This window comes from Cygnus olor, chromosome 1 (genome assembly GCF_009769625.2).
Source record: "Cygnus olor isolate bCygOlo1 chromosome 1, bCygOlo1.pri.v2, whole genome shotgun sequence".
NCBI classification, from domain to species: Eukaryota; Metazoa; Chordata; class Aves; order Anseriformes; family Anatidae; genus Cygnus; species Cygnus olor.
The window spans coordinates 118,546,347-118,690,525 of record NC_049169.1 but is presented as its reverse complement, the minus strand read 5'-3'; the positions used below and the strand labels follow the sequence as shown (position 1 = coordinate 118,690,525).

General features: G+C 38.6%; 1 protein-coding gene and 1 long non-coding RNA gene across 3 annotated transcripts; one reads left to right on the top strand and one right to left on the bottom strand.

Moving 5' to 3' along the window:
• Positions 1–36,179: 36,179 nt before the first annotated feature.
• On the bottom strand, positions 36,180–38,166 carry LOC121056948. The gene is made up of 2 exons (XR_005813566.1): positions 37,945–38,166; positions 36,180–37,576 (listed from the first exon to the last, which is right to left on the bottom strand). It is a non-coding gene; the product is annotated as an uncharacterized LOC121056948 (long non-coding RNA).
• A 45-nt stretch (positions 38,167–38,211) lies between these two features.
• On the top strand, positions 38,212–140,688 carry USP9X (ubiquitin specific peptidase 9 X-linked). Of its 2 annotated transcripts, none has more exons than XM_040530497.1 (45): positions 38,212–38,781; positions 64,422–64,675; positions 66,474–66,619; positions 66,925–67,004; positions 72,242–72,354; positions 73,123–73,341; positions 74,393–74,508; positions 74,760–75,011; positions 75,087–75,225; positions 76,827–76,979; positions 81,505–81,609; positions 83,035–83,241; positions 83,805–83,941; positions 88,828–88,961; positions 95,098–95,185; positions 96,454–96,796; positions 98,413–98,508; positions 100,373–100,584; positions 102,275–102,515; positions 102,713–102,862; positions 102,968–103,088; positions 103,526–103,656; positions 103,925–104,203; positions 104,905–105,030; positions 107,648–107,773; positions 111,068–111,234; positions 113,842–113,950; positions 114,518–114,664; positions 114,789–114,935; positions 115,676–115,883; positions 117,824–118,044; positions 118,448–118,638; positions 119,072–119,245; positions 121,569–121,710; positions 121,890–122,640; positions 123,160–123,283; positions 125,154–125,379; positions 126,477–126,606; positions 129,886–130,071; positions 131,756–131,976; positions 133,991–134,079; positions 136,318–136,474; positions 136,862–137,074; positions 137,576–137,671; positions 139,114–140,688. In XM_040530497.1, the coding sequence occupies exons 2-45, from the start codon at positions 64,580–64,582 to the stop codon at positions 139,246–139,248; spliced, it is 7,644 nt and encodes a 2,547-aa protein (XP_040386431.1). In that variant the 5' UTR covers positions 38,212–38,781; positions 64,422–64,579; the 3' UTR covers positions 139,249–140,688. The 2 variants fall into 2 exon arrangements, with proteins under 2 accessions (XP_040386431.1, XP_040386421.1); XM_040530487.1 differs by having other exon boundaries at positions 38,213–38,781; positions 115,676–115,898.
• The last annotated feature ends 3,491 nt before the right edge of the window (positions 140,689–144,179 follow it).

The following is a 144,179-nucleotide window of genomic DNA, read 5'->3' as shown; positions in this document are numbered from 1 at the left end:
GAAACCAAATGAGGTTTAATAAGAGCAAGTGTAGAGTCCTGCACCTGGGAAGGAACAACCGGACGTATCAGTACAGGCTGGGGGGCGACCTGCTGGAGAGGAGCTCTGAGGAGAAGGACCTGGGGGTTCCTGGTGGACGACAGGTTGACCATGAACCAGCAGTGTGCCCTGGTGGCCAAGAAGGCCAATGGGATCCTGGTGTGCATTAAAAGGAGCGTGGCCAGCAGGTCAAGGGAGGTGATCCTCCCCCTCTACTCTGCCCTGGTCAGGCCTCACCTGAAGTACTGTGTCCAGTTCTGGGCTCCCCGGTACAAAAAAGACAGGGATGTCCTGGAAAGAGTCCAGCGGAGGGCCACAATGATGGTACGGGGCCTGGAGCATCTTCCCTGTGAAGAAAGGCTGAGAGACCTGGGTCTGTTCAGCCTAGAGAAAAGACGACTGAGGAGGGATCTCATCAATGTGTATAAATACCTGAGGTGTCAGAGACAGAGGGATTTGGCCAACCTCTTTTCAGTGGTTTGTGGGGACAGGACAAGGGGTAATGGCCACAAGATGGAGCACAGGAAGTTCCGCACCAACATGCGAAAGAACTTCTTCACAGTGAGGGTGACGGAGCACTGGAACAGGCTGCCCAGGGAGGTTGTGGAGGCTCCTTCTCTGGAGATATTCAAGACCCGTCTGGACGCCTACCTGGGCAGCCTGCTCTAAGGAACCTGCTTTGGCAGGGGGCTTGGACGCGATGATCTTTCGAGGTCCCTTCCAACCCCTACAATTCTGTAATTCTGTGATTCTGTGATTCTAACTCAATGAGATATTTGTTATTGGATATGCAGTGGTTAATGACTGAAGAAACAATGTGATCATGAAGCAATTCATTTGTGTATTTTTGCATCTCCATTGGCTTTCAGCTGAGATGGTAGGTCTCCAACCCAAATCAGGCCAACAGCTGAGAAATGTTTTTTCAGCACAAGCATTTTCTGTTCCTTTTCCAAGTTGTTTGACCCCATTGAATAGCCTCCATAATCTATTTCACAGTTAAGAAGCAAGTATAAGCCACATACTGTGGATTATGTGCTCTGCTGTGGTTAAAGAGCAGCGGGTGGAAATTAAAGTTGGTTTAGCTACAAGTTAGGGGAAGGTGCTTGTTGTATAACAAACAGAGGCGACTAATGCAATGTCCCCTTCCTTCTCCAGTCACTAGATGAATCACCTCACTTTCAAACAGAGCACTCACTCCAAGGAAAGCTCCATTCAGTTTCTTAGTTCTTGGATGAGTTTTCAATTAAAAAATATTGCAGGATAAGGACATTACTTAGTGTGAAGAGTTGTACAAGCTGATACTGAGTTTTAGCATGCGGCTACAGTACAATTCTGTTAGAACCGTGTTTCAAATATGCTCAGTATGATAAATATACATCTTGACTCACTCTCGCTCACCACAGATTTTCCTCTTTTCCAGGCTCATGTGGTGCTCTCTCTTGCTCTGCCTTGTTACTTTTAGTTGTTTGCATAAGAAATGAAGAATGGTGAGATAGAGGAAATAACTTTTTTTTTTTTTCCTCGGGATTCAGACTCATTTTAAAAGGCCAAGGAATGTGAATTAATAAAATATTACTCTTCATGGTATCGGTTGTAAAGACATCCCAATTAGGCTTGGGAGAGCTTTTTTTTTTTTTTTCCTCCCCCCTAACATTTGGGCTATACTGACCTCTTCCTGTATCATTTAGAAGGGGAGAGTAAGTGCTGTTCTGGAAAATTTCAACTTGTCAGAAGTGATGCTGCATTGGTACAGGATGGGATTTTCATTGTATTGCCTGTCTTTTCCGTGACTCTCCTCCTGCTCCCAGCCCCATCTATTTCCATATTACAGTCTTGTTACCAGGGGCTGGAATACCACGGGAAGAAAATCATCCTAGTATGGATTTATTTCAAGGCACATTTCTTGCATGCTCATTTTGTCCTGATCTTCTGTTAACTATCATAAGATAAAATCTGGCAGTTTGACATTTTTATTGTGTTTTCCACGCAACAGGCTGGGTCAACCTGTGTAGGATTCCCATACGTAACTTACCCAGCTAATTCATGTGGAGAATACCAAATCCATTGTCCTCACTTGGATTGTAGTTTGAATTAGCTACCTCAGTGTAAGAGCAAACCTTGTTTCAAAATGAAGACATGCTTTTTCCTCATCTGCGGTAGTTTGTCTTCCTGCACAGATGTAATGTAAGGGAACATGTATATTTTTTCTGTTGTTTCATTTTCTTATTTCCAATTCCATACTTGAAAGGCAGGAGAATAGAAAAGAAATGTCCTGGAAAGTCTGATCACTGCTGATACAATACCTGCCACATGGATAAGGAAGAAAGCAGCAATCCTTTTAACATAAGGTGTTTAGTTCCTATTCAAAGGATCATGCTTGATATTTTAAAACAAAATCCACCTATTTTTGTCTGCATCATGCAAGACCGCACACATCCTGGAAAAATCAATTGAAGGGTTTCTGTGTTACAAAACATAGGCACTTTTAAATTATTGCTCTTAGCTTAAGGCTACACTTCTCTGTGACTAGTTAACCAAAATCTGTTAAAACTCGTTTACAGCTCAGAATTCAGCAGCATTAGCAGTTCTGATTGCACTAAATTGTTATTGGAAATGCTAGTGCTGAGTCCGACTTCAATATAACTAAAGCAACTAGCGTGTAGCTCTTACTAGTGGTTATTTAGCCTGAATACAAATTAATGAGGATGTAATGTTTCGTCTTTATTTAAAAAAAATATATATATATATCATTTGCTTATTTGGAGGGGCCAGAAAGTAACTCGTGGGGAATGAAGTATAAAAATCGCTTTTGCCATTGAACAAAACCATTCACAGTTTTACCAGAGGGGGTTTGAACAAGCCCATCAAAATGTCTGCACACAGAATGGCCCTGCAGCACAGGAGAAGCAGCATGCACTGCCACAAGGGAGATGTGTCGAGGTATTTATACCACGCTCATTGCTATGGTAACAGAAAGCCTTATGAAATGTAGACATTACATACAGAAGTGCTTGTGCTTTTCTGCCTCTCTCACACTCACTCTTTCCTTCCCCCCACCACCACTGGGGCTTTTATGGATGCTTTTACAGTGAGGAGGCCTGGGGTCAGAGCGTGACTTGCACTGATTCCCAAAACCTTGGGATTCCTGACCAGACCCTCTCTGGACCATGCCCTTCGGTGCTGCATCCTCTGGTCCCTCAGCCACCCACCACTGACCAGCTCTCCTCAGGCCACTTGAGTGCGGCTGGGGATTTTGTTGTACCTCAGCAATATCTGTAGGGCATAGACGTGGGGAAAGACCACCCAGACTTAACTGGTAGCAGGTCTTCTGCCTCCCCAGGGAAGAAGGACACAGCAGGCGTGGGGCGGGAAGCACCGACCTCAGGCTGCGGTGATAGAATGCCTGCCAGATGTATCGAGCGGCTACAGAGGCTTGAGTAAAAAGAGTCATGTCCTCACTCCTGTCCTCTGAGGAAACACTGCTATAGCACCATGCTGCTCTCTGTGCCTTAAGACAGCGTAGGGGGATGTGTGCACGTGTCCAGCCCGTGCAGCAGAGCATGGTATATGTGGACCATGGTGAATTTCTTGCTTCTTCATACAAAACATTTTCCTGTTAAGCAGATGCATCCCAGAATCATTCAAGATAGGAACTCTTCTGTCTTCATATCAGACACTGACTGTGTGAATTTAAAAAAGGTAATAATCATGCTTTTGGACCTCCAGACCTCACAGGCATGTCACGAGACTTTTTTCATTAATGTCACTGTAAAGTACCTGGGAGGTAATTGAATGAAGCCAATATCAATAAAAGTATCCTAATTCTCTTTGCAAGGAAATTAGTCTATTTCTGCTTCTGCCTACAAACAAGGCTCACCCTAAGAGCTGGGTAATTGTTAAGCTTTGGATCTCTTAACCCCTGTCTATACAATTTGCAAAGGTGGGTTTAAAGTGATGCTTCAAGTTAATATGCTGATACTAACTAATTTTCTAAAGAAAAAGGCTGACTGCAGGTCTACAGAAGGAAATATGTAGAAACGCTGTGCTTAGTTTTATGGCAGTCTGTTGCACTAGCCAAGAAAAATTCAGGACCAGCTTTCGGGCATTTTGGAGCACTTAGAGTCAGGAATGCTGTGGAAGCAAAGTGCATGTTACCTCTTGCTTCACAGGGACTTCTCCTCCATGATACAAAATAATTGCTGTGATAGATTTAAAAGAAATACGCCCCACTGTCCTTGACCTTGGAGAGTTTGTGAATGACAGGGAAATTAAGGCAGGAGATTCTGAAATGGAGGACTGAGATGACTAAAGCCAATGGAAAGGTGCTTTACGGTTACAGTATACTGTTGTTTTTATGAGTTTCTTAGTCTTTTAGTTTAAAAATGGTTGTATTGTTAATGTAGCACTTCTTTTGCCATAGCTACACACTTAAGTAGGCATAATGCAACACCAGAAATTGCTTCCCAGAGATCCAGTATTTTGTACACAGTATGATTTCTAATTGCTTGAATAATACTGCACTATGGAATAACTTCTTACTCAGTGAGAGTTGTTTCTCAGTGCCTCAGATATAATAACCTCTTGGGAAGTCATGGAGCTGCAAACTATAATGATCTATATAGAGCATTTTTGCTCAGTCTGTACTCTTAAAATGCTCAGCATTCAGAAAAAAAATGAATCAGGAGAAGCTGGTAAAGTAAGTCGCAGCAACTGAATGAGATGGCTCTTCAGAATTATATATAGAACCCTTTTTAGACGCCCACAGTCCCTATATTAACAACAGTGATTCAGAAAAACAGCCAGCAGATTCCTGAGCTGAACCGTTGTGCGTAATTTTTGCAGTCCACATTCGAAATGACAAATTGTTTACAAGAATGAAGTGAGCATTGCAAGACACTTTTTCAATAAAGCCCTTTTGCAGTGTAGTTTCTTTATGTGGATAAGAGCTCTCTTCATGTTGCTATTTTTAATATACCAGTTTGTTATATGCATACATGCATTTATAAAAACAATTTTTCTTCTCTGAAAAATATGAAATAATTCACCCATATATTTACACAGTAATATTCAAAACAAACAAAGTGAGCCTGAAAACAGGAGCAAAGCTTCTTACAAGAAGCTATTGTGCGTAAGCCTACCAGCAAGTCAAGTACTTGCCATCCAGACACAGAAATCACCTTTTATGTTTTGAAAGATGTGTCCCACGCTCACTGAGCAGGACTTCAGGGGCCGAGTGCAGCCCAAGCTCTGTTCATCACTCTTCCAACTCTCCTTACAGGTGAGGGGCCACTTGAAATGTTTTCGTTTGTCAGTCAAACCACAGTAGGCAAATGTTAGATGAACTCCCTAGAGGGACAAAGCCGGTTGCAGTTTTCACATCAGTTGAGTTGAAATAAAGAGGAGGTCTCTGTAAAGGGGAGGTCTCTCTCTGGTACCATCTACTCCCCAGGCATGGAGCTACCAGAGATGGGGAAATGCCTGACGACCTCCATGCCAAGGACCCAGCTGGCATCAGGACCTGGTATGGGGCAGAGGCAATGTTTAGGACACAATCCAAAACAGAAACTCTAGCATTATTTAGAAAGCTGCAATTTTTCTGTATGAAGACGTTCTTGCTTCTCACCAAGCAGTGAGACAGATCAGAGTCAGGAGTCTCCTGCTGTAATAGACAACAAACCCTAATGGACAGGAGCCCCATCGGGGCAAACCCACAGACGCAGTCTTTGGTGCCAGGAGTGAGACTACAACTGTTCTTTGCACAAGGAACTGAAGGGATTTTGTGTCCTTTCCGTTTCCTTCTTCCTCATTCATGGCAGCGTGAGAGGTTGCTGGTTCAGTACAAGCAACATGAGGGTGGCTGTGCACGTCACGTAGCCATGTCAGTGGGCTGGAAGCTAAGGCAGTCCCAAATGCAAGCAAATACATTTTAAATTGTGCCCTGAAATGGTGTTATTGTGCTGTATAGAGACGAAATGAGGACTATTTCTTGATAAAGCTCTCACTGCTATTGACCTACCTGTGCAGGAGGGTGACCGCAGACTGCAAAGATCCCAGAGGAGTGATTGCTCAATAACTGCTGCCGCCACCCCGCTGGCCCAGGCCATGAAGCTGTTGTGCAAGAGCAGCCGGCCCGAGCCCTAGCTGCCCAGTGTGGGGCGAAAATTCCCCAGAGGGCTGGCTCCTCGCTCAAACAGAGCTTGAAAGCCACGAAAGAGAGGAACTACCTAACACACAAAACCTCCTTCTCCACCAGAGAAAAGGTTCTGGCATGAGGGTAAGAAAGACAGTAACTTTCCAAAGGAGAATCTGCGTATTCACACAGCACGGCAGATGACCTTCTTGAACGCCCTTGTCCAGGTGAATATTTTGGTTTTGCTCTGAATTATATTCCAGACTCATGGAGCAACACCGAAGGTGGCTGTGCATATCGTATGAGCATGTAAACAGACTGCAAGTTGAGTAACAAAGAAAAAAAAAAAAGACACCCTAAGGACTCTTTTAGGCAATTGGGGCTACCTGGTAGGGCTGAAGAACTGTAGCTATTTATTCCTTTCCTGGCTCCTCTGCTCTAACAGCAGTGGAACAGTTTTCCAAAATACCAGTCAATGTTTCATCCACTGCTATCTTTCTCTGGTGTGGGCTTTTCTACATGGAAACTAGCAGTAACCCCAGTACTTCACAGCAACAATAAGCCTTTCTTTCTCTTCTAATGCCAGCAAGAGAGGTCTGTCATGGAGGATGAAAGTAACTAGTCAAGAATAAGGTACATATTCACCATCACTTTCTTTGCTGTTTCAGACCAGAAATCAGTGCTGTGCCATCTTGTGAGCTAATATGGAGATTTCATGGGCAATTTCTGAGTCTCCATAGAGGTTAAGGAAAGCCAGAATTTGTACAGAGGAAATTAGAGCATATTTTGAGCACAGCCCCTGGTTTATGATTTCTCCAGTGCTGTTCAAAAGGTACTGGCGCTCCCGGAAAGGGCCTGCAGCCCTCCATTCCCCTTCAGGGCCCTTTTGGCCCTGTGTTAGCAGCACAACGCTTCCTCCCTGGTCCCCTTCTGGCCTGTGCTGGGGCAAACCTGCCTGCAGGGCTGGTGTTAGACACAGGCAGCGCTTGGCCTCTCTGTAGGAATTGCCACCAGCTGGACAGCAGCAGGGACAGTTTGACCCGGTATGTGGAGGTGACTCAGCTGGGATCTGCAGGGTGGTTTTGGAAGACACTGGGATAAACCCCCCTGGTGATGAAGGCGGGAGTTGGCCAGTTTTATCCTATTGCTGTCACTTGGGGAACGAAGCATCAGCCTTCAGAACAAGCTGTGTTCAAAGAGAAAGTGATTTCCTTCATAAGTCTTTCACTTTTTCTCTGAGATTGTGTTGGCCTGCCACAAGTCAGCTTATGACAGAGGCTTCTACATGACTAGAAAATGCCTTTCTCTAAAACTCCATGTAACCCAGAACCAGGCAAATAAACAGCACTTCTACGCCAGGCAGGAGGTCCTAGTAAGCAAGGTTTTCCTCGTTCAGTGCGCATCAGAGGCATCCTGCATCTGTGTTGATTTGTGGGAAGGGCTGCCTTTAAAACGATGCTCCGACTGCAGCGGCTGACTAGTGTGGGGCATTGTGTGGGGTTGTGTAATCGCAATGAAAGGCCTTATTGTAATGTGCGCTGCTTATGGCATAGAAAATTGTTGTGAGATTTTCAGGCTAAAGTCTCCTGTTAGCACTATCCCGGCACTGTGCTAGTTGTGCATAGATTTTGCTCTGTGCCATTAAGGAGCTGTCGGAGGACAACCCAAATGAAAGATGAGTACTTTGGAGAGGAAAAATGAAAAGAAAAACAGTGTATGGATTGCAAAAGTGGAGGTATACAGGAGATCTCACCATGTTTTATCTAGCCTTTCCACAACACAGGGTTACATCTACTGAGCATAGCATTTTTATTTCTTTTACTATACGTTCTTACCCAGCATGTCTGTATTTAATGGCAAGTGCATGAAGAATACTAATGCATAAATAAATTAGGACAAAACCCCAAAGTTGATAAAGCCTGATGTAGACAGTCTGGAGCATTACAGAAGAAACCAGGGAAATAAACGTAAAAGATCAAGACCTGAGTTGGACTAAAAATGGTTTAAACCTATGTCTGGACTACCAAAATATCTGCAGTTACATTAGATCACATTTCAGATATTTGGAAGCAATACAAAGTTTCCTCTGTTAGCAAAGTACTCCCTTAACTGTCCACTACAGAGTTTCTTTCATTTCCCCTCTGAAACATCTGGTAGTAGATGCTGCAGAAACCCGCAGTCAGCAAGATATGCAAGCAGGGGCCTAACTTTAGTTCATGAGTCACTGCAGTGGCTCCAGTGGGACAGTTCAGGTGGTTAAAGTTAAGCATGCACTTAAGTACTTTGCTGAAATGGAGCCAGAGAGAGGTTACTGCCTAGGTGGAGAACTGGTCTGCTGCCTAACAGCGTGTCCTTAGCTGTTTATAAAAGGGATTCTTTCAAAACATCATTAGAGGATGCACCTCTGCCATGAGAGCAGTGATTTCTAAACACTTTCAGTAAGTGGACCACTGTCAGCCCTCACAGCTGCCCCGTTAGGATCACGCTGCTAACTGAAAACACTGTAATGGGGTTCGGTGGAGCAGGGAGCAATGGCTTACAAGGAGCTTGCTTGTTGGCTTTCCCTCCAGCTTTAGTGCTACAAACCCAGACACAGGTAACAGGTTTGCGGGTTACGTGGGCTTTGTGCTTTGCAGTAGGCATATCTGAGCAGAGCAGTGCTCACACAGAATACCAAACTTGTATTATTGTGCCTACACAGGAGCTGCATGATGCTTCCAAATAACACTTTCAATAAAATCAGGTAATTATTTGTAACTGAGTCATTTCAAAACTCGTTAAGAGTATCTGTGTCACCAGTAATCCCCTTTTTCTGAATTAAAAAAAAAAAAAATCAAACTTTTGCCAAATACAAAGCAATTTTCCTAATCCCTATTATCTATATAGTATTTCTCCTTCCACATTTTTCCCCAACCTGCCAAAATCATAAGACTGAAAGCTATAAGGCCAGCAGCAGCTTTGCTAGAAAATGTCAGGCAGCCAAACATTTTTCAGAAGAACAACGGAGTCTATTTTATCTTGGGCAGCATTGTTTAAAATTGAGTTTCTAAAGTCCCCAGGTTTTCATTCCCAAGCCAAGGCTAACGGAGAAATTTCACTTCCAAAGGTAAGATACAGAGCAACTGAAAACAGGGATTTAGGAAGGAACTGCCGTCTCAGCAATCATTTTGAACATTAGTATCTTTTGACGTTTTAATACTGGTGGCAGTGATTCACCTGGAAGAGAGACTTAACTGGGATTTGTTTATATGTCTTTCAAACACTGAGTGTCAATCACCACTCTTTCATGTTTCCGCTTTTCCTCCACAGGAAAAGCTCTCAGGGTTTCTGCCTTCCATTGAATCATCATGCGGCACAGGTTTTATTATTTACTCCCCATTCAGCATTAGGCAAGCTTTTCTCTCCTCCAGCAGCTTTATTCTGTGCCGACTGAGCAGTGCTTGAGCTGCAGGCGTGCTCCCAGGCTCTAGGTACTGAGTTTATGGTGAATGATGGGGCCTCCATTTCCACCTGCACTGCTCGGAGGCCAAGGTCATGCACACGACGGCAGAAGGTAGCACAACTGGTTGAGAAAATGTCTATGAGTATGAGGAAACGGCATTATTGGAGACTACAGAAGAAAGCTTTGGGTTGTTGTCTGTAAGAGAATTTAGCTCAAGGGACTTTTTTTCATGCAGCGTATGGAAATGTTGCTTTGGCCAGATCCTAGGGATGGATAAAGAAGGCATTGCCACACACCGATGCTCTCCTGCTGGTAAGCAAATATCACGGCCTTTATTTGAATACACAGGCATAATAAATCTTTGGCAGATGACTCACAAACACTACCAGGAGTTCCCTTGAAATTAGGAACATTCAAGTATTTCTCCACTTCAGGAGTTTTTCAGCGCAATGTCTGTTCTGGCCAAGGAGCCTTCTCCAGTCCAGCCACACCGTGAACTACCCACCTTCCTTTGAACCTGCTGCTTGCAAAACCTGGGTGGCAGCCTGTGCTCCCGGGCTGGGGAGGCGCCGGCTTCACTGCAAGGCTGGCAGGAAGAAGACAACGCACACCGTGGGAGAGGAGCAGCACTGAAATAACAAAATGGAAATGACCTACCGTGGCACAGAAGCAGAGCGGTGGAGTCAAGAAGCAAGGCCGTTCTCTCCGCTGGATCATCACCTGCACCATTTAAATACAGACAGACAGTCATGTAGTCCTTGCAGGCACGTTTCCTGTTTATTTCAGCTGGAGGAAGTTAGGTAGCAGAGAATACAAAAGGGTCAGGCTAAGGACCTGCCTCAAATGATGGCTTGTGCAGCTGTCCTCAGAGCAAGGCGAGGCTGCACAAAGAAGGCTGCAGAGGAGAGGGAGCTTAGGCCAGTAGAAATTCTTCTTCCTGCTCCGTTTCCCCTACTGTCTGTTTTCCCTCCACATATCTTTCCCCTGACTTTTGTGTCCTGCTTCCAATCCTGTGACTTCAAAAAAGTTTTTGTAGCTCTTTACCTACCTGGTCACTGTTTCCTGCACAACCGAGTAAAGAGCACAGCCTGAGCAGGAGCGCTGAGCATCTTGCTGCACAGCCGCAGGTTGTCTGGAATGAGCTTTTACAGCCCTGATTTCCCCTCTTCTCCCCACCCTGCCCCATCCACATGCTTCAGTTCAACACAGACCAAACTGTCCACAACGTGGTCCCACATGCTGCTGATGAGAGCTGTCAGTGAGCTTTTCTTCTAGTGGTTGTGTATCTCTGGTCCAACAGGCATATATACTTCATGAAACAACTTCTATAAAAGCACGTGCCTTTACAATATCCAAAGAACTTATTTAACAGTAGCCTAAATTTTCTCCCATGAAATGTATGCCCAAACTTAGGCATCGATCACATTTACCCAGACAGACTCATAGCAATCTGCTGAATTGCTGGTCTCTAGAGACACGGGTTATCACTCCAAACACTTGAAAATGCTTCTACAGGGCAAAGGCTTGTATCCAGACCAATTACTTATCTAATGCAAAATTTTCTGAGGATCACTTCTTCCATTTAGAGAAGAGTCAAAGAAAAAAAAAAAAGAAACCTCTCAAAAAAAATAATTTTCAATTGCTCTGTACTAAAGGAATGCAAGAGTACTTGTCGCAGTAGTCATATTAATGTGCTCTGTAATTCTGTCTGGAATGGGAAAGGAATATAAACAAATTATTTCGTACAGTGTAGTTCTGTCTCTGACAGAGAGGAAGTGAAACTGTTCAGTGACACTATTTAACCCTTGGAGGATCAAATATTAGCAGCCCAGCTTAAATGACAGCATTGTTTTGCATGTTTTCTCTTCCCAAGTAGAAGCAGAGGCAAGGGAATACACACTCTTTTCAAAGAGAAACAAGCTTTCAGAGTGTATGCCTGCTTCCTTTTTAAAATATTGCAGAATGAGTGCATGCCTTTTTCTGAAACTAGATAGGTATGATTTTGTGCCCCCTCATTTAAACTAAACCTCAGCTTAACCCCAAAGTTAAGGAGGACAGTTTAAGAATAAGACCTTATTCTTAAAGAATAATTCTAATTTGAATATATTGTATACTATTTTACAAAATAATATGAGGGAAATTTAGTAATCTGTGGTGAAATGTGACTCCTGACACAACTTTCTGAATGAGAGTGTTTATTGCCATCAATATGCTCAGTAGCCCATCACCAGCAGCCCCAGAACAAATGAATCAAAATCAGCAGTCAAAACCTGTGCTGGAAGAAATAAAATGTGCAGACATCAAGGCCAAGTACAATAGGTGCCACTTCTTGTACCAGCTGTACACGAGATGTCTAACCAATGCACTCTGTTGACAAAATATCCCTACCGTGGGTATGGCTACATTGATAGCTTTCTGTGTTTCTGCTGTAGCAGAACCACTACCCCTTTGAGGAAACAATTGCCGCCAATGGAAGTGCTGTATTGCCGGTGTCACTGTGTTTGCACAAGGGGTTTCTTCTGGCAGCAGTGAGTATTTTGCCTCGTTATGCCCCTGGGAGACGTAGGTGCATTGACAGTTTCCCATCGCTGGCAAAATGCTGTGACGGAGACCTGGGCATCCACACTTAATAACAATGATCCACACAGCTTTATTTCTGAACAATTATCACCTTGAGCATTTACACAGCCCTAAATGTAGATTACTGTTCAGAATGAAAATTGAGTAGCATCTACCTTTGGCATTTAAGTGAGCCAAATAACAGTTTTCTAAACAAACAACAACAGCAAAATAGATCTTAAGACTCTAATGTCAAAACAAACTGCATTACAGGTGTCAAGGCTAAGCTATAAAGAAGCAGCTGTGTGGTCAGCATCACACTGCATTCATCTGACAAAGATGAATTTATGGCAATTTTTCTTCTTCTTTCAAAAGCTTTTTGTTCTTTGTCCTTTGGAGAATGGAATGCAGTTCCTTCTTTCATCATTACCTTTCCCTCCAAGTCTGATGCAATTTTTAGTTACTGCTTTATGACAAGAATGTGTTTATGATTCTGCAAACATGCAGAAATATTTCCTCACGTTTCCTCATCCTTCAGGTCCCAGGAGAGAAATGATGGGATTCATCTGACCAAGTGTGTGCTCCCACAAGCCACAGAAGGCTCTCTGGAGTGTCAGCTGGAAAGAAACAGGCCCTTGTAGGGCACAATTCTCTCATTTAAAAAATAGCTGCCTTTGGAGAAGGCAGCCTTTTTAAAATCTCAGAGTATTTATCACCTTTACATGTGCGTATCTACATCAGGATGGGATGAATTGTGTCCTGAAAAGGCTTGCTTCCCTCCAGTTGACTCCAAAGGGAGCTTTGTCAGGTGTAGCTGTCTACACCATAGAGGTCTAAAGTTAGAAGAGACCAGCCTTGCCCCAGGATGTCCTCCTACCTCAGCCTCTTCTGTAACATGGCTGCACAGGCATGCACGTTTACCTTGTGCTATAGGTACATAATTCCAGTTGAGCATCCCTGGCTGCCTCTGCCAAGAACCCACCTGCAGGTTGGCCTACGCATCGAACTTCGAGCTCTTCAGGTCCACCTCTGCAGCTGGTGGGACTCGCCCCAAATGTGAGCGTTTCCTTTAGGGCTGCAGGTAATGCTAGCCTTGGACGAGAAAGCAATTGCATGAGCAGTATGACAACAAAACCTGAGCTGTGGCGGACGGCCCTGTTACCGCCCGCTAGATAACTGCTGGTAACCAATGCCCCCCACACACACGTAGCCAGACTCTGCGGTGGTGTGGTGCAACTCCAGGTGTGGTTTGACATGATGGCAGAGCCTGTCCAACAGCTCGCTGTGGCTGCAGAGGCAGCCCCACTCCCCCTCTGCACAGCCCTGGTCCCACCCCTCCGCCTCCTCCTCCCGGACACTGGGGCTCCTCCTTTCTACCAAAGTGGGTCATGGTTTTCTGAGTGCCCTAAATACCAGTTTTCTGTTAATCCCTCATTTTTCTCAAGTAACTGTTGCTTCATCACCACTTTTTCATTCTTAGCATTACAACAGGAGATGTGTTTGCTTACTTTGTGTAATTTGACATGGTTCTCCGTCTCTGGTCCCTTTTTCTGTCCTGTAATTTTGATATCTGGAACCAACGAGGGACTAGCAAAGCAGCTGGTGGGAAGATGACACAAAGCGACATGAACTTAGCTGAGTCAAGCCTGAGTCCCCTCCCTAGGACCTCAAATAAGGCTTCAACAAAAGGGCAGATATGGGACCAAAGCCCATGCTGAGTCAGAGAGGTTGCTGCTGCTGTCATGGTCATTTTCACGACCATCACGACTTCTCTGCCCGGGTCCAAAGAGCACTGACACAGAGCCAGGGACTTGGGTCTTTTTTGTGTTAAACGATTTGGATGGCTCGATTTATCTTGTATCTATGTGATGAAGCCATTCTGAAAGACTTCTAACCAAAGTTGCTGTGGAAGTCAATCGCCAACACTTGGTTCTCTGGCAGCCTTGAGGAAAAGAGCACATGGCCCCATGCTGCTTCCCGAGGGGCTGCTCTGTCTGTGCTCGGAGCAGATGGTGGTGGGGAGGCCTCGTAAGTCTCCTCTCCCTCTGGAAGGAGATGAGGTGAGGAAGGTCCTGCCCCTCACCGCGGAAGGTTCCCCTCAGGCCCCAGGTAGCAGCTTCTGATCAACTCCACCCTGCAGTAACATGTCCATGTCCTTCTCAGGAGCGGCCACTATCCCCAGATCCTCTAGGCTGCCCTGATTTTCCTATACCAGTTATTAATATTTATAATTAAGTGGATCTGCTGAGTTTTTAATGAAGGCACATTTTTAAACAATGTATTCAAAGAACTTTCAACTGGATTAAGACTTCAGTGTACTACTGGTCTCATTACAGGAACATGTAAGCACAAATAAGCTTCAGTTTTACTCCCACTTTCAGATAGGCCACAGAAATCTTTCTGCTCATTCAATATCACTGAACATTTGATCCTAACAGTGGGTTGAACTCCAGTGGCTAGGGCTCCAATGTTGCATCTCAGGCACTGTGAGTCAGCCCCAGACACACAGAGCTCCCAGGGTGAGATGCCACCAGATGCTCTCAGTCCTTGTGACAAATATCAGCAATTGTAAGGGAATCCTGAGGAGGAGGCATCACTTGAAATAAAAGGTTGAACTGAAGGGTGTACTGTTTGACAAAGCACAGACACTGAAGGAAGTTGTGCTGCTCTCCCCTTGCCCCCAACCATCCCACCCAGCCTTGCTGAGTCTGTCAGCACAGTTGGTTCTGGGTTCACATTGCAAGAGAGCATCAGGAGACTGACCAGGTTGAAAACAACCTTCTTTTCCCTTTCCCTTTCCCTTTCCCTTTCCCTTTCCCTTTCCCTTTCCCTTTCCCTTTCCCTTTCCCTTTCCCTTTCCCTTTCCCTTTCCCTTTCCCTTTCCCTTTCCCTTTCCCTTTCCCTTTCCCTTTCCCTTCCCTTTTCCCTTCCCCTTCCCCTTCCCCTTCCCCTTCCCCTTCCTTTTCCCTTTTTCCTTCTCCTTCCCCTTCCTCTTCCCATTTTCGTTTTTCTTTTTTCCCAGGGACAGGGAGAAGCTGCTGGAAATGAGCAGAACTGCTCATTGTGATAGCAGTAACTACCTGCTTAAACATCAAACAAGTTGCACGCTAAGGAGAAAGGTAAAAATGACTGTCAGCAAAAGTTTAGAGGTGGTTGTTAAGTGTGTGTGCTATCAAGACAAATTGTTCCTAGAATGTAGTAAATGTTAATTATTTCTGCATGGCAGCTCCAGAAAGGGCAATGTATTTAAGCAGCATTAGAAAATGTGGTCTATCTACCAACTTCAAACAGTCCCTGCTGGCAAGCCTCCTAATTTGGGGCAGGGTGAGATGTCATCCTGCAAAGGAGGTCTGAGCAATGAGCAAAACACATTGGGACCTTGGTTTCAGTTCTGCTTTGTGTTGCTTGCAGCCCAGTCATTTTCTAGTTACAGTCTTTGAACTTTTCACAAGCACACACAGTGCTCAATTTCAGGACTGGTTGGTAGGCAGGATGTGTTGCAACTGCCAGAAGAAATTAATTGAAAGAGAAGTGTAAATGAACACTAGTAGCTGCACACACACACACACACACACGCACATGCACACACACACTTATCAATTTAACTACTTCCATTTAGAAAAGATTGAAACAAATTTGTACAATCTTCTTTATGGACAACATTAGAATGCAGAATGCATTTTGTACCCTGTCAGGTACAAAACTAGAGTGTTTGAACTGCACCATCGCCGATAAAGGGAAGCTGTATCTGTGACTCCATACCAGTTACAATAAAATAGGTGTAAAAGTAGCTATGAGCTACCCATATTTTTGCAGAAATTACCTCCACATACATTGTACTGAATTTAGTTGGAGTTGGTGACATTTTTCCAGTAGCAAACTTATGATTTTGTTTTACTGTGGGGTTTTCATTAATCTGTCCGGGATGTATCTGCATGGATGTCCTAGCTCTAATGAAGCCACTAAAATTCTGTCAGTGATGTCAGGATAACTAGGAGTTCACATTAAATGATTTACCGCAATGCAAAAAGAATTTAATAAATGCATCTCTGTAGCCATTGAATTCTGACTATTATGTAATTCCTGAAACTTCATGGACATCCGTATTATGTATACTCAGCACACAGGTTAAAAGGTACATGCAGAAATGTATTACTGTTTCAAAGAGAACGAAACAGCAAATAGCCTTGAGCAAAATGAAGCACAGAATCATGGAACCATAGCATGGTTTATGTTGAAAGGGACCTTAAGGAACACCTGGTTCCAAGCCCCTGCTATGGGCAGGGACACCTCCCACCAGACCAGGTTGCCCAAAGCCCCATCCAGCCTGGCCTTGAGCACCTCCAGGGATGGGGCATCCACAGCTTCTCTGGGCAACCTGTGCCAGGGCCTCACCACTCTCTGAGTAAAGAATTTATTCCTTATATCTAATCGAAACTTACCCTTTTTTAGTTTAAAACCATTACTCCTTGTCCTATCACTACGCTCCCTGACAGAATCCCTCTCCTGCTTTCCTGCATGCCCCGTTTAGGTATTGGAAAGCCACTATAAGGTCTCCCCAGAGCCTTCTCTTCTCCAGGCTGAACAACCCCAACTCTCTGCCTATCTTCGTAGGAGCCCTCTGATCGTCCATGAACATACCTAAATAAAATTCATCTTGATTATAAAGACTGTATTGACTATAAAGACCGTATTGAAACAGGGGTTCTCCACTGATGAGCATATCAGAAATTATTCCAGCTCCATTTTCAGATATTAATAATTATAATTAATTATGAGTTGGAGCAAATGGAGTAAAAGACAAAGGGTTAGAGGCATCTGTCCAAACATAAATGGTACCATCCATGCCTGCTTCAGATACTTCAATACAGCTTTGGCTGTACTGAGGCAGTGCAGACACAGGTTTCGTGGGAGTGATTCCTCAGCCTACAGCAGACCAATATGAACTTACTTCTCCACATTTTACACTCCCAAATGTCCAAAAGGACACCTCCCGATATTTTATTTGCTTATTCAATTTGAATAGAGATCAGACATCGATCTTTCCACGAGGAGAGAAAAACGCGGTTTTGTCAAGTGTGACTGAAAATAGGAAATTACGATGGTAACAGCTGCTCAGTCTGACCTCTGATATAAATGTTGCCATGGGCGTTTGTGAACACATTTAGGAGAAAAGGGAAAAACGGCGCTTGTTAAATTGATTTATCTGTGTTAGCTATGCTGTATGAAAGTGCTGGCAGTCAGATTACCTCTCCTAATGCTGCAGTGAGAGGCCACATCCCCTGCAGTGTTGAACCCAAATCACCAGATTAATCTGGGAGTCCCTGAGGAAAAGTGGGGAAGTTCCAAAAACATCGACAGCTGGTGGAGGGGAAGTTTCAACAAACTCAGAGCTTCCCCAGCACTTAATCCTAGTGCTCAGGAAATGCTTGCAGACTAACATCGGAGCAGATTTTTTATGGGGTTAGTTTATGTCGCTTGTAGGATTCATGTGACTGTCACTGCTGGGTTTTGCTTTCATTTTCAGTATTACTGAATTTTATGGCCTAATCACACCAACCCTTTCATTTTTAATTCAGTTTCAAGTCTTGCAAGGGGATGGTTTCTATCACTATGCCTATAGCTAGTAAAAGGCAAGTTTACCCCTGAGCTGCATAACAAACTGGTATGACATCTAATACAACCTGTTTTCCATCTCACAACATTTAGTTCCTCAGACTATAAGCAAATACATCATTTGTCTAGAAAGGACTTTCATTTCCTTCTGATAGACATTACCTCAAGAATTATTAAACTCGGGGCTTATTTTGCGAAATGCAATTTCCGCTTCATCCAACAACTCCCAGTGGCTGCTGATGGGGCTGTGCACTGTAGCACCAGTGTCAGCAGAGCTGCTGGGCTGCAAGGATGCCCATGCACATCCTAAGGTGTGCAGGGAGAAATTTTCTCCTCCTTCACTGCTCAGAAGGACGTGTCAGGATGCAGGGGGCTTGGTGCTATCCTCTTTGGAGGAGAAAGCAGGACTTCAGCCGCTCCCAGCCATTTCTCTGGGAAGCGCGCAGTTCACAGTAGCTCTGAGCATCTCTATCCCTCTCCATAAATGTTGCCTAAAAATAGAGCTGAAATGTGACTGTTGTAGATATAGCCTTGTGGTAAACAAGGAAATTGAGCACATAGCCATGCAAAGCTTTGTTTATTTTTTCTGTCAGGGTATGTAAACTGCTAAAATGTATTGACTGTAGTTTATTATTTTGGAGCCAATTCCCAATAAGTTTAAGAAAACCTTCTGCTCTTAGGCTGCTCTGCCTTGCTGCAGATCTCATTGGCTGCTTGCATGTCTATGAGCTTTTCTGCAGTAGGCATTTTGATTCATTTAGCTTACAAGGTAAAAATGTCATAGACATATGCCAAGTAGTATAAACATTTATATTATGATTGCCTAAAATTGTCCATTATAACCTAATTTTCAATTGCCTGTGACTTAGGTAAACATTTTCCAGTTTTTATATCAGATTAAAAGTAGGAGTCCATTTTCAAGGCCAAAAAAACAACTCAAGCAGCTCAGCCATTAAAAAATATAGAAACACTGCCAGTCTAGCTAATGTTAACATATTCCTATTTAAATGTATATTGCTTAAGCATTTCTACAGATAATCAGGAATCAGCAATTTTATCTTTTGATTTCTATAAGAAAGCCCATTGATAGAGTTGACAGACTTGTAAGTCTTTCATAAGTCTTTTGCGTGTGCACGGTGGACATGCTCAGAGCCACAGGGAACATCACGTGCTGGACCTGCCACAAAGAGCTGAGTCTCTCAAGCAGGACATACACTGGGCCTCGCCTCCAGTACTGCACGCAATTTGGGGCACCACAATGCAAAAGAAGGACACAAAACTATTAGAGAGTGTCCAAAGGAGGGCTACAAAGATGGTGAAAGGTCTGGAGGACAAGCTGTATGAGGAGCGGCTGAGGTCCCTTGGTTTGTTCAGCCCAGAGCAGAGCAGGCTGAGGGGAGGCCTCATGGCGGCCTGCAGCTCCCTCACGAGGGGAGCGGAGGGGCAGGCGCTGAGCTCTGCTCTCTGGGGACAGCGACAGGACCCGAGGGAACAGCGTGGGGCTGGGACAGGGGAGGGTCAGGCTGGGTGCTAGGGAAAGGTTCTGCACTCAGAGGGTGGTCGGGCACTGGGACAGGCTCCCCAGGGCAGTGGTCATGGCACCGAGCCTGCCTCAGTTCAAGAAGCCTTTGAACTACGCTCTCAGACATAGGTTTTAATTTTAGGTAGTCCTGTGTGGAGACAGAAGTTGGACTCTATGACCCTTGTGGGCCCCTTCCAACTGGGGTTGTTCTGTGATTCTATGAAAACTGAGACTTTTCCAGGCTTGCATGGCCAAGGGCAACCATAATTCTGACATCTGCAAACCCTTGAGCATCTGAATTTGCAACTTGAATGATCCTGTAGCACAGTTTGCAGTGTAGGCATAATATGGTGTGCTTGCAGGCATGCCCACAGTTGTTTGCCATTTATACCTAAAGCTTTCCTATGACTGCTTGGAGAAAGACTGACCAGGAGTGTCTGGCAGGGCAGATTCTTGAAGGCCTGGCGATAAGGGATCTCAAAATCCTAATGATCAGTCTCCCTCCTTTCCCAGCTTCCTCTGGATGCTCACAGCTGTGTCCTTCTCAGCTGCTGCATGGGAGAGAGCAGCCGTGCCAGCAGGAGTGGGAGGAGGGGTGAGACAGAGATGTGCCAGACAGTTGACCCCAGCTATCAAAAAAAAAAAGCTGCTGCCCTCTCTTGTTTAGAGATGATCAGAGGCTGAACTGGCAAGCTTGCTTTAATGATGACTGCATATCCACTGTAACCTGCCTTCCCACTTGCCCATGACATATTGTGGAAGTAGCACGTTCCAAGTATGAAGGAAGACTCAAATGCAGCTGAACCTTATCTGGCGCAACTCTCCATGTCTCCTGCACGCTCCTCCTAAGCCTATAATTTCTGGGAACTGGGATACTTTGCCATATGTGATCTTTAACGCTGGTGGCTGTTGCTCTGTTCCCTATGGTTCACCTGTGCTCTGACAAGCTAAGGAAGTTCCCTGACATGTGGGTAGCTGGTAAGAAGAGCATGCAGAAAGTCTCAGGAATCTGTGGAAGAAAGATGCCAAGAACCTCATTTTTTTGCCAAACCACCACAGCTGTTCACTGCTATCATGCCATTTCTGGCACCCCTGGCTATTGATAGGACTAACTGTCAATGCTGAGAGTAGATCAAACATGCTGACCAGAAATACTTTAAGGTGGAAGCTGTTAACTGGGCTGCCTTCCTTCTCTAACACCAAAGCATCACAGACAACCCAGAAAAGATGTAAAGAGGACAAAAACAAGAGTATGGAAAGCCATGTCTATGTGGATTATAAAAGATCATGTGAACCTTTAGAAATAAGCAATGTCTCACCCACTCTTTTTTTTTTTTTTTAATAGATCCTGAATCCTGTGTCATGCTGCCCTGCCTCCTCTCAGCAAGCCTGATGTCCCTGGCATGTTTCCCACCTCATGTAGTACCTCTGGCTCCCTTACCATCACTTCCCTTATGGATATCTCCTGGTAGCCTTGACCCTTCCCTAATGCAGGGGTTCATTCCGTAAGCCCCTCCATCGTACTCTCGGCTTTGTCTCCTTTCTTCAGCATTCTTGCTCTTTCCCCTCCCAGCCTGGGAAGATGACGCACATGCATTTGTCATGCAGCAGGAATGTCAGTCAGTCTGTGAAGGTAGCCGAGAGGGCAAACTTGGCATTTTTTCCCCTGCAACCGACTGACCCTTCCCCTCACTGATTTGTCATGCTTTCTTCTGACTCTGAAAAATCCTGTTGGAGTATCAGAGTGACTCTATACACCAGTCTGAGATGCCTCTTCCTGTCCTTGCAGAATCTTCTCCGATTTTTGTCTTTATTGGCATGCCTGGGAAATGATCCAGTAACCTAAGCTTAAAATTAAAGCCTTGGTAGTTACCATCCAAACCCTATGATACGGGCAGCCAACTTTGCTGTACACTTTAAAAAAAAAATCATGGTACAGAGTGCAGTAATGTTTACAGATGTCTTTTTACTAAATTTACACCTACAGTTTTTGCGCAGCTGATCTCACAAACGACTAGCATAGGCATACTAAAAATAAGCTGGAAACTGCACAGAGGAACAAGGATGGAAAAGGTTTTGTTGTTGTTAAGGACTGCATGAAAGAGGGGAGGCGATGAATGCACTGTCTTTCATTGCCTCAGCAGGACAAGAGCTGTGAAGGGGCCTAAGCGTGCTTAGTGCAACAGAAGAGAAAGCGAGAGAGCTGCAGATGACATCCTCCCCAGTACGCAAAAGAGGAACAGAAACTATGAGAAGATGCAACAAAGCAGGGAAAAGGAAACATGGAGACAGTCGGAGAGTCCCTGGAGCAGGGGAGGAGTGGAAAGGAGCGAGGCTGGGAACTCAGTGAATCCTCTGTGCAGCCACACTGGTCACAGCTTTGCCTCTTGTCTCCCTAGGGTGGACAGCAGGAAGCTGGGTTATGCTCCCACAACTTCGAGCTGCAAATGCACATGCCTGGGGAGAGACTGCAGCTAGACCAGGCAGAGAACATATGGGACCATGCAGCATGGATAAATGGGAATTTTACCCAGTTCAAACTGTTAGGACAGAAGACAAGTTATGGGCATGCAGTGTGGTTAGATGTACTCCTGACTATATACCATATGTGTGTTTAAATGCCTTACTCCTAAGAATGTAGCATTCCTAAAGCATGCTATAATGCGGGAGTCAGAGCAGCTATTATCCCTCATCCTTTCAAACGGGCAGACCTTTTCAGCAAAGTCCCTCCCTCAGCGAGAGGGGCCAGGAGGACGTGAAAAACTAAAGGTCCGGGGCAGCTGGAGTGAAGAAAGGGAAACCAAAGAGAGAAAAGGGATCCCTCCAGTGAACCACATGTGGTGGAGGCAGAAGGGGGCAAGGGATGGGCAGCGGGGAGAAAGGGAGATAAAGTTATGATGAATGGCGTGGGAGATGCAATTGTGTTGTTGAAGTTTGGAAAATAAAAGGGCAAATGCAAAAAGAAGCCAGCAGAACTAGAGGAGGGAGAGAACGTGCGAGAAGAATTGGGTGATGGAAAACCTTGGAATGGAAACTGGTATTGGGGTTCGCAGCACTATCTGTAAGAAAGTTTGATCTCCAGCTCTATGGCTTGCACTTGCATCCAGTGGTTGAAACTTGCTTAGAAGTACAAATCTATGTCTCCCAAGTAGTGATCATTTCTTCTGGGCATTGAAGAAACTCAGAAGTTGTTAATGCTCATGCTGAGGAATTTGGCACTGGCAGTAATTGTTATCGGGTGCATTTACAAAGGTCCCCATCACCAACAATACCTGAGCACACAAGAAAGTTGACAGAGTCAGGGCAGCCAGGTACAAACCTCCCTGCAGCATGTCATGTTCATTGCTAACAATTTTGCATCTCATTTGAGACAGCCTCTGCCCATACTGCTGTACATTATAGATTGAAAAGAAAGCTTTCAACACATACATTTAATTTGTGTTCGTAACAGGAGATTATAATTTTAAAATATTTGTGAAGAATTACCTAGAGCTATGCCAGATTTTTATTTTATATATATATATTTTTTGTACATCAAAAACATTTATAAAGTGGGGGAGGCTGACAAAAAAAGCTGGTTTTTAGATTGCAAATACTGTGGTATCATGACAGCTTTTAACTGAGAGTTGTAGCCTGTGTGTTAGCACTTTTATTGCAAATCCTTGCTCAGCAGCCGAAGGAGCTAAACCAATTCTTAGGTTCTCTAAAAGATCTTTTTAATTCTCTGCTCTCCCTGTGGGAGACTGGAGGCCAGGTATTCTTTCCGCTTGAAGAGCAGGTGCCTAGAATTTTTGACAAGCAAAGTTCTTTGCAAGCAGACAAAAGTAGACTAAAATCAAATACACTTGTTAGGAGTTATTTCACTAAATACAGAAATTAAAAGTAGTTGCTTGTTATCCTATGTCACTCAATTTCTCACACATGTTAAAGACAGTTATTCTTGAAGAAAAGAGCTTTTTCATCAGAAAAAAAAATCTCATTTCCGTGCTCACAATGGAGAATGGAAAATATCACTGATAACATCACTGTAACAAAACCAAGTAACATGTTTAAGTGCACACCTACCAAAATTTAAAATATTCACTCAGTTTATGTATCAGTGGATGAAAAATAATTCTTCTAAAACTCAATCTAGAGCAATCTTTTCCTGTTTTTGTGCAGAGTGTTCTCAGCTGTGCTCTGGATTTGGATAGTAAATGCAACAGGCAGCATGATTCTAACTGAGAACGCAAACCTTCATCCACAAGATTTTAGCCAAAGAGAAGTCACACAATTGCAGGCAATGTCAGAGAAGAATTGGAAAGACCTCCTAAGAAGCCTGTAGCTGACCTCCTACGAAGCCTGTAGGTTACCTCAGTCAATGTTTCAGCGGTAAGATTCCTACAATGACTTCCAAAACATCCACCCTCCCTACAGAATTAAGAAAAAAAAAGCAGCAGAAAATAATCATTCTTAATCCTTAATATAAGCACTATTAAACATTTAAATTTCCCTTTTAAATATGCCTGTTTTTGTTTCTGTAGCCAGTGTGTGTTTCCTAATTTTATCTCAGGAGACGGTTGTCTAAATCAATATTTACTGCAATGATTCAGTATAACCACTAAATAAGACATATCTCTAGAATCATAGCATCTTAATATTTTATTTTAAAAGATGTCAATTCTAAGAATTGGGATACAAGAAATATAACCCTGAAATTGTCCACCCTCATTTACGTGCACTGGACAAAGTTCATTACCATAAATGAGCTTCTGTAAAGCAACACCATCACCTGATTTTTATCATTCCTTTTAATCACATTAGATTAACAACAGTGTAGAAACCATTCACCACTTGTCATCTAATAATAAGAAGAGGAAAAATACCACCAACAGTATCCACATGATGTATTCCTTATGCCACCAACTCTCCATTATCTAGGACAGCCTGGGCCTGAGATACACCATGGATGTGAAAACACAGTGGCAGTGCTGTTGCAGACCCAACAGTCACTCTGGCATCTCTGTACTGCATTCCAATTTCTGCAAGAGCTTGTTAGCCAAGCCAGCTCCTCACAGATAAGATACAGAAATAAGACCATACCACTGACACAGTCTGCTCATGGCCTGGATAATCTTCCCACAGGCTACAAAGCATGAATGATTTTAGCAGTGAGACTCTCAGAAACTTAAATCTGAAGTCTTAGTGATCTTGAGAAGGTATCCTCCTTTTTGACTTGTCTTTTCTCTTTTTCTTTCTTTCTTTCTTTCTTTTTCTTTCTTTTTCTTTCTTTCTTTTTCTTTCTTTCTTTCTTTCTCTTTTTTTTCTTTCTTTCTTTCTCTTTCTTTCTTTTTCTTTCTTTCTTTCTTTCTTTCTTTCTTTCTTTCTTTCCTTTCTTTCTTTCTCTTTCTTTTTCTTTCTTTTTCTTTTCTTTTTTCCTTTTTCTTTCTTTTGCTTTCTCTCTTTTCTTTCTTTTTCTTTCCTTCTTTCTGTCTTTCTCTCTATCTTTCTTTCTATCTTTCCATCTTTCTTTCTCTCCTTCTATTGTTAATTCCTTCCTTCCTTCCTTCCTTCCTTCCTTCCTTCCTTCCTTCCTTCCTTCCTTCCTTCCTTCCTTCCTTCCTTCCTTCCTTCCTTCCTTCCTTCCTTCCTTCCTTCCTTCCTTTCGTTAAGGCTGAGAAACGGCATCATCATACACACCGCAGCCATTCTAGAGGCAATGAATGAGTACAGGGTGTGATTTTCCTTATTTTAACTATTGCTTGATATTGATTTTCACAATCTGATCATTGTACGTTCATTCTTTGAGGACCATTTAAATTACTATTTAAGCTGGAAGGTATTCCTAACGTGGCATAAAACATTAAACATGTTTATATTTTCATTAGTACTATGAATGTTCTTTCTGAACCAGGCCCCATCGGGTAAGACAACTCCTTAGATCTTTCTAACGCACATCCAGTTCCCAGTCACAGTCATGAGAGATTGCTCGTCCTATCCCAGCACAGACAGGCAGTGAGCATTTGTCTCCATGCTTTAGTGTGCGACTTGTACCATAGTCAGGGGAACTAACGTGGTTTGATTTCCTGTGGGTTTGCCCCCTTCATCTTGAGCTCCTCGCTCTCACTCTCAGGTTATCTCATAACCTCGGCACGTAGCCCTCTAGGCTATAAGCCCCCTCCTACAGGCACCCCCCAGGGAGTGCCTGCTGGGCAGCAGGCCTGGTGGGGCCCTGTGCCACCTGCCTGCCCTCACGGAAGGCCCTCTGCAACGTGGCCACCTCCCTGCCACACGGCCATCAGCCCTCACCTCCTCCAGGTTCCCCCTCCTGTGTTCGGTTCAAAAAGCACAAAATAATAACAGAGTTGTCTTGAAAGCCCAGAGCAATGCTTTTGTAAAGCTACACCGCCAGCACATGCTGGGCGAGGCTGGCTTCGATGGAGCTGGAGGGTTACGTAGGGCTGTGGAGACACAGCTGTAATGACCTGCTCCTGTAATGACCTGCTCCTGAAACAAGCTACCACTGAGCCCCTGACATATTTTGTCTTGGAGGGAGCTCATTGGTTCACCCCCAAAAAAGAGCTTCAGAGAGGACTAATGTACTGAGCCACCACCAGCCATCACCCATGCCATGTGTGAGAACTTGATCCCCTCTCCCACCAGGACCCTGGGTTGTGTCCCTCTCTTCTACGCAGCCACCAACTATTCAGTGTACCTGCAGGAACAAGATAGCTTCATCACCTCTTTGGTCAAGAGTTTTTGGTGGGTTTCAAATATATCTTAGGGAGGCAGAGAATAACAGAGCAATTGCATGTATCTAATGTCCTAGACAAAACAAAACAAAAAAAAAAACAAAGAACAAACAAACAAACAGAAGACCCAACCATCTGGAAGTGCCCCATCTCACAAAATAAAACATCTTAGTGATAATAACTCAGGATTTTCTTTCTTTTAGCAGCTTTTCCTGTGTTAGTGAGAGTTGAGGAGATTTTAGAACAAATTGCTCCTTTTTTGTGCGTTTGTTTGTTGTTCAGTTCCTTCCTATTGCCCTACATTTTGAGACTTTACTTTCTAAAACCTCAGAATGTAGTTTTGCCATCTGTAAGTTCCTCACATTAGTGCTTCCATTAATAAAAAGGCAAAACCTGATGCGTTTCCTTTTATGTTTTGGAGTGAATCCTCCAGGACAGAACACCCTCTTGCTGGTTGCATTAGCAATATCTACCCTTTGCATTTGTCATTTGTTGTAACCTTTTCTCCTTCATTATCTCATTTCTTATTAGAAATGAACACTTTATAAATGTTAGATACTGCTTCTATCATTGTGTGTTACCACTGGCAAAAATACAGCAGGAGTGCAGCTGGTGGAATTCTGTTATCTTGGAGACACATTTAGAGTTTTTAAATCAAACCCTTAGTTTTTCTTTCATCCTTACGCAGAAATAGCTCCTTAATATAATAGGCATTATTTTGAAGAGACACTCAAGCACTATGTGAGGATTTCCCTTTTGTTATACACTCCTGACTGTCACATACCATTTTGCCTTGGAATGTAGGGGAAAAAAATTAAAAAAAAAATAATTAAGAACATGTGTCCTGTACAGGAGAAGATTTTACTCAGAAAGAAGTCTCCTCAGAGATGTCCATCCTAGTCTTCAAACCATTCTCCAGTCCCACCAAGCATGGGATCAGAATCAAGCTCTTCACAGCCCAAGGCATACCAATTAGATCTAGACTGCATCTAATCGGATAATGTAAAACTCAGCAACTCTTGTCCGTCACAACTGCAGAGGTAATATAATCCTCAGCAAAATCACTGGTGTCCCTGGATCCTGTCCCTTCATGTCCAGGAATGTAATATACTTCATACAGTGCATAACAGCAAGCAAAGAAAACAAAATAACTATTGGGTCTCAGAAATAATTCATACAAAATACCTACAGAGGGAGAAACACCTACATGCTGGTTGGTGAATGCTTCTCACAGAATAGTCCTTCCATCCTAATCCTTCCATCCTGTTCTTCGGGAGGAACCTCCTAAAGACGAGCCTGGGAACTATGGACTCACTTATAACTCTGCCCAATCCCAGAAACCAGAGACCTAACATGAAGATATTTCTAACATTTTATAATCTCTCTTCCCCACAGTTAACCTCTCCATTTTCTACAGGGAGTAAAAGAAGTCTCTCTTTTTCCCCCAGGAGGTAGCAAACCTGAAATTTCTCTGTCTCATGCATTTTCCTCTCTCCAGCATTATGCCCCATACTGCCCAGGTACCAGTCACCTTTATTTTTAAGCAATGATGTAATTGGTACATAATCAGCTAAACTCTGAGCAATCATTCCCAATTCATATTTATCTTTGACAGTATTTGCTTTTATTTCAGTTCTGAAGAATGGCTTTGTATATCAAAGTTTTTCTAAATTTCTTAGCTATGACAGTTGGCATTAAAAAAAAAATCCTCTTCCTACAAGCCTCATAGCTGCAGCAAAATAGTCTATTATTTTTATTTGATCTTTCTTAATCAATATATCAATGCATTGTTAAGGTGCTAGAAAAGACACACTACACTTTATAATTATTTTTATTTTATAATTAAGCATGCACAGTATGTAATCACTTAACAATGCACTACATACACATGTATGACAGGGAAGGACTTAGCCTGTGCATTATCCTTTCACATTTTCTCATGTGTGAGCAGCTCTGTAGTTGTAACCCTGCATGATGCAGCTGCAAATATTTATCTTTTAATACTCCTACTAAAATTGACACAACTCATATTTTGATTATGATAGATTTTTTAACTAAAATTTACCTATGTTAAACACATCATCCATTTTTACTGTACAAAATAACAGAATTAAGAGATTTGTCATCTTACAGTGCTGGTGATATCTATGAAGTCAAAGTTTTCTGTATACACAGAAGGAATAGTAAGTCAAAGCTAAAGAGAATATGGGAGAGAATTTTCTGACTGCAAGAAATGCTTTCTGACAATCTGCAAGGGCGATTATACACTTTCATTTTGTATTTGTTTTAAATAATATTTCCACATTTATATGCAGGAATTTCTTAAGTGAATGCATAGTGCTTACTTATGTAAAAATTATACCTTTTTTTTTCCTTTCTTAAAAAACAATTGGTTTTAAAATTTTGTGTTCACAGAAGCTGAATAACACACTGAATAGTTCCTATTTTTTTGCCCCTTAACCCAATAGTAGATTGCAGTTGGAGAAACTTCCTTATGTGATATACACCAAAAGAGACAAAAATGCGCTGCTGCACTTCAGCTCTGTGGGAAACAGTTAAATAGATAATTGTAATATTTACTAAGATTAAGCTTTTATAAAAGCTAAAACTTGTACCTTGTATTTTTCTTCAATAAGATAAAGAAATATGGGATTTAGAAACAATAACAGGGTTTTCTAGCATGTTCAAAATATAGCATGCTGTGCTCTGCCACATGAAATTGGAACGTGAGATGAGAGAATCCAAACAATATTCATTGGAAGTAGGCAACTTACTCTTCCTTTATATTTTTTTATCCAGTCAAAATGAGAGTGAATATCGCCAATCATAAATTTAGATGGTCTTTCATGAACTCTCAAAAGAAAGATGAGAAAAGCAACAACACATTTTCTGTTCTCTGCTGCTGATGTTTTCTCTGTATAATATGAAGACAGTATGCAGTCTCTACATGTGTTCCAAGCTAATGTCAAGTGTTACAACAGTAATCCTCAATTTCTGAGGTACCATTTTTGTCATTAACTGGGAGATTATAGGATTAGAAAACAATATTCTTTACAGAAAATTTAAAAATAGAGTTTAAGAGAAGTGTTTTGTTGTTGTTTGTTTGCTTGTTTGTTTTTCATTTTGCAATCATTTTGAAATAATTAGGTAGTTCTCCCAGATGTGCTAATGTAACTTAAAATACGTGATACTGAATTTTGCCATTGCGGACAAATGGCTTTCAAGGATGACCTTTGACAACTATTAAAAGTAAGTGAACAAAAAAGTGTCAGCCACACATGAAAAAAAAAAAGGTAAAATGTTGGTGATTTCTTCACATGTATGAGGCTGAGCTAGTGTGTCACATACTAATTCTTGTAAGCACCATTGACATCTAAATTTAGCACCCTTAAGACAACTACAAGATGCTACATCTGAAAAATATTTGCAATGTGATGAGCCCCATATTCCCTAAGTCCAGTTTACATTTTGTAAATTAATTTTAAAACAACTATTTAAAATATAGATATGTATATATGCAGTTTCTAAGAACAACTTGGACCCCAAACCTTCAAACTGCACATAAACAATGGTCATCTTGTAATTTCTACTGTCTGATACAATGAATTAAACCTTTGAAGCAGTAAAACGAGGAATAATGCTTGACTGAAGTCAAACAGTGAGTATCTTCATGTGCAGGACAGATACTCACTGAGAAGATCAGCCATTTCCTGAACAGCTGACCAAGATTCGAGTCATACAAATGTCCGTGAACGCTAAGTGAAGGGCATGTATTGAACAGCTGTTTGCTATTAGGATGAGTGTTCTCAAGTACTGTGTAGGTAATATTTGGACAGTGTGTCCCATTGTGTAGGGTAAGCTAGAGAAACTGTTCTCTGGAAATAATTCTTTCTGCTCAGACTCCCAGTATCACTTCTATTTTCTCACCCTATCTTTCTCCCCCATTAGCTGCAGTGGCACCTCGTCTGTGTCTGGTAGAACAGATAAGTGGTTGTCATCAACCCCACTACATGAATTACTCATTATATCTGCTCTCTGAATACTTCAGAAGCCCTGGACAGTACATTGCTCTTCCTCTGGACTGAGCTGTTTGTAATACGCTTGCTGTCCAATTGCTGACTAAGGGAAATGTGAATGCCAGGCTTCCTCCGGACCCGACCACAGGCACTTGCCTGCTGGCGCTCTCCTTGGTCAGCCTGCTTACAGCTGTAAAACTCAATTCTGTCCGGCATCCGACCTTCGGAGAACCCCAATTTCTTAGCTTACAGACTGAAAGCTACGCTTATTCTCTCCCTGCAGTCAGTGGAGGGCAATGGTGGAGTGGGGTGAGTGGTGCTGGGGGGATGTCCACCTTCCCCCATGGACTGCTATGGGATGCCATGTGGCGCCAGGGGACGGGGTGCCTGATTTGTACGTGGTTACAGCTCGGTGAGATGTACTCAGCTGAAACGACTATTGTTCGACATGTTGCGAGCCTAATTCTTCTTTGAAACATGAAGAGACTTATGATGGGTTTAGCCCACTATGTAGGGGTTAGATCTGTGCTAAACTGCAATCAGCTGCAGTCTTTCAGCCATATGTTTTTGATACTTCTAACATTCCTTGAAATAAGGTTCAAGGAAAACTTTGAAGTCTACTATTCCTCAGTGAAATAAATACTGCTAATGGCATTAACCCATGCACGTCAGTCAGACTCTCCACCTGAGAATGATAAGGAATTAGTCTGTCATAATGATGTATAGTCACAAATCAAAATCCCTAAGAACTGCTGGTACTTTATCATTTACCTACCACAAATCTTATTTAGAGGGAAAAAAAAAAAGAGCAACAACAACAACAACAACAACACAAAACATCTGTGATTTAAGACTTTTCTGTTATTTCAGAAAATAAAGAAGTAACTACTTTGTCTCCAGGAAGTTAAAAATACAGTCTCGGGGCTTGTTTTAATTTGGTTTTATTTTTTCTGTTAAAGATTTTTATGAAAACAAAACAAAGCAACCAACCAAACAAACAAAAAAACAGAAGTAGAGAAGTACCCCTAAAGGTGTATTACTACATGTGCATGTAAAAGTACAAACACATGAAAAGTCAAACAAATAAAGATTATGATCTGAAATCTGACTCTCATTTTAACATAGGAAATAACGAGCAGTGAGTTTAAAAGCAGGAGAAATGCAGAATTCCAGCAGTTAAGATTTCCAAAGGAAAATTAACTTGTTGGTATCAGATTTATCCATTTGGTCTCAATTTGTAATTGTGAGCAGTGCAAAACAGAGACGTAGTGACAAACCAATTGGAATTTTAAAGTGTGTCAAACTTAATATTCAAAAAGGCAATATGCAGAAATAAACTATTCTTTACAACATAAACTTTGGGTTTTCACTTGAGATTATTTCCATATATATAGATCCTGAATTATACATACCTTCCCAAAATAGAATGTTAAAAAAAAATAATGCAAAAGAATTAGTGCTCTGAGAAAAAACAGATTGCCTGTGGATGATAAAGGATCTACTTATGTTTTGTTTCAATAGGCCAGCTGATACATCTAGTAAAAACAGACAAGCTTTGATGCGTACAAGGCTGTTTTCAGATCTAATAAAAGATACTACCCCTTCTTACAAGTTTTGGCTTGCTTATAGCCTTATACCATTTTGGCTACAAGGACAGTGTTACTGCTCAAACAACACTATTGCTGCCACTAACCTCCCAGGTAAAACAACACTACAGAAGTCTTAGTAAGAGCCACTTCATATTTATCACACATTTTAAACGTATGCAATCTCTCAGAAATGCTATAGGGCTACATGAAATACAATATGGCATAAAGTTAATCTGCATTGTGTTCTGAAACGACCTGTCACAGTGAGATAATGGAATAGCACTACAGTTGCAGTCACCAAAACTCAGTCTTTACAAATCAGCAATGTAAACTGAAATTTCCTTACTATTATCGTTTCATGGAAAGACAAATAATGCTGTTTTAGAGAAGTTTTTGACAATGGGAATTATTTTTGTGGCTAACTGACAAAAAGATACAGATAGCTGAGAAAAAAACTTCTGACAAAGAAGAAAAGAGTGGAGGGACAAACACGTAACTAAAGGTTCCAAAATCCTATCACCCTGCACACTGAACTGTTAAATTCCTCTTTAGACTGAAACAACAACAACAACAACAAAAAAACTTTAATTCCAGGGAAGGAAAACTGATTTTACAAAATTACTAACTTCCTTAATGTACGTATTTTGCGATTTAAACTTTTCTGACAAACTATTTCATAAAGCTTGGATAAAACTGTTGATCGAAGATGTGAGACAATGGGGCCGTGCTTTGGTTTGAATAATGTTAGTGGGTTTGTTTCAAATTTTGTGGTTTACTCTTGAATAAGCTTTTTCTATTGTTTCTTTCTCGCTGATAAAGGTCACACCTCTGCCTTGTTTTTCCCTTCCAAAACTGCAGTAGCAAGCTTTGTCCTATCAGACTGGCCTGTTTTGAAACTTTTAATGGTTTCTTAATGACACTGGGTTCACATGATCCGGTTGTTTCTCTGTACCCCTGCCTATCAGTTCCCCTTGAGCCTTTCAGTCAGTCCCAATAAACTTTGAACGAGGGACAAAGGCTTTCAAAGAGAAGTTCATTCCTACAAATTTTACGAAGACGGTTAGCAAGGGGAGGGAGAAGCACAAAAGAAGCATGCACTGGTGGAAAGGCAAGTAGGATTTAGCTATTATACACCCTTCTTGCTGTGAGCCAATTAAGCTACCAACTAGTCCAGCATATTTAACATGAAGCAGACACTTTAGCATGGTAGGGATGTAATTCAAGGCTGGAAGGAGCTCAGGGCTGGAAGGGTGTAAGACGCTCTTGCAGAAGAACAATCTTCCTTAGTCCCGCTGCTCACATGGCAAGCCTTGTGTTTAGAAACCCTGTGTAAGTGAAAATGAGCGTGATGTGCAAGGGACGCCATTTTGTGGACAGCAGTCCCCCTCGAGTTCATGCTGGTGCAATGACAAACAGTGTGCAGAGACGCATTCAGAAAAAGTGAGGAAATTGCAGCAGTTCAGGAATCTACGAAATTCCTAGCATTTTGTTGACAGTGTTCTCGTCTAGCAAACTTAGGAATAACATTGACAAGCTTTAAGAACGATTCCTGTCTTCCCTCACTCTACTCATCAGGCTGGAAGGAAGTCAGACTTTCTTCAAGGTTCATGTGGATGAAGAGGACCATATGGTTGTCAAATCAATTTGCTGAACTCTGTCCAAATCCTATGAGACTGATACTTTTCACATGGACACCACATGGTTTATCCGAGGACAGTTCGGCTAGGAACCAGCTAGGCAGGAACAATCAAGTACACTGAATTGCTTCCTCTCCAAAAGACGGACAAGATGCAGTTTGGGGTCTGCAAATCAAAGTTTTCACAACCAGTCTCTGTGATATCTTCTCAGAGTCTCTGTTTATGCCATTCATTTAACCCTTATTTGAACAACTAAACAAATAACAGAAAAATATCATGACATATTTTTCTTATCATAAGAATGATTCATAATCAGGGACCATTCTTCCTTCAACTGAAGGGACCAAGGCTCTGTACGGAATCTTTTTCTTATCAAATTTCTACTATTTTTACCTAAATGTGCATTCTTTTCTAGTCGTAAGTATGGAGCAGAAGCTGTGTTTAACTGCTTCAACAGTGACATTATGGGCTCCCTGCAACATGACTGTTAACATCTCATGCAACCAGAGATCAAAAGCAGAAAGATGGAAAGTTATGAGTATGAAAAGAAGTCATATATTGATGCGGGGAACAGCAGTTACAGCAGCCATCTCAGTAGAAACTGAAAGGAAATGTCCATACTTGACCTTTATTCATAAAAGAAAAAGGATACAGCTTCACTCCAGAACAGTTTTTACAACTTCTTGATATATCACTCCTATAGGATTTTTTTTTTCTAATTTTGAGCGTTAATTAGTATGTGCACCGAGTACTGTCTGATACCCCAGGGTGACCCCCCAGACCATGAGTTTATTAAACACAAGGCAGTATGGAGGGCACAAATTCCAGAGGAGGTCTGGAATATATAAACAATAGCTAAATTTCTAAATTTACTGCTTTTCAAGTCCAGCTTTTTTCCATACTGAAAAGCCTAAAAATATAGTGTCTAGATACATTAATTATATGTTAAACACTTTAAACCCATCTTAAATTTTATTATTAGGGTAACTTCATTAGTTTTTGCTTGCCAACGTATTGGCTACAGAAGGCAAAGTTCTCACTGAGCCGCATGGCATTTTCCTGTCCAATACACCGATCGCCTCCTGCTGTTGGCTGGGAAATGCAAACGTGCCCAGGCCCTGAGGGCATCATGGGCCCCTTGGCAGCCCCACAGCCCTGCTTGCGACCCCATTTCATCCCAGCCTGGCCAAGCAGGCAGACACCTAGCACCTACAGCTGCCCCCCGGTGCCCTGTCAGTGGTGCACAACACCAAGCGACTAGAGCGTGGGTGTGAAAACATCAAACACCGCCTGCCCTTACTGTGCTGCACGCGGGCTTCGCTGTTTTACCCAAGCTGAAAATATCCCTTCATCGTCTACATAGTGTTCTGTTACCTCTGTGATATGATGTTTTTACATTGGAAATGGTGCTTGTGAAAAATAGAAGTTATTTTCTGAAAGGGGAGATAGCCTACAATTCTCCGTCGTACCAAATGATACACATCCACACGTCATTAGTGCCAAAATACTACACAAAATATATGCTGCATAAACCAAAGACTTGGGCAAGCGCGAGCTATTATTTTCCTTACTGGCACCTTCATGCAGGCTTAAATAAGTCAATGAAAAATTATGTAAACCAACAGCACGACTCATGTGCTTAAGTGATTTGTTGGATTGGGCCCAAAAATACCGAAAATGTTGCAAAGATTGATCCTTGATGCGATCCCTTAAAACAGATCTTAATGTCCAGGCAGTGACTTGTTTGGTTTTCAGGTGGCATTTTACTTCCTTGTCTGCTGCACTGCCTATTTTGTTTTCTGAACGTCAGTAGATATTACATAGTGCAGTGCCTAGGGGGCTGAACCAGAAGAAAAAAATGATCTTTTATTGGTCTGTGGTAAAAATCTGCTTTCTCTTGTAGGTTTTCATTATTTTATGCTCCTGGGTTGCAAAGCTCCGTAGCATTACTCTGGGTGAACAACTTTTTTCCATATATTTAGATCCTGAATTTTCTTTTTGGCTGTGGAGCAGCGCAGTGTTAACCAGAGTTTAAGAAATGGGGATAAATGCACCTATTAACAGAGACATTTTCTAAACTCTGACTCATTCCTTCTCTGTTTCCTTTTACATTTCTTTTGGTTTAGTCAATGATGAACACAATCAGCTTGCCTGTGACCAGTTTCACTTTTTATTTGATAAGGCTGACTGCAATGCCTGAGCTGGAAAGCCTGCAGGGAAATGCTTCAATTCCCCACATTCACCCACTGAACTAAAAATGTTGCAAAAGCATTTCTAACCATACCAAAGGTTGTGTATATAGGGAAAGTAACCAGAGCAACTACTGAGGGATGCATTTTTCTGGCATAGTTCTCTGCGTGGACACCTCTTTGAAAACAATCAGTGAGTTTTGCACGTGCCTACTGACTTCTGCCTTCATACCATGGATTCTCTAATCAGCAATTTCCTCTAACGCATATCTTTTTGTTTCCATAGCTGCTGCAGAGATAAAATTGTAACATGTATTTGCAGTTCCAGGAGGAAAAAAAAAAAAGAGAGAGAGAAAAAGTGAGAATTTTTTCCAGAGGCCAAACAGTGTCATACAAGCTGAGCCAAGGCTATCCTCTTGGAGAGCCCTGGGAGCCAGCACGAGGAGAGACAGGCACAAATTCTGGTTCAGGAGAACAGAGAGGATTCCCCAGCCAGAGGTCTGGTGCACGCTTTGCTTGTTTAGCAACCACAAAGTGCCATCGCCGTCCCAATATCTTCTTTTATTTGGTGCCATAAATAGCTGTCTACTTCAGCCTATCGTGACCTTTGATTAGCACGGCTACAAGCAACTGCTGCTCTGTCAAAGCACTTTAGAATGTACTTTTAAAACAGGAAGGAGGTCAAATATAAAAGTTAAAAGAATAAACATGGCATAATGCGTGTTTTATTTTTTTCCCCGCACACAAACGCAACATTTCTCTTATATCTCATTACAGGACAGTAATGCTGTTCTGCAAACTGTACATAAAGTAGAATCTAAAATAAGAAGAATACCACCAAAGGTCCCAAAAAGCTGAAAAGGAATCAATTCTTAAGTTTGTTCCAGACCTAAGGTTTCAATTAAATTAAACAAAGCTTCTACTCTCTCTTGGCTGAAAAAAAAAAAAAAAAAACTTCTTTACAAGAGGGAATACTTGCTACAAGTTGCACCAGTATTGTTTCTAGAAGTGTTGTTCATCTCCCTCTCCCTTTTTGTTGACTTTTATGTGAACCGACAGTCAATTTCTTGGTGGACAATTGCCCACATTATAAAACTCCACTGATGTGTCACTATTTGGCTCTGCCAAAAAAGCCATAATAGTGAGAAGGCACATAATATTTGGCATGCCATTAAAAAATGGGGTCTAACTAACAATAAAAAGAAAGGAACATCAATAAACACAGCGGTTTATTTTTTAAGGATCAAGAACCCTCAAACAATATACAACTAAAATTGTCTGAGGTGCACTCATGCACCTCAAGTCATCAGAAAGAGTCATCAGAAAAGAGTCATCAGAAAGAGTCAAGTGCTCCAGGGAGAGAATACTGAGACAGGCAAGAAAGTTATATGCATTATGGCCGCAGTAACTTTTAAACGTTTCCCAGGAGGATAAACTGGATAAATTGGAAATAGGAGGGAAAGCCCACAGTAACTGGTAAGGCACAAAAAAAAGGAGCAAGGAGGCCAGACTAATACGCTCATAGGCACGAAAATCGCTGAGATAAAAGGGCTGCTATTTCTATGATTAAACATATTTCTAAAATGAATAGGCTTACACAGATTTTCACCATAGTTATGGCTTGTTTTAGTGTTGGTGAGGAAAATGCACAAAAAAAAAGTTCTGGAAGAAAACTGTTGCATTTGTATAGTGATGAAGCAGCTGCACCCTTTGTTTTGTTTACCGAGTGGTTAATGCAAAGATGTACTTCAGGTTTCCTTCCCAAATAATCCCAGCGATTAGCAAAAAGCCTGCTAACTGTAACTTTGTTAGAATAGGGAATAACAGGAGGCATCACTGCCTGGTTTAGGTTATAGTTTTTTTAAATGAAAACAGAGAACGGCCATCCGCAGCTCCCGCAGCGGGCCACTGGCATTTCAGCCTTTGTCACGGCGAGGTGCAGCAGATGAAACATTTCGCGCAGGAGCTCGGGCAGCTCGCCCTGTGCCTCTCGAGCGGATTCCAACCCGGGCGACCTAAATTCCTCCTGCGTTTTCAGCGGGAGGCCGCGTCCTTCGCTTCCTGCCCTGAAACTCTTGGGCGACGGCGTTAGGGTGAGACTTTGACCTGGGAACCGAGGAAAAAAAAAAAAAAAAAAAGGAAAAAGAACGAAATAAGACGTTAAGCACCCTTTCAGATACGGTGAGACCGAGTGTACCCGTGGCCGGCTGCCCGCCCCCCGGGGCCGCCCGGCGGCCATTTCCTCACGCCCGTGAGCCCCCGGTGTCGGGGGGCGGGGCGGCGCCTCCCCTCCCGCCCGCCTCCCCCGGGGCCGTGGCGGAGCCCTGAGGAGGAGGAGGCGGAGGAGCGGCCGCGTGACGTCACTCTCCGGGCCCCGCGCGCGGCCCGCCCGGCGGGTCACAATGGAACCCGCGCGAGCCCAACCGGCGTGAAACGGCCGCGAGCGTGACACGCCCCCCCCGACACACACACACACTGCCGTTACACGCGTGTCTCGCCCTCGCGTGTGAGTGTGTGAGGGCTGCGAGCCGACCGCGCCGCCGCCGCCGCCGGGGCCCCTCAGCGCGGCGGGGTTCTCGCCGGCGCCGCCATCTTGTCCAGGGCCCCGCGAGACTGAGGAGCCGCCGCCGCCGCCGCGTCTCGCCTCCTCCCCCCCTCCCTCCCTCCCTCCCTCCCCGTCTCCCCTCCTCACCGCCGCCGCCTTCCCCCACGCACGGAGCCGTCAGCGCCCAGCGCTCCCCGCCGCCCGGGCCGGCCCCTCCGCCGCCTTCCTTCCTGCCCGCCCCCGCCCAGCCGAGCCCCGGGCCCCCGAGGCGAGCGGCGCGGGGTGCCGTGTGTGTTCGCGCACCCCCCCACCTCCTCCTCCTCCTCCTCCTTCCCCTCCAACCCCCCCCAGCCGCGGTGCCCGGACGGGGCGGAGCGGAGAGCGCAGGCCCCGGCCGAGCCCCGTCGGCAGCCGGAGCCCAGGGCCGCCGGGCAGGAGCTGGTGACGCAGGAAAAACGCCCCGGCCGAGCCGCCGGCAACGGGGTCGGAGCGGAGCGGGGCTGCGCCGGGATCCCCAGCGAGAGCGGCGGCGGCTTCGCCCTCCTTCCTCGCCCTCCTTCCTCGCTCTCCCTCCCTCCCGTCGGCCGCCCGGCGAAGCGGAGCCGCCCCCTCGTCGCCCAAGCCGGGAGCGCGGGGCCTGCCATGAGCCCCTGCCCCGCCGGCCGCCGGGGATGAGGCAGCCCCCGGCCGCGCTCCTTGGGCAGCACCCGGCAGGGCTCCGGGCCGTCGCAGCGGCAGCCGCGGGACAAGGGGACGCCGTGCGGGGGTGAGTGGCGGGGAGCCGGGGCCGGGCGGGGCCGGGAGGCGAAGCGAAGGAGCCGAGAGGCTGCGTGGAGGCGGCTCGGCGGTGCCGCAAGCCGGGGCCGAGGCGCTCCCCGGGGACGGGGCGCAGCGGGGAGGAAGAGGAGGAGGAGGAAGGGGGCAGCGAGCCGGGCCTTTGGGGAGGGGGGCGATAACGGGCGGCAGCCCCCGGCGTGCGGCCCCGCACCGCCGGTGTTTTGGAGGGCAAGGGAAAATGGCTGACGGCTCCTCAGCCTCGGCCCGGCGGGCGGCGGCGGCGCCCCCCGCCCCGCTTCCCCCCCCGGGAGGCTCGGCCGGCCGGGCCCCCACAGCCCCACCGCCGTCCCCTCGGCCGCTGGAGGGCCGGGGGCTGCCCGCAGCGCTGCGCCCCGCTTGGCAGCCCCCGGTTCTCGCCTCCCTCCGCACCGAACGCCATTACTGAGGTGGAGTGATTGGAGCCGCCTAGGCCCGGGCGACGCCTGGAAATCAGGCCCTGCCGAGGCGCTTTTGCTCCGGTCTCAATGAAAAGCACCACCACCACCAGCAGCAGCAGCTCATTCACGCCCGCTGTAAACATTATTAACACGTAGGCCACTCCTCTAGCCTCGGCTTCCAGCTAGCCTATTTTGATGCACGAAAAAGCCTTCGTGGCTTTTTTGCGTCGCCTCCCTCCAGTTCGCTCCGCTGCTTCTCCTCCGAGTTAGGGCTCGGCTGTCGCGATTTATGTTGGGGGGACGCCATCCTCTCCCCCGGCCGAGGTGTGAGGCAGGGGTGGCTGCGCGCAGGTTGGCCATGGCCAGTCGCTGTTATTGTCCTCGAGAAAACCGAGGATTTTGCCGGTAGGATGGGTTGCCGGTTTTTGTGTGTGTTGGTAATCGCCCCGTTAACGTGTGCCGACCCACTTCGTGCACCATTGTTTGGATACCAAGAGAAGAGTCTCGCAAAATTATTCGTTTCGGTCTCAAGTGATTTTGTTCGTAGAAGAGTTGAGGTGGACTTTAAGATGCCATATTTGATTTTCAGCTTGCGCCTTCAGAAGTTCAGTAGAGTGTTTTGAAGACGTACAATGATATGCAACGTGCACAACTGTGCAGGAAAAAAAATCTTTCAAAAAAGAATTTGTCTAATTAAATATTCAAGGGACTCCTAGGCTCAGCAGTCCCCGTGTTGTCTGTACAACCTGATTTACATTCACAGTTCTGCAGTTGTATTCGTATCGGACATTTGTATCAGCCCAAAGACCTCTCTGAAGTCACAGGATCAAAGCTAGCACAAGGTCCACTTTTGCTGACCTAGTTACAGAACTGGGGCCTGTTTTTTTTGAAAAGCTTTGAATTTAGATATTAAGATGGTTTCTTAAGTATGCAAGTGGCAATACTTGTTATGACAGCTGGCCCAGGTAATCTGCATTTTCCAGCAGGCTTCTCAAATGCTCAAAAAATGGATGTTGAAGTTGTTATGTTTAGGAAGGGCCTAGTGATGGGTTTTTTGGAGGCTTGACCTGTATCAATTATGGAATTCAAGTGACAGTAAGGAATATTAGGGGTGACTGAAATCTGCAGGCAGCTAACTTTGTTCTTGATCTTTTAAGGTTCTACTTTGAGAAATTGCCTGGACTCACCAACATAAATGTTCCTGTTCAAGTAACACACTTATTTCAGCAAAATCTAAGTCACGTATGAGTGGGGGTTTGTTTGTTTCATTTTTTTATTTTTTTTAAAGTAATGCCTTTTATTCTGAGTCGAAGTAACCTTTTTTTTTCTGGAACCAACAGAGTTCAATAGCTAATATCAAGAATTTGGAGAAGCACGTCGAGTACATGCATTGATTATTCTGTTACAATACCCTGGACCACAGTGATGCCTAATGAGAGATTTGAACAAAAACATAAACATAATCATAAAGCTGCAGTGGAAGAAACAGATCAGCATGATTGTTTTGGAGGGGGGAAATATAGCTAAAAATAAAGATGTAAGATTGTAGCATAGTACCTTTCCTTTCTTCAGTATCTTTAGTACTTTTCTTCTTGCCCTTTGTGTAGATTATCTTCATGGTATTTCTCTTGGGTAGTCTCTGTTTTAATCTTCCCAGGCTGCTGTTTCATGTCTTGCTGAATTTGCCCTTCTGGTGATACTTCTGCCCATTGAATTGACAGGAAGACTACATCTGGAGGTGGTAATCAATGAGGATAGCGGTACCAAAACTGTTTACTGTTTCTATATCTGTAGAACACCATCACCCTTATGTAAACATTTTCTTTCCCACATTGTGGTGCATTTGTATTCAGAAGTAGGCCAGTGCAACTTCTCTCTCTTCAAATGCACTTTTAGGTTTATCCGTTTTATTTAACGTGCTGGAATTCTCACGAGTGAGACTCAGGATAAATGAAAATACTGGATTGGTGCACAGACATTTAAGAAAGTAAAGGTACCTTTTTTCCAAGACCTCTTTAAAGACATCTTTCAATTTAAAATTGAAATTAGTTTAGGACTTTGCAGTGTGAATACAACTTTGAATAAAAATGAGTTCAGTCACTTGTTAGTTATAACAACTTATTTTTAAATGGCTATAAAGTTACATTTCTGTCAGGTATGTGTTGGTATTTTTATTTTTTAAGTTCCTTGGGAAATATTTCTGGTCTTCCCTCTCCAGTGTAGAAGTAAGTTTTGAACTTATTTCAGGTATTTGAATAGTGAGTGGTATTGTGTTTGGCAGTACTTTGTGGGTTTGGTTTTGTTTCAGAGATGCTCTTTTATATATCCTAATAGATCTAAAGACTGTGGATATATTTTTAAAACATCCTGAGCGGGTTAGCCCCATCTGTAAAGGAATTGAATCAAAGTCTTCCCTTACTGTTCTTCCCTTAAAGCATGGTTAAAACAGAACAGAAACCCAAACCCCCACCCCCCAGCACAAACAATTACATTTACCTTAATTCATTTCCTTGTCAGCACAAACATTGCTTAATCAAACCAGTAGTCTTGCTTACCCAGCACTTGCAGAGACCAGTGTTAGGTGGTCATCTGAAGATACAAGAAACTTCACTGGGATTCTGATCACTTGGGAAGTTGTACGTGTGAAGGCCTTTGTGTCCTTTAGAAAATTATTTCCTGGACGTTAGTGTTCGTATTAATTTGAACGTGCGGACGTAGTTTCTCTTGTTCAGGAATCCATGTTTTTCTTATGCCATGGATGCATCTCTGCTTGAAGCTCTGTGTAGGTGCGTCCAGTTCTATTATCCACATTATCCTCATTTAAAAATGGAGTTCAACATTTTATTCAAAACACTTGAGGGTACGTTATGGGAACTTAACTTGATAATGTCCCCTTTTTGCTGTAGTACCTTGCCTTTTGCAAAACGAGCAGTGCTGTGTGCATTGCTGTGGACTTCCCTTATTTCATACATAACATTTGTGGTGTATAAATACGCAACATCACCTTTTTTTTTTCTTTCTAACTAAACTTTGTTATGCATACTTTCACCCTGACACAAACTAATGAGAAAAGAGATAAAAATTAAGCTACAGTGTTGTACCTGCCCTGTCCCATCAGTGTGGAACATTGATCACAGTCTTTATTCTGCTCTGTTTTGAACACTTAAGAGGTGGTTTTTCTGCAATATCCAGTAGTGGCAAATGTCCATTGGTTAGCGGGCTGGTTGGGCAGTTAGTTATGTTTAGGAAGGGGAATTTGGTAAACCTTCGCATTGCAGAATGGTAGTTACAAGAAGTGATTTTTTTCATAGAGCAGCAAGGGATGGGAAGAAGGTCTTTTCCTAAGCGTATGCTTGCATGCAATGAGACTCAAATTTTTGTACAAATGACCTGGGAAGTTTGAGCTACTTTGAACTCACGAATTATAAAAACGCAGTAACATCTTTCATATATTGAATCTAGTTTTTGTTCTCTTATTCCTGGAGGGCCATCTTAAAGTTCTTATGCTGTTATAAGGAATTACAGTTTCATAATGAGTCGAGCTGTCATTTTAAAACTGCTCTTTTATATTGGCTGTCTCTTAAAGTTCTGCTATGTTCAAGGCTGTAGCTTGATTTGGGAATAGGATTAACAAAGATTCCCTCTGCACTTCCTGACAAGACTGTGTTTTGACTTAGGTCCTCTTGTTTAGAGTTGTGAAGAGATCGTGGCAGAAAGCCATTTCGTTGTGACTTTGCTCCCGCAAAGTGTCAATTGTTGCATATCCTAGACATTCCAGTGTCCCTTGGGCCCCACTCTGCGTGTTGAGCACTTTCTGTGCAATAGGTCTGGTTTGGTAAAAATTGTTAAAAACATAAGTATTGGTGAGGCTACAGGAGAGCTGTTAGTAACTTTCCCCACAATAGAAGAGGGGGGGAAGGTAAATAAGATCTTCAAGTAGGCAGTTGTGACTTAGTGTAGTGGGTTTTTGTTTGTTTGTTTTTTGAGAGAGAGCTTGACAGCACAGACAGTTCCTTTTGCATTTTCTGTTGTGAACTTTCTGGTATTTTCTCTTTATATGAGCCCATTAGTCTTGTTTTATTTGAGAGTTGAAGTCAGTCGGCTCGGTATCAAAGCTTTTTGGCTACTAGCTGTTGTCGATGTGTTTTCAAATAAAAATTGGAATGCTGGGAATTAAATATACGTGTGTGTGTGTGTGTATTGCTTGCTTTCTAAAGGAAACATCACTGCGCTGTGGTTTTCTTCAAGGATAAGTTATTATTAATTGTGAGACTGATTAATTGCTTTTGTTTTACTTCTTTGTTATTACACCTGTAAAAGAGATCCGTGAGATATCTTTTGTTTTAAAACCTAGTAATGTTTTCAATGCTAGTATTCTCAACTTTTTTTCATGAAGTTAAAATGTAAACTGCTTAACAGTAATGCATAGCTATCAGGAATGTTGCTGTGGAATACTTCTGTTTGTGGCATCCTTGGTCTGTTTACAAAACAGTATGTAAGCCTATTTTGTGATTTCATTTTCCTAACATGTGTAACTGCCAATAGAAAAATGTGGGTTTCTTGCATGTAAAAAAAAAAAAAGTTAAATTTAACCTTACTTGACATCTTAGCAAATAATATTGTCTGGTAGCTAGCATTTAGCCATGAATTTACTCATAGGAGGGGAATTCCACATTACATCATTTCTTAAAGTTGTACATCTATGAATGGAGAGCTCTCAACTCTTTTTCTAAAATCTTTTTAAGCTGATACTCGAGAATATGTTGAAGGCAAGACACAAACATATGACTCCTTAATATATGCTCATGTCTTCTCTTACTCGCTGTTATAACCTCTAAAATATTTCCTAGATACAAACTCTGCTATAAACTAGAGTTTTTGTTGTTTGTTTGTTTTGTTGTTTGTTTTTTTTAAAGGTGAACACTTCAAGATAATGAAAAGTTCATGGAGGGAATTTCACGGCCAACTTTTCATTAGGCTTTCATGTAAATATCCCAAACTTAAATAGTAGAAAATATTCCCTAGAAGAGGCTTTCTTTTACAGAAGTAACACTTTGTAACAGCTAAATGCCGAAGTGAAAAGGCATGGAAATGTGCATTGTAAATTCTGTAGGCCTCAATCCTTAAGACACTTAGATGCTGCTCAGCGTTTTTCCTAGCTTCAGTGGGACTAGACTGACATAAAGGTGTTATTTTGTGGTAGAGTGGTCTTAGCTCTAGCACTCTGAAATGACAAAGGAGTGTTAAGATGTGTTCCCTAAAGAGCAAAGTCGTGGTGTGTGCCAGCCAGGATCCCTCTGTTACCAGATGGGCCTTTTTGGTTAGAGGGGAGTGCCTTTGCCAGCACTGTGGTGTAGGACAGTGGTGACAGATTTGTATTGGCTGTGGGTGGAAGTTCGCTTTTTGTCCACTTTTGCTAGAAATGAACATTTACGGTGAAGGGGGGAAGTCCCTTATTTTTCTAACTCAATATGAGAGTGAACACTATTGTCAAAATATACTGGCATCTCAGTAGATGAGCCTTTTTGTCTGTTGGTGTTTAATTTTTCTGCTGTTGTAGCAATGAAATACTTCAATTTTTAATAAATTTCAGCAGAACAAGACCATAAATTTGAATCTTAAATAAGGAGCGTGGATCTGCTTGGCTTATTATTAGGTGAATAAGGGGATGAGAGACTGCAATTCCAATCAGCTAAAAAGGCTTAAACTACAGTTTTGTTTGCTAGAAGGCTTTGTATATTTCTAATTTAGAAATAGAATGTTAGTTGGTTGGTGATTGCTGACCTTTCTGTTTTGTGCGTGTTCCTGAATCCTTTAACTGTGACAATCTCCACAATATTTTTGTTTATTTATTTTACAAATTATGACACAAACTCTCTGGAGCTTGAAGGTGAAAACTCCGGTGATTTATTCTGTAGTTTCAGGCTCCACTTTTGCACAGTCTTCCATATGCCCAGACCCGTCTTCCAGACAGTGCTTTATTAATCACAGTGGGACCTTAAAATCCCAGGTGCTTTTCCTTGCTGCATGTAGTTGTTTATACAGACGTACACACGATATTTTTAAGGTGATGCACAGACTTCTTCCTCTAGGTAAGGTGGTAGTGTCAGATTTCTTCAGTGTTTTAGAGCTTTCTTGCTCTCTTTGAGTTTCTTCATGATAGTTCTGGTAATTAGAGAGGAAGATAACCTCCAGATTGTCTGAAAACTCTTTCTGTTTTTATTCCTACTGCAGTTTAGCCAGATTGCTGTGGTTGACAGTTTGTAACGTGTCTAGTGAAGATGTAACTTGAAACATGGATTCCCCTTATGGCATTTGAGAAGCTGTTAATTCCTTTACCTCTCCTTCCTTGTCTTAGGATTGGGAAAACACCTAGATTTCTTTTCATAAAATTAAAAGGTGAGAAGTAAAAATGAAAAGCTTTGTTTTCCTCAGTGGCAATGGATGCAGCAAGGCCAGCAAAGTGGGAAGGAAACCTTGCTGTGGTAAGGAAAATTATTATGACTCGTGTTTTCAGCCATGGGGAAAAAATGTGCGTGGTATCAGCCTCTGGTTAGCAGGTATGCCACTGAAGTTTTTCAGTTACCTGCCCATCCTGAGATTTTTGACTGGATGAAGTAGATTTTGGTAATGCACCCTGTCATGATTTTTCCTTTTTCATCATATTTTCCTGATAATGCAACAAGTATTTAGAGAACCAGTAACTACTTCTGGATACAGTGCCTGGAGGCAGCTGAGTAGCAATAGCGGATGACCAACCTGTTAGTTTTGTTTTGTTGTTGGCAAGCAGTAGCCAAAATCAGTTTGATTTGCAGATTTGTTTGTACTTCTGAAAGTTGTCTTTGAAACCGTGTTGCCGTAGAAAATTCAGTGTAAATAAAGCTGATGTCTTCAGGTTTCTGAAGACTTTTTACAGTAGTTGGGCACAAAGGAAGGAGATAGAAGATGAGGTAAAACATTTCTAAAATTGAAATTGTACTCAGTACCTGATGTGCTGTTTGCTTAAATGCTAGGTGTTTGCTTAGGTGCGTGTATCACCTGGGAAGACTGAGATGTTGTAGAAGTTGTATACATTATTGAGTCCAGCAGCAAGTAACTAACAGTTGGGAGCAGAGAAGCAAAGTCTCCACTGTGAGAGTTGCTTCAAGGTTGTGAGTATGTTCTTATACTCTCTTACACGTAAAACAATTCAAGGGTTTTAATGTTGATAAGCCTAGGTGGTTCCTCATGAGTCTGAAAATACAATACAGAGTAGTCGTTCACACTTACAATGAAAACTGTCTCTTTACTTCTATTTTCTGTTACTCTAAGTTCAAATTTTTGCTTTAAATATGACTATCGTATATTATTTAACTTCTAAATGACAGTTGTACACTAGGATTCTTTATTGTACCATATCTACTTAAGCTTCTCTAGTGTATTTGACACACGTAATTTCTCAGAACTTCTGCCCCTGAGGCAGGAAAAAAAGCCTTAACAACCATGTTAAACAGTTCAGTTGCAAGTTTTTCTATATATCTGTAGGAATTATGAAGAAATTATTTTGGGAGTATGTTTCTGTAGACTGGTACAGTAGATATAAAAAAGACTTCAGTGTTTCTTTCACCTCTGGGAATGTTTGTTTTCTATTAAGATATCTTAAACATCATGAAAAAGTGTTTTAATAAGAAATGAACTTTTTTTTTGTTTAAAGTTTTGGAGTTTGATCTTATTCGCCTGCATGGTCTAGCGTTATTTACCTGCTCCATGGTGAGATTTTATTCATCTCATAAAACTACTAGCTATGCCTTTTCCTTTTTTTCTTTTCCTTCCTGAATATCTTCTGTTTAGCCCATTCTATGTTCTCATGCCATTTTTTCCTTGGCAATGTTACTTGTGAATTTGGGGTGCCTGACTGTTTTAATGTCCATCTTCCTTCGGAGGTTTTTATCTTTCTCCCTGTCATATGTGCATACTGCTAGGTAGCTAATATTTTGTTTTCCCAAAATTGGTGGGGTTGGGTGCATACTTTGGACAGATTTCCTTGCTTGGATGTGAGTGTCTTATTTACAGACAACAACTTGTCACAGGTATATGTAGTTTGTGGCTGTTTTGTCATTGCTGAGCTTGTAAATGTGAGGTACAGTATTTTTGGTCTGATACTTGATAAATGCAAGTGAAAAGTTTAATTTCTCCCACTGCCTACTCCCAAGTTAAGACTTAAATGGAATTCAGATGGGAGAATTACTTTTTTTCCCCTGTCTGTTGTGTGTATTATTTCATCAGGGCTTGTGGTTTGTAATACTTCAGTAAAACCCAAAGCTTGATTTTTATAGTGCTTCCATCATGCATTTTTCAGTTGAGTTATCAGGTGGCTCAGGGAAGTCTCTTGAAAATTGTGTGCTATGTAAAGCAAATGAAGCAGAGAGCCTTGCAAAAGTGCAAAGGTCATGAATGATGTAAGCATTTTTTGATTTAAGGGTGAAATTTTCACTTAGCTACAGGTGAATTAAGAAGATTTCTCTAAGCGAAGATTGAAAATTCAGCAATCTGAGAATTACATTTGTCATTAACCGCTGTTTCCCCCAGTTCATTATGAACTCGTCTTCCCATTGAATCCCTGACTCCATCAGTTTGGAAGATTGATTGAATGGGATTGTCATTCAGTATTTTATCTTTTGACTTAATTCTGCAAATGCATGTCTTACATCGGTCTAACTCCCATACGGATTAGATTTATTAATCCATTAATAACCTTTATAGGAGCTTTTCACTCTCAACCTTTAAATTTCCCAAACATTACTGTATTACTTCTCACCTCACTCTGTAAATTAAAAGGCTTGTGTTGTCTTTTGTTTTATTGATGAGGAATTATGACACAGTGGCCATAAGCTTCAAAAAGTGCCTCCTATCGTAATGTTTCTACAGATTTTTGTTAGATGTTCTGTCATTACAGACACAGCTTATGTTGGCTTAAGTTGCTGTTCTGCTTCTTCGCTCTTCTTCAGTTTTGCCCGTGTAGCTCAATACCCAGAAAAATGGGAAGAAGATGAAGAGATTAATCTGAAAAAAATAGTTCCTCCAGCAACGTGTATGAACAAGGCACAGGCAGAATTCGGTTCTCAGGGGTTCTGTATTGCTGCCTTAAAACCTTGAGGCTTCCTTTTGACTCTGAAGTCCTGTTTCTTTTCTTGTGAAAACCATTTCTGCAACAAATAAGGTATGGGCAATTGTTCTTCCTTGTCCCTCAGTTGGTAACTGGCCACGCAGGGGACTTAGTTTGATGAAAGCAAACTTTATTTTGATGGAAATTAAATTACAGTGGAAACTAGTGCACTCTGAAAATCCCAAATTGTGCAGGAGGAAAATGGCACATTGAGCGTTTGTCCGTCTGTCTGTTTCTCACACACAGCGTTGTTATATGAAACTTCCTTTTGCTGAAAGGTAGTGAGACTTTGGCTGTCATGGTGGGTACAGCTGTTGTACTCAGTTGCTCACGCTCTCAACTCCAATTCCCGTTTTTTTAACCTGTGTCTGCAGACAACAATTGGATTATGCAGTCTTGTTTACAGGTTTATAGCTGGCCATTTTCTTTGTCAACAGAAGTAAAACTTTTGCCTGCTTCTGTGTGATACATCTTGTACCTTGCCTCCTGCTTTGTCACAGTTTTATGAGGTTGTGGTGAGGCTATTCAAAGTGTTGCTGCTAAATCAATTTTCCTGACTCGCTGGAGTCTGCGTGTCATTTTCTATTGTTCATTCCAGTGGTGTTACCATAATGTCCAGGGCAAAGAGGATTTTTTGCCTTTACCTTCATAATCTTCTCACCCTTTGCCCTATTTGCTCGGGCTAGTTAATGTGACTTTCATGACTGAACTTGTGCTATTTATGAATTGACATTCCTGGCATTTATTGTATACTAATCAGCTTTCTCTGTGCGCTTTTTCCTGTGTACTCATTATGCTTGAGAAGAGTATCAGTCTTCACGATGCTTCTGCATTGTCAAGACTCATCTCTTGCTCTGGTGTATGTGAGCCTTGGTTGCTATCGTCGCTAAATAATTACCCATGTAGTGTTGCCTTTCTTTTCCTCCTCTCTCAGATGTATTTCATGATGGATTTGCACCGATGCTAAAAGAGTCAGTTCTATCCGTGGAGAGATATATATTTATATATATATTCTGCCTGCTTCTTGTGCCATTGTTAGCGTTCGCATGGCGTGTGATCCAGACGAAAACTAAAATAATTTTCATTCCTTTCCCCCAGTTACCTTTCAGCCAGAATGGTTTCTTGATGTGGCTGACTATGCGATGATGCAAGGGCTAATACTAGCAGTGAGGTGGTGGTTGGGATGAAAGCAAACAACATCACTCTCCTCCTCTTCTCCTGACAGTTGAGACTTACCTGATTTCAAACAGACTGTGAAACCATACCTTCAGCTAAGGCTTGTCCACACGCAGAAATGCAGTGAAATTTCTGTTTGAAAATTTACCGGGGTGTAATACTATTACTGGGGAATAAGGTTGCCTTTTCTCACCGAGAGTCCAACAATACAAGCTGAGGAGTTTAATTTATGCACTGTAACGGTAAAGCTCTGTCACTGTCGCGTTGTGCTACTGTAGGCACTGTGTGTTAAACGAACAGTTGGACGCTCTTGTTCTCTCCTGGCCCGTTCATGGATTCAGCTGAAAACTGGTATCTTTATTAGTCTGTTTTGTGTACTGGAGGGAGGTGATGCTTGTTAGCCAGGGGGCTTATGTGATTTAGTGTTTAACCATTTTCTATGCAGGGAGAGGAGTAGTTGTATGGTTTTGGTTTGGTTTTGTGTGTTTGGGAGGGGGGTTGTTATGTGGTTTTTTGTTTGTTTGTTTGTTTTTAAATAGAATAAGTTTTGGGGTTTTAGTCACAACTGCAATGGAATTTTAAAAACCCCAGCTCAGTCCTTGGGATATAGTAGTAGTAGATGGTTATCTCCTGCATTTCCCAAAAAGAAAGGTTATGATATGCTTTCTGATAGGTTTTACAGCTACAGGAATATTAAGTTTCTGGAACAGAGGATCCTCTGGGCTGTGGGTATGAAAATAACTCTCCTGTTTTCAGCCCTGCTTGGCTCTTCATATGCTTTCGGGGGGCTTTCTTACTTGTTTGCATCCAACTGCCTCTGCTACTACCTTTTGGCATTTAAATCCAACAACCACCTTCGTTGTGCTGGCAGAAGGAGCAAGAAGACAAAACTGTTGCTCCTGCTGCCACTTCTTATTTCCCTTCAGAGAGGCCAGGATTTTTAAGGGGATTTGTTATACAAGTCCTCTGGAGCAGATAGATCATTTTCAGTGATTCTTGGAGCATTCAGCCTGTTTGGGCAGATGGCTTGTATGAGTTTAATTGGAATAGAGCATGTTTCAGGCAGACAGTCTTCAAAAAAATTCTCTCTGCAAAATCTCCAGGCTGAGATACACACTTGGTACACTGATAACTAGTTGGAAGTTTGGCTAAGCTTGTTAAGCAATTATGAAGAAGCAGCGTTTAACCAAAACATAAATTTAAATGCTGGTAACACTTTCATCTGTATTAGAGGTATTTTAATTTATTCTTGATGATGATAGTAATGTCTGAGTGCCTGTGCTTAGTCTGTGCTTTCTAATTCGATATTACATGAAAAGCAAAGTTAAAAAATTTAGTGAAATGAAGGCTGGTACAATACTGGGAACACTTAAAGTATTTGAATGTAGGGATTTTTAAATGTCTACAAATTTCATAAAGTTAACTTTGTCATGGTTCAAGAGTATAAAATGCTTCCAACTTAGTATCTGGCTTAGATGCTGTACCATGTTTTAACTCCTTGCATTAAACCAAGCAGTAGGTTTTCTGAATTCTGTTGTTTAAGGGAGAACTTGTAAAAGGTATTGATAATGTCACGGGATATTATAGGTATAGACTTTGAATAATTCTCTTAAATGTAATGTTTAAAGTAGTTTGGAGAAGCCCTTGAGTTCTGCATAGAACATGAAAACACGAAGGGAGTCAGAAGGGTCTAGTCTGATTTGGCAGGCTAACTTCAAACTTCACTTTTCTAACAGAATTCCTACAGTGTAATTTATACTGTTGAGTTGCTTGGAGTCTTAAGTGCCCTATACTATAAATACTTCCATGGTCTAAAGCCATAGTTGAAATGAACCTGAAAGATGCCATTAAGCTTCCCTTCCACTACTTGAGAAAGAATGAAGGTAGGAGAGGCCATGCACCATCTACCTGTAGCCTGGTAGAACACACAAACCACAGCAGAAATAACAGCAGCTATGATGTATTTATGTCTTTCTGGCAGAAACCAAGCACAGGGATGGTGCAGAGCATGAGGAATCGTAACGTGAACATTTGTACAGCTCTGCGTTGAGCAGGATCTCCCAAGGGTGGAATGGTGAAGTGCTACTACCTTTTTCATTCTATCCCCCAGCAAGAAGTTGTGAAATACATGAAACTGCTCTGGTGTAGCAGATCAAAGGGAGTACTTTCGATTTAAACTTTTTTTTTTCCATCAACTTTTCTTCTATTTTTGTCTGCAGTTGTAGATGTGTGAATTCTCTCTAACTCTTTTCTTAGAGGAGGAGCTGTATGCTTCTTGGTTTCAGCTTCATTCCCCTTGCTTACAAAAAGATGCTAAAAACCCCTGAGATTTCTTTGTGAGCCCTGCAGCAAAGGAAGAACACAGTTTTCAAGGAAGTTCTGAAGGTCACTAGAGCTGGAGGATAAAGGGCCTTAACAGTCATTAAGGGCTTGAGCCCAGTTCCATAATAATAATTTTATATTACTTTGTGGACACTTCTTGGAATTCACAAAACTCATGCTGTTCTCTGGTTAACAGTAAGACCTGATTTAGAAGGAAACTATAGAACTTAATGCAACCTGAAATAACAAGAAAAGCTGCCTACATAAGTTGCAGAACTAAAGTTATGGATAATGATATAACGTTCAAAGAAAACAAGATCAAATTGGGCTTAAGCTACTCAAGTTAGGCTTAAGCTACTGAAAAATGTAGTGATGACATTCATCTCTCAAAGGCAAAACAAAAGTGAGACTGGCAGTTCTTTTACAAACAGAATTTTTGGCTGCCTTTTTCTTGAGCACTTGCTTTAATGCTTTAAGAATGGAAATTCCTCAACACAGAAGAATGCAAAGGCAATAAACCATTTTCTTTTTAGTTGAGTTGCTTAGGAGGTTACATGTTAACAAAAGCAGTTTTTGTTTGTTTTAACATTACCTTGTAGTTTCTTGCTGAGTACTTGCTTAAAAAAAACAAAACACCACCACTCCCAATAAAACCAATCAACCACCTAGATTTTGGGGGTAAAAATTAAAAAAAATAAGTACTGCACCTTTTCTGGCATGATTTGACTCCTTTTAAGAGCTTTGTGATGAGGTGCTCTTTTGGTTTTGTTTTTCAACAATGAAGGCTTACCAGTATTCTTTCCTGTTTATAGCCGGTAGTAATTTTTTTTATACCCTGTTATTACTCATTTTGTTTCAAGCATATTAAGCCTGATTGACCCCCATTTAACTTTGTATTTTGTCTGTATTTGCTGGCTGCTAAAATTTCCGATGTAAAACCATGACAGTGTCAGAGTATTTAGTTCCTCCTGTGTCAGAAGATACAATTCCTAACCCCTTCCAGTGTGTTATCCCTGGGAGAATGGCACTGGATGGAAATGTTACCCAGTGTTCTGTGCAGGCATTCAGTATCCTCCTTTCTCACCTGGTATGAAGAGTAGTGTTACTGAATTTATTATTGTTCGTCATTTACAGTTTCAAAGTTATGTTTAAAGATGGTTTCTGTGTCTGGGTGTTAGTTCTTAATCGAAAATGCCTCTTGTAGTTGGGAGGGGTATCAGCTGGTCTCCTTAGCTTTGTGTACTTTTTCAAACATCCAAGAAATGTTTTTGTGCCTAACTAGCCAAACTTTTGCAAAACACACATTTCAGGTGTTGGTTGTGTTCTTGCAGTCTGCAGCTTAAAATCTCCTAGCATGAAATAATACCTTACTGTATTTATAACTTGGGTCTTCCACACTGTAAAGGACATATGTTGTGTGGAAAACTACGCCTCTCCTCAAAAGTTGTAGGGTGACAGCAGGTCCTCTCTGTTCTTCATGGCTTTGTTTACGTGCCTGATTGGCAACGATTTTTTCTTTGAAAAGAAAATGTCAGTTATAAATGCAGCTCATACAGTACTTGCCTGCTGAATTCTCAGTTCTTTTTCTCCTCTGATAGGTTCAAAAGTTGAGCGAGAGAGTAGAAATAACAGTCTGAAAAGGACATCTTTATTCCCTTACTGTAAGGGAGTGAGATAAACAGCAGTTCAAAACCCCAGAACAACTAGGCTGTCTCAGAAGGGGATGCTGTGTCCTGTGGCCAGTCTTGTAATCGCTTCAGATATTTAATTCAGCATGTAACACTCTCTTCTCACGGGGCAACTAATTCATGTGGAGGGTATCTTTGTTGCCACTTGTTGTTTTTTCTAGATGTAAAGGTTGTAATTCACAAGTTTCTTACCAGTTCTGCAACCAAAATGATACTCTTCTTTTAAAAAGATAACGATCCAGAGGTTTATACTTGCTAAAAACATGCAATTGTGGTGTTCACGTTTGGTTGCTTTTCTAGAATAAGTATTCTTCCAGTCATGTTTCCCAATATATACAAAAAATTTTTATACCTTTTTTTTTTTCTAGTCAAATGACCTGACACTTGGCTATGTTAGTGCACATTTTATTGTGCCAGGCTTATCAGATGATAATGAGAACTCATCACAGAGTAATCTGTGTTTATCGCCCCGTTAGTTTGTATGCCACGTGTAGAATTTCTGACAGATTTTATAGCTTTTTCTGAGTTATCAGTAATAATGAGTAATACGGGATTGAGAATTGATAACCTGTAGGGTTTGGCTAGGAGTGTTTGTCCCTGTTTGTTAAAACCCTGTTAGTAGCTTCAAATTTAATCACTGGATATATATTTTTCATTTTATTTGAGAAAACCTGTTTTGTTTACTGTAAACATAATCAAAAAAGCATGTAAAAATGCAGGTAACTGTTAACACCTTTCACGTTCTTGATAAAATATTAAACTAATCACACTTACTAGACTGTAGGAAGTTGCATTAGTGGCAACTAACAGGTTTATGTCCAGAGATGGTAATTTGATTTCCTCTCTCTATTCCCCCCACTTCTCCCCCTCTTCCGTTCTGTGCTATTTTGGACTATATCCTGTTTTCAAAGATCTAGTAGAAGTCACATCTATAGATTTCTTAGGGTTCTTGATTATCTCATACTAAATATTTTAGTATAAATACTAAATACTCTGATCAGCTTCACACAAGAGTTTTTGTAAGTTGTTTTAATGTATTACATGGAAAATATTGGAAACAGTTTTTTGTCTTGTTTTCAATATCATAACACAAAGTGCATCAGATTCAGAGCAGAAATATTACTTAATATGGCAGAAAAGGTTGAATTGTTTAATGATTTCTATAATGATTGCTAGGACATTTTAAATATATTTCTTAATTATGTATGATGATAATATGTCTGTGCTGGGAAATACGTAAGTGTAGATAAGGATTAAAAATTAAATTTGTGGACTGTACATTAAAATGAATTGGGGGGGGCGCACGTGATTTAGGAAAACCTCATTCTGTTTTGTTAGTGTTTTCTAATATGTTTACCTAAAAATTAATCTTATTTAGAAGTGCAGGAAAAATGAAGTGTTACTTACTACCTGCATTGGTATACAAAGTTTTGTATTCCACTGAAAGTTTTAAAGACTCAATGTGCCAAAAAATTACCTCTGTTATCATCGCTGTCCAGTTATTGTTTCCTGATCCACTGCTAGATGTTGTCACAATGAAGAACAAGAACAAAAGTTTCAATGCCATTACAGACTTACATAATTTGTGTCTGCTCTTAAAAAACACATTAATTGGCAAGAATTGGAGGCTGTGTTGTGCGCATCCTCATGCAGAGAAGACACGAAGATGAGTACTGCTGTGTAAACATAAGTGTCTGGTCTGCTGTCTCTTTCAGACTCTGTAATGCCTCCCATTCCCCAAACCTTTCATTCTCCTCTTGTAGTGTGCTTGGGCAACTCACAGGAGGTCACTGATATCTCAGTGTTAGGAATTTTTTTAATTTCCTTTGTTCCCTAGTGCATTGCCGTAGGAATTCATGCCTTGCTGAGAAAAAGCTTTCATTTTTAAGCGGAATTAAGTCTTTATTTTTTGCTGCCCATACTAATGAGAATGTATTGTGATTTTTCCCATTGACTTTTGAGCATCCAATAATAATGCTCTTTGCAGCAAAAAGGCAGAGCAGTCAAGTAGAATGCAAAGTAACATTAAAAGTTAATTATACCTTTTCAAAATCAAGCAAAATGAAATCTTTTCAAAAAGCCTAATAGCGTAACATCTTGTAATTATTAACATTTGGATTAATGTTTTAAGGAGCAAACAGGGTTCTTAAGGTATTACGGACTATAAACTTCACTACATAGCTTTGAGAGTTGTAACTACTACATCCATTTTAGAACTGGGTAAACAATGTGAAGTACTTAATATGGCCATGACTGAACAACAAATATAAGAAGGAACTGAAAGCATTTTATCTATCCTTGTTGCAAACATTAGACATATTCTTTACTTTCTTGCTCTAGCAATAAGTAGACATAATGTAATATCTCCATAGACGGTAGAGTATCAATTGCAAATGTGTATATTCCTTTTAATAAATCTAGAGCACTGTCTAAATATAAACATGAAACCAAGATTTGTCCTTGCTTATAGTGTTCCACTGCGGCCTGTAAAGGACTAAGATTGCAGTTGGACCCACGGTATCAACTCAATCGTAATTGGCTCTATTGCCAGGAATACATTTTTGGAATGCAGAAGGGCAGCTTCCTAAGTAAATAAACTGTAGCATAATTGGAAAAAAAGTATAGCAGTGTGTTGCTTAGCTGGGAAAGATTGAATCTGACTCTGAAGCAAATGTACGTAACAGAATTCTTAGAACTGGTTTTTAATTATTTTTTTAGTTTTGAGGTTGTTTCCTGTTGAAGCTTGTTCTTTTAATATAAGGTGGAAGGAAATCTTACCCACTTTTTTTGCATATTCATTGTGAATTTAAGGTCTGTATAGTAAATGGAAGTCGTAGCTCAAAACATTTAAACAGTTTTTAAAACGGATGTTAGCATTTTCCAGATAGAAGTGACTCTGAGTTACTAAGTGTGGTATTCTTAGGCTGTAGTGCATGCATTTACCAGTGTTTTGCTTTATTTATTTGACTTCTTGATGTGCTTGCAAAGTCTGGTTTGTTTTACTATTGTGACCAAAATCATCCTCTCCCAGCATAAAACACACGTCATCTCGCTACTTACCAGTGGCATGAATGTAGTTTGTTGATCACCTGGAAGTGTTTAAGTACTTAAGAAACAGAATTGCAGGGTCTGTAAATTTTACATCCCTCTTTCATCCGTCATTCAGCTGTATTAAGTGTCACTGAGGACACAGTTTGGTACCAGTTGAGTCAGGGGAGCTCGCATTGAGAGCTCCTGTGAACAAAGGAACAGTCGTGCTCAGTGAGAGGCCATCCCACTCCAGGCCCTGTCTAGGGCAGAGTCCTGAACGTGTGCGTGCAGAAGAGCATGGCAAGGCCATGGCTGAAGGGAGCCTGGTTAATTGTCATAATATTTGCTGGTTTTGTGTGTACGGCATTGACTGTGTTATTTCTTGGTGCTGTGTCTTTGGCATTCTACTTGATCTACGGTCACGCGAGCAAAACACTTTTTCTTCTTCAGAACAGGAACTAAAATTGACTTTTCTGTTTGGTAGCCAGAGGAATGATGTGTATGATCTGAACGCTTGACCTCTTGCTGATATGCCCTCTGGGGAAAAAGCATCCTGTACCTTAAGTACCCACTGGTATACTGGGACTGAACTTCATTGATTCTTGCCTTTAAGTAAGACAATCCTTATGTTCTAAAGGATATCCTTGTTTGTGTTGTTTTTGTGTTGTTGGTTTTTTTTTCCTCAAGTCCTTTGGGAAGTTATTCCATGTGGAAACAAGATGTCAGTTTTACTGTCCTGATGTGCAGGGCCAAACTGAGTTCTCAGCCTTAACTCGAATACAGTTAGCTTTTATTAAAATTTCTTGGACTTTAACCTTGGCATTTAGATGAGATCAAGATTCATGGGGCAACTTCAGCCATGGAAATGTGAGAAGAGGCTTTACTTCTGATCATCTGATGAGCCTGTCCATATGAACCACAAGCTTAGGCTTACTGTTACGCCTGGAAGAGTTAAATGTAGCCAGATTCTGCTCTTCATCAGTATGTCTCACGTCTGTTTACATGGGAAACCCGTCCCATTTGCTGTTCGGAAAACTTCTCAAAAGGTGAAATAATCCACGTTGTTTTTGCAGTAACAAAGCTATCAAAAAATTTTGCTCTTTACATCATCAATACTACTAGGCCTAGTTGTGTTTTTTAAGTGACTGAAAAAATGCTGATTTCTATATCCCCATTCTTGAATTACGCCACACATAATCATTATTATAATTCTTGTAACACATGAATTAGACACTTTAATTTCTCTCACATTATTGAACTTTGTTTTCCCCAGATCTTGATTCACATTAAGGCTTCAATCTTTGAATGTCCCTAGGACTTTAAATTTTCCACAAGACTTCTGCATAAAGTCCAGAGTTACTTAAAATACAGGTGGAGGACAGTAGGATCAGGCTGTCACATCTCTAAATGTGTAATGCAAATTGTATTTGTTGATCAAGCAGCATGACACATCATTGCTTAAAACTAGCATTTTCTGCAGCATTCCTGTGCAGTCTCTTCAGCATAGAATGCTGCATAGCTGGTACTGGACAATCTGAATGCATTTAGGCAACTCCTCCTTTGAGAATGCATTTAGGCAACTCCTTTTTTTTGAGACTAACGCAGTTGAGAGCTGCGGTCCCTTGGCTTTCCCCTTGACCTGGCAGTAAAAGGTGATGCTTTGTTCCAGTAGTTCATTCTCTGTGCTTTCACAGTTCGCTCAATTCATGTGAATGGTAGATGTAGGAGCTTCTGGCAAGCGAAGTTGCATACCAATAAGTAGATGTAGATTAGTCTTCACCTGTCTCAACATTATTTTGAAATTAAATGTATGTGTTTATTTATTCTGAAGAAACTGAAGTATGTTTGAGGATATCCCTCTTTATTTTCTCATGTGATGTTGAAGACAAATAGAAGTATATGCTTCCATAGATGTTCCCAACACTCCAGAAACCTGTGCTGCTGACTATCTTAATTTCAGACATGGCATGGAAAGATCAGTGAAAAAGGTTACTTGGCTAACCTGATTCTTAATGGCAGTAGTTTTAATTCCTGTTTGTTACAGTTGCTCAAAATCAGTCTGTGTCTTGAAAACTTGCATGATAAGGCATCAATTACTTAGGAATTTAATATTTTGACATAATGTATTGTTACCTGATGCAGTTGCCTAAGTTCCAAATGCACTTACTTCTTTACTGGGAGAATAAATTAATTGTCTTTGTAATATAAATTATTTAAAATAAATAAGTTTCTCCAATTGCTGCTGATGGGGTATATTTTAAACACCATTGTATGTTAGGCACCTCTTGCTCTTGAATAGTAGCTTACTGATGAGTTTGTATGAATCATGAATACGTTTCAATTTTAGTGCCTGTCAGTGTTAATGAGCAAGTTGCTGGGACCACCGGTTTTATTTTCTGATTACATAAATCACTTCCTCCTTCCTGAAAGATACAAGGCACAGAGAAGGAGGATAATGATAAATCTGTGGGGGTGTGTATAGAATGTAACTGCTGAATTAGGTCAGTGTTACACTTTTGGGAACGTGTTTCTAGATGAGAAGGTGTTCTGATTGAAATGAAGGAATAGGGCAGAAGGTCAGATTCCGAAGCCTAGAATTTTTAAACGAGAAGCATGTCACAACCCGTGTGATGAGTCAGTATTTATTAGGACTTGAAGAAGGCAGTTCCCAGAATCCTCTATGAAGCGAGGCTGTGATACCTTTCAATCTGAAATTTGTACTGCCTCAGTTTTTGAACTTATGATTCAAAAGCTCATCTTCTGTGAGATCCTGTTAAGATAGGAATGTATCTGCAAACACTGGAAAAAATTCATTGTATTCATTGTAAATTCTTAATACAGTTGTATGATTTTTAGAAAGCTGTGGTCTTACCTGTTGGGTAGGTTAGTATGCTGGGGTACATTGTTACCACACATCCAGTGGGTTTAGTACTGGGGCACATATTCTCGCTCATACAGCTAATCAGATCCATTTAAATAAAAGGTAGGGCTTTGGTAACGCACATGAATGATGAACTGTATTTTGAGGTCTGCTGCAGTCATCTGTCCGCACGTACTTGCTTTTTTCTGGGATTCAAGAGTACAGGCAGCTCACCTGGGAGGAGGGCTCTCTGTTTTGGGGCATTTCAGTGACGTTTGAGGGAGCAAGCAGCCACGGCGTAGGTGTGCCACCACACTGAGCTGCTTCTCACACCTCGGCACAGAGGCCCCAGTGCAGGCAGAGCAGTGCCTGCAGTGGCCACATGGGCAGCGTGTGGAGTCAAAGCTGCAGTGTGGAGTCAAAGCTGTGGTCGTCTTTTCCCAGTGTGACTAACGTGGCAGGGAGCCAGCAGAAGCAGAACTTCACCTGGAATGTTATGGCGGCTCAGCATGACGTAAAGAAACAGGAAGAAGCACGGCAAATCAGGATTTGCTTAGCTGGCAATCCAAACGGAATGTCAACGGGGTTTATTTGACTGAGTCTTCACAGCCTCACACATTGCTTAATTAACAATGCGCTAGTTAGTGTGGCAGTTAATAGGTGTCTGTCTCCATCCTGACACTGTATCAAGACATCCATTCTCAAAGCCTTTGGATGAGGATGGTAATTTTTTTAACCACTGCTTAGTATGTTGAATCCTAGATCAAATGTAGTAGAAATGAGAAAAAAACTAACACAAAGTCTCCACAGGATTCAGCTGAATACAGGCAGTTAGAATTGTTTCTGTTGGGCTACGTGTGTGCTCAAAATGGGATGCCACTGCATCAGTTTACATGTGAATATGGACAGGTTAATTATAACTAGGTGTAAAGGTTAATCTCGGGCTGAGCCAAACTATATGCCTTGGTGAGTTTTAACTCTTTAACATTTGAAATTGAATAATCTGAATTAAAGAAATGATTGGAATTCAGAATTTCACAGTTAATCGGTTCTACGGAATTGTAATTAATAAAACAATGCAGAGATTAAAGCAGTACTGTGTTCTGTGAGGGTGTGCAGTTCGATGCTTTCTCTACATCATAAATGGCTAAATTGGTGGCTAAAAACAGCCAGTGAATGACTCCCTTCTACTACTGTTTAAAATACCTAAATTGATAATGATTTGTGCTTACAAAAACATGTTTTCTTTTGTAATTAGAAGGAAAATACCTCAACAAGGATATCTTTGAAATTTAAAATGCACGGATACTGTAAGAAGCAATCAGACTGTTTATCGGAGGTGCAGGGGTTTAAGTTAGCTGCTGCAGAGCTTGAAGTTACTTTTGTATCTCTGAGTACATCTAGAAAATATTGGGGGGAAGAGGAGAGGGAAGTGGACAACCCTCACAGTTGTCCTTGTCTTAAGTATTCTGACATGGCCAAACCAGGTGAACTTCTCTGAGGATCCTGAAATACGCTTCTGTAAAGAATGGGAATATAATATCAGTAGTATGCATAAACTATCATGATTAGTGTCTGAAGTCACTAAATAGAAGGAAGAGGACACATCAGAAAGTCATTTTTGTAAATGTTCTGTATTTACTAGTGTCTACAGAATTCTGGGTATTTTTACTACACAGATCTTGTTTTAATCTGTGAATTTGCAAGACTGTTGGTCAATGTAGTACTCGTTTTCTTCTGTCTCCTGGTTAAATTACATCACGTGCCTTGGGCAGAAATGAATTTACAAGAATGCTTTGCCCAGACTTTTCAACAAAGCACAGAGGCAAAATCTGAGTGTAAATCCATGCTGGCTGTAAGGTCAGTGTAACGGGAGAGCTGCAGTTTTGTCCTGGCTTAGCACTAGGGTGAGTATTCTGTGGTTTTGCAGTGTGCCAGTTCAGGTAATTACAGAAACTGAAAAATAATCAGTGTTTGTTTCTTCTCGTACTCTGCAGTGGTTCCCTTGAGGATGAGTTGAGCAAAAGAATTAGAATCAGAAGGAGATGAGACAGAAGCAGCTCGCATGTCACGCAAGTTGTAGGGGAATCCCAGGTGTCAGAGGTCACTTCCCTCTGCAGTTTAGGGGCAGCCTAGACCAGGATTCCACCCTTTCCTCCCGGCCTCTTTGCTACCTCAGTGAGTGTGCCAGCACAAGTTTTGTGTGGCCAAATTGCAGACCAGACCTGTTGAGGAAGGAGAGAGGTGTTTATTGTGGTCATAGAGTTGGCTTAGGGCTGTTGAAAAATACAGTGTAAGTTGGCAGAAGTTTGATTTCATTGGTTTATGCAGACACTTGGAAGCCTCAGTCAGGTAATGCAGGGGAACTGAGTGCACTGAACTGTGGTACAACGTGTATTCACGTGGTTGGAAACTTGGTCATGCTGATATTTTCTACCTAGCAATCTTTCTAAACTTCATCGGAAGAAAAATACTCGGAGGAGGGCACTTAAAAAAAGAACACCAATTAAAGCAAGTTAGTTTTTAAAGTTGCATTTTAAAAGTCAGTTTCATCCTGAAGAAAACTTGAGTTGGTAATGCCTTTTGCTCTAGATTTTAGCAGGCTTAGTAAATTCTGTAAATGTAAGCCCTGAAGGGTGGGGATGGATTACAATTGACTGTATTCCAAGGACACAGTTTTGTTCAGATGCAAGCATTAGTTTAGTGGCAATACTAGAGTTTTCTAAATTTGTTGGTGATAATAAGATCGGGGGCTGGGTAGAGGAGGAGTATTATATATGATCCAAATTTGCACTGTATTTGTAACCGGCCTTGCAAATTGGCACAATTTAGGAAAGGATTTTAAAGTGTCTTAGAGAAAGACAGCAACAGCATTGAAAAAGAATTGGCATGAGATGCTGTAATGAAGCAATTATTAATATGCATAGTGTTACAGCAGAAACTTTAACTTGTTAACCTGAATAGAATAGAATAGTTCAGTTGGAAGAGACCTACCAAGATTTTCAAGTCCAACTGGCTGACCGCTTCAGGGCTGACCCAGAGTTAAAACTTACCGTCAAGGGCCTCATCCAAATGCCTCAAATGTGGACAGGCATGGGGCATCAACCACCTCACCAGGCAGCCTGTTGCAATGTTTGACCACCCTCACAGTAAAGAAATCTTTACTGATGTCCACTCTGAACGTCCCCTGGTGGAGCTTTGTGCCATTCCTCCACGTCCTCTTGTTGGTTACCGTGAGAAGAGACCGGTGCCTCTCTTCTGTTCACTTTCCCTCCTCAGGAGGTTGCAGAGAGCAATGAGGTCTCTTTTGGCCTCCTCTTCTCCAGACTGGACAACCCAAGTGTTCTCAGCCTCTCTTCGCAGGACATGCCTTCCAGCCTTTTAACAACTTTGCTGCTCTCCTTTGGATGCTGTCAAGGACCTTAACAGCCTTTTTATTATAGTGGAGCCCAGAACTGCACGTAATATTCGAAGTGAGGCCACACCAACACTAGAGATGGAGAATCTCTATTCCTGGCCTCTGTTGACCAGCTGCCTATGCTGTGTTTAGTGCACCCCAAAACTTGGTTTGCCCTCTTGACTTGCCAGGGCACACTGCTGGCTCATGTTGAAGCTCTTTTCTGAATATCTGCAACCAAGCTTCAATACCTGAAGGGAGGTTGCAAAGAGCCAGGCTCTTTTCAGTGGTGCCCAGTGCCAGGACAAGAAGCAGTGGGCACAAAGTGGAGCCCAGGAGGCTCCCTCTGAGCACCGGGCAGCCCTTCTGTGCTGTGCGGGTGAGGAGCCCTGGCGCAGGCTGCCCAGAGAGCTGCGGGGTCTCCTCCTTGGGGATCTCCAAAAGCCGCCTGGGCACGGCCCTGGGCAGCCTGCTCTGGGTGGCCCTGCTTGGGCAGGGCTTGGAGCAGGTGGCCTCCAGGGGTCCCTGCCAGCCTCACACATCCTGTGATGCTGTGAATCAGGAGCTTAGCAGCACCAAATCACTCTTACCAAAAACTTACAGAATTCTTTCTACCACCCTACCTTTTTTTTTTTTTTTTTTTTTTTTTTTTTTTTTAACTTCGAGTACTCTTGTTAGTTTCTGTAGCACTTGGAAGTCTGAGTTGGTCTGGAAGATAACATGGTTATATAGTGCCCTGTGATAGAGTGTGTAATTGTTTGTGTAACTTAGTACTTTTATTTTTGTTAAATTACTGTAGAGTAAAATAAATACTGAGTCTAAAATAAAATAATAGGTATAAAATAAAACTTTTTTACTCAAATGATAAACAATGAAGTTTAAATATGTAGCAATTATTGAATGTTGGTATATCATTATTACAACATCAGTAAGTAAATCTGATGTCCCCATTTTCATATAATCTCCTAAAATACTTGGTGGGGGTGAGATGAGCTTTGTAGTGGGCTTGAAAAGTCAACAGATCCAGGTTTCCATAGGCGAGTGCTGGAGCTGGAACAAGGGAATACAGGTTAAATGCCCAGAATGAATACTGGCGTGCTTACAGAAGTTTGGTTGCAGACTCTCTGTTAGTCTTAACTGAGGTAGAAACAATCTTCCCTAACTCCCCTCAGACATCTGCAGTTGGACACTGTCGGGAAGAGAATATCGGAAAAGATGACAAATGTGCTGGTTTATGCTCTTAATCAGGTCATGAGGTACACTTCTTTGTGGGCCTAGATCAGCACCTTGAATTCAAATTGAAAATCTACTGTAGCAGTTTAAGCACGATTGTGTCAGAGTAAACAGCTGCATGTGTTTGGATGTGTGTCAGTTTCTCAGTGGTGTAACAGTAATTATCAGTATAATTTTTGCTTAGAGTGTTAAAATCATGTTAAATATTTCAATTGTTACCTTTTGATGTCAGTTGTACTCAGTAAAAAGAAATACTAAGTCTAAAATAAAAGATCCTTTATAGCAGTATATTTCTTTCGTGCATGTAGCAATATAGCATATTGTCTTTCTTTTTTTTTCAGGTTATGCAATGGTCTCTGCAAGATGGCATGTTCTTGAGTTGGAGCTTTTTAAGGCAAGCATATGCTGGTACTTCAACTTTACTAAGTGGACTATAATTTCTTCTCTCACAACAACTACTTAAGCAGACAAAATTGCAAAGATCTGCCCTGTGTCGAGTATGACAGCCACGACTCGTGGCTCTCCGGTAGGAGGCAATGATAGCCAGGGCCAGGCTCCTGATGGACAGTCCCAGCCTCCCCTCCAGCAGAATCAGGTATGTTACTAACTATTAAGTTATCTAGCAATAAAGGAGTCGTTTCTTTACAAATGGCATTTATGACTTATTTGAACTGTGAGTTTGTATAGTCCTAGAGATGTCTAGTTAAATTAGCTATTCTTTTTTTCTTTATGGAAGTACAAAAGAAATTTCAGGGATGAAGGCAGTGCTATTGGCACATTAGGTACTGTTAGGGAGCATGCAAAAGTGCTCCCTTTTCAGGCAGTGGCATAGCTTTTTCAAGCGTATTTATTTTGAAAAATAAGTGTTCTTGGAATTATATTGGAAGATTGCTCAGAACCGCATTGTTGTTGTGTCTGCCACAGACTGGTAAAGCTACTCTGTGACTTCAGTTCTGCAAAAGCACTTTTTGGATAAAAGAGCTTATGGGCATAGGTATCTCTTTATTATCAGCATCATCTAAGTCTGTGTTCATTGTACTTAACTACCTGAACCACATAGTGTTGGAGTTTTTTTTGAACATGGTATCCTGCTTTCAAAAGAAAACTAAAAACTTTCAGGTAAGCTACATGATAATGTAATGATTCTTTTTTTTTTTTTTTGTCAGGGAAAAAAAAAAAGATGCATTTAAACATTGTGACCAAACCTGGTTAAAAGAAAAGCCACATCTTTTCATTTAATGCAGTATGAAGGTGACGTTTGTTTAATAGCAACCCAGTTGCTTGCTCTCTCCATCTAAGTGGAATGGGAGAGAGAATTGCAAGGGGAAAGTGAGAAAATTTGCAGGTTGTGATGAAGACAGTTTTAATAAGTGAAGGGGTGGAGGAGCAGGAAGTGATGCAAAAGCCGTCACACACCACCAGTCAACAGATGCCCTGCTAGTCCCCAGCCTGTTGCTCCCCTGGGGGGAAAACTGCCCTCGGTCTTATTGCCAAATGTGACGCTATATGGTATGGAATATCTCTTTGGTCACTTCGGGTCAGCTGTCCCAGCTGTGTCCCCTCCCAGCCTCTTGTTCACTCATAAGCTACCCACTGTGGGGACAGAGTGAAAATGGAGAAGGCCTTGACGCTATAAGCAGTGTTCAGCAGTATCTAAAACATAGATGTGTTATCAATACTGTTGTGGTCACACATCCAAAACCCAGCACCATATGGTCTGCTGTGAAGAAAATTAACTCCATGCCAGCCAAATCCAGTATAACATGTTTAAAAAAAAAAATCTTGAGGTTTTGGTCTTTTTGGTCCTCATTTGTCTTCTGATCTTGCTCTTCTGATCTGAACCTTTATTTTCAATTTATTGACAATCCATACCGTTTCTGTGCACAAATAAATGTGCATCTACAAAATACATTGTAGTTTGCACAGCCCATCAAAATGGGCTTAACTAATTGTGTGCTTGGAGGTTGGTTATTAGTCAGCTGCAGTAGTATTCATTTTAAACGTTTTCAGAAAATGTTTTCATGATCCTTCTGTGCTGTTGCTGAAGGTTTCCTACCTAAATTATTCATATTTTCTTCAGAAGATATGTAAAAACAGAGCATCCATGTAGTCTGTTCTCATCTTCTAGATAGGTGACTGAAAGTAAGTCTCAAAAAAAAATTCCTCTCAGGGAAAATACATAAATTCTTAAACTGTTAAGATAAAATAATAAACATGCTGTATGCTTTCTATTATTTTTTGTTAATAGAGCTAGAATCAAATTATTGTATTACGCTGCATGATAATAGGCATATAGTTCAAGTGATTCTTTGAAACATAACGTGAAGTAAAAAGGCAAAATAGGTGGCACAGAAGTACAGACAGTACTTAAGTGTTTTCTACATCAATTTTAGACATCTTCACCTGATTCTTCCAATGAGAACTCCCCAGCTACCCCGCCTGATGAGCAGGGACAAGGAGATGCTCCACCCCAGCTTGAAGATGAGGAGCCTGCATTTCCACACACAGACCTGGCAAAGTTGGATGACATGATCAACAGGTACTTTCATACTCCATGCTTTTTTTTTTTCCAGTGTGTGCAGATTTCTGCTGTCAAGATAGTTGCACAAGTAGTAGGATTTGTGCGTTTTTGTTTAACTGGATTTCTTGAATATCCTTATTGTATTGGATTAGAGCTGTAAAGAGAGGCTCAATATTTTTTTGAAAAGTGGAGTCTTCATCAGGGCTTTTAAAAATGCTTATTTTTGCCCTATATTACAAGCTTTACAAAGGATTGAGGATTCCTGATTTTTAAGACGAACAATTGAATTATGTGGGTTTGTTTTATTTTGCTTTTGAATATAGGCCTCGATGGGTTGTTCCTGTATTGCCGAAAGGGGAATTAGAAGTTCTTCTAGAAGCTGCTATTGACCTGAGTAAAAAAGGTAAGCTGAAAAAACAATGAATGATTATTGGACCACTCAAAATCTTTGCTTGTGAGAGTTCTTTTGAGCTCCTGGTGGAGGCTTAAAAGTTCTTAATTATTACCATTACAGCCCTGGTGTGAGTGGTATGCAGAACCCTCATAAATCAGAAACTTTAAAAAAAAAAAAAAAAGACATCAGTGTAGGTAGAAATTAGGTACTTCATGCAGTATGAGTAGTGAGGTTGAAGAAGCTCACAGCAATAAAAATCTTGTCATTCCTGTCCTACCTGTTTTCTGTATTCGGTTAGATATCAGACCTGCTGGGTTTGGTCTTCATAACAGATACTAAAACTCCAAAGATTTTTTTTTTGTTGTTTCCAAAACCAAGTTTCTTATCTAGCTTTCCAAACATCTTGCCATGCATTTTTGTTCAACTTTGACATATACATGCTTTTGAGAATATTAGAGGAAAAGTTAGAATATTAAACAGCATGACTTAGTAGTAATTCTACCATACTGCTTGCTGTAGCTAACTTACTTGGAATTAGGATGGTTCCCTGTCAGGATTGTGTATATATTTGCTAAACTGACAAATTTGACCCATGTTGTGGAAAGTTGTGTTTCTGGAAGGTTGTTTTGGACTCTTGTTCTGGACAATATTTGTAGCTCCAGTGGTTGTGTAATACCTCAAGTCAGATAAAAATACTTTTCTCGGGTATCTATACTTACCAGCCAGTCGTGTTTTAAATATAGTGACATACAAAGTGCTTGTTCCTTACTGTGACATAGCTAGACCAGGATGACTTCATTTCTATGATGATAAAGGTTATTCTTAGGCAGTTTCAAGAATAAAAAGCTGGCTGTGGTCATGAAATTCTTGGTTATCCTGATTTATTTTCTATGTCTTTTTTTGCTTTGGAGTTCTCTCTGGAGAAACAAAAGATAGGCTGCACCCAGGTGATCGAAAATAGGTTAATTATACACTGTTGCTAACACTGATTTATCAGCTGAAGTTGCATTTGGAATTGGCTTTCAATGCATGTAGTGAGATCTGGCAGGAATTTCAAGGAGAGTGTAGAATTTTTAAGAGATCACACCTGTTCAGGAACAAAAGAAATGGCAACTTACAGAAAGAAAATGCACCCTTTACCAGTGCCTTACAATTTTTTTTGCTTGTCATTTATGAGAGGGGAGATGTATGTATTGCGAGCTGTTAAGTCATTAAAACAAAACAACAACAACAAAAAAACATAAAAACATGTCAGTGCAATGCAATGAAGTAATATGAGCAGAATGAGATTCTTGGCTACTCTTAACATCATTGTACTTCACAAAAGCATCATACATAGCTGAAAGTTCCCGGTCATCTGTTTCTTTCCTCTTGAAGCTGTGAAAAACAGTGGAAATCTAAGCATATACTTTATGCAGTATTTTATTAAGTCAGTGTCCAATTTTGAAAAGTGCTTCTGCATTGCTGTGTAACTATTGTTCTTCTTGCCCTCTAAATTCCTTTGTGTGGTCATTCCATGAAGGCTGTTAGTAATAGTTGCTCTTTAACTGTTATAGTGTTAGTTACATCATAGATTTTATTTTTCCCCTGATACTTGAAGTTATACAGTGGCGAAGATGGCACTTTCTTTTTAAAACAAGTTTCAGTTCTCAAGGCATATGGTAGGTTGCTCACTTGCTGTAACAGACACTGCTTTTCTAGTTCAGAACTTGGCTGACACTGTCTGTTTCCAGAAGTAATAAAAGTGATTATTATGTAAATTTCTTAACTTGAAAATGTGTTCTGCTATCTCAGATCAGAAATTGGACATCTTCCTACCTATCTGTGAACTTTTTTTTTTAACCTGAGTTCTGTTTCAAAAGACAAGAACTGAAAGCAGAAATTGAAAATTAACCAGCTGCTAAACTACACACATTTTTATTGTGATCTGTAACTCATTAGAGCCCACTGATTTTATTTTTTTAATCAAGCACCTTTTTCTGGTGGTTAGAGTTCTTAAGTAGCTTTTATTCCTGATGTTGCCAGTGGCCATCGGCATTGACTTTCTGGAGTGACTCTGGAGTAATTTCTTTCATTGTGACCCTGTCTTTAGTGTGATGTTTGCATCCTCTTTAAATTGTTTCAGGAACTAAAATGAAAGGAACTTATCAGAGTTGAAAGTATTTATTAATAATAAAATTTCATCATTGTTATGTTCAAGTGCGAGGAGCAAATTTGACAGAGTAGTATGAATCCTGTCTAGACTGTGACTTGCATTATTCCTGGCAGATGCGTTTATTTATGGAAGATTATCTTTTTATGTGTAGACATCAATGGATTATTTTTCATTAAGCAAACCATAAGACTATCAAGTGATAGTCTGGAGTTTCTATTTGAAAAACAGCATTGAACAGCAAGACTGATGTTTATTTTCACATAATTCTGGAATACTTGCAAAGTGTTTTGAATAATGGGCCTTGCTCCAGAAATAAATGTCATAATGATTTGGATGCTATAAATTTATAAGGGAAAAAATCGTTCTGGTTAGTTTTTTTGTAGGCTAGAATATTCTTCATTCTTTCTTTTAAAATCTCATTGACTCTCTACTGCTGTCTTTGTTGTGGATTTTGTTCTTCGTAATGTTTACATTCGGTTTTTAACATGCTGCCAAAACTTCTCTGTACAACACACACAAGCAAGGTGCAATGCAACTTAACAATTTGTAGCTTATTGAAACTGAAATGAGATTTCACCACATAACTTAAGCCTTCAATATTTATCCCAAATCTTTGGCTTTGATGAATTGCAAAGGCTTACAGAGGGTGAAAGAGTAGAGGGGCAGGCCCTAGAACCTATGAAGGAAAAAAAAAAAAGCTTTTTCTAAAGATCATCTATTTCTGGATGTCCATTTGCATTTCTGTGGGACTACCCTTGAGTTAATTACTGAAATTATTTTCTGCGTTTTCTTGAACTGTATATTTTCAGCCATCTTTCTTAAAGCAAGGACAGCAGATTTTTGTTGCTTCATGTTCAGAAATTTCTTAGCTACGTCTGTTGGGATAGAACTAATTCAGTGAAATGAATTACAGCAAGGTCAATGTGGTATCTGGGTATAGAAGAACTTAAATACTTCAGGTAATTAAGAGTTCTTGGAAGTGCCAGAATCCGAGTGCCATGTGTAACTACTGCGTCCGTGGGCAAGTGTGTGTTCCTCAAGGCTTATCAGCTCCAGGTCACCTTCTGTTCTGCAGTGTCTGAGCCAGCCCTTGCCAAACCACTGAAAAGTTTCTGTGCTGTACTGCCCGAGGCTTCAGGTTTAGGGGGGCGCTTCACAGGCCCAGTGCCGTAAGAAGGCATGGAGCCAGCTCAGGTTTTGGGGTTCCAGCTGCAAAGTTATGAAATCCAGTGTCCTAGAGAGGAGCTGGGTGATTCTGCTTGGGGCTTTGGCGCTCCACCTTTTCCAATCCCCCTAATGGCAGCTTGCATTTACTGTATGTTGCACATCGCCTTTTTAATTCATGTTTACTTTTTTTCTCATTGCATAATCCATTTCCGCAACCCTTCTCTGAATACACAGCTCAGAGCTGCATGCATGCAATTCTGTCGTGCCTTCCTCATCATTCCCTGCCCTTAGAATTTGGAAAATGAGCGAAAAAGGGCTGCTTGTGGTCTTACCTAAGAGTTACTGATACTGAATCTGATTCAAGCAGTAGATACCAGGTGGCTAATATAACTGCTGCTTCTCTTCTCACTGCCTTTGGATTGCTGCTGCTTCCTCTCCCACCCTGCTGTCTTCCTGTACCCTGCTTTTGATGATTCTCCTGTCTTTGTAGATACCCAGTCTTGGCTCCTTCCACGAGTAGCATATGTCCTTTCAGAAATACAGAGCATTGTGGGAGAAGGTAGAAGGTCATTATATATCTAGAAGTTAGTTATACGGGTACCTTTTAAGGTTCTCCATCTTTCCTTTCTTCCCAAGTTAAGTGAAACACAGAAAGGACAATACGTTTTGAAACGTAATCTGTTTTGGTGTTCCTACACTTCATTTGAGAAGTCTTGCTGACTGAAGCTGGCCCACCGTTGTGGGAAGAGGTGGTGCCAGCAGTACTTGGAAGTTTTAGAGATTTTAGTGCAATATACTGGTACTCGGAGGAACATTAAAATCACTTGAGGGCATGCTTTAAATTTGTATTTGAGAACTAAGTTCATTGTTAAATTTGAAAGGAGCATTTCCTCTAGGTCAAGCTGAGTGGGTTTAGATGCCTTCTCTTGTCCTGTTCTTTGACAACTTCAGCCTACATACATCTTGACACTCTTGGGGAGATAACTTAAAGTCCTTTGTTTACTACCAATGCAGAAGTTTTAGGCAGTGTCCGTCTCTCCTGTTCTTTTGTCATTTTGTTATTGTGCTTTGTAGCCTTTACTTTATAATGTGCAGATGTTAGGCACCCAGACTGAGCTAGATGGGAAGCTAAGGTAGAGTTTTTGATACTTGGCTACACAGTATATATCATGTACCTCTGGTAGTGTTAAAAGAGGGAATGCTGGTATAGTTCTCAAAGTGTAACAGTGGCTTTCCAAAGATTCTTGCTTTACTGAAGCTGCTTGAGAGCTGCACCCATTGTAAACATATAGACTGCCAAGCCTTGTTGTGAGGGTTTGGAAAGTCTTTATGGCGTGTAATAATACCACGGAGGACATATGTTATGTGATCACTTTTGAAAGGAACCTCTATTGTACAGTTTTTTGTGACTATGAGAAATTCAATTTGATAAACCAAATAAGTCCTTCAAAAGCCAGGGAACTGACTGTCAGGAGGTCTCATTAATGAATTGGAGGGGGCAGGACTGGTGACCTCCAGAGCTCCCTTCCCACCTCAACCATTTTGTAGTTGTGTGAAATGCAGGTATACTCGAAGAGTGAAAAATAAAGACTATACTTATTTTTGCTACTATACCTTCAGTTTTACAAGCATGGCAAAAAACCTATCATGTTTTCAAAATAATTGAAAAATAAGCTAGAGGAGTGCAGTTGTTCAGGTGTCTTTACTAGAACATTAACCCACCATTTATTTTGTCCATTCAATCTGACATACGTTTGGCTTCATACAAAGTATCTCTTTAAAAAATAACTCTGGAACTTTGAACACCAAACCTTTGATGTCTAAGTCACTACTTTCAGTATTTAAAAGTTTGTGTAACAACTAATGAAATTACATATGTAATAGTTGTGGCTGGTTTTCTTTTTTTTTTTTTCTTTTAAAATAGGCCTTGATGTCAAAAGTGAAGCATGCCAGCGATTTTTTCGAGATGGGTTAACAATATCTTTCACAAAAATCCTTACTGATGAGGCAGTGAGTGGCTGGAAGTTTGAAATCCATGTAAGTGGTTTTCTTTGTTTTAAGTTTTTTCTGAAAAACGTAGTAATTTAAATGAGAATGGAGACTGCATTTGTGACTGAGGAGACTTTAGAGACTGAATGTCAGAAATCATCACAAGAGGGAAATGGAAACATTCTCATATACGTGGCTCTTGGGAGGAAAAATCACCCTTCTTTCATCATTATTTCATCGTAGTTCCTCTGGTGTTTTTGGAAGGAAATAAAACACGAGATGATAATGGACAGGAACTGAACTTTGAATGTTCAATAGGGCAGTTCTTGTTCGCGAGACTATCTTTGGTCAGATGTATAGAGACCTGCTTATTTTTATGTGCGTGGTATGAAAACTTCGTTTTTTAATAAAAACTTTCATCAACCTTCTAAATTCTGAATGTTTGTAGCAGCTACTTGAATATTAAAAGCTGCGTCTTGGACAGCTGGGCACGTGCCAAATGAGAAACTGTAAAGATCTTGATAAGCAAATTGAAATCTGTGAGAGAGACGGGTGAAAGAAGGAAAAGTCAATAGTTCCGTGTTGAATTGTGTTTCAAATAATCAAAAATATTTGGGTCTTTTTCCCAAATTTTTTTTTTAGCTGCAAACAGATATAAGTTTGTTTAAACCCTTTATTGGAGGAAGTACAAAGTTGTAAGTACAGCATTGTAAAACTCTTATGCAACTCTGCATGCTAGGTGCAAATGGTTCAGAGTTTATAGTTCGTGTTGGAGTAGTCACCTGCCATATTGTTTGTTTGTTTTTTTCTTAATAGAGATGTATTATTAACAACACTCATCGACTAGTTGAACTCTGCGTGGCCAAGCTGTCCCAGGACTGGTTTCCCCTTCTTGAACTTCTTGCCATGGCCTTAAATCCTCACTGCAAATTCCATCTATACAATGGTACACGTCCCTCTGAAACAGTTCCTGCAGGAGTACAGCTTGCTGAAGATGAACTTTATGCCCGTCCTCCTGACCCACGATCACCAAAGGTTATCAGCTTTTTCAGACCTGAATATTGAAACGCTTATTTTATTACCTGCTGTTACCTAGCTACCCAGTAGCAATAGAGAATTGTTTTGGGGGGTGGTTGTACTTGATTTTTGTATATCTATAAAATGTTTTGCTGCTTTTCACTCTTCGATCAATCATGATTTAATACATGCTTGCTCTTCTGACTCTTTCAGTCTTTGGTCCACAATGAAACTGAGTTGGGTTTCTGTGGTAAACTGGCACAACTCTATTGGAATGCTATTCCTACTGTGTTAATGTGCTTGCTTGTATTTGCCAGGTGATGGATTTAACTTCTCATTCAATGAGATTTTGTTGGTGACACATTTTAAGGAGGGGATTATGTGATAACATAGGAATTTGCCCTCCCTTTTCTTACAGTTCCAGAAGATGGGAACTAGGGAATTTTTTTTTTCCAACTGGCAGTTCAGATTGGTAATTTGTTTCAGTTCTCAGGTCTGAATTTTTCAGCGTTGTTTGCCCACTGGTATTGGTATAAACTCAGGAGATACATGAATTAAATTTTTTTCTTCTTTTTTTTTTCTTTTTAGTAGAACTGGTAGCTATTGATATGTGAGAACAGAAGATAAAGAACTCTGTGTCCTTGGACTTCCTTGCATTGCTATACTTGTTTGTAAGAATGTTATTTTGTGTTCTTGCTGCATTTTTATGCAGCATTATCACATCCAGGACCAGAAAAGAGTATCAGAATCATCCTGTTTTCTGTAGAAATTTAGCAGCCAAGCCTGAAGTACAGGCATTTAAATACTTATCTATTTGATAAATTTCCTTGAATATCTAACATACAGTATCTGTTTGCCATGATAATGGGAAAAGGAGTTGTCTATTTCTAGGCATTTCCGTAAAACTGAATATTTAAACTATATAGGCTCATTCCCTGATAATTGTTACCTTCTAACAGTTTATTCTGTAAATAGTTTTTTTAAGTAATTTTGTTACCAATAGGTACTTAAAAGTACTTCTAGATCATTATTTGTAAAAGTCAGATAATAACTGATTTTTATATTTCAGGGTTGGCTAGTAGATCTTATCAACAAGTTTGGCACATTAAATGGATTTCAGATCTTGCATGATCGCTTCATGAGTGGATCAGCATTGAATGTTCAGATAATTGCAGCTCTCATTAAGTAAGTTTTTAAAGAATATTTTACGTAGTTCAAGTTTTCCAAATATGTTTAATAGAATATGGAGTTAGTATGAAACTTAGTCTTTTGTTGAAGCACTCCCATTGCCACACTACTTAACTAGTTGCCTTTAACTTCGATGTTTCATGTGCTTGTAAATAGACTTAAATTTCTAGGATAAATTGCTCCTTACTGTCTTAGTATTACACAGCTATGGATTATGACACTTTGTTCACTTTTTTCTTTCTCTTTAGGCCATTTGGACAATGTTATGAATTTCTAACATTACATACAGTGAAGAAATATTTCCTTCCAATTATAGAAATGGTTCCACAATTTTTAGAAAATTTAACAGATGATGAACTGAAAAAAGAAGCAAAGAATGAAGCCAAAAACGATGCTCTGTCAATGATAATCAAATCTCTAAAGAACTTAGCTTCAAGAGTTCCAGGACAAGAAGAAACTGTAAAAAACTTAGAAATATTTAGGTTAAAAATGATACTTAGGTAAGATGCTATTCCTAATATGATACGATCCATCGATATTTATTTCACACTTCTTACATTTAATTTCTCTTACAGGTTGTTACAAATTTCTTCTTTCAATGGTAAAATGAACGCACTAAATGAAGTTAACAAAGTAATAACCAGTGTGTCATATTATACCCATCGGCATGGTAATCCTGAAGAGGAAGAATGGCTTACAGCTGAAAGAATGGCAGTAAGTTCTCCTCTTCATCATAATTCATTCAATAGGTTGTCTTCCTTCTTATCACTTAAATTGTAGAAGGAGCTATATACAATGGATCCTGCACAGTACTCGTTTTCATATGTAATGTTGTAAACAGTAGGTATCACATCATAGTAATGTCATTTTAATAGTAATCTTTCAGTGAAAAATTGCTGTATTTGTTTCAAAGCTTCCATTAAGAAATATTTTCAGTGCTGCTAAAAACATGCTCTAAAAAGGGATCCTCAAATAGCACGTTTTTTATATAGGGTTTAAAAAGGAAAAAAAATAGATGAAACAGGTGTTATTTATTTGAAACATAAGTGACAGTGTACCTAAAAATCGAATGTTCATTTAAATGAGGGTGTAGTCCACTTTTTATACTTCAAATTATTTTCTTCTAATGAGAATTCCGAATGATTACACTGCTTTCCACCTTTCAGAAGCAGAAGTGTGTAGAAAAGTAAAATGTTCATCTGTATTCTTCGGTACAGAAAGTTCTAGACATCACATTTTGTGATTTTTATTTAACGTTCACAAACTTTGGATACTGTTCTACGCTTGAAAGCATGTGTGGCTAACAAATAACATGTGCATATATAAAGTTAAAGCAATTTTGCTCTTTTCTCTTGATCTTTGCAGAACTTATTTTTGTTGTTTTTGCACTATTCTGCCTCAGCATTGTAACTAGCTAATGGTTTATAATCTGCAGAAGGACTGCTGGCAAAATGAAATTGTTGCTAAGTTTGACCTTTTCAAGCAGTAGGGAGAAATAGCTCTCTTTTCTTATGCACTCTTTATAGTTTGGCATCTCAGACAAGACCTCTGTTTTTAAATGAAAATATCTAGGTTTATGTATTTTGCAAGACTAGATTGAACATTTTAAGTCTGTAATCACGGACATTGCATTGGACAGTTTGCTGTGTATGTTTTTCTTTTGTGATGCTCAAAGTGAACACTGCTTTGTTTCAGTTGGAACAAAAAAATAAGTGTATGAAGCTATTTTCAGTCAATGACACCACTGAAAAAAATTGTATCTACTTAAATACTGCTTGAATATTTGCCTGTAATTCAATTAGAAGCATTAAAAAAATGCAAGTGGAAATACATAAATAATCTAACCTTTTTACACATCAGTCTTTGCTTATGCCCTTCTTGTGCCCTATACTGTAGGGCATACCAGTAAAACTAGAAGTTTCTTAAAATGGTTTTGGTATTTAATGATTTTGAATTGGAAAAGTTTCTTTCCTTGAATAGAAGACTTAACTGTTCTTCTCACCGGCTTTTTGTTTGAGTTTGTCTGAACTTTTTTTATGCTTAGAGTTCATGATTTTAATATGCCAGGAAAAAATATTTTCCTTAAGGTATCACAATGACTGGCACATTGGATTATTTAAAACACTGATATTTTTAAAAGAGGAAAGTAAAGACAAAATACCTTCCTCTTGTTCTCAATCTTTCTGGCTTCTCCCAATTAGAATATTGTATATAAAAACAATCCTTAACAGTCTGATTTATTTTTTTTATTTGCTTAAATATTATTGATAGCACTTCAGTAATTTGAGATGGCACTACTTTCTTTTTATATTCAGGAATGGATCCAGCAGAATAATATTTTATCAATTGTGTTGAGAGATAGTCTTCATCAACCTCAGTATGTAGAGAAATTAGAGAAGATTCTTCGTTTTGTCATCAAAGAGAAAGCCCTCACTTTGCAGGATCTTGACAACATTTGGGCTGCACAGGTAAAGAATTAAGCTGCTAGTCTGCTTCTGAGCAGGAAGGAGCTTATTCTATGTCATATACTGAGAAGAGGAAGACTTGTGCTTCTTATGATTGGTATTAGACAAAGCTGAAGAAAAATCGGAAACCAAGTGGTGGTCTTTTTCAGGATTCCGTGTCTGAGAATTGTCTTCTCAAATGTGGTCAGTAAAGGAGGTCAAATACCTATGTATGCAAAGTCTTAAAGAACAGCATCCCCTGGGAATCTGCTTTTAAGGGCTTAAGGGTCCACAAGAGCTGATTACTTTTCAAGAACCACCTTATAAAAGCACAGGAGCAAGCAACTCCGGTGTATCATAAGTCAAGTAAGCCAGGTGGGAGACCAGCTTGGCTGAACAGGGAATTCCTTTTGGAACTCAAGCAGTGAAAGAAAACATATGATCTCTCTAAGGTCACACAGGAAGATTACAGAGCTGCAGTTTGCATTTACAGAAGAAAACACAAAGACCAAAGCTCAACTAGAGTTAAAGCTATCCAGTGATGTTTCATAAACAAGCAAAGCTTTTTAAAAGTATGTTAATATCAAGAGGAGGTCTAAGGAAAATACTGGACCATTACTGGATGATGCTGGTCACTCTGTGTAGGTGCAGCCCCACCTGGAGTGTTCTGTGTAGTTCTGGGCTCAACAACTTAAACAACTTAAATGTTGAGGTACTTGACTGTGTCCAGGGGAGGACAACAAAACTGGTAAAAGGGCTGGAAGGCATGTCCTGTGAGGAGAGGCTAAGGACACTGGGTTTGATAAGCTTGGCGAAAAGGAGGTTATGGGGGTAACCTCGTTGCTCTCCACAATGTCGTGATTAGAGGAAATGGAGAGGGAGGTGCTCGTCTTTTCTCCTTGGTATCTAAGTGACAGGTTGCATGGGAATGGGGCAAAGGTACATCAGGGGAGGTTCAGACTAGACATTAGGAAAAGCTTTCTTACTGTGAAAGTGGTCAAATGTTGGAACCTGCTGCCTAGTGAGGTGGTTGATGCCGCATGCCTGTCCGTGTTTGAGGCATTTGGATAAGGCCCTTAATGATATGTTTTAACTTTGGGTCAGCCCCCAAATACTCTGACAGTTGGACTCGGTCTTTGTAGGTCTGCTTCAGCTAAAACTATTTTATTCTATGATTTAACTTTATTCTATGATCCAACGTTATGGCTGGTAAGTCTTCAGGAAACCCCAAAGTTGAGCAAAGTCTGAATTATGAAAAATCTAATAATTATGATTTGATGTTTTAAAATACAGTGGAAATATATATTGTTATTCTCTAAATTCAGTACAGTTGTTTCTCATCACTTTTTTTTTTTAACTCACTACAATTCTTTTCCTGAGCAGGGAGCTATTAATAAGGCTTACAATAACAACTGTTCTGGAAGTTGTTTAACAGCAAATGCTTTCGTTTGTAAATTTTTGAATATTCACTTGATTACTTAAATGATCAGTGAGACTGGGCTACCTAGTTATGGGCTGCATGAGTTTAGATCACACAAAGGGCAGTTGAAGAGACATAATGATTATTAAATATTGAGTATACAGAAAATGAAGGGTAGTTTTAGGATAGAAATAAGCATGAGGGCATATATCCTTGTTCATAAATAATTGGTAGTAAAACTGTTAATGTAATTGTACAAGCCCTTAGGTCAGTTAAAGTGTGGGAAGGCTAAATCCTGTTTTCAAGATAGAGGGCTAATACAGCAATTGGGTACTAGTGTACCCCTTGTTAGTATGTGTTCGCAATCTTCTGAACTGTAACGGTTTGATTTAAACAGATTTATATAGGTGTCCCTATTCAGACACCCCTTGTTCAGGTTTGTTTAAAGCACTTGGGACTGCAGGCAGTGTAGTGGAGGCTTCACTTGAGATCTCTGATATTTCAACTTCATAATCTCTAGACTTCAGTTCCAGCATGATAGTAACTACGCAGGCTGAAACTCAAGACAATGTTTTTTTCTTAGTTATACTCAAATCCCATGTAGAAAACTACATCTCGTAGCTTAAAGCAATCACAGATCACTTGAATTAAGGTGATCATACTGTTTGTTTTCAACTTGTCTGTAGAGCTTTCCAGACTGTCTTTGTAAGAAATCTGGGCAGTGGGGAAAGATTTAGAAAAGTAATTATGCTTCTTGTAGGCTTTATTAGCTATCACCTTCTATAGGAAGCTTCACCTTCTGTAGGAAAAAGTGACCAAAATTTGGGCGGGGGGGGAAATCTTCCAGGCAGTTAAGTATATTACTCAGAGGCCCTGAAAACAGGGATGTGTGGATAAGTTAGTTTAAGCCATACTTCTACTGTTCCAGAAATGCATGAACAAGTTGTGCAACCCTTAAAAGATAGGGATAGCCCACCGCAACAGTTACAAAATAAGTTTGGGAATAAATCTTCCATGCTTTCAAATACCTGCTTTACTCTGCTCACTTTTTTTTTTTCTTGCTTTCAGTTAGATTGTTGCCACGGTGCACTTGCAGGTTTGTTTTGCGTTTTTGTGTTTGTTTTTTTTTCCACTGAAAATTGGATTCAGTAGGCCTTACTCAGGTAGATGTTTTCACCGTGGCTTTGGCCATGAAATTAAAACAGAAATAAAAAAAAAAAAAAAAAAAAAAAAAAAAGGTAAGAATACCAAAGTCTGCTAATATAGAATATTATTTTTCCATATTCACTACTCAGCATGTTTAGTAGTTTTTAGAAGTTCTTACTAAATGATTGCCTCTAAGAGCAGCTGGAGCATGAAATTTCGGTAGCGGGAGTTGATTTACTGTGTAGCTTTATATAACAGGCAGGCTATTTTAGCTCTGACTCAGTGCAGTACTGATGTGGTTTTGCTTTCAGACTGGAGCCATTATGTTTTGCCTGGGTTTAGAGGGTGAGCATGCACAGATTTACAGTTCATGATACAGTAGTGCCCTGAGAATCTCAATATACAACTAGAATAAAAATAAATAGTCCATGAGAAGTAATAAAAATATGCTACTTTTGGCTTCAGAAGGCAACATAAGCTTTAAGTTTTACTGATCTTACAAAGACAGCATTTACAAAATAAAAGTGTTTGATTCAAGGAATAACGTTGAAGACTCTAAAGGCAAGAATTAAGTTGCAACCTGTTGAGTTACAGGAATTCATCCAGATGGACAAGAAATAAAATTGCAGAGATTAGTGTTGGGATTTTATTACTTACATTCTAGAGCATTTAGCTAGGACTCTAAATGGGCTTCCCTGTTTCCATACAGTAAGCTCACAGTTCACACGCTAGGTTTTGTATCTCCTCATGCTGTGTTATACAGCTCCAGTACATGCTTCTCCTTTCATATGTTACACTAGAGATGGTCTTTTTGTCCTGTATGCTCTCAGTTTTTCTATCTATCCAGAAAATGGACTACTAAGAGAATAAAAGGAGGAGATATTTTGCAAAATTGAGTGGTATAACTGGTTCAGTAATTCCTTCTCTCATCATCTGACTGATAACATGAAAATGAATGCTGCTACTTTTTTTTTTTAAGTAAATTTAGGGCCCACAATTAAGAATTCTACAGCACAACATATTAGGGGCTGTTTTTGTTGTTTTTAAGTGAACTACTGATGCAAGCTTTTAGAGGAAATTATTTCCAAAACTGCTCAAGCATGTATTTTTAATACTCTAAAAGATTAATTACATCAGAGATTTTTTTTCTCTTGCATATTTTTTTCTACACTTGGGGGAAATTTTTCTATAGTAGACTAGCTACTGATACATATAGTCCAAAACTGTTGTTTTTCATGAGTGCAGATTTAAAGTATAGGATGTGCTATCCTGCAGGGAATTATAAGAAGGAAACGTTCTTCTCACCCAGAGTCAAAATTCAGTTAGCTGTTTTTCCTGTGTTGTCTTGGTCCTTAAATGTCAAAATTGTGATATACGCCAAACTCTAATTTAAAATATTATCTAGTATATAACTCAAGACTTTGCCATTAGTTGTTTGGTTGATAGATTTTATAAGGTTATAAGCTGCTGTTGGCTAACAAGTCGTTCATGAATCTGCTAGCACAAAAGAAATATTTCAGCCTAAGAAATTACGTGTAAATATGTGGAAATACTAAAAATTGTCTTGCAGCTTAAATGAAATTCAGTGAAATTCATTGAAGAAGTGGATTTTGAGTCCTTAAAAAAAAAAAAAAAAGAGAAAATACTAATTTGTAAATTTAAATGCTGGTGTAGACTACATTTTACCATCCTAATATGATTTAAAAAAATAAATATTGTGACTGCAGTATTCATAATTCTAAATAAATACTTGTGTACATGCACAATGCACTCACTTTTTGAATAGTTACACATACAAGGCAAACTTAAATAATATGATTTCCCAGTGAAATGGATACTAGTTTGACACTGCTCCCGCAACATCAGCTATTCTTGCTGAGCACTTCAGACAGCCTTCTTGTAAAACCAATAGAGGATGTCTTACTACTTGAGTTAATATTGATTGTTACAAACGTTGGTCAATTCTTTTTGTCTTCTTGACAGGCAGGAAAACACGAAGCCATTGTAAAGAATGTACATGACCTCCTTGCAAAATTAGCTTGGGATTTCTCTCCTGAACAGCTTGATCATCTGTTCGATTGTTTTAAGGTAATTATGCATGTTTTGACTGTACTCAGGAAACGGATTGTGAAGTTGGCTACGGATTTGTGACTCTTTCAACATGTACTTTATGTGGGCAGTTTTCTTGTGTTAAAAGACTTTCCTGTATATAGCAACAATTTGTAATGTGTACTATTAAAACTGCTAGATCGTGTTATACTTTATTGAGCATCCACTGTGAGTTTTGTTTACTTCCTGTCTAAAGCAAAGGCTCATTATGCTAGTTTAATTGATGATCACATCTGGATAATGCACGTATGTTGAGGACTGTAGGATTGCTAAATGTCACTATGCATATTGACCTTTTCAAATAAATTACTTACCTTTAATACCTTATTGTGTCTATTCTAAATTATTAATTGTTGGTGGTTTGATAAATAATGCTTTTCTCTTAGTGTTAGAGTACCTTTCATGAAATTTACCAGTTATTGCTACTTAGCATCTTCAAGTAGAGGAGGAGGTGAAGGACTCCTTTCCCCACTTCATCTTTATCATGTAATAATTTTGCCCTGGTTAACATACACATAGGAGGAAACAGGAAGATAAAGTAAAATGTTTATAAACATAGAATGATTTGATTGTAGCCATTACACAAAACAACTTGTTTCTGAAAGATTGTGTTATTCACTGGCTTTTTATGTATGCTAACATTTACATTTTTAGCTTCTAGTAGTAGTCACGTGGACTGTTCTCCTGTTGCACTTTCAGGAGGTGAGAAAATGCAAGCAAGCTTTGTAGACTCAGTTTTCTGTTTTTAGATAAATGCCTGACAGTAACATTTTGGCTTGCATGCAATTTGTGCTCCAATTAATGGGTGACTTCTGATTTGGTAAATATGAGCTGAATCCTCCGTAATTTAGATATTGACTTAAATGCTCAGAAGTTCTATGGGTAAGCCACCATGTCTGACTCTGAGAGACGGATATGAAGCAATGTTATATTGATAACTCACTCAGAAAAAAGGTTAACTTGATAGAGAGAACATTTGTTTCTGTCAGATTCAGAGGCACCAGTAATACGGAATTTTTACTCATTTAGCGACTGTAAGTTAATTAGGAGTGTTTAAGTATAAGCACAGGAGTTTTGAGAAAGCATTTGTAAGAAACAGCTGAGTCCAGTCTGTTTTGACTACTCGTGAACTGGTCGGTGTTGTTGTTAGCTTTTACAAGCATATCTGTGGTGTTTATTTAAAGATCCTTAATTTTTAAGTCTCAAAGTTAAATACATTTAAACTGTAAATGCTAGAACTGTTCAGTTTTGACTTAGGTATTGCTATAACGTGGTATTTTTAATGAAAAAATGTGAATACTATTTTCTGTGAATACTATATTTCTGCATCAATTTAATGGTTCATGCTATAGCATGTGAGATTAGAAAAGCGTAACTTTGATATTGAATAAAATCTTTCTTTAGGCAAGTTGGACAAATGCAAGCAAGAAACAACGTGAGAAGCTACTTGAGTTAATCCGTCGTCTTGCAGAGGATGACAAGGATGGTGTGATGGCACACAAAGTGCTGAACCTTTTATGGAATTTGGCTCATAGTGATGATGTACCAGTTGATATCATGGACCAGGCTCTTAGTGCTCATATTAAAATCTTAGATTACAGCTGTTCACAGGTGTGTAATCTGGTATGATTCTGTTGTGAAATCAGTCACTAAAAGTTTCACTCTCCACCCCCCCACCCCCCCCCCACCCCCAAAAAAAATAATTAAGGGTGTTGGTAATATAGCAAATGTCAGCCAAAATATTTAATTTGTTGTGCTTCAAAATTAATCTATTATCCACCTTTACAGCCATTGGCAGGTTTTGTTTCGTAGTTGAGAAACTGCTCCTCATTGTTTCTTGATATTTTATAGCAGTTTAGTCTGACCAATGAGTAGAAATAATTGAAAGGAGAAAAAGCAACTGAGTTTAAGACTAATGATCTTATCTAGCTATATTTTTTCTTAAATATGTACTGAATTCTTCAGTGGTTGTTGCAGGCAGAGTTTGTACCATACTGATAGCTTCTGCTAGGATGCAGTGCTGTTCAGATAATCTTACGAATGTATGCTTCAGAACTAAGTTGGTCTAGTAGTTGTGTGGCTTTGTGTGTTCTGTTATGTTGTGGAAGCAAATAAAGTGGGGAAATGATTATTGTTTCTAAAATATACTTGATTGTAAACACTTGTTCTTTAAGGATCGAGATACACAAAAAATCCAGTGGATAGATCGTTTTATAGAAGAGCTTCGCACAAATGACAAATGGGTCATTCCTGCACTGAAACAAATTAGAGAAATTTGCAGTTTGTTTGGTGAAGCACCACAGAATATGAGGTAAGAATGGAATGCAAATACAGTGTCTCTTATAAGTTGAGAGGGTTGGAATGAAGCAATTTTTTGCCTTTTTTTTATTTTAAATGAGAGGCAGGGAGACCTTAGTTAAATCTTTACCTGTGTTTGAAGATGCTCTTTTGTGTTTTAACGTGTATAGACAGCATCTAAAAATTAAAACACAGTGTTTTGTAAGAGAGCATTAATGTGAACTCTTTCTCTGAAACATGCTTTTACTCATTTTTAGAAGAATAGTAGTCTGATTTGCAGAGAATCTGGGTTTGTTTTCTGTTAGGTGTGGACTTCAGTGCTTAACAGTAAAATTAGCTTACAAAGTATAAATAAGATACGTTATCTTGTGTGTAATTAAAAATATATATATGAAAATCCAAAAAAGGACTTGTTAAAATCTAGAAACTTGATTTCATTAACATACTTTCTCACTACAGAAATTGTTTGCCAAAAAAATTTTGTATCCACATGAGAAGTTTTACAAACTTCAGGAAAAAGTTGTTTATTTATCAGTGCTATATAATTGCTTTGTTTTCATTCTTGTAAGCAGGTAAACTATTCAAATCAATATTGCTGTTAAAGTCTGCTTACAAGATCAAGGCAGGGAAAGTTGAAGAAAACAAGCCTTCAGTTTACCCAACACTACCTTCTTACTGATACTGGTTTAAGGAGCTGTGATATTGCATTCCTGGCTCTTGGAGGCTTCTTTATTCATTTAGTTTGCAACCTATTTCTCAGTTTTCATGACACTTTAATCCGTTACAATTTTTCATTAATGATTGATTGAGGTTTTTGCAGCAAGGTCGCAAAGATACTAACTTATTAGCACATATGTCTGTTTTCTGTGTCTTAGTTCTTAACCTTTTACAGGCCCTAGGATCTAGGGGAATGTAGCTACCTGGTTACTTTCGGTACTTGTTCAAGTTGGACACTTAATAGCATAGTGCTGGAACAAAAAAGCTTTGCTTTCAATTCTTGAAGCAGAGCTCATTCAAGGCCCTGATTGGGTTTCTGCTCTGAACTAATCTTGGAAGGAACCTAACTTTTCTTTTGACTATAGAAATTTAGTTTTGCTCTAAGGCAAGCATATGTACAGTTGGATGGCTTGAATCTCTGTCCCTATTTTTGGTCAGATTGTTTCTTCCATTTGTCAAACTTCACTGAAGTCTGCATTGCAGTATGTGGTAATACATCAGTTTTATGCAGAATTTGAAAACATGTAAAGTAGGAAAGAAAACTTTAGATTAAAGGTTTTACTCAGGGGACTCTCATGTGAAGAAGCCTTTATTAGGTAGATGCATTTGAGGGAGTTCTTTAATCAGAAATTATTGCACAGGTGACTGGGACACCATAGTGAGTTAAAACATGATTTTGAAGTAATTAGTGACTTTCCAGTCCTCCGAGCTTCCAGATAATTTGTAATATTGATACAGTTGGGAAACTGTAATGCATGCATCTAACACATGCCGACTTAAAACTTAAATCTCTACTGTCCTTCAAGAATTTGGGTTGAAAATAGGTTGAAACAGTTGTTCATTGTGACAGTTGTCTCAAAATATCACACAGAGCTTTCTGTGTGTGACGTTAATTCCATAATCGTTATACCACTCTTTTTGGGTGTTTAAATTCATTTGCAATTAAAAGTTTAGTCCAGAACGAGTAAGGCTGTTGACAGTTGGCAAACATAAGTATAAATTATGTTATGTCATTAGCACTGTAGAGATTCTTTTGGGGAGGAGGATATAATTGTTGACAGTTATTTCTGAAGTTGAGCAAAGTGACAAATAGGTTATATAGTTGCTTTGGCAACATTTAACTTCCTGACTACAGGGAAACACTATATGTTTTGGGAGTTTAGCTTAACCAGAATTGCAATAGCATTAGAAAGTAATTCTTGGATGGGTGCAAGGATACCAGTTAATGTTAAGAAATAGTCAACTTTGTTACTCAACGATTCTTAGGGTACAGAAAATTATTCATTTTTCTCTGTGTTGAAAGGGAGAATGTCTCCTGTAGACCACTCTCAAGTGCTTAGGTTTGACCTGTGTCTACCCTAGCAGTACGAGGTTGGTCTCCAAAATTGCTTGCCTAGAAGAATTAATTGAACATTGTTAGGACCTTCTGTAAGAGTTTGAATTTTGTAACTGCTTTAAGACAATGATGAACTTAGTCTCAAGTCACTTTTTTTTTTTTTTAACCTAAAAGAAGAATTTGCTGGTTTATGTCTCTGGACCTTTAATGTCTGCTTTTAATGGTAGATAGCATTTACTGGCTTAATAGATGATCTCTCGACTTTGAAAGCTGAGTCATATGCAGTATTATGTGAGGCAAGTTATATGCGCAGATAAATAATCTTACTGTTTTTTAAAAAAATCCATTTAAATTAAGTTGGTTGGGACTTTGGCTTTGTCACCGCGAATATTTTTTGCAGAAAATAAATATAGTCTAATTACTGTATGTTGTTCTTAGCATTTCTAAAGTACTTGGGCATTCATTTCAAAATGATATCTTCTCTTCCTATACATTGGCTTTTGATATCCATTTAGCAGAAGAGTAATGGAAAGATAAGTTTTGCTCTTAACATCCATTTTTCATGTTTCTCAGTTAATTAGTAAAGCAGTATATTATAATGGAAACATCATCAATTAGCCCAACCTTAGAGGCTTATGGGATAATTTTGTAGTTTTATGTGGAGTTTGCTTTAACTGTAGAAAGCAAACTTGAAAAGTCTTGTCAAATTAGCTTTTTCTTCTGTGCATATGTACAGTCATCTTGCCTTTGACTCCATCTTAGCAGATGATTAAAATAACAGTTTACATGTTGCTCACAAATACTATGCAACAACTCCTAGCTCATAACTCTAGTCCTTAAAATTACCAGCTTTTTGAACTGGTTGCTAACCCAGGTGAATCCATGTGTCCAAATTGTCTGTTTGTGCATGTGATTGAGGGGTGTGAGGGGCAACATGTAAAGTGTATCTTGGAAGATTTACTTAGTCTTCTGCAGATAAAGTTTTCCCTTTGCTATATTTGGTGAGGTTGATACAAATGCCTAATATTATGAGTGTATGAACCAAGCTATCGGCATCTAAATTCAACAAAATACACCTCCTTGCTTATGCTCGTTCCCGTGAGTGTTTCACCATCTGTACTTCCTAAATCATCAGTGTTCTTATTTAATGTTACCTTTTGTCAATACATCCTTCTATCTAGAGCTAGTGTCTCAGGTAGCCACTAAAACAGACATATAATGTTTTGTTGTTTTTACCTCTAGTTTATGCTGAGCAAGGGGGTTGACAGAGTTGGAATGAAGTGTACTTGGAAAGTTTCTTACGGTGAAAACAAAGGACATTCTTTCTGTGTATATGAAGTCCTGTGTGTTTTCTGCCTTCATGCTTCTATGTATTTCGTTTTCTGTACCGCAGACTTCGTTTTTTTTAACACAATTTGTGCTTTAAATGCCTTTTCCAAGCTGTTCTGGAAAACTCTGAATATTATGAAACAGTCTTTTGAAGATGTCTGTGCTTAGTAGGCCATGTTCTGCTGGTAGCAGATAACAAAATTACTGGATATCTGGGAAGAAAGTTGATGGCTTCTGTCTTTTAAACCCAAATTGACAGTGATCTTTGTTCTGATGAATCAATTGAGCTGTTGTCATTACGTCTACAGTGCAGTGTGGTTATCATCTGCAAGATCATTAGCAGCTGATTATGGAACTAGGATTTCTTGCCTCCCCTACTGTTCTCACAAGGTGTGGTGATACTGTCGAGTGTTGTAGCTCATGTGGTACCGAGACCAGGTTTCCCAGGAAGGATGAAAGTTCCTACCAGCAGTCTAGTCAGCTAGTTCTGGAGTGTACTCTGACAGTTGGAGGAAAGGAGAACAGTTCTGAAATCTCATTTATATTTCTTCTGGGCAGGCTATTGGGAACAGCAGAGAGGCAGTACAACAAATAGCTCCTTTTTCCCCCTCTTTCTCTTGGAAGAGCCATGCAAATTTGCATTGGTTATGCAGCCAAGACGTGAGTGCCGTGCTATAGAGGAGATGAAGCATTTTAAGGTTATTCTGCAGGGGCAATTAGTAGTCCCACGTTCTAGAATTTGATAGTGCTCATGGCATGTGGGTGTTGTGCTCAAGCTATGTATTTGCTCTCGCAGTTTACTTTTGCAAACTAAATATGACTAATATCCTTTAAGAGTAGCATTTTGGTGAGATTTTTTATAGTAGACATAAATTATCATTTAATTATTTATTTGTGGTGTTTCTTCTTTTGAACTTTCCTTCTGTTTTTTCTTACACTGTATGTTGCATGTAACTGCTTTTTTGTCTGCACCAACTTTTTTTAGATATTGTTAGGGAAGGAAAAAGGTAATGTAGAGCTGTGTAGTTTTTTGAAGTATTGAAAAAATACAAGACAGCTTTCATTCTGAAAATTGACAGTTTTAGTTTGTTTTAATATTAAATTAAGAAAATAATATCGGATGTGGAAGAAACTGTGGTTATGCATATTGTAGCTATACTACAGCCGAGAGTCTCCATCTTTACCGTGCGGTTTGCAGGCAGGTATTTCTATTCCTGACTTGCTGCAGATATTCTGCCTCCAGCACACTTAACTGCTCAGATTGCTTCGATACTTTTCATACGTACTACAACTGTATAATCCTCATTATGTAACTGCTTTTAATAACTGGTAAAAACTATTGATGCATCAGAAGAAAAAAAAAAAAGCATTGTCAGAGACCTAGTATGCTTTTTATTTTAGATCTTTTAGCAAAGTTTAGAACTTGCATTGAAGACATTAGTTTCTTAAATAGGTTTATGGACTGTTAGGTGCAAGACTTCTCTGCTTTTCTTACAACACTTATATTTTAATTTCAGTCAAACTCAACGAAGTCCCCATGTGTTTTACCGACATGACTTAATCAATCAACTTCAGCACAATCATGCCCTAGTTACATTGGTTGCAGAAAATCTCTCTGCCTATATGGAAAGCATGAGGCAGTATGCTAAAGGTAAGTTATTAAATAAAAATTGGCCTCATAAACAGTGTGTAAAAACTCCAGTTGAAAATGGAGTTGAAAGCCAGTTCTCATAATGAAATAACTGTTATTGTTTGTTCACTCAATTTTAGAGCATTTGTGGGTTTGATAGCCTTTGTGGTGTCAGACTGGGCAAGAAAAGCTTAAAATGCAAATGGTTTGTTGGTTCATGATTGAAAACATGGTGGTCTACAGCACGATATGGGGAAGTGACTGCACTTTGTTTATCTGTGGGTTGATAAGCATCATCTTGCCCTACTTAGATTAGGGTGGTGGTTTTTGTGGAAAGTCCTAATAATAATCTTGGATATTGTCCCACTCCTAGTTTTGAATTTTTGTAGGGTCCTTTGAGAAGTGTTTTAGTCAATTCTGTTTGAAGCCATTGTTTGGAAATTGTCAGGGAGAAGGACTTAAGACCACAGTGATACCATTTTATTTTATTTTTACCGTGCAGTTCTGTTTCTGTTTAGCTGCTTTCTCACTGTGTTTGTTACCAGCAATACTTTGGCAGCATATTGTGTTAGTATTTATAAATTTCAGTTTAAACTCAGCCCTGCACTGATGAGTTTACATTCTTATCCTTGAAGGAAGCTAGCTTTCTAGCTACTGAAGTAGGAGTAGGGAATTGAAGGAGAATGTTGGACAATGACTGTCCCTGTAACACTGGACCAACAGTACTCTATGTATTGAACTAAGCCAGCAAAACTGAGAGGAGGAAACCCCCACACATGTACTTTATTGACTGCAACCAGGGACCATTCTACCCTATGCATACATATGCGTACCCTACATAGCATCCTACCAACCTGTTAGTTACATCTCAAAAATGGCACTACAATATGTAGGAATTCAATTCTGACTGTTTGGAGAGAACAGGATATGTGCATTTTGTAAAGTCTGTCTGTGTGGGGTTGTGTCTTCCTATGCTTAGGTAAGTTGCCTACAGACCTTTAATTCTGTAATTCTTTTAATCTTGGAGTACTTGATACAGATACCTAAAATGTTCTTTGAAATCTTGTTTTAATAGTGGTGCAATGTGAAAATGATAGTTTCATCCTGGTGTAGGTTAATGAGTACTACATTTAAGCTAAATCTGCATACCATAGCTATATTTTTGTTATTCAGAGGTACATGGGAGAGTTTACCCTAATCTAAGTGTTTTCATTAATGATAACATTGTACTAATTAATATTAAAATGGTACTAGATGGTTTGTTGTGTTCTCAAGCAATAGTGTCTTAAGTTTAGTCTTGTCTGGGAAGGTAGAATAGTGTGTGTTTTACTTCATCTAACTTCTATAAGCTATTGGAGTGCTGTTTAACTTTGCAAAAGTGATGCAAAAACACAATTCCATTTATAGTGAGCCTTGCATCTTAACTCTATGGATAGCTCTCTTTTTCTTGGACTTCGGCCAGTGATGAAAATCTGGGGTTTGGCCTCAGGGTTTTGAAGGAAACATAATCAGCAACTATATTCTAATGCATTTGTGTTTGTACAAAAATAGCCTACACATGCTATTCATATATGAACTGTTATTCATTAATTTCAATTAATTTTTAACTCAGAAGCCAAAAAGTCATTTTTGACAATATTTACCTATCAAATTGTCAATGACTTTAGCCCAAAAATTAGGCTAATGTCTTGCATGTTTTTTTTCTTAAGCAAAAAACTGCATCCCATTCCCCTATTCTTTCCAGCTCCCCCTACACACACACGCACAATGACTCAATAAAGCAGTAATACAAACATTTTCGGCACAGTAGAAATTAAAAATTTGCAAAGAGGATAACTTTAATCTACTCAGTGATTAAACTGTGCTTTCTTGAAATGAAGCTGCTTCAAAATTTCTTACCATTTGTATAAGAGTGCAAAAGCAAAGGAACACTAGTGCAGCTTTTTTTTTCTTCCTGGATACTTTGTCTGCCCTTAAATATGTATTACACCATCTACTAATCTTCTAGTTACTATACTGAGACAGTATTACACAATTCCTACCTATACAACTTACTTCAGGTTTTGTAGAATAAGTAGAGCAGAATACAGAGAAAACAGCATCAAGTTTGCACTCCTCTCAATATTTCCACGCCTTCCTGGAGGAGGAGAGAAGATAACAGGGGAGGGACGGGAATGAAAGAAAGGAGAAGGAAGTTTATCATGATTGTACAGACAGACGGTAAGAATTGGACAGCTGTAGAATCAAACCAAGTTGGTGAAAGTGAATGAGACAGGGGGAGAAGATTAAAGGCAAAAACCCAGACAGCCCAGGACAGAGAAATGTCATATTAAAAAAAAAAAAGTCCTGTTGCCCACAGATCTTTTTGATTAACTCCAAAATCACTATGTATTTTGTGATTTTTTTGTCTTGAACTTGCAATATTTTTATTTTCTGAAGGAAAAGGCTACTATAACTGTATTCTGTGAAGAAGTGAACAGATGATTCTATTCTGTTATTCATTAGTGTGTCATGGGATAGTGGAATTGAGTACACCCTCAGTAAGTTCATGGATAACACCAAGCTGAGCAGTGCAGTTGATAAGATAGTAAGGAATGCCATCCAGAGGGACCTGGATAGGCTTTAGAAGTGGGCCCACATGAACCTCATCAAGTTCAACAGGGCCAAGCGCAAGGACCTGCACCTGGGACAGGGCAACCCCTGCTCTCCATACAGACTGGGGGATGAGTGGTTTGAGAGCAGCCCTGCAGAGAAGGACCTGGGGATACTCACAGATGAAAAACTGGACGTGAGCCAGCAGTGCCTGCTTGCAGCCCAGAAAGCCAACCGTATCCTGGGTCACATTAAAAGAAGCGTGGCCAGCAGGCCGAGGGAGGTGATTTTTCGATTGAGGGAGGAGTGTAGGTAGCAATAAGACAAGGGGTAATGGTTTTAAACTGAAAGAGGGTAGATTTAGATTTGATGTTAGGAAGAAATTCTTCGCTATGAGTGTGGTGAGGTACTGGAACAGGTTGTCCAGAGCAGCTGTGGATGCCCCATCCCTGGAAGTGTTCAAGGCCAGGTTGGATGGGGCTTTGGGCAACCTGCTCTAGTAAGAGGTGTCTTTGCTTGTGGCAGGGGGTTGGACTAGGTCATCTTTAAAGGTCCCTTTCAACCCAAAACCATTCTGTGTTTCTATGATTCTATGGTTTTCTATCATATCTCCTTTTATATTTTTGCCTTTTTAAGGTTAAAGAAGAACCTAATACATGTTTCAGAATTCTCCTGATTACTGACACTCTCTTTACTTTCTATTGAACTCACTTCCCCCCTATTCTTCAGAGTCCTCTGTGAGATGAGGTGACTGGTATTGCATTGTAATATTGAAAGAGGGTAGTTTTTTTAAAGTAACTATATATTATTTTTATATGTCTGTCCTTATTCCGTCTCCTTTTAATGTAGATATTTTCAGTTCTTCCTTTGCACTGGTTAATAATGTCTTTGTGTGTATTTTAGCAATACTGTTCAGATCTTGAGTTGATATGAATGGTAGAGTATCCTTAATTCTAAGTACTTGAAATTTTTGTCCCTAACTTTGCAAACACCAGACTTGACACAGTGTAATTTATTGACTACAGTAGGTTAGATTTTCTTAATTTTACAGTTCTCTTAGGTTTCTTGATTGTTTCTTGATTTCTTTTGCTGTTCAGCTCTCATCATCTTTGCAGATCATGTTTCAGTCCGTTAAGTTCTAGACATAGTGTAGAAGTCTAAGGTGTAAAGCTTGCCACCTGTATTTTTTTCTCCTTTCTGCTGCTTTTTTGTTCAGTGATAAGTTGTATCTTAGCTCATAGTTCTATCTTTTTGACTATTGATCAAAAATCTTTTCAAATCTTGAATGGATTGATAGCCAGTTCTCCTTCATCTTCTGTTTCCTAATAAAATTAAAAAATCCAAATCTATTAATGTAATTATTTAGAGAAATTTTGCCATATAATCTCCTATATGTGTTTATCATTAATTATACATAAATTTTCAACCAGTTTTTGATCTGTAGTTTCTCTGGTCATTCCTTTGGTTCCTTTATGTACAAAAAAAAAAATTTGAAGGTTATGGTTGGGCTTGCTGTGAGGTGCACAGTGTAGAAAGTGAATGGGAGAGATACAGAAAGTAGTTGAGATAGAGAATAGACTGAATTTTTGTAGTTCAGCATTTTTCAGAATTCTTAAGTACTCTCATATTGGCTTTGGACAACTGACTGATCTTTAATAATTGAATTCTTCTATCACTGTCATTCTTGGTACTTGTGTTTGTGAATTAATCTATATCCACACACACACAAAAAAAAGCCCAGACAGTTGGCCTCCATCCCCAAATAAAAATAAAATAACCACCAAAAAACTACCCGACTAAGAAGCTGACTAGTTATATTTTCTCTGCAATTTACTTACCTGCTGTCATAGTTTCCTCTGCTGGTCCCACAGCTTATTCTTTAAGTTTCCTACATCTAATACTTAAGTATTTTTGGGTTTGCTAATTTTATATACTTTCTTAAGGAATCTCTTTGTAATTGCCCATTTATGCTGACTTCATTAGGATTAAGATTTAAATTTCTGAAGGATTTCTGGTGGCTATGTCTCCACTTTTCTAGAAATTATCAATTAACTATTAGTCTTCTGATTTGCCTTTTATAAAAATTTGTAAACTAATGTACTTTTAGCCTATTGTATGTAGAGTGCAGTATTTATGACAATTATTTTCCCTTAATTTTGAAACACTGTTGGTGGACTTCAGTTGTTAGACTTGTATCAAGAAAGGAAATAAATACAATAGGAAATACTGATTTATTTTTCAGTTCTGAAGATCAGTTTTATCATGAGTGGACGCTATTGTGATACAGTCTCCCACAACTGGGTCATCTTAGCTGAAAGTAATCTATATAACTCTTGCAAATAAGTAATACAGTAATAATTAGTTTATAATGGAGCTGTAATGCGACGCATGTCACAATGAAATACTTCCTATTAGTACATGTCAAGTACCAGAGTCCTGCTTATAATAAAAATACATAACAAAGAAGTGTTTCCTGTTGTGAAGAATTCCAAAATGCACCAAGGTCCAATGATGCCTAATTTATTGCTAGCAATCGTTATTTTAATTGCTGAACAAAAGGAATATTTTTCTGAATTTGAATTGATTTAATGGTTTTGAAAATCCTTCCTCTGAAGGAGGTTACTTTTGTATACAGTAGTGTTTCAACAATAAATCCAGATGAGGATCCTCAAGCTCTGGAAATAAAATTAGTTCTTGATGTAGCTGTTTTCTTCTGTTTTCACAAGGAATTAAAGAAGAACATTACAGTAACAAGTTATTTGAGAGACACCTAGATTGTGTCTTTTGGGGGGAGATGTTAGAAACCAAAACAACGTGTTAGTGTGAAGCAAACAATAGTTTGCTATCAGTATTATGCATAGATTTGACAAATTGTAGATAAAAGTTTGATTTATTGCCTTATTTTTATATTGCACAACATTTGCTGTTTCAAGCTTGTCAGTATTACAGGAGTTTGTTTTTATACTTGCAAGCTTGCAGTAAGCTTGTCATATACTTTCTTCCTCTCTGTGTTATCATGTATATCGCTACTTAGAAAGGTGTTAAGGAGCTGGAGTTGTGGGTTCCTCTGGGGAGAAAAAACCCTAAAAATGTAAAAAACAAGTTATGGAGATGATGTTTTGTAATGAAATTAGAGCATCCTTAGGAAAAAAAAACACTGGATAATCTGAGTGATATGCTTGATATGCTTTTATTTTAACTGACTTACTTCCCAAAGAAAATGCTTTTAACTGAGGAAGAATTAATTTGAATAAGTAGAATGAAGTTTCTTGATTATTCTGTAATAGTTTCATTATACTGAATGATGAGCACACGTATCTGTACATAAGTATTCGTTGATGTGATAAGAGCCCTCAGCAATCTTTGCCTATACCCATTTTAATTTAGAATGTAGTATTAACTGTTAGGAGGCTGCTGAAAGTGATTTTCATAATCCTTCCTGAAAATTTATTGTCCCTTGGTATTAATTATATTTTGGCTATCAAGTTTTCAAATACATCCTGTCCTTTACAGTTAGCATGTCTTCTCAGCATGTATTGTCTAATAAAACTTTTTATATTTACAGAGCATGGTGAGTATGATCCACAAACTGTAAGACCAGGAAGCAGATACAGTCATGTGCAAGAAGTACAAGAGCGACTTAATTTCTTACGGTTAGTTTTGACTTGATTGTTTTTTTTTACTTCTGTAGAAATATCTTAAATACTTGAAAGAAAAAAAGTCATGCTAGCTGCTTTTCTTGTTTAGCTTTAAGCTGTTGTATTAACTTCTTTCAAAACTCAGATGCAAAAATGCACCAAGTGGGTGGGTTTTGTTTGTTTTTTTTTTTGTTTTTCCAGAAAGTTTCTATGCTAGTATAGGAATAATCAGTTGAAGTTCATTAGCATCTTTGTAATCCATAACTGTGATTCTGCCCTAAGATATCTATGGGTTTTTTCTGTCTGTGTGCAGAACCCTACTGACTTGAATACAATATGCATGAGGATACAGCTACACGCGTATTAGGATAACGTAGCTGAAATTTTGAAATACTCCAAGTAAAGATATGCCCACGTGTCCTTACTTGTAGTACCATGCCAAATCTAAGTCCACGTTCATAAATAGATATGTACTGGTGTCATACACTGGTAGTAGGTTGTCAGCCTTAGAAAGAGGTTGGAAAAAAAAAAAAACGGGATGACTTTTTAATACTAGCTGTTTGAATAAAATAAAAAAGCAAAGGATCTCTGCTCACGACAGAGCTGCAGTATGTTGATGCTATTCAGGTTCACACACAGCTTTTTCTTGCTTGGTTTTAACTTTTTTTAGACTAGTAAAAATATTTTTAAGAACTTTCATTATCCTTCGTTTTCCTTGAAACATTCTTAGTGTTAACCTTCATAATTAAAGTTTTTAATAGTTCTTTCATAATAATTTACCACAAGTCAAAAACTTACAACTAGATTTTTTTCTTTTTATTTTTGACTTACACTTCTATTCTATAAAATCAATCCCTTATTTTGTGGTCTTGCTAAAGCATAATTGTGAATGACTGCAGAAGTGATTTAATCTCTTATGTTGTGACCTGACTTCAAAATGAATTGTTTACCTTAGGAGATGCGCATTTATATATATTATGTATACAGTGCTTGGTATTTTAGTGTAACACATCTTTTGCCTAATTTTATTTCTTTCTTGTTTGAAATATAATGTTCTGACAGCTGCAAACTTTTACCAGGAAATCATGGGGCTAACTATGAGAGGACTGATAATGTAAATACAGTTTTCAGGATTGTACTTAGATGATTGGGTGTGTTTGTGGGTGTGTGTATATATACATATATAAAATGCATATTCAATTTTTTGCTTGTATTTCTTGCTGAATTGTAACAGTAGATGTCAACTAGACAGTGCTGTTAATTGTCTCTTTGTTTTGCTCAAGATTTTTATTGAAGGATGGTCAGCTGTGGCTGTGTGCCCCTCAGGCGAAGCAAATATGGAAGTGTTTAGCTGAAAATGCGGTTTATCTTTGTGATCGCGAAGCCTGTTTTAAATGGTATTCCAAACTAATGGGGGATGAACCAGACTTAGACCCTGACATTAATAAGGACTTCTTTGAAAATAATGTGCTTCAGCTGGATCCTTCCCTATTAACAGAAAATGGAATGAAATGTTTTGAACGTTTCTTCAAAGCTGTGAACTGTCGAGAAGGGAAGCTAGTAGCAAAGAGACGAGCCTATATGATGGATGATCTGGAATTAATAGGATTAGACTACCTTTGGAGGGTAAGTTAATGGGAGGAAATAGCTGAAAGGTTAACTATTAAGTCCTTCTCAATCTTTTTCTTTAAATATTTTAAGAATGTGTAATTTATTACTTATAGACTAGAATTAGAAAAAGCTTCCTTTTCTATTTAAGTACATAGGCATTGACTCCGCTGTCTTTCCAGCAGGTAAGTTGGTAGTTTTGCAGACTGGTCTGCGGACTTGAGAATTTAATGGGAATTTATTTGAAACATCAAGTATATTTATGTGTGCATATGAGAATAAAAATTTGTCTGCATTGTTTAGGAAGAATCATTCATAGTGTATCGTCTGTAGGTCTTTCTCTCTCCCTGTGTACACACACAATTCATTTTATGGACTTCATAAGCTACTCATGTTATTCCTTCCAGTATGGTAAACTGGAGTGATTCCAGATTAGACCAAGTGATGACTGGTTTGATTCTTCTTGTATCCACAGCCTTTAGCCTAAACGTGGTTATAGCTTTTCAATGGAAGCATTATAGCTTCTTTGTAAAAGCATTCTGAAGCTTGCCAAATCCAGTAGTGAAAAACATCAGTATCCAATTTAATACTTTAGTTTTTCAGTCTTTCTAGTTTTGAAGAGCTGCGTAGAACCCACAGTAGCACTCTGTGGCATGGTTGTTGTGACTTTTTTCGACAACATGCTGTGTGTAAAGCAGGAGTCTTCAGTAGTTTTGGTTGTGGCTTGTTGATGGGGTAGGTGTTTTAATCATCATGGTAACAGTTAAAACCAAAGTAGATTGGGATTTTTATACAAGTAAGTTTTCACGCAGTGGTTGAGTACAAAGTGCCCACGCAATGCTAGACACAATGCTAGTGTATGTTAGTTGTGGGAATCAACTTAATTGGATTTGCCCTGCCGTTTGGCAGCATGACAACTCGTGACATATCAGCCCAGTATCCTGCAGAGGTTGCCTGTAGGGTCTGCTTTCAGTGTCCATGAAGATGTGGTAGATATTAATGGAAATCTAGATTATCAGAAAAATAACTCATTCCCCTATACCTCTCCCACCCAGCCCTGGTCATTTAAAATACTTGAAAATTCTGGTTTTAGATCTTTAATATGGATTGTTTAAGCATCTCAAAGGTACATGTTTTATAATGCTGTTCTTAATATCGTAGTTCAAATGCCCAGATACCCTAAAGGAATACTAACACAGAGTTTGCAAGTTTGGTATGTCTAGCTCGTTCAAGAATACAATCAAGAATGCATTCAAGAATACAGTCAAATATATGTTACTTGAAGACAGACTTGAATGCTAATATTTTAACAAATTGTCTTATTTTCTTACATAAAAATGGAAATGTAATGTGAAGGTGAATATATAAACACTATTTTCATTCCGTTTATAAAACATCAGCTTTTTTCTAGCTCTAAACTGCCTTTAAATACTTAATTTTTAATTGTGACTCTTACGCAATTAACTAGTATAATTTGTATTGGTTGTATGTAACTAAGCATTTTTGCTACTTCCACTTTATAAATTAGACTTATTATTGTGCCAAGATACTTGTATGTAGTTGTTTTTAAATTTTATACCATAAAGTTATAATGCGTTCTAATACATTTTTTGTTTGTTTTTTAATTACACAAGGTTGTGATTCAGGGAAATGATGACATCGCAAACAGAGCAATAGATCTTCTTAAAGAGATCTATACTAATCTTGGCCCAAGGTTACAAGTTAATCAGGTAAAAATAACAAATTATAATGTGATAAAAAAACAGTAGTAAAATTCAGTTCAGTGTTATTTTGATACTTGAAAGCATTGAAATTGGGGGCGGTTTCCTTGTTAAAGAGTATACTTCTGAGTCCAGCTGTCAGATGTGGAATTAAGAGTATTTTCTGATATGTATGGGCTGAGCTCTCATAAATCTTTTGCATTCAGTTGATCTGTTGTATTTGCTCTTTCTACTCGCAAAACAGCTCATATCATGTACTTAAGAAAACCGTCTGTTGAACTTGCAGTTGTGGTACTTGCACCAGTATGGCTGGATCTGTTGAGTGTTGTCACAAGCTAATGTAATATTTTTTGTCTTGTCCCTTATAAAGGATCACAATGTTCTGTATAATTGTCAGGCTGAACTCTAGCAAATCAGATATTTTCTCCCTACATTAATTTTTGCAGGGAGATGCACTTTAGTGAATAGAGAGAGCAGATAATGAGTTTCTGAAAGGTCAGGGGAAGTAAACTGTTGGGATTTCTGAAATTTGGGGATGGAATATTGTCCTCCAGACAATCTCCAGTTGATATCTTGCCAGTTTTATTTCTTAAGACTCTCATTTTCTTAGTTATTTAAAAAAAAAAAAAATTATTTTTATAGACTTCCAAACTGCCAGTTTGGTAGATAGATCACAGCTGCAGTAGGTGGTACACTTACAGCCATGCAAGCTACATCTTGCTGTTGTGGCTGGACTCAGTAAGCATGCATAGATCTGTTTTGCAAGTGGTTACATCTGACACTTCCAGGAAGTGTTAGATTTGCTTAACATACGTGCAAGTATTGGGCTTCAGTGTGCTGGTAGTTCCTCTGCTTCTGAGTTACTATCAAGAAAAGTGGCTAGTGGGTTGGGTATCTTGCCATAGAATAAAGACCACCTGGTTCCACCCCCGTGCTGTGGGCAGGGACACCTCCCACCAGACCAGGTTGCCCAACGCCCCATCCAGCCTGGCCTCGAGCACTTTCAGGGATGGGGCATTCCTTCTATCTGATCTAAATCTACCCTCTTTCTGTTTAAAGCCATTACCCCTTGTCCTATCGCTACACTCCCTGACCCAAGAGTCCCTCCTCAGCTTTCCTGTAGGTCCCCTTTAGGTACTGGAAGGGTACTATAAGTCTCCCTGGAGCCTTCTCTTCTCTGGACTGAACAACCTCAGCTCCCTCAGCCTGTCTTCGTAGGAGAGGTGCTCCAGACTTTTGATCATCCTCGTGGTCCTCCTGTAGCTATGACTTAATATAGTCCGCAGTGGAAGCATTTTCTTATACCTGGAGACTTCAGACTTTTTACAATGATACTATAGGTTGTATGTCAGTCTAGGTCAGGCACAAGGTGATGCTAGGAATCAGGCAGAAGGAAGAGATGTGCTGCAGCTGCCGCTATACTTACTGTAGCTTGAAGTCCATTTACGCAGAAAAATAGGCTGTTTGGAACTAGGTTGTGAGATTTAAAAAATAAATAAAAATCTGGTGTTCTCTAGCGCTGTGTTCACTCTTAGTGTAAAGAAAGTTAACCTATCCTGGATTGTCAGCTTGGGATTCTTTAATTAAGTCTGAGTTACTGAATAAGAGGAAGTCCAATTCAGAATTCTCTGTGCAAGCTTCCACTTTTTCTATTGAAGTGCAGGTTTATGCTCTATAGTTACAGCTACTGATGACCTGTGCAAGGTTTTTGAAGTGCATGCTAAATTAGAGCTCATCTGCTATGCAAGCTTATTCTAACACGGAATAAAACTGTTTTATAGAGCAACTTACCTGTTTTTTATTTCTACCATTTGATTATGAATGTTGTTATTTAGCATTTGTTGTAAATACGCCAATTTTTTAATGTAAATAGGTAGTGATTCATGAAGACTTCATTCAGTCCTGTTTTGATCGTCTCAAAGCCTCCTATGATACATTATGTGTGTTGGATGGAGATAAAGACAGTATTAATTGTGCAAGACAAGAAGCAATACGAATGGTCAGAGTGTTGACTGTTTTAAGAGAGTATATAAATGAATGTGACAGTGATTACCATGAAGAGAGAACTATCCTACCTATGTCAAGGTATGTGTGAAAATGCACCGTTACGATTTTAATTTCTGTTAACTAAAGTATTATTAACATCCTGGATTTCATATTGTGAAGGGTTTCTGTTCATAGATTGTATTTATGGAATTTCAAAATTCTGTTTTCCCTGTATCTGTCTTATCCCTGTATTCTCTGATCTGTAGTTTTAACATTTTTTTTTTTGAAGGAACAGGCATTCTGCTGTACACGAAAGGGAGAAGAGACCTGAGAATAACCTTGTTTCTGGTCTTTTGCTCTAGAACGGGCACTGTGTACCTTGTGGCTAGGTTATTTTGGATGTATTTCCTTTTTTCAAATAGTTACTTAAAAGTAATACCATTCTTTACATTAGCATGGGCAAATCCTCTTTGTTTTTCATAGTCCTTTCATACTAAAAACATGTTGCCAATGTGTGCCTTATTCCTCAGGAGTTGTTTAGAGATGCTGATCTTACTTGGCAAGCTTAAATTTAGTACTATCTCTAAATGAAATATTCTTTACGTTCCCCATAAAAAGGGGAAGAGGAGAAATGACACTTCAAAGTGCATTTATTTTCTGTATACCTTCACTCTTCTGTTTGTAATGTTAAGCCTTGGGTAAAAACTTCAATTCTAGCTGCTCCTTCTTTAACTCTGTCTTCAGTACAAAGAAAAGGGAAGCACTTAAATCCAATGTTGTGTAGATTTTTTCATAAAGAAAATAATTTATCTCATCAGAGAGGAAAGCAGAAGAGAAGAAAACTATCTGTTGCAGTGTTAGTAGCTGCTACATGTGGGGAGAAATTCCCAAAAAGAAATAAGGAATATACTGAGTATATGGATTTATGATGCAGTTAATGTATATTTTTAGTAATGACTGGGGGTTGCTGCCCCCTTCTTATATTAAATGCACTCTTTGTCAAGAAAACTGAGGAGTTTCTGTTTCTTCATGATGTGGCAGTAATTGTAGTGCTCCTACAGCATTTTTATTCTATATATCGATTGCAAGTGCATCTTGTTTATGTGGGCACTTAGTTATTTAGACTTTCTCACAGGTGTTGTTAGCAAGAAGCTTTTATGAGGATTTTTTGCCTTGTTTTGTTGTATGGGATTAGTTTGTTGGGGTTATCTAGGCACACCTTTCCTAGTAGGTGCCCTGCCAATGTGCAAAGTGTAGTCACTGCTAGTGTGAAAATGTTTCTTCCTGTTTTGTTTTTTTTTTTTTTTTACTTTGTTTTAATTTTCAATAGCATTGGGATTTTAAAAGTGGAATTCTAATATAAAACTTTTAGCAGCTTTTAACAGAAGGCATTGGTGACCTGATGGCTTTTTCTTATCATGGTATATTTTTAAACTGTGTTATGTTACTAAAAGAGCAAAACATAGTTGCCAGTTTGATTGAGCTTTATTTCCTTTTGATCAGAAAATTACAAGCAAGAGAAATGATCTAAAACTTTATAAAAGACTTCTTACAGTTCTGTTAGTGTTTATAACCTGACTGTAAAGTTGACTGTTTTAATGCAGTTGTGCAGCTCTTGAAATTTACTGTGTATGTTTAGTTTACATGATTGCTGGTGCCTTCACAAAATAATCTTATGCTGGAGTATACCACCATATGTAAAGATTTGATGAAATACAAAATAACAGCAGGAAAAATTAACGTATTTCATGAGGGCAAAAGAAACTTTATCTGGTTTGTTTATTTTCAGAGCTTTCCGTGGTAAACATATCACACTGGTAGTTCGTTTTCCAAATCAAGGCCGACAGGTAGAAGATTTGGATATCTGGTCTCACACAAATGACACAATTGGCCAAGTACGACGTTGTATTCTCAATCGTATTAAAGCCAACAGTGCACACACAAAAGTAGAACTGTTCATTGGTGGTGAGCTAGTGGATCCTGCAGATGATAGAAAATTAATTGGCCAATTGAATCTCAAAGATAAAACGGTAAGTGTTGCACATTGATTATTTATTTTGCTTGTCTTTTGTAAATACTTAAAAATACCAGTAATGGAGATCACTTATTCTTTTGAAGCGGTTCCCTTCCTCCTTGTAATGTGCCACTAACATTCTATCAGATGTTTATTTAGTAAAGAATCTTCATTTTTGTGTAATCTTAATAAAACTGTGATTATGTTTTGCAGCTAATTACAGCTAAGCTCACACAGATAAATTCTAATATGCCTTCAAGTCCTGATAGTTCTTCTGACTCTTCAACTGGTTCTCCGGGCAACCATGGCAATCACTACAGTGATGGTCCAAACCCAGAGGTTGAAAGCTGTTTGCCTGGAGTGGTAAGCATGTACTGAAATGATAGTTCAGAAACATTTCTCCTATACTTTGTCTTTAACCAATTATTTTTATGTGTTTTTGTTCGTTTTTAATTTGCTTGTTTCAAGATCATGTCACTGCATCCTCGATACATTTCTTTCCTTTGGCAAGTTGCAGACTTGGGCAGTAGCCTAAATATGCCACCTCTTAGAGATGGAGCACGTGTTCTTATGAAGCTCATGCCACCAGGTAAAACTGAATTTCATCCTGTTTTGTCTTGGTAACTATATTTCTCACTTGTTACATAAAAATGTAATCAGGGAAACGTTTTTGCTTCCTGCTAATTTATTGGTATTGTAATTCATGACTGTTACACTAATTAGGGTTGTAAGTGTACTTGCCAAATCAGTTATTTCTTGCCTGTCATATAAATGTACATAGTTTGTAATTGATGCTGGGATTCAGTCCCACAGTGCAGTTCGGTGCAGTGAAAATAAAGAGAAGCATATTTTGAAGTGATTTTGTGGCACTATTTTAGCAGGATCGTGTTTGTACTGACAGAAATAAACAATGCACAACACTTCATAGTCTGATGTCTGTCAGTCACATTGGTAATTGTGAATGGTATTGGGTTGTTCTGAAGTAGCTGTATTACAAAATGTTTATACATTGTGTTTTTATTGCAGATAACACTACGGTTGAGAAACTAAGAGCTATTTGTTTAGATCATGCAAAACTTGGGGAAAGCAGCCTTAGTCCATCCCTTGACTCTCTATTCTTTGGTCCTTCTGCCTCACAAGTGCTATATCTAACAGAGGTTTGTGATGCTTTGCCTTTTCTTTGAAAAATAAAAATCTTCAACTCTTTTTTTTTTTACAGTCTTTTCTGTAACGTTGTGGAAACCTAAGATCATACACTGTTTAGTAATGAGCAATACCTAATAGTTTACTGGAGTAAACTGGTGCATGGCCAGTACTGTCAAAGCATTGTTTAAGAAGTACATCTTAAGAAGCATAGTCTCATGTTTTAATCATCCATATTCGAGCTAGTGCTCCTCTATTAACTCTTCGTGTTTCGTTCTGCAGGTAGTTTATGCCTTGTTAATGCCTGCCAGTGCACCTCTGGGAGAAGATGCCAGTGACTTCCAATACAACTTCTTAAAAAGTGGTGGTTTACCTCTTGTATTGAGCATGCTGACTAGAAATAACTTCCTGCCAAATGCAGATATGGAAACTCGGAGGGGCGCTTACCTTAATGCTCTAAAAATAGCCAAGTTACTGCTAACAGCAATTGGATATGGCCATGTTCGAGCTGTGGCAGAAGCTTGTCAGCCGGTTGTGGAAGGCACAAGTACAGTTTCACCGGTAATATAAATCTTCCTTGATGCAAATAGCAACGTACTGTGAATTTATATTTTCTGACGTGACATCTGTCTGTACTCTTCGTTGACAGTCTCTTAAAGCAAGTTGCATGTCAAGAACTCAGAGTACTTTCAGATAAAGTCGTGTGAGAAATCTAAAAAATAGAGAAATCCTGTTTCTTTCTGACTGTAGAAAGTCAGGTGTGAGTTCCACCTGGCTTTATATGTGTTTTTCAGAAGTTCGCATGGTTGTCAGTACAGGTAACTTCGAGTTTTGACGTACATCTGTCCCACAGATGTGAACTCGGATTCTTTTGGTCTGCTGAGTCTTTAGAAGGGCTTGTGGCTTCCTTTTCAGATCACCTCTATTACATGTCTAAAGTAATAGATTTTGTGCTTGTTCAACATGTTAGCTTTTCTACATCCGAACAAATATGGTGTAGGTCAATATTTTATTTCTGTCCTCTAATAGTAGACCCCTGGCATAGAGCCCAAAGCTTAAAATTTGCTGCAGTCCTTCTTGGACAGTTGCTTTCATGTATTCCACCTTCCTTTTTTCTTCGAAGTTCTTTCCCAAGTAGTTGCTTCCAAGCAACTTTTCCTTCCAAGATCTTACCTACTATTACCAAACCCTTCCGAGTACCTTTGTTTTCATATCTTTTTTTTTTTTTTTTCCCCATGTAAAAATAAAATACTTTCTTACAGGTAAACCAGGCTACGCATGACCAGGCAGTGGTGCTACAAAATGCCCTACAAAACATTCCTAACCCAACTTCAGAATGCATGCTAAGAAATGTAGCAATACGTCTTGCACAGCAAATATCTGATGAGGTTAGTAAATTCCTTTGTGTATCTTTTTTTTCCAGGAGTATCATTTTTTTTTTTAAGTATTATTAAATTTATAAATTTGTAACAAATGGAATTTCCTCCTTCAATGTCATGAAATGTTTTAAGTAATGTTTGTATAGGGTTAATAAGCTGTTAACTAATTAAAAGTATTTCATGAATTGTTTCCATATGGAATTACGGAATTCCGAGTCTAATAGCATGAAGAGACTTAAGTGAGCTGGGTCTCACACAAGCTCTTTAATGGTTTGTGAATAATTATTGAACTTTTATCAGAACTTTGGAAACTCAATGTAATAGATTTAAAGAAGCTAGTAGCGTTGAGGTTTGTTTGTTTACAAAAATATTTTTGTGTTTTCTTCTTCTTCTCTTGGTTTTCTTTTATGTTTTGGGTTCTAAGTAATATTCTCTTCTTGAAAAGAAACACTGAAAACAGGAGGAAATTTTAAATATTGAGCATGATTTTAAATAGTAGAACATAAGTCTAAAATCCCTACCAGTATATCTTTATATACTGAAACCACTTTAATGATGGAAGTGGAAAAATGAATTGTGGAGATGGGTAAGGTTAAACAGTGTGCTTTGCAAATACAGTACTCTATTTGCATGGTACTATATGGTGTGACCAACCACATTTGGATTTGGTATTGAGTCATATTAGTGAAAACATTAGTTAATTCTGCTGAATTATGAAGGTGAAGCTAAAATCAGATTTTCTGCAGCTTACTCTGTCAACTTGAATTGAGATCTCTCTGTTTCCAGTGTGGAAGCAGTGAATGTTATTGTTCGATACTGTACAGAATCTCTGCAAAGCTATCTCCAGAACATTTCTGAGATACCTAAATAAAAGCAGTCATATTATCATCTTAATGCTGAAGAGTAGACAACAACTCTTTTATGAACAAAGAGAATTGTCTGAAGAACGAACAATGTACTAAACTGCAGGTCTGAATCATCTGTCTTCCATTAGTGGTGGTATTGCACCTATAGGTGATTTTATATGTAAAATCAGCCAGTTAAACTCTGATTTAATTAATTTTCTTCCACAGAAGAAGATTCTTTTGAGATGAGGTATGAATAAATGGTCCTCCATTTAAAATGGTCCATTTTGGAGGACTTCTAATAAATACATAATTACATTTTTTTCTTTCAACAGGCCCATCAAAGCAGCAAAATCTGAATATCTTTTACAGGTGGCTAATCAGTGTTGCTGTTTTTGTCTCTTTTCTGAACTTATTAAAACCACTCTAGATCTAGATTTCACATATGTTCTAGTTTGTTCTTCGAACAATTTTTTTTCTTTTGCTTTTTTGATGGTCAAAGACTCTTCCCTCCTGACCTCACAATCAAAAAAATAGAAATGTAAAAAAAAAAAAAAAAAAAATTGCCATGGTTTCTGTAGGCCAGGCAGAGGACTACAGCAGAGAGAGAAATCTCTCACCTTTTTAAAAAAAGGCTTTGGTGCTTCATGATTTTAAAACTATGATGATATTAAATTTGAAAATGTTCTTTCTTTGACAAATTTTTCTTGTAATGCTGCTACTGTAAGATTTCTTTGCTTGTGACAAAGGTGAAATACCTATTTTCTTCTAGCTACTGTTAATGTTTAAAAGCAAGAATGCACACTGTTCAGGTCTTCTGATGAGGTTGGCTTATTTGTTAAGCTTCTAGAGTCTCATTATTAAATGAGACCATTAGAAAAATGAAATTGGAAATTTTTGAGAACTGCCTACCATCTGTTTTTAAAGATTGCCCAATCTTTTGACAGTTCTACTTTTAGTATGGACTTCAGTCAATGCAAACTATAAATAAAGGCAGTAGTGTTTTGGCATTAATTTTGGTGTTGAAATGTGCCGTGGCTTCAGTACATCAGTAGAAACTACTGGATGTTAACTCAGACCACATCCAAAATACCAGAGTAGTTTTACATTCATAAAATGTGTGATCTGTGTTCTTACTCATTTTAAACCCTGTATAATTTGAATTCAGAAGAATCGCTTTATATATTAATGAGGCACGTGATAGGCTTTAGTTAGTCTACCTGTCAGCTAGCGCGGTAATTAATATCATAGCAAGGGCTGAATCCTAAAATAACTTAAACTTGTTACATTACTTTACAGGCCTGCTGCCTTCCAGATGCATGCTTGTTTTTGTTTTCAACTCAAGGAATTTTTAGCACTGAAGTAAAAAAAACAAAAAATGAAATGTGTTCCAGTCATCGCTGAAGTAGCCAATAGCTTATTCTCAGAATCTAGACTTAAATTGGTAGCTTCTGCTAGTTAGTTATTTATCAAAAATATTCATTTGTAGCATTATGATTTAAGATTGTGATACATCTAAAATACGTGCTACATTATACCAACAAAAAAATAAAATATTAACTAAGTGAAGTACAAATGCTTTTACCTAGAAAATCTTTTTTCATATTTAAGGAAAAAATCAGAATGTTATAAATTTTTTAATTTTAAACTTTCTATAAAGTTCTTTATTTACAGAAAGTAGAATCTATGGTAACATTATCTGTAACTGCTTTTTTATGTTACTTATGTTTTTGTTTACTTTGGCTTATTTCTGGTTTTTTTGTGTGTGTGGTTTTTTTCAGGCTTCAAAATACATACCTGATATCTGTGTTATTAGAGCAGTACAAAAAATTGTCTGGGCGTCAGGTTGTGGGTCAGTTCAGCTGGTGTTCAGCTCTAATGAGGAAATCAGTAAAATTTATGAAAAGGTAAGAAACTCTTTTCATTGTGGCTTGATTCTAGTGAGAGCTCAAAAATGCATCTGTTCTGTAAATTGCTGTGACATGTTTCCAGTACACTTATGTTCCATACCTAAATAAGCAACACTCATTTTTCTAGTCTTCAAATTTAAAAGGTCTGTTGTACGAAAGTTGATTTAAAGCATATATGCAGTCTGTAACAAGAAATTGACACTGAAGCACTGGTAAAACTATGTAAATGCTAATTCCATTTTTTTTTTCATTTCATTATGTAGGTAGGTAAACCATGGTTTCACACATGGTTTACATAAATAGTTTGGAGTTGGGATGTTTCATGACATTATCACATGTTGTCTTTAACCAGTGTTGCTTATAGTTATGAGAAATGTTAAACTATTTTGAGAGTAATTTAATTTTTTGTTGCTGTTCTCTGAACATCTTGTTTGTCTTACAAAATCAAATTTACTACTCATTAATACTTTACTGAGAGTAAAAGGGAAAGGAATGTATAGGGGGATCTAATTTTTGGCGTTACTAGCGGTTGTGTTTAGATGATCTGTTAGAGTACTTGCGCAAAATGCAACCAACACTTTTCAGTTTAGCTTATGTAGTGGTATGATAGCATTTGCTTCTGTTGTTACTAGAATGACCATGAAACAAGTTGCCCTCCACACACACTTTTTTTGAGGTGGTAACTTGCATTTAAAATCTGGTTTGATTAATATGACAGTCCAGATGTGCTCTTACATCTGTACGTTTGATGTGTATATTAAGAGCAGTAGAGTAGTAGAGAAAATATACCTGACCAAAAGTAAATAAAATCATGTACACACTTCTTATCCTCCCAACATGCTGACTTATATTACAACTCTTGGTACAGCTGAGAGTATACGTTATGTTGTAGATTTAAATATGGTAAAGTTTATTTCCTACTTGGGTCAGTGATCAAGTTGCTTGAGGATAATGCAGAAGGATATTGTCTTATTAAGGCTTAATAATACTCTGGTAAGTCATGACTGCTCCTCCTTCACTGACTAACACTATGTTGTAGCAGTTGCTTCTGTTGTTAACATTTTGGACATTCTTGAGTCAGATGTGCCTTTTTTACTGTGTGATCTTAGAATCAGGTGATGAGGCATTAGAGAAACAGATTAGGTTTCCCTTGATTTCAGTATCTTGCTTTTTTTTTCACTTTTTTTTTTTTGTGAAAAAGTTACAGTTAAATTTTGTAAAAATATTTTCCAGCAACTGAAGTCTTAAATGAAATTTAACTGTGCATAGGTCTCAGGAAAGGCTTTTTAGAGTTTCATAATACCATTGTTATTGGTCATACTTCAAAGGGATTTTTTGTTATTGGTTTGTGTTGTGGTTTTTTTTCAATTCTTGATGCTTATATGGACATTTGTAATAAAAGGCAGGTGCATTTGGTTTATGCTAAGCAAAGCGGAAATAAAAATTGAAGGGGAAAATTGGAAAAAAAAGAGATTGCAGAAGTAATAATAGTGGATTAGAGTACATTTAGTTAACTTTTTCTCTCAATGTTATTTTATCACAGAAATAGATGAATATGATGCAAGAAAAGACACATTAATCTAATACATTGCATTCGCTTACAGAGCAGGAAAAATAACTGCTACAGTAGTTTTATAAAGATTGAATATTTAAGTGACTGGTGGACACTGGCTTATACTGAGAGCAAGCGATTTAAGAAAAATGCTTTCTGTTTCTTAAGTCAACCACTAAACTAGATTTTTTTATTTATTTTTTTAACCCTTAAATCGTAAGAGCACTTTAAGCCTGTGGGGGAGAGATTTATCATTGAATGCTAGATCAAGAAAAAAAAGTGGGCTGAACTTTGTGGAATCGTGAATAAGCAGCACTTCAGACTGGTTATGTCAACTATAACTTCTGAAGAATGTTCTTGAGCGATTTAAGAGTATTCTGAACTTCACTGGTGAATTCAGTTCAACTTTAAAGTCAAGATAAAATCTATGCTCTCAAAATAATTTACAGAATTTCTTCTGACTACTGCCTCAGAAAATACGGAATGGCAGTCCTCTTATTAGTGGATTGAGAAGACTTCATGCAACTTTGTCTGTCAGACTGCCATTTCATTATTAGCTTAGAGAAGGCTCATAACTTTCTGAAGTACTACTCCAAGTATGCTGTTTATACAGACCAGTCAGCTCCTGTTGTCAGAATATAGAGGAGCACTTTGAGTACAAAATTCACTTTACCTTGCTATTAGATCTGCACCCATGCAGAAATAACTTTTTCTGAACAAGGCATCAGTGTTAAGCAGGCACAGTTCTGAACTTGTTGAAGCATTCTGCTTTTACCTTTGTGTCTTGAGACATCTCAGAATTGCTACATCCTCCCACTGTAGTGGTAGGGACCTTACCAATATTTTAATTGCACAACTAAAACCAGTGTTTCTGGCTGGTCTGAGACATACTTGTCTTCTGCTGCTACTGTTTATGTTTAGTCCTGTCTTTTGTATTGTTATCCTTTCTTTCTGCCTACTTAATCCTTCAACGTATAAAACATACACTTACTTTCTTCCTCTGGTTAACATTGCTAACCTGTAGCCGTGATTACCAATGAATTAAGATGGAAACCTACTCAGGTTAATTTTCTTCAGAATTTCTTCAAGCTAATTAATTTTGACTTAGATGGAGAAGGGGGCTTGCTTCTATTCGTAAAGCAGTTATTTTGGTTAATAGCCCCCAAATCAACTCATTGAAGTGTTTAATTGAAAGATTAACCTATGCACAGAAGCTATGTTATGTTATGAAACAGCTGAACCAAGTTTCAATTTTGTCAAAATAGTGACGAGCTGAATTAATTCTAGCAGTGCTAAGAAGCTGTTGGTCAAGTTAATTGTGAGATTCAGAGCTTTGTAAAACTGAACTTCTTGATGACTTACACAGTACTACAGCTTTTCTCTGTTTTAGTAGTAACTCTTTTCAAAGCTTTAAACTCCAGGATTCTAAGTAGTGCAGAAAAACATCTTATTAAATAAACAATTGCTGCAACTTCTGCCTACAAACTTTCTGTTTAACTTCTGACTTAAGTTTGTGCTTTCAATCCTCCTTTGAGAATCTCAGTACTGGAAGTTCAAGACATCCTGAGTAGTGCTTTGAATCACATCTGAGTAAAGTGCATAAAATATATGGCATTAATATTCCCTTAGTAAACAAGTTCATGGTTTGGGTTTGTATTTAGTGTGTACACCTGGAAGCTGGTTGGATTTCTCCAGATTTTTTTCCATCCTACGTTGTGCTCTCTTGTTTATTTTCACAGACAAATGCAGGAAACGAACCAGACATGGAAGATGAACAAGTTTGCTGTGAAGCATTGGAGGTGATGACCCTGTGTTTTGCTTTGATTCCAACAGCACTGGATGCACTCAGTAAAGAAAAGGCATGGCAGACGTTTATCATTGATTTACTATTGCACTGTCACAGCAAGTAAGTTTTGTTGGTCTTTTTTGATCACAAGTATTATTTTCCAATTCAAAATGAATAGGTAGCCTAAACACAGAGAAGTGACTTACTTTAATAATTTTTCCTAATTTCCTGTTTAACGATATAAATCTGTAACTTTGATACCTATCATAAGGTGATAGCGTCCAAACGAGGGCAACAAAGGGCTGGAAAACATGTCCTATGAGGAGAGGCTGAGGACGCTTGGTTTGTCTAGTCTGGAGGAAAGGAGGCTGAGAGGTGACCTTGTTGCTCTCTGCAACTTCCTGAGGAGGGGAAAAGGAGAGGGAGATGCTGGTCTCTTCTCACTGGTAGCTGATGACAGGGTGCTCAGGAACGGCACGAAACTACATCAAAGGAGGTTCAAAGTGGACATTGGGTTAAAATTCTTTACTGTGAGGGTGGTCAAACACTGGAACAGGCTTCCTAGAGAGGTGGTTGATGCCCTAAACCTGTCGCTGTTCAAGAGACATTTAAATAAGGACCTTAATTCTAAGTTTTAACTTTGGGTTAGCCCTGAAGTGGTCAGGCAGTTGGACTCTGTGATCTTTGTAGGTCCCTTCAAACTGAACTGTTATCTTTTATCAGTCCTATCTTCCATGTACTCTTAAGGAGAATATTGTCAAGCCTGACAATGTTCTGCTGATAGCTTTTGAATAATTAATTTCTATTTTGAATAAAATTTTACGTGCTTTAGCTTTTTCCGAAATTTTGAACACTCACTACATCAGAACACAGAAGTGACTTAGATGCAGTAGAGCTTTTCAATAAATACTTTCTTTCCATTATGTACAGACGAGATACAGTCCTGGCAGTTTGAGGAGGTGGAGGAAGTTTAAATTTAATCCTTTGGTTTTTTTGCATCAGAGTGGTAACACTTGTGACTCATCACATGACTTGCAAACATTTATATAAAGCTGTCACATTGGAGCTGTCATGTGGCACAGTGGCAGCATCTTTGTGGAACTAGTCAAGTTGTAGCTCTCTAAGCCTCTCAATACGTTTTACATGGAGTCAGATTGTGGTACTCATAGGTGACTGGCGTCAGAATTTGAGTACATGTAGGTGAAACTGTGGAGTGTTACAGTGAAAATCCCACAAGCTTTATTAGCACATCTTATTACAGCCTGTGATACAGGATGTTGCATTTTTGTCTGTGAGAAGTTTTATGAAAACATTGGCTCAGCAATCAGATCCCATAAAGAGTTACCAATCATGAAGAACAAAACCGACCCCCACCGTCCCATGGTCCTTCTGCAACTCAGAGCAATGCAGTAGAACTTGCAAAGATCAGAGAATGGTGACAAGGAAGATCAAAGCTCTGAAATAACTTCCATCTGAGGAACAGCTGAATAGCTTGGGGCACTTTGTATTGGAGAAAAGATAAATGGCGGGAGGAGAATACCACAGAGACCTTTAAAATCAGAAGTAGCAAAGAGAATAAATAGGAATAAATAGGGAACAGTGTTTCTTTCCCTTTCATAGTTGTAAAAATTTCTTGAGCGTAACATTTAAGCAATGTAAACCTTCAGAAATGGTTCGAGGGGTTCTTTCATGAATTTGCCCAGTGGGGGCTATAAAATACTACTTTTGGTATTCTTGCTGAACCACAAGCCGCTAGAAGCTGAGAGAACATTCTGGGGAAGTATTACTGCTTGCTTTCCTAAGTGTATACCAGAGACAGTGTCCTAGCCTAGGTGCTTCTTTGCTCTGACCTCATGGTCATTCTTGCGTGTCTTTGAAGCACAGTTAACCATCCATAGGAGAACACTGGAAGAAATAGAATACTTCTGTGCGCTTTCCATAGTCACCCTAAGGGCTGAAAACGACAGCCACACCAAAAAGACAGTAAAATTTAGTTTCTTACATGTTGAGACACTTTCATAGAGCATAACGTTGATTTTTTTTCTCTTCCCACCCAAGCAGAGTTATGTTTCTAGGTTTTACAAGACATGATACTAAGGCGATCTTAAAATTTTGAATTTTTAAAACTTACAATAGGTTTTATCTTTTTTTCTTTAAGTTTATCCGTTCCCCACTGCAATATAACTGGTTAGATTAAGTTCTAAGAAGGAAAGTTTATTTTAATGCCAGTCATTTGAATGTTCGGGGTCCTCTTTTCTTTTATCTTCTGATGATAAATTTTGATCTCATTATAGATGCTTAGCATACTGCTGTAGTAAAAGGTAAAAGTGTTTTTACAAGGATTGTTTTGTTTTGTCTTTTAGGCACATCTTATGCTTGATTACAAAGAAATGTAAGGCAACGTTTATTTAGGGTTGCAAACTGCTTGTTGAGCTATCCAATATTTGCTGGTAGATGCACAGGTTTGGTGGTTAGTTGGTGATAGTTTCTTTTACTTTGAAATATTTGATTTGTGGAACAGATTTTATAATAGTAACTCATGTCTAAAATATTACTTGGAGAAAGTGAATAGCCAATGAATAATTGAGGTATTCTTTTTTTTCTTTTCTAACATGCAGTTTTAGGAAAATAGCATTAAGCAGTGTGACAGATGAGCACGCTTCTTTTTGGACTGTTCTTTTTAGATAGAGAGATTGTATTCAATGCTTTTTATTAAATGATTTTCAGAACTGTTCGTCAGATGGCACAGGAGCAATTCTTTTTAATGGCTACCAGGTGTTGCATGGGACAGAGACCTCTCCTTTTCTTCATTACCCTGCTGTTTACTGTTCTAGGGGTAAGTTGCCAGAGGTAAAGGCTTAAGTACAATGGGATTCTCTGTAAAAGTAGTAAGACAAAATATGTGCAAAAGAATGTAAATTGCTATTAACAAGTCATTAAAATATAAATTCCTTTTGACCTGTAGATAAGCAGCAAAGTCAGTTTCAGTTTGATGGGGGAGTGTGTATTCATTTTTCTGATAAGAATTTCAACAATAAACTTTATATATATATATTCAGTCTTCAGTGAATGTTAACCTTCAAGTAAAAATCATTAGCAGATTAGATACGTACAGATACTGCCTTATTTTACTGGGTCTGGTAGGGCTTTTAAATTCTGCATGCTTGTGGCACTCTTCAACATTTGATTATTTCCCTGTTTCTTCCCAGTGAAGTATAGAAGGTGGTGCTAAACGGTTCAGAAACAAATTATTAGCAGCTAAACACAATTGTAAACTCCTAAAAGGTTAAAAATTCTCTTGTTTTTCTTTCATATTTACTGCCAGTTTTACAGAAAACATTAGTGTTGCACTATAAACAGAAGCATGTATGAATTATAAATCATTCATTTTTGGTTTACGTAGAGTACTGCAAGAGAAAGAGCTAAGCATTCTGGAGACTACTTCACTCTCTTAAGACATCTTCTGAACTATGCTTACAACAGTAATATTAATGTACCTAATGCTGAAGTTCTTCTCAATAACGAAATTGACTGGCTGAAAAGGATTAGGGTAAGTTTTAGGATCAATTTATGTCTAATAATCAGCTTTTTTATGCTTTGCTGTGAAGTATAGCGTACATCTAAGCAAAGCGTAACACTATTTTACAGTATCTTAACTTTCTCTTAAATGGCAGGATGAAGTAAAAAGAACAGGGGAAACAGGTGTCGAAGAAACTATCTTAGAGGGTCACCTTGGAGTAACAAAAGAGTTGCTAGCATTCCAGACACCTGAGAAGAAATACCATATTGGTTGTGAAAAAGGAGGTGCTAATCTCATTAAAGTAAGCTTTCTGACGTGTAGTTTCTTGATTGTTACTTCTAAATCAATAAGAGAAGCTTTGTTTCTTGTGGTCAATAAACACAAAAGGTCCCAATTTAACTGTTTGATGAGGGCTTCTTATTGGAGTTCAGTGTTTTCTTTAAAATATATATATATATATATTTCATTTGTAAGAGTACTTGAGATTCTCATTCTTCAGAATCACCGTGTGAGATGTTGTAAACTTCTTCCAGGACTCAGCAAACATCACACAAGGATAGCGAGCTAGATACAGGATAGACCTGTATAGAACTACTCTCTTTCACTACCTCTGTATTTTCTTTTTCCACGTGTTCTTAACTAGTGCTGTTAATGTTTTTGGTAGGTTTGAACGAATGCATAACATCTGGCCATCTCTTCAATCAGACATTTTCTTTATATATCTGACATAATACAGCAGCAATGTTTTTTCAGCAGTAACGGATAAAGAGCTTTATATAATACTGATTCGGAAAAAAAAATTTACCAATCAAGAATAATATAGGTTTATTTTTAACTTGGGGAAGGAGGTTCCACTGAACTACTTTAGAGTAGAGTTATTCTGTTCTAAATGTAAAAGCTTGCTAGGTTATCGGTCTCAATTTTAACTCTTATTTTTAAGTACTCCAATTCTTAGTCATTTATGTAATAAATTCTGATCTGTTACAAAGTAGTGTGTATTTTTATGTCAATAAGTGATTTATTTTCTTCTGTCTCTTTCAGGAGTTGATAGATGATTTCATCTTTCCAGCATCCAATGTTTATTTACAATACATGAGAAATGGAGAATTGCCTGCTGAGCAGGCCATACCAGTCTGTAGTTCACCAGCTACTATCAATGCTGGCTTTGAGCTACTAGTTGCACTAGCAGTTGGATGTGTCCGAAATCTCAAACAGATAGTAGACACCTTGACTGAAATGTATTACATAGGTACAGCAATCACTAGTATGTAATATTTTAAACTATTTTCTATTTTTATATATATAATGTATAAGTTTTGTTTGTATTATCAAGTGAACTAGATATTTTTTTATGTTGTGGTTTGTAGCTGCTTTTAATGTTGCAAAATCAGGCCATCAAAAGTTAGAAAAGTTTGTTAGTGTAACCTGTATTTACTCTTCTTTATTCATTAACGTACTGACTACGTTACAAGGTTGCGTATCCGTTACAGCCCCTGTCTCATAGGAAGAGACTCTTCCTACTCTGATCTCTGCCTATCCCCCTTTGTTCCTACCAGCTCCCGAGAACCTCATACTGCCCATCTTGTACATTTGTCTAATTGTTTCAGGCTCTGCCTAACCAACCCCAGCACCTCATCAAATACTTTCTGCCTAGTTTTAATGCCAGTGTCTTGGTTGCTCATCTACTTTGTCATCTTTGTCTGTACACAGACACGGCTCCACTGTTCTGTTCTGCTTTTTAGCACCATACTAATTCTCTGCTCGTCATAGTCCTTTCTCTAACATTTTTGTCTCATTTTTGGCTTTGCCTCAGCACAGCTCTACACTTAAAGAACTTTTTCCTTCTTAGTGGAGAAAGATTATAGCAAATGTATATACAAAAATATAGGCAAGTTAGTGTTTTAAAAGCTTACAGTCATAAAAAATGGGCAAATTTTCGCAGGGATGGCAAAAAGTTTGCAGTTAACACACCATTTTTTATCAGTAAAAAACATATGAAAGATTTTCTTAAAAACGAACAAACAAGACAATATTTTGTGCAACCCTGTATAGGATAGCTAAACTATTTAGGATGTAATAGTAACGGGTAAAACGGGCTGATATTTCACAGAATTTTAAAACTTCTAGAGTTTAGCAAAACTATAAGCAACTAGAAATAGTTGCAACTAGAAACTTCGTTTCCCACTATTTCTAGTTGCAACTTAGCAACTAGAAATAGTGGGAATTGTCCGCTGCCTCTCACAGTAGCAGTGCTGCTTGCCAAGTTGATGGTATCAGTGAGTCTCGAGTAGTTAGTTGCCTGTGAGGTTTTTTCAGTCTCTTGCTGTTTGGTTCCATCTCAAATGAACAAATGAAAAGGGCAGCTTTATGGTTTTCCCCCTTGCCCCATCCATTTTCCTTCACTTTTTTCTATTGTATTCCTTATTATGGCACAATTAGAAGGATTTTATGGCTTTTCCTTCTATTTGAATATATGATAAGCATGCTAGAAGGCCAGTCTCCATAGTACATCAGACAGAAGACAGTGCATATGTATGAATTGTGCATGCTGTGTGTTTCGTACAGCAAGTAGAGCTTGCCTGTAAATGCATGCATGCTTGCATACCTGTCCATATCAGAGTTGCTTGTGTTTAAAAACCACAGGATGGTAGGTTAGTGTAGGAAACCTGTGATTGTAAATGTATTCTGAAGAGATGTAAGAAGTCTGAAGGAGAAGACTCAGGGAAAAAGAAATCTATTACAAGTCATATATTTAAAACTGTTTAGCGAGCCTTAAATGAAATATTGTAACATTAAGAATATTATAAATATATGAAAGACTTGTAAGTTGGTTATATTTTCTAGTTTAATTTCTTTCTTCTAAAGAATCTTTAATGCTTCAACTAAGAAATTTGCTAGTACAGAGGGGAAGACTTATGTTTGTTACGTAGACTGATTTTTTGTCTAGCCACTGTTTTAGTTGCAGAGTAGAAGAAAGTGGTGTAACCTTAAGATTAAAGAGAGTTCTATGATTTATAAAAAGTGTGTTAATTTTAACAATTAATGTTCAGGTGAAATATTTGTTCTGTTAAATGGCAGCATGATGCAGACTAATACTAATTTTATACAACTGTCCTCTACTGCAACTGATAGTCTAATACTTCTATAACTAAGTAATTTTTCTAATCACGTTTTGCTGTTTTTTCTTAGCTTGTGAAGCGCTTACAGAATGGGAATATCTACCACCTGTAGGGCCTCGACCGCCAAAGGGATTTGTAGGATTAAAAAACGCTGGTGCCACTTGTTACATGAATTCTGTCATTCAGCAGCTGTACATGATTCCAGCCATCAGAAATGGGATTCTTGCAATTGAGGGCACGGGCAGTGATGTAGACGATGATATGTCTGGGGATGAAAAGCAGGACAATGAGGTAAATTTAATTACATACAACTTGCTAACATCTTTAAAATAAAAAAATATTTTTGATGAAAAACTTGTAATAAATCTAAGTGACTAATCATTTTGCTTTCCATTGCTAGCAGTGGGGACAATAGCATGATATTTCTTACTTGAGTAGGCTTTCTGTCAGAGAGGCAGTTGAACAGATTCAAGTAGCAGGGTTTGCACAATTCGTTCTCGTAGACCAGTACTTGAAAGCACCATACACTGCTTCTGTCACCAGAGCTCCACTAATGCATACAAACATATTGTTTGCTTCTTCATTAGGGGTATATGAAACACCTTAGATTGTTAAAAATAAAAAAGGGATATAACCAGCTATGAAATAGGTACATATCAAAACTAATTGCATGGATTTTTTTTCTGCTTTTCAGAGCAATGTTGATCCACGAGATGATGTGTTTGGCTATCCACATCAGTATGAAGACAAACCAGCCCTGAGTAAAACAGAAGATAGAAAAGAGTATAATATTGGAGTTCTGAGGCATCTCCAAGTAATTTTTGGTCACTTAGCAGCATCCAGGCTACAGTACTATGTACCAAGAGGGTTTTGGAAACAATTTAGGTAAATAGAAAATTTATTATTGATGTCTGTTTGCTGGAACACTGAAATAACCCAAAACAAATTGTAGTAGAAGAAATGTTAAAAGTGTAAATTAGTAGAATTTCTGCAACTTTATATCTGTTACCCTACCTTTTCACTATTCTGTAGAAGTCTGTTAATAAGCCAAAATGTACAGCAAGATAATTTTAATTCTGTCAGTTCTTGAGCTTGATATTTAATCTTTGAATTAAGTATTGAAGTTTGCACACAAAAGCTGTTTTCTGCTTATCAGTGAATGAGTGTCAGGAACAGAGTGACAGTTGATATACTGCCTCACAAACCAGTAGTTTTACTCAGTCAGGAGGAAGGATTAGTATCTTAAGTAATTCTTTGTAAAGAAATTGTTGAGGAACAGAATAAAAAGTGTTTGTCAATAATATGCTTTTGCTTTCAGACTTTGGGGTGAACCTGTAAATCTGCGTGAACAACATGATGCTTTAGAATTTTTTAATTCCTTGGTGGACAGTTTAGATGAAGCTTTAAAAGCTTTGGGCCATCCAGCAATGTTAAGTAAAGTTTTAGGAGGGTCCTTCGCCGATCAGAAGATTTGTCAAGGATGCCCACATCGGTAAGTGTTTTCAGATTCTTTCGTATAGAAAAATAACCTATGTTTTTATATGAAAACTATAATGAAGATGCTGTAAAGCAGACAACCTTATAAAAGCGAGTGGAGAATCAAGATTGGTTTGTTGTTTTTTTTTTTAAGCTCATAGAAATTGCTATCTTGTTTTTCCACAGCCTTAAAATTAATTTAATTGTCTTGAAATGATTTGAAATAACTATTATTGCTTCTTTTGTTTGTATGTGAAGCATTGTGTATTGATTAGGGGAGGAAAAGATACAGCTTTTTCATATTAAAAGTGAAAACACCTTAGGGACCAAATGCAATGTATAAAATTCTGTGACATGGCCAACAGCTGTTGCTCTTTTCTATCTTCTATAGTGTGCAGATAGAGCTGACCCAAGTATGAACTTTTTTTTCCAATGAGTAAAACTCCATTTGTACTCAGTGTGTAAGGTGTAGTTAAGCAGAGTGATTTAGAAAGTTTCCCTTCTGATTTCTGTTGTATTTTTTTTAATAAAATTTGAATATGGAAATACTGGAAGTTCAGTTTCATGTAGAGTATGTATTAAAAAATGTATTAAAAACACAGAGCAGACTGAATATCTCTAGCCTGCTATCTTGTTGGTGACGGTGATAAATGACAAATGATCAGGCATTGTAGGCATCATAATGTTTTACTTCTCTAGACTTTTTCTTCTGTATCCTACGGAGATAGGTGATCAGAATCATATGCAAAATTCAAGACAGTCTGATGGATTTGTTCTTTCAACAGTTGGCTTTATTATTGAGTTATATTTGGCATTGCTAACAGTTGGCCTTCTTACTGTTCACTAGCTCTTTCAGATCATTTGTGACTTTTACACAAGATAAATCTCTATATGCATTACTACTGCAAGTTCTCTTCTTTGTGGAAAATTGACCATCTAGCCTTGTCCATCAATTAGCAAATAAAAACCAGTGAAGAACACTGATACAAACTGATTTTGTTGTGATAATCTTTCGACTTCAGTTGAGCTTGTATGTGAATTAAAAGAACTTCTAAATGGAATCTCTTTAAGTTTCATGGTTTAAAATATATGACTAGAAATAAGTTGAATACCGTGAGATAAAAATGAAAATGTGGATTTCATTTTGTGTGTAATGACTAATAAATAGAAGATAAAGATTGTGAAGCATCCTGAGTAACCATTCGTTCCTGATGTTATGTACTATCTCTGTTATGTACTACTTTTCTTGTTGGAACTCTACTGAATTTGCATAACTGTACTTCTTAATAAAAATGTAGCCTGATTGTAGTTTTGGAAGGGGAAAACTGATGATTAATTTAACTAGTGGAGTATGGCAGATTAACATCTCTTTTTTTTTTGTGAGTTACTTAACAGTGAATGAATATTACTGTTTTGTTTGGTTGAAGTGTTTCTAAATATTAATTTGTTCACTGTTATAAAACCCTTTGTATGTTTGATTGTTTATCAAAGAAACAGGCCCTGTAGAGTTATGTTTGAATAGACACGACGTTTTTAATTTTTCATTGCTTGTTTCTCTGTTCAAAAAACAAATAAATCCATTCATGTCCAAGATGCCTTAACTAGTTGTCTCTCAGGCATTTCTGGTTCATTGTTTTGAGCTTGTTAAAAGGTTGTATCAGAACACAGTAAAAAGTTAGACATAGGTATTCAAAGTGGTGTTTATGAAGACAGCTATTTAGTTTTGTTCAGTTAGAAAAATTAAAAGGCATGTTTAAAATCCGTTTCAAACTGTCGTGTTTAGGTGTGATATGATATTTGTGTTTATTAGTCTAAGTCCTGAGAGCAAAGGTCAGTGATTGAAACCAGTATCCCTAGATTTGTATTACAGTACTCTACTTTGCTCTCTGTACTTCTCTACTGGCTCAAAGATGCTGAGAGTCTGTCATGATACCTTAGCTGCTTTAAAAACAAGATGTGCTAAAAGATTCAACTTCCACAATCTTTTCATCAAACTTAGAAGACAAGCAAGCAATTGCAGTCTTCATATAGTAGCTACCGTTAGTGTAGATTTAAAAATACAATGTGCAGATACAATAATGTAATTGTAGGAAGACTTCAATTTAAAAAAAAAAAAAGAGTTCAGGTCTTTTTTTACTGTTTAACCCCTTTTGCCAGAGGTTGACATCAAATGCTGAATAACCCATTTGCAGTAGGGTACTATGTAGCAGCATCAGCGTAAGTTGAATATGTTTTCTCTTATTGAGAATATGCCTTATTAATAAGTTGAATATGGATATGAATATGGATAAGAATAAGATGAATATGCCTTTCTCTTATATCTGCCTATTCATTGGTAGGTATGAATGTGAGGAATCCTTCACAACTCTGAATGTAGATATAAGAAATCACCAAAACCTTCTTGATTCTTTGGAACAGTATGTCAAAGGAGATTTATTGGAAGGTGCAAATGCATATCATTGTGAAAAATGCAACAAAAAGGTAATGATTCCTTATATATTAAACTTGTATACAAATGTATGGCTACAGCTGTTCCAGGTTCAGTCGTGGTTTGTGTTCAGGAAAAAGTTATCCTTTAATTTACCAAATTTAGTTGTTGATAAAAGCATATGAATGGGAACTAAAGAGCTGATAACTGCTAATGTTTTGTATTTTTTTAGGTTGATACAGTCAAACGCTTGTTGATTAAGAAGTTGCCTCCTGTTCTTGCGATCCAGTTGAAACGATTTGATTATGACTGGGAAAGGGAATGTGCAATCAAGTTCAATGACTATTTTGAATTTCCAAGAGAGCTGGACATGGAACCTTACACAGTGGCAGGTGTAGCTAAATTGGAAGGGGATGATGTAAATCCTGAAAATCAAATAATACAAAACGAACAGTCGGAAAACGAACACTCTGGGAGCACAAAATACAGGCTTGTTGGTGTACTTGTACACAGTGGCCAGGCCAGTGGTGGACATTATTACTCTTACATTATCCAGAGGAATGGTGGAGATGGTGAGAAAAATCGGTGGTACAAATTTGATGATGGAGATGTGACAGAGTGTAAAATGGATGATGATGAAGAAATGAAAAATCAGTGTTTTGGTGGAGAATACATGGGCGAAGTATTTGATCACATGATGAAGCGTATGTCCTACCGACGCCAGAAGAGGTGGTGGAATGCTTATATCCTTTTTTATGAACGTATGGACACGATAGACAAAGACAATGAACTAATAAAATACATTTCGGAACTTGCTATCACCACTAAACCCCATCAGATTAAAATGCCATCAGCCATTGAACGAAGTGTCCGGAAGCAGAACGTGCAGTTCATGCATAATCGTATGCAGTACAGCCTAGAATATTTCCAGTTCATAAAGAAGTTGCTCACGTGTAATAGTGTCTACTTAAATCCTCCTCCAGGTTAGTATGTGAGTGCCATAATTATGAATTAATTTCTTGCAAGGAGAGTTTTGATTACATTGTCAAGAATTTGTCTAGTCAATGAAAATTTTACACATTCTGCTTTGAATACCTTCTGGATTTCTGCAGTTAGACATCTGTTGCCGAGTTGGTCATCAGTGATAGCATGTATGAATATTGAGCAAAAAATACTCCGATAAACTGGCAACCGTTGGTCAGTTTATGTACTAAGTTACATTAAAGTACTTACGTTTATGAGGGGTTCTGCTGAAGACAGTTCTTGCAGGTGAGATGCTGAAAGATTTCTAAACGTCAGTAACATGTAACAGAAGGTTTGCGTATGCCTGTCTTAAAGCTTATGTTTTCAAATGATACGTTATAGAAGCTAAGGCAGTTTTGATGTTTCCTATTAAAATTTGAACACCGTGCCAGACAAAATATTAATCTGGAATCTGTTAAATTATTAAAACTAAATCACTTTTACTTTGTCTACATGTGAGCATTTTGTTTTTTCTTTAGGACAAGATCATCTGTTGCCTGAAGCAGAAGAAATAACTATGATTAGTATTCAGCTTGCTGCTAGATTTCTCTTCACCACAGGATTTCATACAAAGAAAATAGTCCGTGGCCCTGCTAGTGATTGGTATCTTATCTTTTTAACAACAATTATAGTTTTTGGAAGTTCAGTGTCTGTTAAAAGATCCTAGTTGTATATACGTGACAATAAAAGATGTTAGTGGTCCGTGCCGTCTTCCACCCCTCCCCCAAATGTGTGGTCAAGCTAAGCTGCACATGAAAAAGGGGGAAAATACTGGGAAGAAAATGAGCCTTAAAATAAGCTGCTGAGCTGAGCAGCTTTGAATTTTTTTTGTTTTATTTTTTAATAGAGCTTAAATCTGCTTTTTCGTCTGTGATAATAGAGTCTACATTTTTAGAGCAAAATAATAGATTGTGAATTTTGACTTCAATTCAGAATGGTTTGTTCATAGTTCAGTGTTGTGGTTTAGCCCGGCTGGCAGCCAAACACCACACAGCCGTTCGCTCACCCTCCCCCCTCCCTCTCCGGGATGGGGGAGAGAAACGGGAAAGTGAAGCCTGTGAGTTGAGATAAAGACAGTTTATTAAGACAGGGAAAAGAATAACAACAACAATAATAATAATAATAGTATTAATAGTAATAATGTGTACGAAATAAGTGATGCACAATGCAATTGCTCACCACCCGTTGACCGATGCCCAGCCTACCCCCGAGCAGCCGGCCCCCCCTCCACCCCGGCTAGCCACCCCTATATATTGTTCAGCATGACGTCAGATGGTATGGAATACCCCTTTGGCCAGTTTGGGTCAGCTGTCCTGGGTCTGTCCCCTCCCAGCTCCTGCTGCATCCCTAGCCTGCTCGCTAGCAGGACAGAGAGAGGCTGAAAAGTCCTTGGCTTGGTGTAAGCACTGCTCTACAACAATTAAACCATCAGCATGTTATCAGCGCTCTTCTCATTCTAATCCAAAACATAGCACCCTGCCAGCTACTAGGAGGAAAATTAACTCTGTCCTAACTGAAACCAGGACATTCAGTTAGTTTTAAACAAAGCTCTTTTCAACCCAGTTATGCAGCTTATATTTGTGTTCTGTTTCTGAAAGTCTGTTACTTTCGTACTCTGCTAAAAGAGTCTAAAGTTTCAGAGTGCTTATATATGTTGCTAAGGGGCCTGTGATTCAAATCTGTGTGGGCTATAACAAACTGCAATAGCCTTACAGCACCACAGTATTTTCACCACAGTCATTCTTTGAACTGTTACTTGGTTCAGGGGAGATGAGAGTGGGTTACTACTGGCAGAGCTAGGGAGAAAATTTAGTATTCGTGATCAGTAGTTTTATCAGAAACTAGTAAGTAGTTCTGTAATACGTGGCAAATGTGTGCCTCGCTTTCTTCTCCAACAGCAATTTTCAGAGCAGCTGTTACCCCTGTTATTTTAAGAGATCAAGAGGTGTTCATGTATTTCTGCAGAGAGGACAGAAGTCTCACAAGACCTCTCCAAGACAGATATTTTACTCTTCTTTTTTTAATGATCTGTAAATGAGAATATAAATTCCTGATAGGAATAACATGCTTGGTTATGAGTCTTACACACAGCTTGTGAAGTCCACCTCAAACATTCTCTGCCATTCACTCTCCCCCGTTTCCAATCCAGAGGGAATAAGGGCTGCCTGTTTAGGACTGTGTTGAGTAGTAGTTTGGAGGTTAGGGAACGTAATCTAATTCTAATCTAATCTAATTCTTCATTCCTATGGATGGTAGAAGTGAAATGCTACAGTTTAATACCCTTTTTTATTGATTTTTTTGTGTGACTGTAAAGAAGTATTACTATAAGAACTACGGTTTATCTGATTGTAAACATTTTGTGAGTAAGAATGTTTGGAGGTCACCTTTAATGTGTATTTTCAAATTCTGCAAAAAGAATACATCTTTCAATTTATTAGTGTCATGATCTCTAAGTTGTATCATTTATTTTCAGGTATGATGCATTATGCATCCTTCTTCGTCACAGCAAGAATGTACGCTTTTGGTTTGCACACAATGTCCTTTTTAATGTTTCAAACCGCTTCTCTGAGTATCTTTTGGAATGCCCTAGTGCTGAAGTTAGGGGTGCATTTGCAAAACTTATAGTATTTATTGCACATTTTTCGTTGCAAGATGGACCATGTCCTTCACCTTTTGCCTCTCCTGGACCTTCCAGTCAGGTATTTAATTTTCTAATGAAAACCTTTTGAAACGTGTTCTTATTTCTTCATTGTAAGTGTTTAATATAAGCTAATTCTGGAATAGTTGCATTAATGTTTACAGGAAAACTGTTCTACGTACCGTTATGCAACTCAACCAGTTTATGTGAGAGGTGCTGTCAGAGGGGTTCAGTTTTACCTCATTTGTAAATCTCTGTCAAGACTAAGTAGCGAGAACTTTGAGTTTAGTTGGAAACATGAAACTACAAAATAAAAGGAATGGCTTATAATTAGGTAATGAGAAGGAAAGCGAACCCTTGTTTTCCATTTAGATTTTTTTAAAAAAGAGGAGTTACCTAGAGTACTTTCCCTGTATTCTGCAACACTGAAATAATCAAAAGTTTTAACTTTGCATAGGAGTAGAAAGTGAATTGCCTACTTTTATACGCCTAGAACTGCTAAACAAAACACAAAAAAAGGCCAAAATCTTAATGTTGTAGTTGGCATAACAGTGTTCTTGTTTGCACTGTATTGAAATTGAACGGTATTAAAATCTAGGGGAAAAAAAATAAACTTTTATGAGCCTTTACTTCATCATATTTTTAAGGTTTTTAATGTCTACAGTAAGACACTTACTTCATTTGTATTGTTCCTTTTTTTTCAGAGTATTTTCACTACTGTATCCAGCAAAAGAATTAGTTTTATGTTAAGGTTACATATATTTTGATAGTGGGTTGTTTGGAGTTTTTTGTTTTGTTTTGTGGGAGACATTTGAGATAAACCTGTAGGTATGATTTGGTTGTTTATTTTATTCTGTGAAATTCACAGTGCATGTGCTTCTTCAGTTAGAAACTTCTATACGTGCATAATTTCTCAGACTTGTACGATACTTAGGGATGCAAGTCTTATTCCGTGTATATCTATCTTACTAGTATATTATCATGTTGCTGTGTTCAGGACTTTGTGTGAGGTACAGAAGACAAGCTGCTAGTATTTTAAGTCCCTTCTGTTTGGCAGCAGCCCATGCCTTTTAACTCTTGCTTTCTGCCGTAGTAGAAAGTATAAACTAAATAAAGATTTTACAGGTTCAACTGCTAATAATAAAACTTTTTTTATAGGCTTATGATAACTTAAGTTTAAGTGATCACTTACTGAGAGCGGTACTAAATCTTCTTAGAAGGGAAGTATCTGAACATGGACGCCATTTGCAGCAGTATTTCAATCTGTTTGTGATGTATGCCAATCTAGGTAAGCAAATCACACACGCTTTTTCTGATGTACTGTAATAAACTGTTTTTTACTAATTTCTCAGTTTCCCAGGTAATTGCATGAGGATCCAGTTTCTCAGCTTCGGGTAGATTGTTGTTATGAGGTGTCTCATAAATTCTCTCTAGAGAATCCGTGCTCTTCCAGTTTAGGATTTGGAGCTTTTGTCTTCCTGCCAACTTTGGAAGACTAACACAAGAAGCTTGGAGCTATGAGAGTGTGTCGTTCTAAAAGATTGTGGGGGTGAAAATACATGGCGAGAGAGATTATGCTTCATTCAAGTTTCTTTGCAGGGAGGTCATGAGATCCAAGAAGCATGTGGGACTGTCTTAACTTTTGAAACTGAAGAAGTTGAGAAAGGTGAAAGTTCAGGAAAGAGAGGGATGATTTTTCCATAAAGAAAATGGAGTAGTGCAGCTGGTCATGCTTTATCTGTGTGCTCCAGTTGTGCCCCTTTGATACTAATTTCTTTAGTTAACCAAGGAACTTCACAGCTACAAATGTAAAACTCTAGCTCTGCAACTGTCTTCCCTTTAAAACCTCTTTGTGAGACTGAGGAAATAGCTTAATCTGTGCTTGTTCTTAGACATCATTGCTTGCCAGAATGCTTTCAACATAGACATCATATGAGGTAAAAGAATGCAACAATCAGGAAATTCCACTCTAAGTTTATCAAGTATTGCAGTTCATCCAAAATAAACACAGGCAAGAAAAGCCAGTGTTTTTGCAATATAGGAAGGCTTAAGCAGAGTTCTCCCAGGCTTGGGAAAGTGTTTCTTTTCTTAAATACTAGTGTCCTACATTTTCTGATGAAAGATTAAACTAGAAATTGAGTATGATTGCATATTAATATATAAGTTTGATTAGCATCTTTGAATGCAAGGCTAGTAGGAAAGCCTGTATTTGCAGATGCTACATTGAAGATCCATTACATGCAAGCTGAAATATAACTGACGTGAGATGATTTTCAGTTTTGTAGTGACGGATGTGAAATACTTGCTGTGACCCTTACAGCATCAATCATTTCTGCTGTGGGTCTTAATTATATCCAGCACTACAGAAATAGTAATAGGTATGGATTTAAAAGTATAAAAAACTTGTAACAAATTCTGGATTGTGTAGGTTCTTTGCATAGAAAGTCGCTAGCCCATATGCTAAGAGTAGGATAAAATAATATCCAAAGTAATTATTCAAAACAAAGATAGTTTTTGCTTTTAAACTGAGATCAGTGTTACTCACATTCAGATGAACGGCTGTATCACTTTTTCTTATAGCATTACCAGCACACTGAAAAATAATGCTAAGCTGTTCCTCAGGTGGGTTAAAACATTGCTGCTTTATATATTTGCTCTCAGGAAGAGCAATTAAGAGGATTGAAATGTTAGTCAAATGAATAAAAGATTGTTTCTGCACTCCAAGATGGATGAGGGTAGCCACAGGTTCAGACCTAGTGAATTGTCACCAACCTCTACATTTTACTCTTCCCAGTTATGAGGGTCTTCTATCAAGGGCCGTTTTTCTTTCTCATGTGATAACATAAGTAACACAGTGTCTTTCTCTACAGCAAGTTCTACCCAAGATATGGTATTATTTATAGTGATAGTCTATTAGACCCTCTCTCTTATTCTAATATAAGATATTCTCATCCTTTTGTGTCAAGTAGTGTGAAGCGAGAAAATCTGTTCCCCTGGAAAATCTACAAAATTTTGTAATACGTATTGAACAGCTCATCCATTGCTGGTTATCACCTCATGCAGTCTATAAATCTGAGGTTCTGTTGGATTCCTTTGTGGCTAAAGTGTTAAGTAAACGTATCAATCCAAATGGTTATTTCAGTGTTCCCACATAGGATTGCCACAAACATACACACAGAGTTTTGGAAGTTCTTTAAAATTGTCTACCCACACAAAAGGAATTTAGTATTTTAAGATAACCCTAGGTAATCGTGTTAATTTAATTTCATCTATGATGTACGATATTTTGATATAGTTTGTCTATCAAAGCATTCTCTGTCAGGCAGTGTTCCATCATGACCCCCAGAATGGACTTAATGTCACTATAGAAAAGAGATGCAATTCTTCTGCTGTAACTTACTTTTTCTGAGTTCTCCGTGTCATTCAGTGCATTTTGTGTTATTTGGTGCATTTGAAGGCTCTGACTAGGAAAGCACTCAGAGTCCAGATGGGAAAACATAACCTAATTTTATTTCTGGGGCTGATTGTTATCCCAATCTACTCTACAAAGACAAACACAGAAATACTAGGCAGTTTAAGGCAGCCAGTTGTGCTTGTCTTACTACTGTTAACTGAAAGCGTCTGTATGGATGTGGAGTGCTCATTCAGCAAAACCTACAATACATCCTTTCTGCGGCGCCCCAAGTTCTGTGAATAAGAGTAAATTGACGTTTCGAGAAATCAGGTAATTCACGGCAATGTGAGAGGGAGGTCAGTTCTATGGAGAATGTGACTACAGAACTATCTAGCATAACCAAAAATACTGTAAAACAGCTCTAATGTGCTATCTGGGTTCCTTCCTCTTATTAGAAAGATGGTATGTAAGGTTCAGTTGTATTTCAGATTAAGAAAAAACTTTGCTAATGTATGAGAAAGCATGACTTTTTAACCAAACTGAGAAACAGAATATAAGATCAGAAGGGTCATTTCTGTTTTAATGGTAAGTATATGCAAGGTACTTTTGCAGTGAAACCAACTGATTGTTTGAATTAGCTGGATTGTTGGTTGGCTTTGCAGGTTTTTTTCATTTTGTTTTTTCTCTCCTTGAATTGATTTTTGTCGCTCTTATTTACGCTTACTGCATAGTATGCCACGGTTGGAAGGGTCTTAAATTTGTAACTGATGTATCTAGGTTATGATGGGCAAATCATGAAATATACAGTGTAGTGTGTTCATCCTCTCCTGGGCCTCACTATAAACACTTATTTCAAAAAAAAAAAAAGAATTACTTTTTGTCCCAGAAGACTTCTCTGAAACTTTGCTATTAACACAAATGCTAGTTACTTAAGTGTTAATGAGCGCTATTAAGAAATTGTAGTCATTTACTGCTCTTCTTCATTGTGATTTTTTTCAGCTGAACATAATTTCCTTGTGCATCTTACTGATTTTCTTTTTTCAGAAAGCATAATGATGATAATAAAGACCAGAAGCTGAGAAGTTATCAGTTGTGTAGTTATTTTTCTGAAAAAATGTATTGTCAGTGCTAAAAATGGGATTTTTTCTTAATTATTCTTTTTCCCCCGTAAAGGTGTAGCAGAGAAGACACAACTTCTGAAACTAAATGTTCCTGCAACCTTCATGCTTGTGGCTCTGGACGAAGGTCCAGGCCCTCCAATTAAATACCAGTATGCTGAACTGGGGAAGCTATACACTGTTGTGTCACAACTGATCCGTTGTTGCAATGTGTCATCACGGATGCAGTCTTCTATCAATGGTACAGTAAATTTTACATTTTCCTTAAGTTAATTGAGTATATCAATAAATGTCTTTTGTGCATATTTTGTTAACTGTGTATGAAAAGGATCAGCTGGAAAAATGTTTGACTTTTATGTGTAGCAAAACCTTGTTTAAAGGCAGAAATGTTTGTTTTAGACAAAACTGATTTTATATACTGACAAACTGAAAAAGCAGATGAGACAAACCTTGGCTTATACTTTAAGATATGGGCAGACATCTAAATAGCGAAGTATTTTGCATCAGCAAAAAACTACTAATGATTTAGTTTAATAGTTTAAACTCATTGCAAAGACTTGCATAAAGGTATTTTGATTCTGAGTAGAAAATAATAAATTACTTTCATGTTACCAGGACAAAGTAATCTGTACAGGAAAAAAATATACCAGGTTCTGAAGTACCTAATAGCAGTTATTGGTAAAGAGATATTGCTTTGGATAGCTCTTGAAAATATCCACTTGGTGCTCATTTGCAGTCAGAAAGACAAACAGAAGCCACCATTTTCATTTATAAAAGATTAAGAATCAGCTAGAAATTAGTCTACCACAGTATAAATCATTAATATCCCCACTAGGTGAAGAGAATGCACAGTTACTTTTGAGAAATGGTGACAGAATATTCGGCTATGTGAATTTTATAGGCTGTGTATGTACGTGTTCTATATTAAGCATAGTTTAGAAAACCTAATTAGGAGTCCATAGAGAAGCTATTTAACGATAAAGTCATTACAGCTCAATGTGTCAGGCTGTAAAGTCAATAGGCTAGAATGTGCTATAGTAAGATTAATGAACTGAAAAATTTACTGTGCTATAATAAGCTGCAGAATCATTTGGTGACTTTGATTTGGTTTTGTTTCCAGTGTATTTTTTGAGGATAAGACGAAAAGATACTCTACCGATGAAAATGAGTCATATGTTCACTGTATTCTTAATGTTGTACTTAAAAAAAAAAAAAAAAAAAAAACGTTTTGTATGAACATTACTATGTTTATTAATAATCATTACTGTTTTCAGAGTAAATTTATTTTATGCTTTAGCATTGTAAGCTGGGAAAGTTCTTCCTTGGACTTCTAAGCATCCTCCTATAATAAGTGAAAATACAACACTATTAAATCAGGAAACATCAGGAGCAAATCAACGGTCTCTCTACACAAAATGAAGCTTACTAAATAAGCTATATTAATTTTGATTCTTTCATTAGTACTTTTTTATCTATGCTTTAGAGATTCAAACTGGAGTGTTTTATTATAGATATTCCCATTGCCTAGTGAAGTAAATAGACTTAATGTGTCGTAAAATGTGATAGGCTTGGGCTGTGTTACACAAGGTTTGAAGCAGATTCTGGAGATAAGAGGATTCCACCGAGGAAACTCCCAATAATTCCTCCTCTTGCATGTGGATGTGTTTCTAGCTGTTCTGCACTGATTGTCACTGCATACTCTTTTCTGAGAGGAAGTAGTAGTTCTCTTGGGCAGCAAGAGTTGAGCTTCACAACCAGAAAACTGAGTTATTTCATACCATAGTATTTTTCAAAGCAAATTGACTGCTAAATGTACTTCTCCTGTGGTTTTTTTTATTGATTAGTTACAGCAACTTATATTTTGTTGTCTCTACACACCGAAAGTGTTTTGGTACCTTTTCATCTGGAATAACTGCTTGTTCCAGGTAATCCTCCACTTGCCAACCCTTACGGTGATCCTAATTTATCTCAACCTATAATGGCACTTCAGCAGAACGTAGCAGACATTTTGTTTGTGAGAACCAGTTATGTGAAGAAAATTATTGAAGATTGCAGCAATTCTGAAGAGACCATCAAGTTGCTTCGTTTCTGCTGTTGGGAGAATCCTCAGTTCTCTTCCACTGTCCTCAGTGAACTTCTCTGGCAGGTAAAAATAAATGTTGGGAGGAAGATGGGCATATGAATGTGTATGATGCAAGATCTATATGTATAGGAATGTAATACTATTAAATACTGAGTTCCATAGGATAGTATCTTCTGTCACTATTTTTTACTCTTCGGTATACATCATAGTGGAATATTAAAATAAATCCTTTTATAAATCTAGGAAAGCAATCAACCGTTTTTGAGTTAGGAACACAGTGTTAAGTCCCTCAGGGCTCCATATTTGTTCCTCAGGGATCTGCATTAGGACTGGTACTGTTTAATATTTTGGTACTGTTTAGTGTTTTCATTTGTGACGTGGACAGTGAGATTGAGTGCACCCCCAGCAAGTTTGTGGATGACACCAAGCTGAGTGGTGCAGTTGACACTTCAGAGGGGAAACAATGTCAGAGGGACCTGAACAGGCTTGAGAGGTGGGCCTATGTGAATCTCATGAAGTTCAGCAAAGCCAAATTCAAGGTCCTGGGTCAGGACAATCCCAAACATCAGTACAGGCTGGGTGAAGAATAGATTGAGAGCAGTTCTGTAGAGAAGCACTTGCGAGTACTGGTGGATAAAAAGCTCAACATGAGCCAGCAGTGCATTCCTGCAGCCCAGAAGGCCAACTGCGTCCTGGGCTGCATCAAAAAAAATATGGCCAGCAGGTCAAGGGAGGTGATGCTCCCTCTCTACTCCACTTGTGAAACCCCTCCTGGAGTGCTGAATCTGGGTCTGAGGTTCCCAGCGTAGGAGGGGGACGTGGACCTGTTTGGAGCAGGTCCAGAGGAGGGCCACAGAAATCATCAGAGGACTGGAGCACCTTTCTGTGAAGAGAGGCTGAGAGAGTTGGAGTTGTTTGGCTTAAGGAGAAGGCTCTGGGGGAAGACCTTATAGCAGACTTCCAGTACTTAAAGGGTATCTGCAAGAATGATGGGGGAGGGATTTATTATCAGGGCCTGTAGTGATAGGACAAGGTGTAATGATTTTACACTAGAAGAGGGGAGATTTATATTAGATACTAGAAATAAATTCTTCACGGTAAGGATGGTGAGGCGCTGGAACAGGTCACCCAGAGAAGTTGCGGATGCCCTATCCCTGGGAGTATTAAAGGCCAGGTTGGATGGGGTTTTGGGCAGCCTGGTCTGGTGGGAGGTGTCCCTGCCCATGGCGGAGGGGGTTAAAACTAGGTTATCTTTAAAGGTCCTTTCCAAATCAAACCATTCTGTGATTCTAAATAAGTAGGCTGGGGTGTAATGTAAGTGCATTTCATTCAGCTTTTCTCTCATTATCGATGAAATGTCTTCTTTCAATAGAATCAAAATTTAGCATTATTTCTTAAGATCTCCCTTGTATTTATTTTGAGTATGTATGTAAGGTGCTTTTTTTTTTTTTTACAAGTCTGCAAAACATACTTGGCTTCAGGCTCAGGAAAGAATCATTATTTGGGGCTGTTTTGTTTTTTCCTTTGTAATCTCTGTAGGATTAATCACACTCTTCCACTCCAAATAAGGTTTGTTTTTAACTTTCATTAGCTAGTCTTAAATTAGTGCATTTTTTTCTACGTAAACATAAAGTTTTCTGTGTCTGTTTGGCACTTGAAAAATCATAATAAAATCACTTTACTAATATTTTACTTAGCCATATATTTTGTGGTTTAGTATGGACTTGAACATACTGTCTAAAAGTAGCAATATTAGTGGAAAATACTGTTCTATAATTTTGTGTTTCTAAAAGTATTTTTCACAGTAGCTTCTCTGGCATCTCGTGATTGGTCCAGATGCTTCAGATCAATTGTGTTAGAAACTCATGATAAAACACTTGTCCTTTACAAAACCTGCTATGTATTAAAGAAAAAAACACCTACCAGCATTTAAACTAATAATAAAGTATGCATTGTATCTTGAAATATTCCTTAAGTAACAGTAAACTTCACATAAATTGTGTTCTTGTATTGCACCATGTAATCTACACGCTTCAAAGAATGCTTTCTTGTGTTCTCTGCATTTTTACTTTTTAAGGTTGCATATTCATACACATATGAGCTTCGACCTTACTTGGATCTGCTTCTGCAAATCCTATTAATTGAGGATTCTTGGCAAACTCACAGGTTTGTAGTTACCTGTCTTTTTATAATTCATTATTATGTTTGATACAGACTGTTTTCCCAGTATTTCTGTTGCTAATCTTTTTAAGAGGTTTGTTTTAAATATATATATGAACCAAAATACAGGGATAAAGCATTTTTTTTCCATTTTATCTCAAATGTTGAGACAACTTGAGTCTACATTTTAACCTGTATCTTCCTTACTATTGAGAAATTTCCTACTCAGTCCTATAAATGCAAGGTTGTTCACATTCAGGAGATTCTTACTAATGTGCCAGTTAAGCTAAACACATTGGTATTTTCTGTGAGTTGTTTAGATTGATCCTTGGAAACTTGTCATCTAAGAGGGTTCAATGATGTTCTGGTCTTATTACTAACAAGCACAACAATCGCAGGAGTGATACTGAGACATGGATGAAATGTGAGCCTGGGAGAAAAGCATATTTCATAGACAAAAATATTTTCTACTGTCATATTTCAATAGAATTTTCACTAAAATATTAAATACTCACCCAGGTTCAAACCTTGTTTTTGTATGTCTAGAGAATAAAGTTTTCGAAAGCTGAGTTTAGAAAAGTGTGATTACTACAAATAATGACTATCCAAGAGAATGCATGTAAGTCAGTTACTTAGAAGTTTTATACAGTAGTAGTAGTAGGTGAGATAACACAAAGTAAATGCTACTTGTCAATATTTTTGAAATATCTCTGTTTCTTAATTAGTGAATTTAGATAATACTGGAATTACTAAATCATTTGCAACCGTGTGCCCATATGGCATTTAAAATATTTTAAGTAAGAGCACGCTTAAAAAACTGACAGTAACAGCAAGGGTATTGGAGTCAACTCATATGTAGACTACACTCTTAGGACTATATTCAATTCATTAGTTGCCTAGCGTTACTTCAGAAGATGTTCAGAGAGAAGATGGTGATCTGGTTTAGCATACTCCAAAACCTCAAGACTAGGCTGGAAAGATTTCTTCATTTTCTTTGTAGGAATTATTGCTTAGGTAAGGGATGAGAATACATTTTATAAGGGGACTTTCCACACTTGCATATATATGTATAAGTAATGCATATATAATATAGTTCGTTTATATTTTCTTCCTGCTAAGCAAATACTTCCATAAGAAGTCCTAAGTCCACAGGATGCTGGAGGATGGGCGTATTTTAAGAGGTGTGAAGTAAAAAAAATAAATTTTAGGGTGGAAATGTAGGTGAGAAGTGTTTGTTTAGGATAGTGCTATGTTAGAAATAATGGAGTATGGAGGAGGTTAAATGTTGCAGTATGACTCGCTATACTTGAAGATGTACATCACTTTGTTATTCTTGAGACTGCCATGTTAAATATAGTGTTCATTGAAATTGTGCTAGGCCTCAGCAGAGGGGAGTATAAAGTTGCCAACTGCAGTCACCCTCTGATTTTTTGCTGCCACTTCTGGCAGTAGCTTGGAGCACTGGTCCTCTGTCCTGTTCTTAGTTTTGCTCTGATAATCATAGTTTAATAAGTAGTGTAACTACTACATAGTTAAATAGCGTGACTGTCCATAGTAAATAGTAATCTCTTCCAACTTATAGAAAATAAGAATCATCTGGTCTTAAACAGCACGCATCCTTCAGTTGCTCCTTGTATTGTCTTACTGAGATGTCTGCTGCTGTTCTTTGGTATCAGACCCTCTCATAGATTTCTCTTGATTTGAGAAGTTAACATTCCAGGACGCTCTCCTTGTTGCAACCTCTTTACAGGTAGTTGAAGAGAGCAATGAGGTCTCTCCTCGGTCTATGTCAGACTAAACAACCCCAGTTTCCTCAGCTGCTCTTCATGACTCTTGTTTTCTAGTCCCATCACCAGCTTCGTTGCTCTTCTCTGCACACACTCAAGCAACTTAATATCTTTCTCGTAGTGAGGCCTGGGGACTATTTGCTGATTATTGACAAAGATGAAACAAAAAGAGGTCCACTACTTTTCCTACAATGAACATAGCTCTTAGAGATGTTGACAGTGTAGGTTCCGTGTCTCCCTCCAATGGTTTTTCAAAGCCAAAAGTGTGTGAATTTGGAAACCCTGCAAGAAGTGAAGATGGAAATTAATTCCCCTACCCATTGTTCAAGAGCAGAAGGCACTTTACCGAAGTCAGAATATTTAGAATGAGTTATCCCTTTTATAATTGCACTGTAAGTGAAGCCTGAATTCTAACCCTTGATTTTTGTGTTTTGGTTGTTGTTTTTTTTTTTTGTAGGATTCACAATGCACTTAAGGGTATCCCAGATGATAGGGATGGACTATTTGACACCATTCAGCGCTCTAAGAACCATTATCAGAAAAGAGCTTACCAGTGTATAAAGTGCATGGTAGCCCTCTTTAGCAACTGTCCTGTAGCCTACCAGATTCTTCAGGTAATAACTTGTTCTGTCTCTTGCTGCTTTTTCTCCAGTTCTGTGTAAAAATAAAATAAAAAATAAATTCAATTTTCATTGACTTGATGAAATTTTGACTTTCAAGTGAAACTCATGCAGACCTTGTAATATCATAAGGTCAGTATTTTGAATTGAGAGCAGTTTGATTAAACTTGCATTCATGTGATGCAGCTGCAAACTGCTCAGATTTCATTTCAAATTGGAAGTTTATTTGTGCTAAAAAGAATGTTTGAGGGAGTCTTATAAGCAGCATATTGGTGGCCTGGTGATGTCGGTGGTCTGTTCTCTTGAGCTGATATATAGGAAGATAAATATATTTCTCTTTTGAAATAAAATAATTCTGAAGTATTAACTTTTCATCTGCAGAGCAATGGAGATTTGAAGAGAAAGTGGACCTGGGCAGTAGAATGGCTTGGAGATGAGCTTGAGCGTAGACCATACACTGGCAATCCCCAATACACCTATAATAATTGGTCTCCACCAATACAAAGCAATGAAACATCGAACGGCTACTTCCTAGAGAGATCACACAGTGCTAGAATGACTCTTGCAAAAGCTTGTGAACTCTGCCCAGAGGAGGTAAAGAATTAATTTGACATCTGTTAAAAACTTCGAGTAAAACATTTCTGTAAATAAGCAATCAATAAGGAGTTACACTTTTGTTGGCTTTATTTACATACTCCTGTGTTTTTTTCACTTCTTGTACTGTTTTTACGCACATCTGCCCTGTAAAGAATTAGCAATCTAGAATTAAAATTGACCATTTAAAGTAGATTATGAATTATTAAAAAAATCTAATTTTTTCCCAATAATATGTTAATAGTGGGAATTTTTATACAACTAAGCATTATATGTAATAAATACAGTTTTCATACAATACGACAGGACTTGACGCTCTTAAAGGTCTTTTCTAACCTAAATGATTCTGTGATTCTGTAAGTTATAAGAGATACTGGGGACAGGGGGCATGTCTTTTCTTTGAGCATGCCTGAAATGATCAATTGCACATTGGATTGGTTCTGGATAGAATAATCATAGTATGTTTTACCTAAGTAGATAAAATGTTTTTTCAAACTTTAGGAACCAGACGATCCTGATGCCCCAGATGAACATGAGTCTTCTCCACCTGAAGATGCCCCATTGTATCCCCATTCACCTGGTTCCCAGTATCAACAGGTAAAAGCTAGAGAGTTTGACCCTTTATTTAGAGTCCCAGGATAGCTTTTTTAGTTAGCATTCATCATAACTCAAATTACAGGCATTTAGCCAGAAGCATGTTACTATGAAATATCACCCTTAGAGAAATAAAGATTCAGCTCCATTTTGCCAGGAATGGTTTCGTCACCAGTTTCATGTGAGAATTTTTGTGTTACCAGATCAGAGATTAATCATCCATAGAAACAGCAGGGGGACAGACATCATCCTAGGCTTACGCATACTAAATCTGATTCTGTCATACTTGTTCATGTTGATATTTTGTGAGTAGTTCTCTTTTTTTCTTTAATTTAGGTCCCAACGCCTAATTTTCAGTTTGAGTAATTGGAAGGCTTTCATAAAAAATGGGTGTCTTTGTGATGCGTAACTTGATATGAATACTGATTTCCAAATCTTAAGTACATGCAAAATCTAAATCTGTTTTAGGCTAAGTGGCTGCTTTGTTAATCTACCAGTGGAAAGCCAGATCTGAAAGAAATCCTAACAAGATTTTTTTTAATGGATTTGAGTAAATTAGTAGATCCCCTCCTTAGATGTCATTTTTTCTTTGTTCCAATTAATTTCATATATTCTGAATCTGCTAATTTAATTTCCTCTCCCGCCCAAACCTATTTTCCCTCCATCTTGCTTTCCTTACTTGGTGTTCTCAGCAGAGCAGTTGGTAAGTCATGCAGATTTTCCCACTCCTTTCTGAGCTCCTGAGTTCAGACACATACCGTAACCTCACCATTATCTGTGTGATGTGTTCACTTTCTTGCAATAGACAGCATTTCTCACTAACACGCACAATCCTCATGTTCCTAATTTCTCCACAGTTGTTTAAACTCTGCAAAACAATAGGTAGATAAGATATATTTTCATTTTCCAGCTGTATGTAGACTTTTTAAATTGGGACAGAGCATCTGGAGAAAACAGCTGGTCTAGATTTCATTCAGTTCTGTAACATTGAAGTTTGCCCTCTTAAAGATTGAAGTATGCTACATGGATACAGATACGTTTTTTCTATTGTCTTAGGAAAAACATTCACGCTAGTTGAATGTGTCAGTAAGATGTGCACAGGTTAATGCTCAGACCACATAAGCAGCCTCTTCTAGTCTACTTTTTTTTTCTGCTTTTGCTTTGCATGTAAATGTTTTTTACTCAAAGGCTGACATTACTATTTAATCCTTTTAACTTTACAAGTTGAAAGTCTGTTTATGTTCTGTGTAAGTTAAAGGTAAGTGAAGGATGTGATTCAGAGGAATGAAGGAACTGATGTATGTCCATACAGATACTACTACAGAAGTTCAGTGTGCTTGATGATACTTTTCAGTAGTTTGAATGTAGAGGCGAAAACCAAGGAACTGGTTAGGAAACAATCAACAGGTTTAATGTCTTTTTAAAATGTTTATGTTTTATTACAGAATAACCATGTGCATGGACAGCCATATACAGGCCCGGCAGCACATCATATGAACAACCCTCAGCGAACTGGCCAACGAGCACAAGAAAATTTTGAAGGCAGTGAAGAAGTTTCCCCGCCTCAGACAAAAGATTAGTGAAATGCACATAATCAATTAACTTGCTCCATCAAGACTGTGCACCCAGGCCTTACAGTCCAACCTTTCTCTGTGTCTGGCTAATATTTAAAACTAGAAAAACTATTCCTAATCAACATGGAGTGGAGAGTCTATTCACTGTCTTATCTGCAGAAAATTGCTGTCAATATATAACCCGCCTGCAGTGGAAAGTGTATAGTGTTTTGTAATAAATGGCCTGATGCTAATGTGTAAATGGCAAAGGTGTATATAGTATATTAATGTTTGACTGTTAATTCTTAAGCAAGAAACATTTTTTTTGTCTTGATGAGACTCACAGATCTACAAAAAAAAATTCTTGATATATCTGCTGCGCTCTGCAACCAGTGTTGCCTGCCTCATGGCAGTTGGATCAACTCCTTTACAAAAAAGCCTATCCATGTCAACCACAAAAATAGTTTCATGTTAATTCTTTGCCACTGGAGTCGATTTTACTATGAGCAACGTAATGGCTGGTAACCTTTTAATTATTTGGTTGATGTGGAAAATTGGTGATGTAACATTGTTTCTAGATCTTTTTTCATTGCCTTTTTCATTCTGGTATTAGGTTAATCACTTTTGAAGCTATAGTTATGCTGTAACATTTAGCATGGCTTCACACCAAGTTAGTGTAGCCAATGAGGGGGAAAAAAAGTGACAGCAGTTGTCCCAATGTGACAACTGTATCGCTCAGAACTTTTTCTTCTTACACCTAGACTATAAAATGGGGAGGGAAAACGTGACAAACAAGTGGTTTTCAGTTTCACATGTGTTCCTCACATCTGATGTTTGACAGTTCTGTCTCTGGGTGGGATAAAGAACACTTAGTTTTCAGTAATAGGAATTTAAAAGATTTAAAACAAATATGCAAAAATTTGCTATGCCAGGATGCCTGGAGCATAATAGACTGTATTTGGTGTGCTTGTTTTGTTTCTTTGGTAGAGCTTATTAGATAAACTTCTAACACTTTCCTTCTACTGCATCCCAGTGAAGTGGAAGTCAACAAAATCACACAGTACTTGTGAGTGCCACTGCACCAAGTTAACTTGCTGGTTTTCTGCTCGTTCACAGTTCTACTTGAAAGCAAGAATTGTCTTAGCTCTTTATCCATATACAGGAAATCTTAACATTAGAAGCAGGGTTTAATTATAAAAGAAACTACTGGTTAGTCAACTGCAATTCTGAGGTATCTCTATTCCAGAATAAACATTTGTTTAAAGACTTCAAGAAACGCATCAGTAAATACTGTATTTAAATGAAAATTGGTAACTTGAATGTGTGTAATTTTTTTGGAACCTGTCTAAAAACCAAATACCCCTGCAAAACAGATACAGCCCACCCTATACTATTTAAATATTTTGCTGTTTTATTTTATAGAAATTATTTTGCTGAATTCACAAATAGAATTTGATTTAAGAAGAATGTTTTGTCCTGTGGTGTGTGTGTTTGTTTTTTGTTTTTCTTTTTTGGTTGGTTCTTTTTTTTTGTTTGTTTTTGTTTTTGTTTTTTAATGGACTGCACAGAAAGATGAATTCTGTGCAGTGGCACTATGCTGAATTCTGGAACAACAGTCACATTGAGATTTCTGTGCACACAAAAAAAAAAATTGGCCCTTAAGAATAAAAGTAATCAGGACAATTACACTGTAAAAGTTTCTTAATGTGATTTATCTTGTACTTTTTGTATGTTTTTATATATACATATATATATTTAATGAGCACAAGCTTGATGGTGTTTTTTACAAATGAGTTGATAGAAACAAAGCTGCTTATCAAATTAAAGATCTGTAGTTTTGAAACAAACAAAGGAAAATTCAGTTGCAAGTGCATTCTTATGCATTTAATATAAGGAAGGGACACAGGTTTAAGAGTATGCTATGTAGCGATGATCACTTTTACGCTTCCATGTTTTCTCTAGTGCTCGAGTTAATTCAGATTTTTTCATAGTTTTTTAGTAATACCATTTTACCTGGACTCAGTAAATCTGGGTAAAGTTTTCCCATTTATGTTTGGGAACGCTTGTTGAAGGTTTTAACTCAAACAATTGCTAGCCTGAGTACACGAATTGAAATAGTTCATATTTATTTGGACCAGTAATTGTTAAACAAGCTATCTCAGAGGTGATTATTATGTATTTTTTACTCTCTAGGTAAAATATATAACGTGCTAGTTCAGCCTTGCCAAATGTGTTCACTTTTAATAGTGCAATGATTGTAGAGACATGTTAAAACCTGTGACATTTTAAGGCTGTGATTTTTTCAGTCTTACACACCCCTGCTCCTGAATTGAGGGTGACTGCAGTGGCAATTATTTTTCAGGTGGAAAATTGAGAATATTGTGCATTTTTGTGACTTCGAAGAAGGATAGTCTATGTTGTTTGTTGCAGCTGCTACTTTTAAACAGCTACAGTTAAAGGTGCAATGTTTCTTTCACTCTGCGCAGAATTTTAAATTGTATTTAACAAATACTGTACAAACAAAAAGTTTCATGTACATGTTAAACTGTCGCAGTATTTTGGCAGTGGTCGTTTTCAGGCGATACACAGTACCTCGTTGTTGATGGCACACTTTAAAACAGTAGTCCTTAAAGTGCCTACGGATTTAATTCCCCCATCACTAATTTCAGTCCTGTTTTCTGTTTAGAACAATTATTAGGGAATCTTTGGTCTTCCATTAAAAAAAAAAAAAGCCAATAAACGGTAGAGCAATTACTCATGTTCCTGACAATGTAAATGCATAGAAATTGAACATTCATAAGTGGTTTTATATGGTGGTTAATGTGTAGTTTGACCTAGGGGGAAATCTATAATCTTACCAAACTGAATCTCTCCCTCTGTACGTTTTGGATTGTGGTTGTGTAGTGATGAGGTTTTAACACTTCCTACTTCTAGTGTTTAAACAAAAACAGTACAGCCATATGCAAAAGGAACTTTGTTACTGCTTGTGTATCAGTAAAGGTACTAATCTTCAGTCACAAAATGGGTTGCCCACAACTCTGTTACCCCATTGACAAAAATGATATTGCCCAGGGTTCAGTGGAAGTTCGACACACACAACTTCATTTGGTGGTGCAAGCAGGAAAAGGTGCAGCTTGACTTGGAATTTTTTTGGTTATTTTCCCTGCTAACTACCAGCTCTGAAAATTCAAGTCATCTCTTTTTAGAACCAGTATATCTTGCTGAAATTGAGCCAGAAAGAAATGAATTTCCACAATGCCATTTCATATTAATTTTCAGAGTAGAACTCTGGCTGGGACATGAGGAAATTGTCTTGAGGTAATTGTTATTACTATGCCTTGTCAGCCATTTTGTTGTGCCTAGCTTGTGTGTTTTAGCATGTATTTCATGAAAAAGCATTCAAGGTTCCAAAACTTTCTATATATTTCTTAAATTTTCCAGGAGAGAATTAGAAGAGCCATTCTGCCACAACTAAATGGGCAAAAATTGGCTGCTGTAGCAATTCACTTCATTCTTGTTTTCAGTAAATGTTTGGCTACCTCCCGAGTCTTTTGCCAGAAATGCCAGAATGCCAGATAACAGATAGATAATAATGAATCACAGGTGATAAACTGTGTCAAGGCAAAATGACTGGTGTTTGCTGGCATGTATTTCAGTTAATACCCATTGCAGTGAGGCTTTCAGTGGTGGTTTACGTTGAAACAAATGAAAGTTAAAGGTAAGCTATACAAATTACAGAAAGAAGTGATAATAGGAAATTTGCAGAGTTAAGCATTTAAATATATTTAGTTAAACTTCTAGTCCACACTTGCAAATCCACAATGAAAGCAAAGTCACTCCTGTGCTGAAAGATGCGTACCTTATTTTTTGGGGGGCTGAGACCCTGGTACTGACCTCGCTTTTCTTCAGACAGTGTAGGAGTTTTTCTGTCACTCGTGGTCCTGCTCCAACGCGGTGTAATGCCTTGAGTCAGGACAGCAGTAATTGTGGCTCCCTGTCTTCTCACCTTCTGGGCTCTGCATCTCATGCCATCGCTTTTCTCACAGCAATGAGGTCTTGGGAATAAAGTTTAAACCTGCCGTCTATCTAGAGTGAAACAAAACAGGTTTTCTGGGGGACAAGTAGTAAATATTTTGTAAATACTGCATGCTGCCAAATGGTACTGTAATAAAGTAAGGTAAAGAAATCCAGCTGTATCCTGCATAATTGCTGTTCCTCTTGCAAGTAATCCCTCAAGCGAGATGACAGCAAAAGCAGAGCTCGTGAAAGCTCAGTGCACTTTCTTTGACATGCTGGAATCGGGATGCTATTGCAGTAAAGATCGCTCTGCAGCAGCAGCACAAACAACCCGCCCTATATATGCCCTCGATACTGTTTGAGGGTGTTCATTACGCCCTCCTTACCTTGTTCTTTGGGGATCGTCATGTTAATGCGTTAATTTACACTGAGACCAGCCCTCTGTTGCAGATTAAAAGGTCCTGCTGTACTAGAAGGGCTTTAACCCAGTCTGAGCACTGTCACTTTTTACACTATGTATCTTCTTAAGGTTCGTACTATAAATGTCCTTTTACTTCTAAGATAAAAAGTGTTGTGGACTTACAATTTTAAAATGTCAAATAGCCTTTTTTTATCCCTTTTTTTTAAAAACAATAGGAAGTGTTCAGTCCTGCCCTCATAGCATCTGTTACGGTCAGCTGTTCGGAGGAGTGTTGGCATAGATTCCAGCACTTAAATTCAGAGAGCCTTGTCCTGCAATCAGATTTTCCAGTGCAAGTTGGGGTGACTTTTGGATCTAAGGGTTTCAGTGGGATTTGTATGAGTCCTGTTATGTTGGCACCATAGAGTTGATGTACTGCAGGGATCAACCCACTTTACGTTGCTATGGGAAAAAATCTTGCTCCCTTATTTACATTTACTTGTAGACAAGCACAGGAGAACTTGTTGCTGGAGGAGAAAAA

What these genes read in the sequence shown, in the direction of transcription:
- USP9X (XM_040530487.1), top strand. Translation starts at nt 64,580, where the DNA reads ATGACAGCCACGACTCGTGGCTCTCCGGTAGGAGGCAATGATAGCCAG. An exon ending in CATGAGGCAGTATGCTAAAG is followed by an intron (nt 88,962 to 95,097) that starts GTAAGTTATTAA and finishes TTATATTTACAG; the next exon opens with AGCATGGTGAGTATGATCCA. An exon ending in CTCCTGGACCTTCCAGTCAG is followed by an intron (nt 125,380 to 126,476) that starts GTATTTAATTTT and finishes CTTTTTTTATAG; the next exon opens with GCTTATGATAACTTAAGTTT.